Source organism: Solenopsis invicta, chromosome 14, assembly GCF_016802725.1.
Source record: "Solenopsis invicta isolate M01_SB chromosome 14, UNIL_Sinv_3.0, whole genome shotgun sequence".
Classification (NCBI taxonomy): domain Eukaryota; kingdom Metazoa; phylum Arthropoda; class Insecta; order Hymenoptera; family Formicidae; genus Solenopsis; species Solenopsis invicta.
The window spans coordinates 6264001-6385896 of record NC_052677.1 but is presented as its reverse complement, the minus strand read 5'-3'; the positions used below and the strand labels follow the sequence as shown (position 1 = coordinate 6385896).

Sequence of the window (121896 nt, the reverse complement as noted above, 5' to 3'; positions counted from 1 at the left end):
AATAGCTGAAAAGTTAAATTAACCCTCATCGCCTCGAAATTATTTGGACGAATGTGAGCTTCTGTAATGTGAGATAACAAATTTGAGCCTCCTTTTGTGGCATTGTCGATAGTCCAGGTCATTTCGATATCTGTATATGATGCAATTATTTTTCCATCACAATACAGATTTGTATGTTTCCTCAAAAAACTTGTTAATCTTTTTATCAAATGAGGAAAATCAAATGAGGCATAATATGTTTTATGTGTAAAATATGGTTTTTCTGTAGTAATATTTAGTTGAGCATAAGCACTTTGATTGCTGGTACCTTGGTCACATGTAAGAAGTTTTACGTCAGCTCCTGCTTCGTTTAGTCTATCTAAACATTCTTTTACTAATATCACTATTTCCTCTGCTTTCATACATTTTCCTGGTAGAAAGTATGCTAGAGGCTGACGCCATGGATGATGCGCATTCAAACTGTCCAAACAGAATACAAGAACACATTTATTTCTCTCGGATTTTCTTCCTAAAGGTCCAAGATCGACAAGACCTTCTATTTGATCTAATTTCTGCGAATATTCCTCATAACTTTTTATAGACATTTCGTCCCATTTTAGAGCGCACACTCTTTCCTCTAATGGAAGCTGAGAAAGTTAGTCTTTTAATTTTTTAAATACAAAGTCACAAAATCCTGATACTATATCATGTTCTTCCAGCCACTTTCGAATTGTTCGCTGTCCCGGTAAATTACAACCTGCTTTTTTTAAACGACAGAATGCAGAAAGCAAATAATAATACAATTGCCTTGCAAGATTTTTTTCTTCTTGTGTGTATGGTGTACGTGGCTGATGTAGCTGCAAATTTATCATAGTTTTTGCAATGGGATGTAGGTCTTGTTTATTTATTAATTGTTTTACCAACTTTTTATTTTGCTTTTGTGTTTTTGGTTTTCTATATCTTCGAGCTGTACGTAATTTATATTTTAAAGATCTTATATGATTCTGTAATCGATTTATCTTACGTTGTGAAAACTTAACAATGTTTGAATTATTTACATTTTTATGATCTTAGTTATTTTCTTCTTGTTTGTTGTTTTGTTTTTTATTTTTTATATTTTCTTTATTTTCTGAATTTTTATTATGCATAGGTGACTCAAGATGTGTCCATTTGTTATTATCTTCTTCCTCTGAGCTGTCACAATCATTCAGCCATGATTTATATGTTTTTATTAGAGGCTCTCTTAATTGCTCTTCAATCGACATATTATTGGAAATGGATGTAAGTGCAGATGTAATGTTCATTTCATTATTTTTAGATTGTGAGTGTCTCGTGATATTTTCAACTCGATATGCCTCTGTTTTATTTAAATTTTTTCTTTTTCTATTATATGTCTTAAAATTGTTTTCAGCGACATTGAATTCAAATGGGACTGGCATTGAACTTTGAAAAACGTTCTGTACATAATTAGGCGCAATAGCCGTTGAGGTTTCTTTACACATATCTTGCTCAAGGTGTAGCCATTCGCTAATATCTTCATCTGAGTTGTCAAAATTTAGCTTTGATATATAAGTTTTTAGTGGAGGCTCTTGTAATTGCTCTTGAATTGAAATATTATCGGAAATTGATGTAAGTGCAGATGCAACGTTTGTCTCATCATTTTCAGATTCTGACTGCCTCGTAATATTATCAGCTTGATATTCTTCTGCTTCATTTAAATTTGTTCTTTTTCTGTTATTTCTTTTGAAGTTTTGTACACTTAAGTCAAATGGGACTGGCACTGCATCCTTTTTTAATCGCTTCATTTTACTGTTTGGATTAAATAAATCTGCAGTGAAATGATTTTCGCACAATCCGGCACGTCGAAGAGAAAGACGAGACCATTTTTTCAGATTAGTGTTTCCTACAATAAAGTAATAAAATGGAAAGATTGAGAATTACAGTTAGATAATTGTATATGAAATCTGTCCCCACGCCGAAATAGATTTATCATATGTCAATCTGTAATCCTCTATGAAAGAACAATTTTCTCCTTTCTTCAATGTTGAATAATTCGGTGAATATAAATCGCACACGCTCAACCAAAACGCAAATTAAAGGTAAAGATTTACGCTTTCGAATGGTGTAAACCGCATTTGCGTGCAATTTTTATTTCACGCCGTGGAGCTGTGCAAAGTTTGTAAAATATTTTGAGATTTGACGCAGCCCCATTTGAATCCGCGTAACTTCGTAAACAATCTATAAATTGTTTAATGACTTATCAATCTCAAAACTAGAGATTTCAAGCTTTAAAATGCTTTTTTAAAAATTTTTTACAATTATTTTTGACAAAGTTACACTTTCTTGAATTACGCCTATTTTTCGGATTCAGAATAGGTGATCCCTTAATTTTGGCGTCGAGTGTATTTTATTTTATTTATTGTTCATAATAATGGAATTTTGTATTATATTAAAAAATTTGAGTTTTATATGTATATAAAAAATAATACAATTATATATAGATTATAAAAAAAAACAATGAAAGTTGATTTAACTAGTTAATTGTGTTGGAATTGTATTTGTCTTGCTTTAAAGAAAATAATAAATATAAAATTAATTTTACATATTATCTTTATTAACTGTTTATACATCATAGTAAAAATATTAGGAAAATATTAGGTAAAATAGTTAATACACAAAATATTCTACTTAATATTTCTGCAGGTCTTTTAATTTTTGAGAGGTATTGATCATGAGATAGATAATAAATTACTACAGATACGTGTCAACAATATCCGATTACCATTATCGCGACATGTTAATAGTAAAAGTTATAAATGTTATATTGATTACATTCCAAGTTTCATTAGATATTTTATAGTGAAATGTTATTATTGCGAATGTGCTAATGGTAATCGTACTATCGGATGCTGTTTATACGTATCTGCAGTAATTTATTATTTGTCATAGTTGAAATCTCTAAAAAATTATAAAACCTGCAGAAATATTATTTTATAATAGATAAATAATAGTGAAATAATGGATTTCTTTTTCCTCAACCTAATATTAAGTAAAATATTTTGTGTTGAAAATGTAAATCTTGTGATTAATAATGATAATAATGATAATATTAAGAATAAAGATGTAATTGTATTATTTTTTATATACATATAAAACTCAAATCATTTAATATAATAGAAAAATTACATTATTATGAACAATAAATAAAATAAAATAACATGTATTAGAAAGTACGTAGATTAAAGAATCACATTAATTTTATGCATAAAAACTTAAAAAAAATTATATTATCAATATTTTAACATTGACGCTTATCTAAAAAAATCTGAAAAAATTGAGGTAAATAATGTTGGAAAGATGTTGCAACCAAAAAAATATAAAAAAAGTCATTTAAAAATTTCAATAAAAAATCTACAATTTTAAACTTTTTAAATTTTTTAAAATTAAAACTTGAAATTTTTAGATATGTACCTAGATGACTAAAAGATCAGTGATTTTTTTCATAATTTTTTAAGAATCAGAAGAATAGGAAAAAATAAAATTAAATAATTATGATTTTATTTGTCACTATCGCAATAGCAAGGATATAGGGTTAAAACTTGGTGAAAATTGTTCTTTAATCAAGGGTTAAAGATTGACGTACAATAATACATCTATTTTGGAGCGGGGGCAGATTTCATAAACAAATCCAGCTATACCCTTTATTTATACTATTATTCAAAACAAATATCTAAAAATAAAATCTTTATAACCAAGTCGATTTTTTTATACTATTAAAAATTAAAACGATTTGCCATAAGCGAGCGATGTAATAATAATACCGCAGCATCACGATCGTAAGCGCGTGAGGTAGTTCTAGGACATCGCAAGTCCGTATCACATTATTTTATACTTTCTCTTTCGATCGTGCGTCCTGCAAAAGGATGCAGAATTGTGCGCGTCTTGCTACCTCGAAACATGTATCGGACTGATAGGAATGAGATTTGTCGCCGCGCGGCGCACGGCTGCCGTACACACACAAAGCCGTGCACGTACATGCACGCACCTGCTTAAAAAATACAACAACCTGTTATTCGACATAATTTTGACACATTGCAACCTTTATTAACGTGCAACTTACAATATTTTTCTATCTGGTCACATTTGTAAAAATTATTTCGATAACGTACAACTGTTGTTTCGTAAACAATTAATTCCTTTTTATTATTATGCGATCATAAGAAAAACAAGATTTAAGAATACTAAAAATAAAGAAATATAAAAAACGTGTGAATTGAGTTAGGCAACACTGAAGCAAAAATGGTCTCTTTTGCTTCAATGTTGAATAATTCAGTGAATAAAAATCGTACGAAGCTCAACAAAATCGCAAATTAAAGCTAAAGATCCACCCTTTCGAATGCTGTAAACCGAATTTGCATGCAATTTTTATTTCGCGTCGTGGAGCTTTGCAAAGTTCGTAAAAAAAATCCGACAAATGTCAAAATCTTATAAAAATTTTACTAAGTTGTACAGCGTGAAATAAAAATCGCAGTTTACAGCATTTGAAAGCGTGGATCTTTAGCTTTAATTTGCGTGTTATCGCGTTTAATTCACGTCAAATAAACTCACAAAATTCATAATAAATTTTGCCGCATTTTTATTTTTATCCGTATAGCTCCGTAAAAAATCAGTATATGTTTTTAAAAATCGATACTAAAAGTGTACATAGAAATAATAAGCTGTAAAATGTGTTTTGAAACATTTAATTTATCATTTTTGTTGACTTATCATGTTACACTTTCTTTTGGAGAGTAACTGTTGATGATCCTTTAATTTTGCTGTTGAATATTCACTTAATCTTTGCTGAAGTTGATATTTGAACTTTTGAAAAAAAAATTATAAAATGATCTTCTAGGGCTCATGTTAGCAGGCAAAATCTTTAAAATGATTTAAAGGTTTTGATTATTCAAGTTGATTTTTCTCGAAGATTCTTTTACACTAGGAAATAAAGGAAAAAATTCAAAAAAGATTTAAAAGAATCAAATATTTTCCAAATTTAAATAAATTTAGGAAGTTGCTAATTTTTTGCCATTTTAATTAACATGAAGTCGAAAGTTGAAAAACCCTTTAAAGAGATTTAGTACTTAAAAAATAATCCACAATATTTTTAATGTTTTATTGCATTATAAAAAATTTTTCATTTAGCAAATTTTTGATTTAAAAAATTTTCTTGAATTTCTTCCTTTATTTTCTAGTATAAAAAAATCTTCAAAAAAAATCAATTTAAATAATTGAAACCTTTAAATCATTTTAATGTTAACAGGAGCCGTGGAAGATTATTTTTTAATTTTTTTTTTTATAAGTTCAAATATCGACTTCAGCAAAGATTAAGTGAACGTTCAACAGCAAAATTAAAAGATCACCAACAGTTACTCTCCAAAAGAAAGTGTAACATGATAAGTCAATCAAAATGATAAATTAAATATTTCAAAACACATTTTACAGCTTAATATTTTTATGTACACTTTTAATATCGACTTTGAAAACATATATTGATTTTTTAGGAAGCTATACGGATAAAAATAAAAATGCGGCGAAATTTATTACGAATTTTGCGAGTTTATTTAAAGTAAATTAAAAATCGCACACAAATGCAGTTTGCAGCGTTTGAAATCGTGAATCTTTATCTTTAATTTGCGTACTTGTTGAGCGTTGTATGATGTTTATTCACCGATTTATTCAACATTAAAAAAAGGAACCATTTTTGCTTCAGTGTTGCCTAACTCAGTAAAAAAATAGTACAAAGCTCAACAAAAACGCAAATTAAAACTAAAGATCCACGCTTTCAAATGCTGTAAACCGCATTTGCGTGCAATTTTTATTTTGCGTCGTGGAGCTTTGCAAAGTTCATAAAAAAAATCCGACAAATGTAAAAAATTTTGAGATTTGACGCATCTCCATTAAAATCCGCGTAACTTCGTAAACTATCTGTAAATCGTTTAATGACTAATCAATCTCAAAACTAAAGATTTCAAGCTTTAAAATGCTTTTTTTTAAATTTTTTTACGATTATTTTTGACAAAGTTACACTCTATTGAATTACGCCTATTTTTCGGAGTTAGAATAGGTAATCCCTTAATTTTGCTATCGAGTGTAGTTTTACGCAAATTATTTATTAATAAAAATTGAAAGTCTATATATTTACACTATTTTTCAAGCAAATATTTGTAATCAAGTAAATATTTTTTATGCTATTAAAAATTAAAACGACAAGCAATAAAATACCGCGATACCTCGTTCGTACAGAACGTAAGGACACCAACTTTCTACCTGATCGTATCATATTTTCTCTCAATCGTGCGTCTAGCGAAAAGAATGCATATTCACAGCTTACATAATTAGTAAACTATTCTTTAGATTTAGTGATATTATTTAAACTACTTATTTATTGATACTATTTAATGATCGTACACAACTGTTCAATATTTGTAACGATAGAACACTCAGCCCGCGTAAAGTATTCTATTATTTACACATTTATCTTTATTTTCATATGAACAAAATTAGATAACTTTTTCTTTATTTATTACGTAAGGAATAAAATTAATATTTCTTTTATTAACTTTTCATATATAAACCATAACAGTACGGAAAGGAATGTTGAAACCCGATATTTATAATTGATTTTTTAAGATTGTCTAAGATTTTTATATTTAATACTGTCTTAGGAGTTTTATATTTAAGATTGTCTTAAAATGCGATGAATTAATCATAACACGATCGTATTAGCATCTTAAGAAGACATTATTCATAAATATGAGCCAAATACTAGGAATAAGTGAGTGAGGAACGCGCACTGTTCCTGAGCGCCACATAACAAAAAACGCTTATTCGTTAACTTTAACCAGCTATCTCGCAAAAATTATGTCTTTCGCAATTTTACTAAAGGAAAAAGTTATTTCTTTTAACATAAAGTATCTTGTACTCCAAAGGTGCAAATTTTGGGGCACTCTGTATGTACCCTAGTAGCAATTTGCTCAAGTTCTTGTAAAAATTCTGTAACTTACATTCTTGCAAGAAATTGCACGTATCTGCTGCAAAAATTACAGCATTCTGTTTATAGATTTCTGCAATAAATATCTACACACAATTCATTTGCATGTTAGGCTATTTCGTGCGAAGCGAATTAGTCAACTCTTAGAAATTTTTAAAATTTTGCACATTTTGTAATTTTGTGCCAAAAGATTTTTTTTTAATTGCAAAATTAATTGAGATATAAACAATTAAAAATTTGACTACTATTTTGTTTAAAAATTCATAATTTTATTGCTGATAGCGGTAGTGTAATTTTTTTTAATTTTCACGGAAAATTTTCTACTTTAAGAGAAAAATATGAATAATGCAAAGTCTTTCTTCAGTGTTTATTTAATAATAAACATTTTAACAATTTTGTAAACAATCGGAAAGAGAATTGAAAAATCTGACAAAATTGTTTTTATATACTTTAAATTTTCCTACAATTTTTCAGGATTTTTTTGATCTGTCCTTGATTGTTGAAAAATTTGTTAAAAAATGTATTGTAAAATAAACATTAAAAAAAAACTTTTACAATATTGACATTTTTCTTGTAAAGTATAACATTTTCCGTGGAAAATAAAAAGAAAATTGAGCTAACGTTATCAGCAATAAAGTTATAAATTTTTAAACGAAATGATAGTCAAATTTTTAATTGTTGTATATCTTAATTAATTTTGTAATTAAAAAAATCCTTTGACACAAAATTACAAAATAAGAGATGACTAATTGGTTTCACGCAGAATAGCCAATGTATATTCCACGAATCTTGCTGACAGTCTGTCAACAGGACTGTATTGAGAATAATCTTTTACACATTTAATTTAATTTTGCTACATATAACCACACACACATTCAGCTCTGCAGAAAGTGCTACTAGGATATATTTATATATGTATGTACATAAACTTACCACTATTATGTATCCATATATTATGCCTAGCATCTGTCGGTAGTGGAAATCTATATATATGTTTGTCATGAGGCACACGTCCATTTACACAATCTTTATACATGCACTTTTTATAAAAGTTTTTAGACGTGCATGTATTGTTCAAATCATTGTTATTTGCCATTGTTTAACTTACTATTATTTAATTATACTATAAATCTAATATTCACTGCGCGAAAGTTTATGATTAATAGAAGTAAATAAATACAAATATTGATAATACAGATCTTGCAAATTTACTATATCTACGTGAACACGAGATATGCTAAGATGCATATATCTGCGATTGCAACTGATTTGTTTTGAACGTCTTCAAAACAAAACAAACTCTTTTTTGCAGCCGCGAGTCCTGTCAGTTGCTATTTTCCCCCGCTCCCCACCATCAATTGTTATTTTTAACACGTTTATTACCAACTTCGTTATTGTAACTCGCCACGTCGAGCAGAAATTGACAACGGTGCTTAAAAATGTAAGTAAAAACATGCTTTATCTTTTTGTAACATTCGAACAATATGCATATTAAAAAGCGTATTTGTTTGGGATATATAAATACTTGCATCCGTCCCGCTGAATTACGGATTACACCGAGTATAACGTCAAAATGATATGAAAGTGAATTGTAATTGTTTGAAAAATGATCATTTTGCAGTCACTTTGACATCATTTTGACGTCGCGGCGTGATGACTGTTAGTTCGATTATCTGTATCTATCTTAACGCGAATAATTCAAAAGTTTGAATATATGCATCAAATACATAGAGCATATGTTGTCCTTGTAGTTTATTAGACGTTAAACGAGGATAAATAATGCATACTCTATATACTCTATGTATTTGAGGTGTACATTCAAACTTCTAGAATATTTGCATTAAGATAGGTCCAGATTATCAAGCTAAGAGATTGATCCTATAACCTTTTTATAGTGTCGTTATGATTTATGATATTGTTGCGCAAGTTTTTAAAAAATGCCAAATTAAAATTAATCAACATTATCGTTTAAAATTATAATACAGGTCAGAACATAAGAAAAAGAGGAGAAAAAGAAAAAGAAGGAGTTAGAGAAGATGGACGTCGACAAAGAAGAAAGTTTAGACGAAGCCACCTTGTTGGCTGATGATGAGGAAGAGGAGGAGGAAGAGAAGGAGGAGGAGGAGGAGGAAAAGGAGCAGACGGAAGAGAAAAGAAGAACAAAGAGAGGAGGGAAAAATTTAAAAGAAAGGAATAAAATGTAAGATATATGTTATTAATTTTTTAAGTGCATGTTATATTTTATTTAACTACTATTTTACGATTTATATATTATAATATTATTTATTTTATTTTAGATTTGGAAAAAAAAGAGGAAATTTGGTTCGAGGCAAAAGAGGCGGAAGAGTCGGAATAGTCGGAAGAGGTGAAAGAGACGGAAGAGGTGGAAGAGGCGGTTGGAGAGGAAGAGGCGGTTGGAGAGGAAAAGGCGGTTGGAAAGGAAGGAACGGAAATTGGAAACGCGAATGGAGAGAGTGGAGAAATGAAAGGCAAGAGTGGAGAAATTTAAGCGGGGTATCAAAAACTTTTAATTTTTATTTTTAATATTTTACCTTATTTGTAACGCAATAAAATTTTAATAAATAAAAATCAAATAAAATATATTGTTTACTTCTTAATACATTTCCTCGTGTGTGAATAGAAAAACATTTTCTTAAATTTAAAGCAGCTACAATGAGGTCGTAAAATCGCAGGAGTGGTCGTAAATCCAAATAAAGTTTCTGTTAATACGCGATATACCATGTTCTATTGTAATTGGTCAACCGTAATTACGGTTGTCGCTGGAATTGGAATTGAATCAACTCTAAGCGATTACGATTACGACCAAAAATACAGAAATTTAAGATTACTTCTGTGACTCTACGACCCCACTGTAGCCGCCGCTTAAGTAGTCCCGTTGTGGATGCAGCACGCTGACACACGATTTATCGGTAACAAAATGGATGTGCTACATCTTAGCAGGACACGCATAACGTCAAATGATTTATCGACGGGAAAATGGATGTTAGCAAAGACAACAACCCACATCCATCTTCACGAGGCACTGTTTTTAACGGCGAGTCGCAAATGGATGTGACATGTAGTTCCCATTCCGGCCTAGGCTGCGTTCCGAAATTCACTGCTAGTACTGAAAATCTATAGTATACGTAACGTGAACTATAGATTTTCAGTACTTGCAGTGTATATCGGAACGCAGCCCTAAATGGATGTGCGTCGCTAGTGTACGGGAGTTTTCAAGCGTTAAGCTATATCCACACAAACTTGCATAAGCCCATAAGCATATGCACAATCATAAGCATAATAAGGGTCAATTCAGACGAAGTTTGCATAGCTGCATAACCATATGCATAAAAGTATTGTTCGTTTTGTCTGTCCTGGGTCTAGTTCAAAGCAGATCTGAATAGACCTGGGTATGTTTGGGTTAAGATAGAAGAATTCCGGAAATGGATCGTAGAACAGGAAGTGGATTACTGATATTGCTCTGAACGACTCTAAAATGAACTCGGGTCTACTCGGACGGCTGTAAAAAGAACACGATAGCATAACCTAATCTGACTGAATATAATCCCCGTGAAAATTTTTTTCTGAATTTTTTATATAATTTTTCAGAATATTTGTATAATTGTATAACTTTTTGAAACTTTTTATACAAATTAGAATACTTTTTAGAAATACTAGAAAGTTTATCTTTTCTCTGAATTTTTCATATATACTAATTATAAAATATCCTAAAATTTTTCTAAAAATTTTTTGTTTTATAATTTTTAATGAAATGTTATAAAGTCTCAGAGTTAAAAGTATTTTTTTTAAATTATAGGATTACCAATTAATGATTTAATGATTTAATTTTTAACTTTAACTAATTATTTTTAAATTTATTATACAAATTATAATTTTGTAATTTAATATAAAAGTTTTTCAAAATTAATTTTTAATTTAACTCAAGTTAATTTACTCTTAACGTAACTTTTAACTAGTTAGTTTTTTGTTTATATAACTTTTAACGCTAACTAAATTAATTTTATATACATATAAACTATTAACTTTAACTTAATTTAGTTTAAAAAATGTATTAACTTACCCAACCCTGCAGTTTTCACACGTTTTATTTACGTTCTAATGTCCCAATTTACACTCCCGCTTGCTTTACGCTATCATTTTCGCCACGGCAATAAACGTTTATATATTTCAAAACACGCGGTTGTTTATTGTATAACCTGAATGGAACCGACTTGAACTGTCGTTTCGCGGTGGAGCATTACAGGGAAACTCTGAGTGGACCTGAATGGTTCTCAACAGCTCTAACGGCAGGTAATAAAACAGAACCAAATTTTCACCCCAATTGCCCTCTATATTACTTCCGTCTAAAAGAACACTATCAAGTCGCTGGATTCGTTCGGAGCGACTCCGAGCAGCTCCCGAGAGACAAAACGAACAATACTAAAGAAATGAACCAGTCACATATCTAATAAGAAAAGTGCTACACAAATGTATCTTTATATGTGTACGCATATGCATCGTCGTAAAGAAAACGTTCAATCGTCACTGTAGAATAAATATTATCAAATTGACATATATATATTCCGTGGATTTGTAATATTATATTGTGCAATCCGTGTTACTCGACATATCCTCCGAAAAATCTAAAAATTGAAATATGGAAGCTGAAGAGTTATGTGCTTTGTCATGTTTGAGTTATATGTTATACAGACGTCGTCGACATCGTCTATTAAAAAAACATAAGAGAAGATGGTGGCTCCAATTAATACATTAAGATTTTATCAAGGAGATTTTGACCACCTCTTTCAAAAATTGAAACAAGATTCAGATATGTTTTTTAAATATACACGAATGAATGAAGATACTTTTAATTTATTATTAAGCAAGATAGGATCATATTTAAAAAAATCTAATTGGCGAGCCTTGTCTCCAGAGCAGCGTTTGATTATTACACTCAGGTAATTGTATAAATAAATTCAATTCTGAACCTTGTTATTGATATTCTGTATATAATTACTAGATTTTTCGCCCGCGCTTTGCGCGTGCTCAAAATCTTTTCCCCTCTTCCCAAATCCTCCTCACTCATTAATTAGGAGCATCAATAGAACCCTATGAAACCTCCAATTTCCAACCCCATAGTAGCCATCCTCATAAAATTCTTTTGGTACCAGTTTCATCAAAATCAACAAAAAATTAGAACAATTTTAGCACTGGTTTCAAAAAAATTGATCCATTAATAAAAAATTAAACTTATCTTCCAAAAATTAAAAAAATTTTGGCACTGGTTTCAAGAAAATTGGTCAATTAATACTTATTATTTCTCGAAATTTTAATAATTTCCAAACCGGTTTCCAAAAAATCGGTAACGAAAAACTATACACATCATGGCACTCCCCGGAAAATTCTACCCCTATTTTATATACTTTTAGTAAAAATTTGGTCTACTAAAACGAATAAGTAGTTCGCGGTCAGACAGACAGACAGACAGACAGAAGACGGTACTTATATAAATAGATAGATAGATAGATAGATAATAAAAAAGTCCTTTTTCTTGAAAATAGGTTTCTTGCAACAGGTGACCAAATGACATCAATAGCATTAGCATATTGCATTGGATTATCAACTGCTCATTCCATAGTTAAGGAAACATGCAAAATAATTTCAAACGTACTTAGTACTGAATATCTTAATCCACCAACATTGAATGAGTGGAAAAATATAAGCACGGGTTTTTGGCAACGGTGGAATTTTCCAAACACAATTGGTGCAATGGATGGAAAGCACATCCAGATACAAGCACCACCAAAATCTGGGAGCTTATATTTTAATTATAAGAAGACTTTTAGTTTAGTACTCATGGCTATATGTGATTATGAGTATAAGTTCACTGTAGTTGACGTAGGTGCTTTTGGCAGTGATTGTGATGCTGGTGTTCTATCCAAATCAGTATTTGGAAAAGCATTATATAATCGCACACTTAATATATCGTATGAAACAAAGAAATTACCTGGATTTGATATAGAATTGCCCTATTTTGTCGTTGGTGATGAGGCTTTTCAGTTGAATAAAAATGTTATGCGTCCCTATTCTGGTCGATACTTGAGCGATAACAAAAGTATATTTAATTATCGTTTATCACGTGCAAGACGTACAATCGAAAATGCTTTTGGTATTCTAGTATCAAGATGGCGAATACTTCGTCGCCCAATTTGTGCTCATCCATTAACTGTTGATCGATATATTTTAGCATGCGTAAATTTACACAATTTTTTAATGATTGAAAACGCCAAAAAATCATCATGCGAACAAACATACTGCCAAACAAACTTTGTCGATCATGATAATGATATGGGAACAGTAATACCAGGAAGATGGAGAGATGAAAACGAAGGAATAGAATGTCTAAGGCCTTGCAGTGCACATAGGGCAACTCGCGAAGCATACGAGCAAAGAGACATTTTAACTGAATATTTGCTATCATCCGTAGGTGAAGTTACATGGCAATATGAACGTATACATATGGGATCTACGTATCATACGTTATACGAATAAATATTGTATCCAGTACTATTTTTACTTTTTTACTGTATCAAAAGTACAAAAATATACATATCTATGTGCTGAATTACATATATAATTAATGTAAAACAAGTGGCAACAATGCATATAACTTAATATCACTTTTACTTTGGTTTTGATTATAATGAAACGTAAAAATTTTAATACATTTGAACAAAATAATATTTGTTATCATAGAACACGTTAATACGTCTTAAAGTTATAAATAAAAGTTTATTTTCAAGCAAACAAAAATTTTATGCTTATTTTATTTATAATAGAAAATAAAATTAAAAAGAAAATAAACTAAAAAAACTTCAAATAAACAAAACGTTTAATATAAGTCTTTTAGTGCACAGCAACTTATAAAGCATAAAAACAACAAATTAAATATTATCCGCAGACAAAATTATGTAGTAACTAAAAAAAAAAAAACAAAAAATTATCAGTCTTATATGCTTTTGTCCATGCAATGAAACTTAACATTTTGACTTAAAATGTTCACTTGCACTTAAAATATTCAATTGCTCTAAGATTGCTGTATATTTGTATGCAATTATGCAAACCCTACTGCAGTTGTACAACAAGAACCGTCTTGACATGAATCAATAGGTTTGTTCTCTGTAGCTGAACTGGCTACACTAGTTCAGAGTTTATCTTTTTTATTCTACATTGGAAAGAAAAAGATAAACTCAATTAGTGCAGCCACTTCAGCTACAGAGAGCAAACCTAATGTGATTTTAACATAACTGTTATAAGATGTAATAAAAAATTATCTTTAAAACTCATATAAAATCTTCATAATCTTTCTTTTTAATTGTGTCTTCCGTGGTTCTTCTATTTTACGTAATTGAAATGCAATTGTGCTACCAAAAACATCATCTTCATCCATTTTTTGGTTACCTGAGAAATGTTGAAACATAACAGATGATAAATTCATAAACGATTTGTCAACTTCGTCCGCTTCTTGAATAATTGTACATTTTGTTTTGTTTTTTTTATTTCCTGGCATAAATTTTATGCATGGTTGTACTGGTGACGAAATTTCTTGATTTTCTGGCATAGATTTTATGCATGATTGCATTAATGACGAATTTTCATTAATACTTGGCGATAAAGATGAGGTTGAAGATAGGGATGGAGATGAAGATACAGATGATGAAGACGACAGTATTGATAATGGTGATGAAGATTTTAACACCTTAGATGGAGCAGAAATGCTGAACAGATTATAATTATTTATTAGCTTATGTAAAAACATTATGACTAAACCAGTAAATATTTTACCATTATTTGCAACTTACAAACAAAAGAATTAAAGCTTTGTTAAATTATTACTAAATAAGTTGTACTTACCTATTAATAGTTTCAACTGGCTTACTCTTTTGTAAAATACTTTTGGTTTTGGGTATATTAGAAATAAAATGTGTTCCTCGTGGTGTAATGTTTGTATAAGTTCTAAAAATTAATTATACAATTAATTATATAAAACAATTATATTACAAAATTAGTTATATGTAAAAATAAAAAAGCATATAATCTAATTTATCTTATAGAAAGGTAATAGAACTTACTTCCTGCTTTTAACAAAAGAATCTAAAAATTTCATGTTGTTATATAATAAGAACGTAGGTCTTGTAGATGTTCCACTGCCACTTCGGATTTCTAGTTCTCTTCTTTTCTTTTCGCGAGAAAATTTTTCTCTAAGTCTTTGCCATCTATTTTGACAATCCGTAACTGTAATTAACAATAAAAAAGATATTAATAAAAGCAAAGTAAAAAAAGTAAAGAGAAAAATATGTAGTTGATGACTTATGAAATATAAAATTTATTATTTATAAAAATAATAAAAAATTACTTGGTAACTTTAAATATTCAGAAATTTCCATCCATGTACGTTCTTTCTTCTTTGCGTTTTTAAAATTTGTTGAACTTTTATCATAAAGAAAGGGAAAGTTTTTAACGAGATCTATTAGAACATCAGCATCTTCTTCACAATATTCGTATGTACAGTGAGGTGCAACGATTCGCAGGGTCATAGTAGGTAGCTTGAGTTACCGACGCTGAGTCGGTAACGATAACGCACGCGCGCGCTCGGAACATGAATAATTTTATAGATCAAATGATTTTATTATTTATGTTTATTACTTTATTAGTCTACATATTTGTGTATAACTATATATAATTATGTATGAAATATTTTTACTGGAAGTGAGAAAGATAAAGAAATAAATTAATATGTCTCAGATACTTTTGCGTATGTAATTATATGAATATATTATTGTTTATACGCAATAAAAACAAAAACATAATTACATTAAACTAAATAAATTTATATTTAAAATTGAAAACAAAGTATCTGAGACATATTAATTTATTTCTTTATCTTTCTCACTTCCAGTAAAAATATTTCATACATAATTATATATAGTTATACACAAATATGTAGACTAATAAAGTAATAAACATAAATAATAAAAACATTTGATCTATAAAATTATTCATGTTCCAAGCGCGCGCGTGCGTTATCGTTACCGATTCAGCGTCGGTAACTCAAGCTACCTACTATGACCCTGCGAATCGTTGCACCTCACTGTACAATCCTGCTCATTCATGTTTTCTTTGTCACTGGATAATTCACAATCCATCTTGAAAGTATTTTCAACAGATGAAATCACTACAAAATAAATATTTTTTATTTGATACGATCGTAATACGAAGATTTATCAAGCGCCGTCCTATAACATAACCTCACTTACATTAATATATCAACAATATGAAATTTTTCTGCATATGCACATGTTCTGCTTATATGTTGTGCAGCAATTTTGTAGTTTTTATATTAAGCACGTGATTGGTTAACCTTATTATGCATATGCTTATGCGGCTACATAGGTGGTAAAAATTGTTCGACAATGTGCGTACGCTATCCGTTTGTTTTCTGTTCCTGAACTCTCTAAATAAGTGTACACTTAAAATGAAATAGATAGATATTTCAAAGTTAGCGAAAGCAAGAAAGAACGTTCCAGTGCAGTCTAGTGCAGGAATAGAAAACACGCCTTATGTTTACATCCTATGCAGCAATATGGCGATCTTCATATTAAACGCGTGATTGGTCCATTTTCTTAGGCATATGCTTATGGGCTTATGCAAGTTTGTGTGGATATAGCTTTACTGGAAAAAGGCCGCCGTGGTCGCTCTCAGGTTCCTCTCTGATACTGTGCTCGCGCTTTGCAACTCATTGTAGACCAGCCTTAAGTAATGTTGCGAGGCAATGATGAAGTTCCCGCCAGATGACGCAAAAATGCCATAACTTAACCTATTCAATAAGCTTTCAAAAACGTAAAGAGATATGAACATTTAAAACAATTTGTCTGCAAATTTAATTGAACGAATATTGGTATAATTTGCACAATATTATTAAGCAAGTGTTACAGTTATATTTAATGTTTAGTTGATATTTAGTTGATATTTGAAAACGATGAGTGAATTTAAATTACATCATTTAATAGTGAAGTTGATTGAATTATTGGGGTAAGTGGTAAAATATATTTTGTAATTTGATAAATGTATTTTGCAGAGTTATGTAGATTTAAACAAATTTTAGTATGTACCTGCGTTTATAGAACATATCGCTTGCAATAAATATGTGTAAATATACTTATTTTCATAGTTCGGAATCTGCTCCTGAGAGACATTTGGAGAAACTACAAAAAGAGAGTTCAACAGCAAACGTGCTGAACGTTGTTGCTCCTCACAGCTGTATTCAGTATCTTGCCAAGATTTCATCCCAACCAGAATTATTTATACAGAAATATGAGGAGCTAAAGTCAAAAAAGTGAGTCAATGTAACTTAAACAACTTATATACAGAAAGATGACAAAAGATATACATTTTCAGAGTAGACTTGTTAGGTCCATTTGTACAGACTCTAGAATTGATATCTCAAGATGACGAACTGAAGAGGTACTTGTCAAAATCTATACCAATGCCAACTAATTCTCTGAAGGATCCGACTATTACACAGGAAGATTTGCCAAAGGTAGTAATGTACAAGTGTGTGTGTGTGTACACACAGATATTTTACACACACACACACACACACACACACACACACACACACACACACACACATATATATATATATTCATAAAAAGAATTTTTTTTTGCATCTCAAAATGAACTTAAAATTAATGACATAAACATGAATTTAAAACAAAAATGTTTTTTATTCCTCTGTGCTACCTAGGTACTACTTAAAAATTTGCATGCTTGAAATTTTCTTACATCTCATGAAAAGTTAAATCTTTTGATAAAAAAAAAGATATAGAGTAATTTAAGGAGAGCATTTTAAATGGGAAATAGCTTCATATCTGTCTTTTAGTTATGTCTGTAGGATACAGACATTTTGTTTCTTTAAGTTATATAAAATTGAAAATTGGTATTTTTTTAATAATTTTTTTTTACTTTGGAGCATTTATTTTGTAGCTTGATAAAACAAATATAAATTAATACAAAGTTATTTTAAAGTAGGCTTTTTGAACTTTAAAATGTTTTAAAAAGCTGGTATAATGATTTCTTGAAATGATATTAAACTTCTTGTATAAAAACTCATTTCTTATAAAATATTTTTTAACTTTGAAACTAAAAAATTTGCGAAAAAAAAGAAAGAAGTTTGTTATAATGTGCTTGATTTGTATAAATTTTTTTTTTTTTTAAGATTTTGTTTATACATAATGTAAAATATGAGAAATTTTTGATTGAGTTGAAACTTTTGAGCAATATTATATAAACAGGGTGATTATTAATGGTTGGAACAACTAGTTATAAGAGATGGCTTACCGACTGCACTCCATGTAATTTATATAGAGGAAAGTCAGTAAGTCATCTCTTATTGTAAATAGTTGATCCAACCATTAATAATCACCCTGTATAACTTTTAAGATTTCAATAATTGCTTTACTTTTTATATGTATACTGGATATATGTATACTGGATATAATAGTGATTACATATAATATTTGATATACATGTAATTGTTTAATTATTGAATAGATCTGCAAAACGGTAATCAAAGCTGCTGTAGAAGGAGGAAAGAAATTAAATCACCAAGTTTGTTCAATCAGTAAGAAAAATGATAGTACTCTAGTGAAACACAACTGGGTAGGAGAACGTCCGCGTATAACTTGGGATTTTCATAGTGACACCACAGTTACACTTTATCAAAGTTTGTAAATAATTTTTTCTGTGAAAAACAAAATTGAAAGAAAGAGAAATGTACATTCTTGAAATTATGAAATACTTGTAGAGGTTGTACCGATTGTATCTCAGGAGTCTATACTTCTTTGGGATATTTTGTATTGCTTGAAAGGAATTGATGGGTCATATATTGTTTCGGAACCATTAACGAGTCCTCATGGTGTTAAAACTTTCAACATATCACCGGATGTTGGTAACGAATATGTCAGAAATTTTAATCTAAATCCATAATTATTATTATGTTATCAATATTTAATAGTATTATGTATTATTTATTATATATTATAATATTACTTATAATTATTACAAGGAAATGTTTATAAAAATTACAAAAAAATGTTAAAATGTTTTTACTTGTTTTTTAGGTATATCATTTAAACAGTTAGCACAACAAATATTACCTTTAGCTTCACATTACTCCACGACAGTGAGATTTGTTGAAGAAAAAGTTTCACCAGATGATGGACAGGTCAATCATGCTCTAAGAGGAGCTATACAAACTCTTCTAAAGGATTACTTGGTATAATAAAATACAATTTATGAGTTGATAATGTATCATATAGTATATTAATATTATTACACATATTATATTTTTTCAGTTTAATGCATAATAACTGGATATTGATTTTTGTTATTGCGTTTGTTTTAGCTCTTTGTCGTGCAACTCGAGACAGAACATGTTCATGATAAACTAAGTTTACAGAAGCTATGGTTTTACATCCAACCTACTATGCTCACAATGTCCGTACTTTCTCAAATTACATGTACGATATGTAAGGTTAGTTTGAAACATTACTTAATTACGAAGGTTTTCCAATCTTTTCACATAATATAAAATGATTAAATGGCATACGCTTGTCAGTGTGTAAGCTATTCTGCATATATCTGTAGATATACGAGATTGATATATAGACATTTTTTTTTTCAAATTTTTTGACCATATAATTTTTTAAAAAAGCCTTTAAAAGTATGAGAAGTAGTCTGATTGTCATAAGATAAACTGAACATGAACATTGATCATAATTCATTTGTGTTCTGTACAAAAATTTCATGCTTGATGTAATTCTTGCGAGGTTACAATTCTAGTCCTGGATTGTTAGGGTACCTACCCTCACCATATGGCTATGCAACCAATGTGGACGAAACTCGATTATATTTAAATTCTTGGTCCCCCAAATCGGAGTTTTGGACACTTCGATTAATTGTTTCATTGTTTCTTAATTTGTACTCTGATGATGACTCAAAGTAGTCGAAACGTTTGTTATTTTATTAATTTTATCTTGAAATGTGAAATGCTGTTTTGATTATATGAAAATTATATTTTCTAATTACTCTAGTAACAACTTTCATTTGCTCGTTACACTGTAATTTTTTTTATAAAATAACTTTCTAAAGAAGCTTCCAGTGAAAATTTTTTTCAGAATTTTTATTTGAATTGGAACACTTTAAAAAAGACTAAAAAATAGTCTATTTCTTATAATTTTTTGTATATGTATGAATTTTGAATTTTTCTAAGATTTTTCATCCTGTGGTTTCTAAAAAATACTTAAACTTTCTCACATTTCTTAAAATTTCATCAAAAATTATAAAAGTCTTGTGAAATCTTCGAAGTTTTTAGAATTTATAGTTATGAAGCTATTATCTAAACACTGAATGTGGAAGTTTATTTTATACTACAAATTAATCAAATGTTATAATTTAAAAAAAAACTTGACTGGAAGTAAAAATCCTTGCTAATGATGCATTTCTATAAATATTTTTAGTTTGTACCATAAAATAAACTCTTAATATCGTGTATATTTGAACAATTCGTTTTATCTTATCTTATTGTATATAAGATTATATATTTTGTTTATTTAATTTTATTATCACAATTTCACCATCTTTTATACACATTTTTAGACTAAAAGTGGTTGGAGCCTAAAACACATTATTCAAGAATGTCTTGAAACTTTTGTCTCAAGTAATTGAGATATTAATACATATGCCTATAAAATATGAGCTCGAACTATACTGATAAATAATCGTTTAAACATTGCAGATTTTTCCATATTGTATAGCCATTTCTGCTGTGATACAACACTAATTTTCATATAGCATCAAAATCATACTCAAGAAGTTAATGAAAAATGAGTCAAGTTATTGAATTTATGAGGAAGCATAATAAGACCACAAATATTTATCGTATGATATTAAGATTTTCTTACTTCTTTGGTTTGAACGAATAAAAATCTTGATTTTATAAAACTTTTTCGGAACTTGTGGAAGTCTAATAGGTATGGCCATATCATATTTTTAAGGCGACGAGGTGATTATGCATTATTATGTAATTAGTAAGTTTTATTTTTTTTAATTAATTTATTTTATTATGATTTAATATTATAAATATATAAAGTACATTGTTTTTTTTATTATTTTTCTATTTTACGTAACGATATATTTTGTTTAAATTTAGACATTGAATTTGAGTCATTAACTTGCATAGTTGATGTTTAACTACATTAAGCAAAAAAGATAAAGATAGAAATAAAGTTGATGCTTTGTTGCAATTTTATTTAAATAAAAAAGGAAAAATTGTGAAAAATAAATAAATAAGATAATCTTATATACAATTGTGAAACAAATTCCTAATAATTCAACTAGTGTTGAAAGATGTTTTATGAATTTTTTTACATTTCTTTAATATCTTAATATTATTTTTCTGTCGAAAAAATAACGTCGGACATGACCACTAATAACATACAAAAAAAAAAATTGGAGGATTTAATTTATAATAGTCTTTTATTTTAAATTTTATTGTTTAATATATAAAAATATATCTTATTACTTAATTTTTATTAATTTATTTTATAGTTTACGCCTTCCCTATGGGGTATTCTGCCACTACTACCTACTGTACTAGTTTTGAGATCTATTTCTTAAACCCTTTTCCTGGATTATGTTGCGAAAACATAATTATTACAAAATATGAAATAGTATTATAAAAACTGCTACATTGTCTGATAGAAGATACTTTTTAAATCGTATTCACGATTTTGAAGTTGTATTTGTAGCTTTTGTTTAAGGAATATCCAAAATCAAAGTATTGTCAATATTAGTAACTTTTCTCCAACAGCTAAGTAAATCTTCTGAATTTTAACACAAGTATATGTTTGATAGAAATGTGTCCGGTAAGAGTTTTACTTCTAATCAAATTTTTTCTAAAAAATTATATTTGGTAAATTTATATGTATGACATAATATTTGATGATATTGTATAAAATAAAACTTATTCTATATATGGACAATTAGTATTATAACTATACGAACAATTTTAGATGTAGACTCTCATTATTTTTGAAAAGTGTTCCAAATTCGTATAAAATCAGACATTTTTTAAAAAATTATAAAATTAGAAATTCTTAAAATTCTGAAATTTACATAGAAGTTTTCAAAAATTAGATGAAATATAATATTCCGAGAAAATTTTTTACCAAGAGTATTGAATCTTATATGAAACAAAGTTTTAAATAATTTATGTTGTATATATGTTTATCTTCTATACAGGGTGTTTTAGAAATAGTTGGCCAAACTTTAAGAGCATATTCCACTCATTGTAAGAATGAAAAAAATATATAAACATGGGTTTGAAAATGTTTCCTTTCCAAGTTATAAACATTTTTTTATTGACTTTACAGAAATTGTTGGAAATGATTTCCTTCCGAAATTTTCTTTTTGGACCGATTTTTTTTCACCCACACTTAATAATAACAACTACAGACAATTTTTGGAAACGTAACTCCCTATATTATTAGAAGACATTCCACTACAGATACGCAATTAAATTTGGTTTATGCATGATGGAGCTCTAGCACATTTTAATCGCATTGCTCGAGAGTTCCTGAATAATAATTACATCAATACATGAATTGGTAAAGGAGGACCCATTGCTTGGCTTGCACGTTTTACTGATTTAAACCCTTTGAATTTTTACTTATGGGGCCATCTTAAGACTCTCATGTATGATACTTCTGTTGCTACTGTAGAAGTACTTTGAAATTGTATTATTGCTGTGTGAAAAAATACGAAATACTCCGAAAATTTTTGAACGTTTTCGACAATCCATGCGACGTCAATGCGAAACATGCATTGATGCGAAAGGAAATTATTTCCAGCAATTTCTGTAAAATCAAAAAAATGTTTGTAACTTGGAAAGGAAATATTTTCAAACCTATGTTTATATGACTTTTTTTATCCTTACAATGAGTGGAATATGCTCTTAAAGTTTGGCCAACTATTTCTGAAACACCCTGTATATGCATTGGTAGAAAAAGACGCATAAATGTACAGAGTAAATAAGATTCATCTTATACATTTGATTATCTTCGGCTTTACAAATTAATGAAAATTCATGTGATTTCTTTCTGTTCTTTTAAGCTAGTGAATTTTCTTAATATCTACTAATTAAATAATTGCGATTACACTTTATTCTAAATATACAGAGATTATGGGCTGTATTTTAAATACCTGAAATATTAGACGTATAGTGATGTAAAGCATTTAATTCTAGGCAAATGCTAGAGGAGGCAAAGTACTGAGCCTTTTGCATGAACAAACATTGAACAATGTCAGTAGTGAAGCAAAGTCTAAGGAATTGTGTTTATATCTGATGCAAGCGGCGAGCATGCCATATATGCAGATTTTAGAAAAATGGGTTTATAAAGGAGTAATATGTGATCCATATCAGGAGGTAATGCTCGATTTTTTCACACCTCTTGATAGCTATCTTTCAGATAGATATTTGCCAATTAACTAAAAATTTATTATTTTTACAAAAATCTCTGGTTATGTATCTAACGGATAGCTATTCTTCACATTATTAATTTTTGACGCAAAATGTACTAGAATTTTAATAGAAATTATCATATTCTCTAATAATATCTTATGGAAAGTTATTTAGAGGTGAAGGAATTGTGTGTAAGTTAATTACTATATTAAATGTAGTCTCCAACCAAAACAGTTCTTTTAATTTTGGATGAAATCGAAAACGAATATTTGGTTATGTGTCAATTTCGGCTAAAATTGAAATCAGAAATCGAAACTTTCATGGGAATCCTAGAAAAGTATGGTATATATAGGCGCATACGTATATATGCTATACTGTTATGTATTTTTTTTCATCAATTCTATAATTGAAACAATAATTACACATATTATCACTATCTTATTATAATTTTGTTTATGTTATATTATCTGTAATATTATAATCATTAATATTATTTCATTAATAACCAAATTTCAAAACAAAATAAAAATGTTTTTAAACAAGTCTTTGGAATATCACTGGATAATAAACACTTTACATAAAATAAAATTTAAATTAATAAACAAAAGAGTAATTATGACGCTAAAATTAAATTAACTATAAAATTAATTGCCGATATAAATTCTCTCACGATTGTTGAAGCGTAAGATAGTACTTCGAGTATCTTTGGTTCATGTATGAATTATTGTTATATTGAAAAGGATCTACATCGAGGATCGAAATATTTGTAAACTGATTGCAAAAGTTTTTAGTAATTATATTTATAAAATATTTATAAAATAATTTGTAAGATCTTTGTTAGTATTCTCTCGCATTTTAACAACTGTAAAGGCTTATATCAACGATTAACTTTATAATTGATCAATTTTAAGTAATAAATTTAAATTTTTTATTTTATTTAATATTGTAATAATAATAATAATAATAATAATAATAATAATAATGGAACTGAGGGGGCGGTCCTCAAGTCGAAGATCCGCCTACGGCACGCAGACTATTGTCCATTGTGTCTCCCTCCAGTCGTTCGGCACTTATGGGAGCCCCGATTCTCTCCAGAAGAGACTCAGGTCCCCCATAGGTAGCCTGCTGATCTGCCCTGGCTCGGGAAATGCCGAGCCTAGCAGTTTTAGTCTCAGCCCCGCATAGGCCGGACAATCACAAAGAATGTGGAGACTTGTCTCCTCATCCTCCCCACAAGCCGTACACTCGGCCGTATCAGATCGGCCCAGCCTGTGCATGTGGTAATTGAGGGCCCCATGGCCAGTGAGTATTTGCACTACTAGCCTGGCGTCTCTTCTGCTCAAGGACCTTATGTCCCTAACCAGGCCCTCACTAGGTGTTTCCCCCAGTAGAGCCCCAGCCTGTTGACATTTGGTCCCTAGCTCGTTTTTCCAAAACTTGAGGTGCTCGTTTCGCAACCAGGCCCGGATCCTCCTCCTGCCTAGACAGAAAGGGACCCCCCAGTGCCGGTCCTGGCCCAAACTCCTCCATTCTTGATGCTGCCCTGGCGAGCCGATTGGCCTCCTCATTGCCCTCGATCCCCGAGTGACCGGGGACCCAGGTCACGATAACTTTTTTATCCCTCGCCAGCTTCTCCAGTGCATTCCTGCAGTCCCAGACTAGCTGCGAAGTGCAGATCGGAGCCTCAAGTGCCTTGATAGCAGTTTGGCTGTCCGAGCATATTCTTACGCGCCCACCTGTCTCCTTTCCGTCCAGGGCCAGTTGGGCACATCTTAGGATCGCCACGATCTCCGTCTGGAAGACCGTGGCGTATCCGTCCAGGGGCAGGCCACTCCCCTTTGCCGGTAAACGATGCCTGCGCCGGAGCTCGTACCCGTCTTGGAGCCATCTGTAAACCAGACGTCCCCGTCCGAGGCCTGAACCAGTGTGCTGGGTTCTTCCCAGTCCACGGGCCCTATGACCTGCACTTTAAAGCGCCTGTCCAGGACCCGAACTGCTGGCATCTTATCTTGCCTCATTCCAAAGATGGAATCAGTCAACACGCCACTAGGGAACCTAGTGTGCGCAATTCCCTCTTTCCACTTCGATTCACAGGTTAGTCGGTGTGCAGCGATTGCCGCCGCCCCCACCACCACCTGGTGAAGTGGTTCAATCCCGAGCAGAATGCCCATGGCTGCTACCGGCGTGGTTCGCATTGCACCCAGAGTCCCTCTTAAAATCAGAGCCCTGACGTGCTCGAGCGCTACCACCGCCGCTTTCTTCCGCGCCCTAGGCCACCACACAACTGCTGCATAAGTGAGCCTGGATCGAAGTATTGCAGTATAGATCCAACAGACCATCCTGGGCTTCAACCCCCATGTCTGGCCCACGATTCTTCTGCACATCCAGAAGTAAGAGCACAGACTCTTACAGCGGCTTTCAAGATGTTCCCTCCAGGACAGCTTTTTATCTAGGATCACTCCCAGATATTTTACTGATTCAGCTGGGGCTAGTTTTGTACCTTCAAAGATGGGCCCTATTATAGTGCCCACTTTATATTTGCAAGTGAAAACAACGAGCCCTGTTTTCAGCGGATTTACTGACAAACCGGTCCTTCTGCACCACCGCTCTACCGTCCCCAGAACATTCTGCATGAGCTCCAAAAGAGGCTCAGGAAAGGGTCCTCGCGCCAGCAAAGCCACGTCACCAGCGTAGCCCTGCACAAAGAAGCCCCTTTCACTCAGCCTCTTGAGCAGCCCATCCACCACCAGGCACCATAACAGTGGAGAGAGCACCCCACTCTGGGGACACCCTCTCTCCACCCATCCACTGACTTTTGTTGTTCCCAGCGCAGCTATGACCCGTCGCCCTAGCATGCCCCGGATTCACTCCACGAGTTTCTCCGGCACACCCCTGTGCAACGCTTCTTCACATCTCACCATATGCGGGGTGTTGTTGAAAGCACCCTCTATATCTAGGAAGGTGCTCACCGCATAGCCATCTTTCTCCAACTGTCCCTCAATGAACGACACGGTCGCATGAAGAGCCGTCTCCGTGGAGTAGCCCATGCGGTATGCATGCTGCGCGTGGTGCAAGGGGCGCCGCGGAAGAACAACGTCCCTCACATACGCGGCGACCAATTTCTCCAGAGTCTTCAGGAAAAACGAAGTCAGACTTATCGGTCTGAAGTCTTTAGCAGAAGAGTAGCTCGCTCTTCCCGCTTTTGGGATGAATACCACTTTCGCTAGTTTCCATGCGCTAGGCGTATGACCCAGAGCCAAACATGCCCTCAAAGTCCTTGTCAGAGGTCCCACGACCAGCTCCAGCCCCTCCTGTAGAAGAGCCGGAAAGACTTGATCTGGTCCCGCCGACTTAAAGGGTTTGAAGGTGTTTATCGCCCATTTCATTTTTCCGGGCTTGATAATGCTGACCGCTAATCCCCAGTCCGCTTTACGAGCCCTGCGCGAGCCCGCCGCATCATGGGCGAACAGTTTATCGTGCTCCTTGCGAAAGCCCGGAAAGCTGGCCTCCAGCAAGTGCACCAGACACCGCTCCCTGGTCACCATTGTCCCATCAGGGAGACTAATGGAGTCCAGGACGGCGTCTGGGTTTCTGGCTAGAATCCTGCATAGTCTTGCGGTCTCGGGCACGCCCTCTACCGACTCGCAGAACTCTTTTCAATTTCTTTTCTTAGCCCTTATCACAGCAGAGTCTCTGTAGTCTTTCTGGGCCCTTCTGTGAAGTTCCCAGTCCGACTGGCGGCCCGTGTTCTTGGCCCTATTCCAGGACCTCCGAGCCACTTCTGAGCTCCTGCAGCTTGGGACTCCACCAGGAGTTGCCCCTGGAGTTCTTAACCTCTCCGGGCAGTTCTTTTCGTAGCTCTTCACCAGAGCCCTCTGTAGATGATCCACGCAGAGCTCCAGTTCCTCCTCGGTTCCGTGCCTCCTTGGGAAGCCCTCGAGATAGCATTTCAAGTCCACCCGATAGGAGTCCCAATCGGTCCTCCTGGGGTCCCTGAACATTGCCACCTCTCCTCTGGCCCAAGCCAGCTTGAAGGTAATTTGCCTATGGTCTGACAGTGAAGGTTCGCGCGAGACCCTCCATCCGAACACGTCCTTCGATATACACCTAGAACAGACAGTAAGATTGAGAACCTCTCTCCTCACCGCCGTGCAAAAGGTGGGCTCGTTACCTCTGTTGAGAATCTCCAGGTCCGTCGACGCTAGAAATTCCAACAGCCTCCTACCTCTATCGTTGGTATCCGTGCTACCCCAGACCGTGTGGTGCGAGTTAGCATCGCACCTCACTATCAGGGGAAGCCGCTCACTCTAGCAGTACTCTACCAGTCTGGTCACCGGTTCCGGCGGGGCCCCCTCGTCGTGAGGGAAATACGCGGAGCACACCACCACCCTCCTCCTACTTTCCAAGGAATCGGCGACATCAAGCTCGACTGCTACCACATCTCTGGAACATAAATGTGGGATTAGTCGAGCGTTAATGCCCTTCACCGTTACGCAGGCTCTGGGCTTTTTGGCTGTTGGAGACTTAAATAACCTCCCGCATGCTGCCACGCCTGGACGAGCCAAGGCTCTTGTATTAGTGAAATGGCTGTGTGCACCACAGCCTGTTTCCTCGACAGAATCGCCGAGACCCCTTTGCTGTGGTGCAAGTTAATCTGAGTAAAGGTCACCCCGGGACGATCGAACTTTACGATTCGTCCATAGGGGGCCCCTTCACGCTCTCCCTATCCCCACCTTGGGCTCCGCTCACCTTGAAGATGACTTGGTCGAGCCCGAGGTAGGGCTTGAAGTCCAACGCCTTCAACTTAAGGACGCTGGACTCTGGAATCCTGAGAACCAGGTTTCTACCATCCCTGCTAGCCCCTATATTCTCAGCCATAATCTTCCAGCTCCCGGTGCTGAGCCCAGAATTCTGCCTCTCCAGCCGCTCCAGGACCGCGGCCGGTTCATCGGGAGCCCCCGGGACCCAGACCACGGCCCTGTGCTGCCTTTGAAGCATCTCCGGGCCCACTATCTTGAGCTTGGCGTTTTCCCAGGGAGAGATGGGAAAACCCATCTCCATCTGCTCAGCGAGCCAGATTAGGGACGCCTCATCCCTGCCTAAGACTACTGCGGCCCCTTTCCTAAGGAAGGTACGACGGAAGCATGGAATGGGTCCTTCCCCGATCCCACTAATTGCCCTGCTGACGGCCAGCTTCAAAAGAGCCAGCCGCTCAGCAGTGATTTCCTTCTCGGGATAACCCTCGGGGATGATAACCCTTGTTAAAGGGTCCGCCGCCTTGGCATAAGTCCCAGTGTGTTGAGCCTTATGCTTCTTAGCGGGTCCTTTCGCCGAAGGGGGAGTGTCCGTGGAGCCCTTCCGGCGTTTGCCGCCGGCGTGCCCCTCCCTCTCCCTCGGCGTTGCTACCGGGGAGTTCACGGTGCCCGAGGAGGTCTCGCACTGAGACCTTTCTCGTTCCCGTTTGGCTCTCCTTTTCTCCGCACCAGAGCGGTTTTTCTTGCCAAGAGAGCCTGCCGCTGGCGCGGAGCTTTTTTCTAAGACGGTGGCGCTTTTGGAGCCCGGACGAGCCCCATCTGCACCCACCGCCTCCGCCTGTGTGCCGGAGCCGACGGCGGTGGCGCCTCCAGAGCCCAGATGAGCCCCGTCCGCAACTCCCTCCGCCGCCTCCGCACTGGAGGTCCCGCACTGCGAGCCCTCCATCTCCTTCATTGCGTCTTTAAGTGTATTCAACGATTCCATTAAAGTCCCACGAGTAACAAGGGAACAAAAGGTCCGCCCACACAGAGCCCCGCATGCGTGGGTAAGGCTATTACTCTGGGGTGTCGCCCGGTGCCCCAGAGGCATCGTTCAAGACACTGCTCCCTCAGTGCCACGCAGCCATTGCCACGACAGCTTACAGCTTGGCTTAGGGAGCTGGTCCGCGGTAGCGGTTTTCCTGACCTCACGCAGGGTTTTACACCTAGGAGACCAGTTATAACCGCCATTAACCGGAAGTACCCTAATCCCACGCAGGATTTTATCCCTGGGGGACTCGGGCCCCTCCGGCTATTCTCCTATCCTCCACCCGGAGACGTGCCCGGTAGGTAGCTCAACCTCCAGGTTCAATATTGTAAGTTATTGCAAATTATAAATATATTAACATAAGTTTTGCTTACGATTTTTTTTTTCAATTTTGTCCGATACTGAAATCTGACCAAAACTTCAATTTTTAGCCGAAACTGACTATAACCGAAATCAAAACCGAATTTTTAGTTGGATTCTAATTAAATGTTACAAATGGCATATTTATACTTATTTATTTATCAGTTCTTTGTAGAGGATAACGAATTGATTCAACGGGAAGAACTTCCAGTGGATTATTCAGCCGATTATTGGGAAAAGAGGTACACTATGCGACTAGAAAGGATACCAGTATTCTTGAATGAACACGCACAAACTATTCTTAGGACTGGAAAATATTTTAATGTGATTAGGCAATGTGGTATGTTTTAAGATAACACAATATTTATTTTATTATATATTTTATTATTATATTATATTTAAAAAGGCAAAAAATAAGCATTGTTTTATATAATAGTGTTCTTTGAAAAACTTTTTGAAAATTTTGAAAAAGTTTTTTGTCAGTTTTCTTTCTATATTTTTCTGAGTTCTTTTTTTAGAATAATGTCGTTTTTATTGATTTTAAGATTTCATTTACATTTATGAATTCTAATAAGCAATTCATCAATACAATTTGATTTTATAATTACAATTATATTTTTCTATATTTTTTCAGAAAAAATAAAAGAACTAGATTTTTTCTTGATTTTAATTTTTTTGAAAGGAAGGATTAAAAATACTAAAGATTCATTATATTATTATATTATTAAAACATATTTTTGATTAATTGGTTGCAAATTGTCAATTTACAAATTATTTTACAAGAGCAATAAATTTTTATATTTAGGTAAAACCGTGCAGTGGGGAAAACAAGAACCGTTAAGTTATCAGTATCAAGGACAGAAATATATAGCTGCCATCGATAGAGCATATTCAGAAGCGGCCAGAAAATTATTAGAGGTACTCATGAAGGAAAATGATCTAATGGGTAGACTACGTAGTGTAAAAAGTTATTTTCTTCTTGCTCAAGGAGATTTTGTGGTAAGTTTAATTCTTGTTAAAGCTGTTAGTCATCAATTTTATTGTTTTTGTTATTTTAAAAATTTTGTTTATTCACGACTTCATGACTTTCGGTTTGGAAAAAAGATTTCCAAAAATTATTTCAAATAAGATAACTATATTCTATATGACCTTTGCGATTTTTTTCTAATTTTTTGCTGAGTTTAAAATTAAAAACTGATAACCAGATAGGAAACATTTCTAGATATTAATTTAAAATATGAAACAATTTCAAATGTTTATGTGGATGCAATGATGACTTTTAAAAGTATTATTTAGGTCATATTGGGTATATACTCAATATGGCCTAATTATATTTTCTTTTTTTTTTTCACAAAAATTGTTTGAAAAACTGATAAATTAATTGATCATGTTACATTTATGAGCTTATTAACATATTGACGTATTAATAGATTACATAAAGGACTATTTTCGTCAATAATTCATTAAGTAAAAAATTCATTTGTCTTAACTTTTCTTCTTTCAAAATCATGATTTATGAATCGACATTTAGGAAGTGGATTAAAATTTATGATCTGATGTAATAAAAGTATTGAAAAATCATTACAATTGGTATGTGTTTATTTATTACTGATCTAGGCCATATTAGTTTTACTTTACAAAGAGTTTTCTTTTTTTTGTTAAGTAAGACGTTATAACAAAAATATAAATTAAAAATAGCATTGTAAAATATAAATATAAAGTTATAAAAATAATATAAACAGTGGAGATTAATAAACAATATCGCTCGATAGTTATAGAAAGCATTAACTCTTATATGAAATATTAGATTATGAGAAATATAATCAAAAAAATTCTACCTTTGACTTCACTATCAACAACAAATTAAGCAGTCAACTGTTGCAAATGAGTCACGTTAATAGCCTATACTAGCGTTATTTTATTAATTTATCATGTAATTACTTAGAAACAGCAAGTAGATCACATAAGGTTTATCTTATATTTAGATAATATTGTGATTATACTAATATAACATACTTAACAAAAATATTACATGTTGCTTTAAATTATATAAGCCTAGAATATTATAATGTATTATTATTATTGTTGTTGTTGTTGTTGTTGTTGTTGTTGTTGTTGTTGTTATTATTATTATTACTATACAGAGTTTGAAAAGTGTGGAAACCCTTTAATATTTTGAAAATTGAGCATTTCTAATAGAAACGTTTTAAATAAAAGTTGTACTGTTTAAAAATTTTTATGTACTAATTCTATTGGTTTGATCTTGGGTGGTGTTGCCAAAGTCAGGGCAAAGTCGAATAGATTTTTTTAAATAAAACCTATTAAAAAAAATTTAATATTGTTAATTTAATTTCTTTTATTCTAAAATCTAATAGTTGGTATCAAGAGCTTTTAAAAACTATAATAAAGTTACTTTTCATTAATACTTTTTGAGTTATGAGACTTGAAAGTTACAGTATATTTACTTTTAAGCTTTATAACTCAGAAAGTACTTAATGAAAAATAATTTTGTTATAGTGTTTTGAAAAACTCTTGAAATTAACTATAGAACAATAAAAAAAATAAAAAATTGTGGTTTCATTTGAAAATTTAAAGGTGGTTTTTACATGACTTTAATAGCATTAGTCAGGGTTACACGGGTATTTTTGTTTATTCCATTACTTGAAATTCTATAACTTTTGTATGAAGCATTTCTTCTGGAAATACTTGGTTTCTGAAATATTAAAGGGTACCAATACCTTTGAACATCCTGTATTCTTTATTGCATATTTTTGCAGTCACTCTCGAAAGCTTTTTCAAACGCAATGAAGTATTCATTAAGTACGTTTGGATTATGAAACTTAAAGGTAACTATACTGTAACTTTTAAATCTCATAACTCGGAAAGTACTTAATAAAAAATAATTTTATTACAATGTTTTGAAAAGCTCTTGACATCAGCTATTAGATTCTGGAGTCAGAAATAGCGTTGCATTAAAAAATATCGCTGTGACCTTGCCTTAACCTTGGAGACATCACCCAAGATCAAATCGATAGGATTAATAAATAGACTTTTTTAAATTCTACAACGTAAATCACTTTGTCTGAAATATTTTTTTTCGGAAATGCTTAGTTTTCGAAATATTAAAGGTGTAACAACCCGTGTTTCTTGTTTAGAAATCGCGCACGGACGTAGCTCGTCGATAACTCCAGGGCACGATCCGGGTTAAGAGAGAATTAGGCCGTGATTTAATGTATAAAATATGTATAGTATATTTTAGAAAGACAAAATACAAAGTAAGTTGAGTATATACAGGATAGCTTCCGGTAGTTTTACGTCGTCGGTCGTAGTATTTACCGGTGACGATCGCGTGGTAAGCGTATGGTGCTATTTGGGGCGCCGAATTAAACGCCGCGGTTTACAGTAATGCACCGGATTCGGTGCGCGTATCGTCGGCAGCACGGTTGCCGCTGTTTGCACGACAGGTGCGTGTGTTGACGTCGCGGGCGCTCGTTCGGCACGACGGGCGGTCCGCTCTTTCTTTTGATGTTTATCGGCCTTCGAGGCCGCGAGCGCGTTTTACGGTCGCCGACGCGATAGCGGGGCGCGAGGCAACGCTCGGCTGGGCGTCCCTTTAAATTCGCCGGTCTTGCGTGGCGGTGTATTTTGCAGGCGGGATGCAACGGCTAGGTCGAGTACGCTCGACGGAGGCAAAGATGCTTTACCCCGTTTTTCTCTAGCCGCTGCGGTAGGACCGGATCGGTACTAGGAGTCCGGTTGGGCAAGAACGCTTGCCAGAGCCCAAGACGCTTGAGCCCAGCTTCGGCGAGGAGAGACGGGTGTGAGAGCGGTAGCCGTCGAGAATGCTCGGCAGAGGCCAAGACGCTTGACCCCAGGACTACCTTGGGAGACTTCTTCGGAGACTAGTCGGCGGAGAAGAAGCGCAGCATCTCGTTGCTCCGGCGCTTTTATACCCGAATCTCGAGACGTCGGGAACGCTCGGTGGCGGTTCGGTTGGTTTTGGTGCCAGCATCTCCGCCGCTCGAGATCGGATGTTCGGAGAGCAAACGGAGGCGAGCGAGCACGTCGTTAGCTCGTGCCGGTTTGGGCCGGTGCGCGTGCGCGGCAAGATACCCGGAGCACGGATGCCTCGTTGCTCGTGTCGGCACGTTTAAAATCTTTTGTGGGAGCGCAGCGCTTTGTCTCACGCTCGGCGGTTGTTCGGCCGGCGTTTGGCGGACGATGACCGGTCCGTTGGGGGGGGTTGCGCGGAGGTGGTTTGTTACAAAGGATTTCCAAACTTTACGAATCCTGCATATTTTAATGATAATATTTTCAAAAGGCATCGAAAGATTGCAGAAACATTATATAAACCTTACATTGAAACATTTTAATATTGCATGAACGTATAATGTTTCCAAAGCTGGTCAAAATATAAAAGTGTTTTTTAATTTGTATGAAATTTAATATCTAGAGGTTTTCGAGATTATTGATTACGAATCCGAAATTAAAACTACAAAAAAAAAACAAAATGGTGACTGTAATATGACAAACATAAATTTTTAAATATTTTTAATGTAGTCGAAATTTGATATCTCAGGGTTTTAGAAATCACTGATTACGAATTTGAGTCACAATTGTAAGAAACAAAATGATGGATCCGACGTATCACAGTGTTGCAAAATCATAAAGAAGTAGTAGCCATAAATCATATTTTCATTATTTTGTGTCCTAATACACTTTACATGTGTACTGTTGTTTACTTATTTTGATTCTTATTTGCATTTTACTTGTTTACTTTTTGTTTTGATAATTTTATGATGTGCCAAATAGCAAAATTATGAAATAGTGAATATAATTTATTAATAACTAATTATCGGATATTCGATACTAATTTTAACCTAAAAAAAGTACAGCCATTGATAAAATTATTAGACACCCTATTTATTTAACAATTTTTTCAATTTATAGGGAAATAAATAATACTATCTTTATAAATGTTATTATTTATTTTTTAAATAATCATATAAACTAATATTTGTTTGGTCCACCATTATTTTTTATACTTCTGCTATTCTTTTAGGTAAGCTATGTACTAATCCTTCGCATATAGCAGGTGATATTTTCTTCCATTCTTCGAAAATCACCTTCTTGAGCTCAGTAATTGAATTGCACTTGCGAGCGTGGATCTGTTTCTTCAAATGAGCCCATAAGTGCTCAATTTGATTGAGGTCTGGACTCTGTGGTGGCCATTCAAGCATCTTAATCTTATTTCGCTTAAACCACGCAATGCTCTTACGTGCAGTATGACAGGGAGCATTATCTTGTTGGAATATCACTTGTTCCGTTTGCTCTTTAAATATTTTTGTCATGGACGACTTCAATGTCTGTCCTAACATGGCTGTATAAATTTCTGAGTTCATTCGATCCGAACAAATTGGAGTTCCTACGCCGGCTGACGTCATACAGCCCAAAATCATAATATTACCTCCTGTTTTACAGTAGGAACGACACACTTCGGATTATATGCTTCTCCAATTCTGCGATGCACATATACGGCTCCAGGAGTGCCAAACAACTGCAAACGACAAGAAAAAATTCATACTTGCAGTGAACGTATTTTTATGTTGTATTTTCGTACTTGCGATTAAAAATATTACGTTTAATTACTTATTATAAAGTTAAACTCACCTGAATGTTGCTTTCATCCGACCATAATACTTTATCCCAGTCTGATGCTGTCCAAGTTTTGTATTTTTTTGCCCATGCTAATCGTTTTTTTTCTGTTTGTCTGTGAGAGCCATGGTTTCTGTCTAGCCTTTCTTGGTTTAATCCCAAATTCATTGAGGCGTCTACTAACAGTTTTGGCGGAAATAGTAATTCCATGATCACTTCTTAACGCAGCAGCTAATTCTTTTGTCGTTTGTCGACGATCTTTTAAAGCATTTTGTGTCACTTTTAAAGCACTTTAAATATCGATCTTCTCTGGTATTAGTCTTTTGTTTTCTTCCTCTTCCAGATCTGGATTTAAACTGTTTAGTATCATTATATCTTTTTATTGTAGTTTGAACTGCGCAACGGGAGCATTTTATTTTTTTTGTTATTTGCACTTGAGATAGTCCTTCGGAATGCAACACAATAATCTGAGACCGTTTTCCTTCACTCAACTCGTGTGTTTTAGGCATATTTTGAAATTTCGGATAATATGTTAACAATAATAACATAAAGAATTGCCTAGCAATTGCTAGAAACACGATGATAACGCCCGTATTATTTGAAGTCAAAATGCACACTAAATAATTTTGTAAATATTGTCATTTCTCTAAGAAACTTATATGCCTCAGTTGCTCGACTTTTTCACAAGGTCAGTAGCATGAAAACAACACGCAAATAGAGAGCTTACGCACATTCAGTTGTAAGAAATTTAGAAAAAGCAAAGGTGCCTAATAATTTTGTCAATGGCTGTAATTGTGCTGTTTTAACATATTTACGTTTGTCATCATTGTTTACAGTGTAGTTTTGATTCAGTAAAATATTAATAAATTTTTTATGATTAATAATATTTCAGCATTTTTTTAAAGTCTTCTTAAATTTGTTACAATGTAACAAAACATGGCTACAAATTGTCGAATTATACATTTTGAAGTATGTTAAAATAGTAATACATCATCTATTCTACCTCACAAAACAATGGATGCATTCATGAGAAACTTTGTAATTGTTCCAATCATAGAAGCGCATTAATATCTAACGGTTTACATTCAAAAATTATTATTAAGGTTTACAAGCTAGTATTTTCTTTTTGTCAATATTGTCAATTTATTTCTTATTTTATCTGGAATGTAGGGGTTGATAATAAAACTAAAATTGTTATTAATTTTATACAAATTTTCAAGAAAATTGCATTGATTAAAACATTGACAAACAAATACATGTCAAAATTTTAAATTTCACATTTTATCACAGTTGTACATTGTAACACATTGTAACAAATCTAAGAAATATTAATTTTTTCTGTTCCACGCAATCGTATCTTATTTGCTACGTTAGACCGCTATACTGCATCGGTGTAATCGGCTCTGTTTTTTGCAGCGTGTAACGCTTGGAATAGGGAAAAACGATACCGAAATCCGAATTTTAGTTATAAGTGGATTACTTCTGGTGATATTACAATGTAGCTGCTAAATATTGTTAAAAATAAATCTTCGATAAAACGATTAAAAAAGCTGATCTAATAAAAAATGATTATATATTTTTAGAAAATTCTGGATCTCGAATTTTGCATCTACGGCACAAACTTTAGTACTTTTAATATAAAATTGTTACCGGATATGTTGCTGGATATTAATGATATTTGAATATCCAGCACATCCCTACTTATATATATATATATATATATATATATATTTGTTGTATGAAAAAATAAGTTTCATACTATTACAATATGTTTTTAACTGAACATAACGTATTTTTTAATTGAAACATATTATATAAAATAATATTTTGTTGCTTAAACAATAAAATATAATTTTAAGTGATAATTTTTTTGAGGAAACATTGTCACTTAAATAAAACAGTTTTAAATTAACTACAAACTACGATAACTGAATAAACATTGAATAAAATTTATTGAACATAATTTAAATAAACATTTTTTCTTATACAAACCTAAATTTACAAAGAATTACAAAGAATATACCTTTTTTGTTTTTAATTTTGTTTTAGTTTTTATATTTTTTGTATTTTGAAGTAATACTATTTTTTAATAGTAAAAAAGAAATTTGTTTAATGTAAAACTAATTGTATAAAATATTGTATGATAATAAAAAGGAGAATATTAAAAAAGTGTTAGGTTTGGTTTCCAAGGCACTCCTAAATAGATCTTAAAAAGTCATTGTTTTGGGCTTTTAAATAATTAAAAAAAAAAAAAAAACAATTATTTGTCCAAGAAGTGATGGAAACATTGCAGGAATAGCTTAAATATAATTAAAAAATGACATTAATCACATGTAATAATGAAAAACTGATTTTAGATACTAAACTTGTGTGTACATACATGTAAAGATTGCGGATTATTTTAACACTATCCAGGATGCACCATGTGAAGATATAGTCTGCCTAGCATTCTTTGGCAGAGATCGGGACCTTACAGTTTGTCCTGTGATATTTTGTGACTTCTAACGCTATCTGCCGTGTGTATGTGTGTATGTGCGAATGTATAATATAAAAATAAGCGAATTCACATCTTGTTTACATTTTCAGAATCTGATAATAATCTTTCATTAAAGTAATCATTGTAATCATTTTGTATATTTACTCGTTGCTAAAACAAAAGATGGAAGTGATGCTATTATTGGGTATACTTGTGGATGCAAGGTGGAACGATGTGTTGTTGGCTGTTATTCTCAACACTTGTGTGGTTTTCTGGTAAAGCTCAATTTTAAAAGAACATTTCAATGCCTGCTCAATTCCTCGATTACTTTAATGAAGAATCATTATCATCAGATTCTGAAAATGCAGATGAGATGTGAATTTACTTATTTTTATATTATACATTTGCACACATACGCATGCATACGGCAGAGAGAAAGTTAGAAGTCACAAAATACCACAGAAGATGAACTGTGCAGTCCCGATCTCTGCCAAGGGATGCTAAAATAGAATATATCTTCACGTGATGCATTTTAAATAAAGTAACGTGCTAACGTAATCTGCGATTTTTACATGCAGTATGTACTCAAAATTTTAATTAAAATCATAGTTTTCCATTGTTAATCGTACATGTAGTTAATGTCATTTTTTATTACATTTAAGTTATTCTTGCAATGTTTCCACTACTTTTTAAACAAATGACTGTTTTTTCTTGTTATTTGAGGACTCACACAATAATTGTTTAAGATTTATTTAGGAGTGTTTTGGGGGTCAAAATTAACACTTTTTAACACCTTTCTTTGAAATTACTATTATACATCATAGAAAGTCAATTTTAATTCATAGAATTGTTATGTTGCGAGATAATTTTAATTTAGGAATCATTAGGTCGCAATATATTTTAATTTTTGGAATTATTATGTCGCAACATAATAACAATTTTATCAATTAAAAATATATTGGTATAATCTGCAATAGCTGCGATTATAAATGTATGAATTATCGAACTTTGCTCATAAAATTTCTTGTTTCTTTTTAACTGATGAATTTTGTTCTTTCTATTTTTATATGAAGATTAATAAATATTTTATCTTTAATTTAACAAAGGGACGTTACGATGAAAGGTGAGAAAAACTTTTAGTGACACAATATAGTCTATAAATGATTAAATATACAGAACACAAAAGTTCTCTTTAAATTTAATTTAGATAATATTTAGATTTTATCCTATATATTTATAAAGCCTGCATTACTTTTTGTTATTCAATTTTTTGTTTTTTAATTAAAAAAAATTTTTTTTTTCTAATTGTTTTGCTTTATTTTTATTTATATTTTTATATGATTATGGTTACTAAAATAATTAAAAATTTGTTATGCAATTTTAATAGTTCTTTTTCAGTGTATGAATGTATTTTTATTAACAAATCTATGTTTGTAAAGTTTATAAAAGCGTATCTACTTGAAATTTTAGGAACAGATTTTGCATCTACGAACTGTTTTTAATGTATGTGAAGTTAGCATATCAATTGTCAGCATATAAAAAAAAAAGTGGAGTTCTCTTTGCATACAACGGAGTTCTATAGTTCCTGATAAGTTATAACAATAGTTCTGGTCATTTAGCATAAATAAACGGAAGTTGAGAAATGATATGCTAACTTTGCGCGAAGTCAGCATATCATATAATATTTTCAAAATTTAAACCAATGAATTTTATAGTTTTTGACGAGTTTTATAGTTCTAAAACATAGTTCTGACCATTAACTATCTCTAAATAATTATTAACAATTATTATGAGCATGTCGCTCGTGCTAGAGTGATATGCTTTGCAGAAGCGATAAGTTCTCGGCTCGTTCGAGATTTTAAACATTAGTTCTAAATCCCCTGACGATAGTTCCGTACAGTTCTGACCACTGACTACATTTAGAACACTTAGGAGATTTTAATATTTTTAAACTGTTTTTATGGCATAAATCCCGCTCGCTAAAAATACTGTATGTCTGAAATTGGTGGAGTATTCAAGATATCAAACTGAACAAAGAATACGAGGTGTGTTCAAAAAGTAACGGGAATTTTTAAATTTCGCGGGTTTGGAGAGTCCGACAGTCAAATTTTTGTTTTGTTTATGTTGGTATACATGCCCCTGAAGTATGCTGAAATGTTGAGCTGTATTCATTGTTTACTTTGTCTGTGGCAGCCGCTAAGGTTACACGTGTTTTTATGAGCTCGGCGATTTTCGTTTCTGAAAAAAAATGGATCAAAGAATTTGTATCAAATTTTGTGTAAAAAATAACATAAATTGTAACAAAGTATGTGAAATGTTAACATGGGTTTACGGATATGACGTCGAAACTAAGGCTCGACAAGTGCGGTCGAACGTGAAGGTTATGCTCACTGTGTTCTTCGATTTTAATGGCATAGTGCATCATGAATTCTTGCCACGAGGTCAAACGATCAATAAGGAGTACTACCTACAAGTTCAACGCCGTTTACGTGAAGCGATCCGAAAAAAACGCCCGAATTTATGGAAAAACAATTCATGGCTTTTGCACCACGATAATGCACCTGCTCACATTTCATTGCTTGTTCGTGAATTTTTGGCCAAAAACAATACTGTAATGATGCCCCAGCCTCCATATTCGCCAGGCATGGCTCCGTGTGACTTAGTCCTATTTCCAAAAATAAAGAGAACCTTAAAGGGCCGACGTTTTACAAGCATAGATGACATTAAAAGCGCATCGCTGAAAGAGCTAAAGGCTATCCCAAAGATCGAGTTTGAGAAGTGTTTCGGGGATTGGAAGAAGCGCTGGCATAAGTGCATAATATCTAATGGTGACTATTTTGAAGGCGACAACATTAATGTAGACGAATAATAAATATTTTTTTCAAAAAACAAAAATTCCCGGTATTTTTTGAACACACCTTGTACAAGAGCTATGCACTTGTATCTTTTTGTATTCCATTCTTTACTATTTTTCTACACTTATGGAAAGATCTCATGAAAAATTATTGAACTTTTTACATTTTTTGCAGTAACTATTTTACGTAGGTCATAATATATGATCACGCTTACTACATAGGAAAATCGATTCAACTCACGAGTATTTTGTTAATATTAATAGAAGGAACTGAAATTAGAACACAATAGTGATTATAGCATAAAGACATGTGAGAGAGTGATTGCGAGCAAATGTCTTGATTCTTTGTATTTTTTTTATTTTTACGACATAAATTCTCGCGCGGCGTAAATACTGGAGTTATTATTACAATGTTGCAGTCAAATGTCTAAAATTTTTAGTAAAGTATCTTTATCTGGAAAAAGTGGAGAGAAGATATCGTGAATAGTAGATATTGTATATAGAGTTTACACTACTATTTTTAATGTTAATTTTCCCTATTCTCTGTCAAATCCAGAACCACGAACGCGGACGTGATGGGGAATCGGTTCCCTTTTTTTATTTTTTTTGTATTTTTATATTTTTTTTATATTTTTTATATTTAAAATTTTTTAAATATATTTTATATATTTTTACATATTTTTAATATATTAATTTTAATAATAATTATTTTTAGCGTAAAAATAAAACTCGTGCAAATAAATGAATGTTTAATTAGTATGCATATCGCTGCATATCGCGTACATAATAATATGAGGCGTTATCTTTGTTGTGGGATTGACTGACGTACAAATTAGTAACAGGTCATCATAGCAATACCAGTGTACCCCTGCTAGTGCATAAGCGATATATTGCTCTTTTTTTCATTGTAATCAACCACACCCGTTAGTATATAGGATTTTGTCCTATCGTTACGGTTTTTGCAATAGAACCTAACATATGGACAATAATTTTGTTTTTGTTTTTGTAACGATTATCGGTTACAATACTTGTGTCAATGATCAAGTGGGAGCCGTGATCTGTGTGATTTTCAATTGATTTTTTGCACCTGAAACAAGATCTACCTACACGTAAATTATCGTCAATCGCCGCTTGCATTTGGTGGAATCCCTCTAATGAAACTATGTCAATATTGACATCCAGCAAAGCGTACGTATTGTCGTTGGTATATCCACAGGAACACTCAACCTTGTATGAGTAACTAGGTTCCGATCTTAAAATTATCTGGGCGAGATGGGCAGCATTACATTTTACGTCGAGTGACTTAATCATCCTGGTGTAGCTTTTGATCTCAAACATCGAAACTTCTTTTAAGATTTTTGCTCTCAGCTTGTAATGCTTTGCTGTTAATTTTTTAACAGCGATTACACTGTGACACAGTTGTATGATGGGACAATTAGTTGAGGTTGTTCTTTCTCGATACAGGCTGCTACCCAAAATTCCGTTGACTACGATATGAAATACTGAATCGAAAGCACATGTGTTTCGTATGTTTAACTTATAAGCACCCATATTCACAGGTGTTGAGATATTTCCATTTTTAAGAATGGGGATGCGTTCGATCTTGGAGTCTTTAATAAAATCCCATTCGGGACAATTGTCTAAGTACGTCGATTTCAACCGTTTCGGTTTTGGCGGTTCATCATTCTCAGTGGTTTTTACGTTTTTGTTGAAACCACTCCATGTTTCACATACAATCCAGTCATTATTAGCTGGAATATTTTGGTCCATAGCGTAGTGCATCTCAAAAGATATTTCATCTACTATGGGTGATGTGCTTGGCGACTTTTGAATAATGACTGTTGTCTCTAACTCTTTCTTAATTGATTTGTTATTGTAGACAAGACAATGTTCGTTATCATTTTGATGAGATGGAATTATTTTGTCGGTGGCTGTTATCGAAGAAATTTCCGTTAACTGCGGCAGATCAACGGTATTCAATGTATCTGTTCGTGCAGTTTTATTGGAAGTGCTGCACGCGTTTTCACCTTTGATAGCATACGATATCTCTCTTGTAAATGATGCTGCTGGCAGCAAAGTAGACTGGGAGCTATCCGTGATCTCCGGTAGTTGTTTTCTTTCGTCAGCCGAATGGATATCCGATTCATTCGAAAGCAGCTTGAGTTTATTATCGATATGATCGAAATGTTTGAGAACGAATTTGTCCACTCTCATAGGCAATTCGCCCTTGAACGCACGCTTTTTTATATCGCAAAACTCTGATTCGATGGCAGCTGATGTTGCTATTGTTGACCCTTTCCCAAAAATGAGCAACATCACTCCCGTCCATAAGCAGGCGTTTATCGTATCACCGACCGATGAATTATTTGCTATTTTTCTCGCTGCACTGTACAGATCGTCACTCTAGGTTTTCCAATCTGAATTAAAGTCTTCGTTTTCTGTAAAATGCTTCTCTTTCTCTATATTTGTTTTCTCAAAAAATTTATCGGCATTATTGTTGTCGACTTCTTCCATATTAATCGGCACGCCTTTTATTCTGTCATTTAAGAATCGAATTTGTTCTTTGGAAGGTAGAATATCGTTGGACGGAGTGTGGCCGATACAATGACTGAGGGCGACGGAAAGAACAGATTTGACGAAGTACGATAATTCATCCATGGTTCAAATTTGGTACATTTGTGCGACGCACCTTAAATAGAATCGTCGCACGAGGATTTTTTCTTTCTCTTTGAGACAATTCCAGCGTGATACCATGGCTATAACATGATTTACATCCAATCGCATATACGTCGATGGCAACGTAACTGATCTGTGTAAGACCGCATCGTAGCACTTTTTCAGGTAATTGCCGAAACTCGAACACCTACCAAATATTTCGGCTACCGCTATGAGAAGCGCCGATCCAAAGTCCGTAACTACAATTGGTGGAATTGGTAAATTTGCGGCGAGGATCAATCGTAACAAATTAGCAATATTCAGCGCTCGATGATCAGCCGTCTGAAATGTAGGCACGCTTCCTTGGTTCGTTATAAGCACGCATTGATAAAGAAAAACGTGTGGATCATGTGATTTTTCACGTTTGACAATTCTACCCGTAGCATCAAGAGCAAGCGTTGCGTTTCTGTTATGGCAGCGGGCTGAATAAATTTGTGCTTGTTCTGGCGTCCAGTAAATGCAACTAAATTTCAGCAATGCTATAAAATGGATATACCCAGCATACTTACCGTTTTGAGAGTTGTTGTATAAATTTAATGCAGGATTGGAGAATTTTAAGTCATACTTTGAAAAGAGGCACTATTCTTTGGCTTTGCGCAAGACTGCGGTACTTGGCAAAATTGGTGGATTCTTTCCTCCAAATTTCTTCAACTGACCAGCCTCTTCGCGTCGTAAAATTACCGCGTCTTTTCTTCCTTCGATCATAGCATCGGCCATTTTGCGACGCCTTTCTCCCCTTAAGTGCCTTCTTTTCTTTTCTGAATGCATGCGAGAATTAATACCCTCGATGCGACATATCAGCACTACATCAACTGCTTTTGCTGGCTCTTTTAACAAGCTACCATTGATTGTGGCTTTACATTCGACGCAGTGACCAAAAACGTTAAAAATTGACGTCTAATGGCACTACGATAAACGCTGTTATTTTAAAACAGAACACACAGTCGATTTGGTGCTGTACCCAGATTGCTTCAGCAATGACGTCTGACCATTCTGTGCGCAACTTCCATTAATTACGCTTTCCAGAACATTTCTCCTCCGGCCGTATACTATGCCATTTTTCCGTAGATATCACAAGATTAATATCAACTGTTATGGATGTCGAAGTATCGGTACTGAGCTTATTTACAGGTCGACTTACATTCATCGAGAAGTTTCCGTCAATGCATGTGCTCAATTCGACCTCTTTGATATTGAACGTTTTAAAAACGAACTGTTTGAAACCGCTACAGTTATTATTGATAATGGTACGTGTTTTGGCGTTATCACAGAACCCTCATCGAGCATCAATTTTGAAATCATATACCTTGTGGGAAGGTGAAAGCACGCGGCCTGTATCGGTCTGTAAGGGGACAACATTCTGATTTTGATAAAATTTGTTGCAAAGCAACTTTATTGTAACCTGACCTGCCTTTCATTTTGGCGTTGGTTTTTTCTCGCCTACAACTTTATATGTGTGACGTTCGAATAAAGCGGATGAGTAATACAAAGTAAGTATAAAATACTTACATAAATAGTAAAAGAAATAGTATTTAACAGTAAGAAAATAATAAGAAAATAATAAGCTGTAAGAAAATAGTACACAAAAAATCGTAAGATAAAATGTAAGAGAAAGTAAAATAATGTAAGAAGCTTGTTCAATTTGGTCGAATGGATGCTTTGCGTCGTATTAGTTGCGTGTGCTCTAAGCTCGAGGAACCCCAGAAGCTAGAACTGGAAAACACTCGTCTGACGCGCCCGACCTAGCGGAGTACATACGTAAATATACGCTGTGCTTTCATGTGGAGGAAATGCCGCGGCGGTTAGCTTCGGGTGGCTAGACCAGTGCTCGGCAAAAAATGCATCTTTTAGCCAGATCTCGGCGGCGCTGCTTGTCTTCCCCCACTATCACTTGTAGTCCAGCGGCCGAGCCGCTGATCGCGCGTGAAGCGCTGTGGCCTCAGGGGCGTCCCTATCCCGTTGTCCGAAATGTGTTAGATATTTCTTCCGATAATGCTGATAATAATTATTAATAATTATTTGGAGATTGTTAATTGTCAGAACTGTACGGAACTATCGTCAGGGGATTTAGAACTAATGTTTAAAATCTCGAACGAGCCGAGAACTTGTCGCTTCTGCATAGCATATCACTCTAGTACGAGTGATATGCTGATAATAATTGTTAATAATTATTTAGAGATAGTTAATGGTCAGAACTATGTTTTAGAACTATAGAACTCGTCAAAAACTATAAAATTCATTGGTTTAAATTTTGAAAATATTATATGATATGCTAACTTCGCGCGAAGTTAGCATATCATTTCTCAACTTCCGTTTATTTATGCTAAATGACCAGAACTATTGTTATAACTTATCAGGAACTATAGAACTCGGTTGTATGCAAAGAGAACTCCACTTTTTTTTTGATATACTGATAATTGATATACTAACTTTACATACATCCGTTTTTAAAGATGCAACTCAGTTTCTTGTCCATTGGTTCATTGTAAAATAATATTTCAATATTTATGAAATGCTGTTTAGTCTAGTTAAAAAGAATAGTTGCATTAGAATATGAATAAAAATAAAGCAAATAAATGAAAATCAGATAAAACAAAAAAATTAAAAAGCAAAAAATTAAAAGCAAAAGGAGGAAAGTGCAGGCTTTATACATGTTATACAGGGTGTTAAAAAAATCATTCAGCATTTATGTGGTGGATAGTATCATACTGATGAGTAAAAATACCTTAATGAATGTAGGTCGAAAGCTCAACCGTTTCTAAGATATAAATATTTTTACCTTAGTATATCTTTGTTAATTAGAGTAATATGCTGATATTTTTAGTACGATATTTTATAATTGTCTAGTTATCAAATAATACATAGATCCGCAATCACCGGTTGATAACAACTGACTGATTGCTGATGAAATCCTCTGTTATGAAATATGTATAGAAATTAGATGAGAACGTACAGCACATGGAGTATAAACACTGAGGTAAACATTGTATGCGACACGTAGGAATGACCGGTAAGTCATTCATGATGCTCATATGTTTATATCTCAGAAACACTTGAGTTTTCGACCTATATTTAAAGATTTTTTTACTTAGTATGATATGTATTATCTATCATATAAATGCTAAATAATTTTTTTAACACTCTGTTTAGACAGTTTCAACCTTGTAAAATACAGAAAATCTTGCAATTTCTTTAATTTGTACTTTTATGTCTGTCATGCTAGGTCTGCCATTTTAAATTTCTAAAATGTAATACAATTGTTGTAATCCCAACACATTTAAAATTAACTTTAAAGTGAAGTCAATGTGTATTGGAATCGTTTATTCTTTTATTTTCACCGTTTAAGTATAATCACACAAATAACTAAAAAGGCGTCAACGGTTGAAGATGAATTTTTGTTGCTTAATATTATTTTATGTGTATGTAGTAAATACATTTTCACTTTCTATAAAACTGTATATGAAGAACACAGTCGGATTTGAAACGCAATTACAAATTGAAAGTAGGCGGATTTTATATTACAAATTAAATTAATTGCCAATTTAACAATCTAGATTCGAACCTTGGCTGAGATAATATTTTTTGCAATAAATTATTATTTAGTTTTTTAAGGTGCTACCAGCATTATTGACATATTTGATCAACTTCATTTGTGACATTATGTCTAGTTTCAGTTTATGATTGCGTTTTAAGTCTGTGTTTGGCACGCAGTTTTATAGAAACTGAAAATGTATGTATACATGTAAAATAATATTAACAAAAATCTAGCCTTGATCGTACTTGACGATTTCTTAATTATTGATTATTTTGTATTCTTTTTAATTAAATTTAAATGTCAAATATAGAAGTATATATTTTTATTATGAAATAAACACGACTTCTCTATCTTTTTCTATTTTTCTACAAAAATTCGTAAAGTCAGATCTCATTTTGACTCGTCTAGATGTATATTGTCTAAATATATGCAACTTAAATCTATTTTCTTTTTTTATTCCTTAAACAGGATAAGAGGATCTGGAAGACCCTTCATGAAATTTTAATCATTTGTTGTGTGAAGATAGAATGAGATTCAGACCAAGGTATAAAAAAGTTTTAAATCTCCTCTTTTGATTGATATGGTTGATCAACCTTTTTTGGCCAATTACAGTTTGAATGGCACGGCAGCAAAGTTATGTTGGGGTCAATGAGATGTGTAAGTGTAACATTTTTGTGAGTAATTTTATATATAAAAAAAAAAAACTAAACAAAACACATTTGAACATGTCCGTTCGGGTATATTACTCGCATACAATCTGTTTAAAATTAGAATACTATTATAGTGCTGTGAAGAAGGGTGGTTCTGTGTGAGGTCCGAAACATCATGAAACACATTAATTTTAGATACCTTGAGTTAATTAACCCTTAAACACCGATCCCGTAAAATACGTAAACACATTTTCGGGTCTGGGGACTTTTTCAACTTTGAGGAGTTATAACTTTGGTTCTAATAAACATTTTTCAACAATTTTTTTTTATATGAAAGTTCAGAATCTCAGAAACGTGACTGCATAATCGATATTGCCAAAAAATGACTTATTGTTATGTTATAAAAGAAAAACTATTAAGCAAAAATTAGAAATTGTTCAAAAATCCACTTTTCCTTTAAAAAATTATATCTCCGCATTAAAAAACTTTTAAGGATTTTCAAATACAGCATTTTAAAGTTAAAGAGTTATACTTAAAAAAAAATTATGTTATTGTCATTTCCTTTAAAGAGTAGAATTATATAATAAGGAGAATATGTGGTATTTTTGGGTGTCTAAAAATTCACTTTAAAAAAAATCATACCTTTGCAACAAAAACTTTTAAAGACTTTATAATACGGCGTTTTAAAGCTGAAGAGTCATACTTTCAAAAAAAAAAAAAAAAAATATGTCACTGCTATTTCTATTAAAAAATATACTTACGTAACAAGGCAAATATGAGGTATTTTTCATAAATTCAAGGTGTCTAAAATTGAAAATTGATGTGTTTCATAATATATTTTGGACCCTACGCAAAAATCCTTTCTTTCACGCCACTATAGTATTTTAACTTTAGACAGAGTAACATATGCGAACGGACCTATTTGAACGTGTTTTGTTCAGTTTTTTAACACAAGATTACTCACAAAAAGTTTCATTTACACACTATATGGGTCGCATTAACCCTAACAAAACTTTGCTGCTGTGCCATTCAAATTCTAGTTGACTAAAAAAGTTGATCAACCATATCAATCAAAAGAGGAGATTTCAAACTTTTTTTACGTCCTGGTCCGCCCCTTCTGTCTCATTCCGTCTTCACACAGCAAGCGTTCAAAACTTTATATGGGATCTCTCAGACCCACTTATGTGTTTAAGGGTTAAAAATACCTCACATCCTTCTTGTTATATATTATATTTTAAAAAAAGATATGATTTTTTTAAAGAAAAAATGGATTTTTCAACAATTTTTCATTTTCGTTTAATGGTTTTTCTTTATAACTTCATAATAAATCATTTTTCGGCAATGCCGATTGTGCAGTTACATTTCTGAGATTCTAAACTTTTATTAAAAAAAAATGTTGAAAAATATTTATTGGAACCAAAGTTATAGCTTCTGAAAATTGAGTGGGGTCAATCAGACGAAAAATGTATTAATAAAATGTGTTTAAGGGTTAACCATTGTCTTCATCTAGCTTTAATTTTTTTCTTCGCCAATAGTTGCTTCATGCCCATGATTTTCTTTATTTCAATCTTGTATTCTAAAATTAATTTCTCTCTGACAGCTTACAAATATTTTTTCTTTCGTTTTTGTTCAAATTTATCATATTTAGAATTAAATTTCTTTTTTCTAAAAAACCTAAAAATGTTCTTTAATATTTTCTAAAATTTTTATGTTATATATATATGTTTGTATATATGTATGTATGTATGTATGTATATATATGTATATCTGTCTAATTTTATATGTATTAGGTTCAATTTATGAATTTATGTGAGGCCGAATTGAACAAGAGTATGTATGATATTGTTCTGCATCGTTTATCATCTCTTCTTGAAGTTGCCTTACGAATGTCCACTGCAGATTCGGATCCCTATAAAGATGATCTTAAGCCAGAATTACTTCCATACGATCTACAATATCAAATGTTTAGAATACTCTCTATTCAGACTAGAGACGAGAAAGGTATGTAAAAATATCCAACTTATCCAATTAAGTTTTTTATAAAAACCAAACAAATTTAAAAAGTTAAATTAAAAAATAATAATTCAAAAAAAAATTTCTTATCTTTAAACGGTTCAAATATAAATGTATAAATATAATTTTTTGAATGCATAATAGATTTAAGATATAAAAATAAATTGTAGGCTTTAATTAATATTTTCAGGAATCATTTAAAAACAAAAACTCTCTGGACTTATTTCATTCTTGTAAGAATTTTATATTTCTTATTTATTTATTGTAGTAGGTACTTTATTCCTTGCGGAGTACATTGTGGACTTCCGCTCCGCTTACATAGTTTCAACCTTTTTATTCATTGCTTCTTTTACAACGCACGAGAGAGAGAGAGAAAAATCACTCATCCATCCACACCTCCACACTCATTCTTTGGACCTCCGTTTCCGCCGCTTTCTTCCACCCTTTCCTCTCTTCTACACTCTCATTCATACCCAGCCACCCTCCTCCCTCCCGCATCTCCTCCAATTTTCTCATCCAAACTTCTCCCTCCCCCCTCTCACCTAAAACTTCTCCTACCATCTCCTGCCATCCCTTCTCCGTCCCCCAATCCGTGCATTCCTCCCATATATGCTCCCACGTTTCCTCTCCCCATCCACATATCCTACACTTTCTTTTCTCTTTTTCTTCCCAGTATCTACCTCCTCTCATACCATCTCCTAACCTAAACCTCGCAATCCTTTTCCATCTTTCCTCTTTCCAATCCCTCTTCAAGTACTCCGGCACTCCCTTTCCCTTCACTCTGCTGTACCATCTGTTGAACTTCGAGCTCCTAATTTTTTCCCACCTTTCCTCTTCCTGCCGCCTCCTCTCTCTTGCCACCACCTCTTCCCCCCTTAACCCTCCCTCTTCTCTCAACTTTTCTATCTCCTTGATGTTCCAGCTCTTTTCTTCATAGAAACTTCTTCTTTCTTCCTCCCATTTTCCCATCACCTTTCCCTCCTTCGCTCTACCTCTTATCTCCTCCCAACACAACCTTGCCAACTCCCCCCCCTCCTCCTTCTCTCAGTTTCTTTTCATAACTCCATGCCCTCATTCCTGCCCTTCCCCTTAATTTTTCCCTCTGCATCTCCTCCCTTACCATGTACCCCGGTGTGTACCTTCCCACCCCTATTACCCATTTCAAGTACCTGTCCTGTATCCTCTCTACCTTTTCCCTTTCTTTCCACCCCCAAATTTCTGCCCCATAGCTAACCACCGTCCATACCAACCTATCAAATAACCACATCCTTCTAGCCCAGTTCTTTCCAAATTTCCTTTTCCCTATTCCCCATACTTCTCTCATCACCACCGCTCCTTTTTTGACTCTCTCCTCTATATGTTCTTTCTGTCCCCCATTTGCCATCATCATGTAGCCCAAATATTTATACCTTTTCACTTCCTCTATTTCATTTCCTTTCCATTTCCATATTATCTTTTTCTGTCTCCCACCCCCTCTTCTACACCTCAACACTTTTGTCTTCTCCACATTTACTTCTAATCTTTTCTGTTCTACATATTCTTCTAATGTTTTTATTAACCCTTTCATCCCTGCTTCATCCTCTGCCACCACCGCCACATCATCCGCGTACGCCAGGGAATAAATTTTTCTTCCTTTCACCTTTACTCCCCCCCATCCCCCCTTCTCCAATTCCTCATCCAAATCCGCTAGTAGTAGTGTGAACATGCATGGGCTCAACGGACATCCCTGTCTCACTCCTCTATTTGTCCAAAAGTTTCCCCCTCTCTTTCCCCCACCCTTACTCTACTTATTGTTTCCTCCAAAACTTCCTCACACCTCACCACCAGACTCTCTCTCACTCCTTTCCTCCTCATTGTCTGTACCAGTATCTCCCTATCCACCGAGTCAAACGCTGCTTTCATATCCACGAACATAACTACTATTTTGCCTTTTGCTTCCGCTATTTTCTTATTTATTAAATAATTTAATACGTATATGTGATCTATCGTTCCTACCCCTCTCCTAAACCCCGTTTGACTCGGTGGTAATATCCCTTTATTTTCTACTTCTTCCCTCAATCTCTCCGCCAAAACCGCCGCGTACACTTTATACGCCGTTTGCGTAAGCGTAACCCCCCTATAGTCTTCTACCTTTTCCCCCTCCCCCTTTTTCACTATCGGTACCACTATCCCTTCTCTCCAATCTTCCGGCCATCCCTCTCCCTTCCACACTCTATTACATATCTCCCACAGCCATTCCCTTATTTCTTTTCCCCCATATTTCCATACTTCATTCGTAATCCCATCCCCTCCTGCCGCTTTTCCGTCCCTCAATCTCCTTATCACCCTACCAATTTCCTCTCTACTAACCTCTTCTTCCTCCTCTACCCCTCTCTCCATTACCTCCCCTCTTATCCTCTACTCTACTCCCCCAGCACCCCTCTAAAGTGTTTTTCCCACTCCCCCATTTCAATCCCTTCCCTGACTCTCTTTCTCTTCCTCCTTCCTTTATTCACTACCTTCCACACGTCCTTTTCGGATCTTATTCCTTCTATATCCCTCTCCCATCTTTCCCTCTCCTTTTTCTTCTTCTCCTCACAATGTTCCCTGTACCTCTTTCTCATTTCTTTATATTTTTTCCCTTCTCCCCCTCTCTTCCTCCACCATTTTAACTCCTCCATAACCTCTCTTTTTCTATCCCTACATTCCTCATCCCACCATCCTCTCCGTTCCTTCTTCTCTTTCTTCTCTACTCTCTCTAATGCCACTTCTACTTTTCTCTTCATTTTCCTCCAAACCTCCCCTACCCCCTCACCATCACTATCCCTCTTCCCAAGGTATTCCTCAAATTTCTTTTTTCCCTTCTCCATCCAAACCCCCCTTCTTCCTCTCCCTTTCCTTTTCCCGGTCCTCTCTTCCCTCCGGCCTCCTCCCTCCACCCATACCGTTATCGGCTGATGATCGGAGTCTACCCAATCCTCCACCTTCATCTTTTCCACCTTCCTTCTTGTCTCCTCATTCCCGATCACATAATCTATTACGGTCCCTCCCTTCCCTCCTGTATACGTCCATTCCCCCTCCTCATCCCCCTTTACGCTTCCATTCAATATTGACCATCCCAATTCTCCTATATAACCACATAGCTTTTTTCCCTCTCTATTCATCTTTTCATCCTTCGAGCTCCTCTTTCCCTGTTCTGCCCCTCCCTCTTCATCCTCACCTATTCTTCCCCCCTCTCTCCCCGTCCTAGCATTGAAATCCCCTCCTATTAACACCCTCACCCCTTCCTCTCTGTCCTCCATCCACTCTCTGTCTTCCCATTTTTCCCTCCAAATCTCTATTTACATATACTCCTATTAGTCTTCACCACTCTTCCCCTAAATTTACTTTTACTGCTTGTAATAATCCCTCCTCTTTTCTTTCCTTATCATCCTTTTCTCTCCCTATCCCCTCCCTTATCCCCACAATCATTTCTCCCATTGCCCTCCCTTTCTTACTCTTCCTTGCCGCCTCTTGCACTTCTCACACGTATCCTTTTGGCAGCCATTTTCGAACTCTTTCCCATCCCTTCTTCTGTAACCAAGTCTCACTCAGGAACATCACATCCCATTCTTTTAGTCTCTCCCTGAAATCCTCTTTATTTTCCATGCCTGCCACATTCCAAAAGCCTATTTTATACTTTTTGCCATCCTCTTTTTTCTTATTCCTCCTCTTTTTCCTATGCTTCTCATTTTATATATTTCCTTCTATTTCTCCCTCTCCCTCTCCCTCCGTCCACCTCCCTACTAAAAATCCTCTTTCTCTTTTTCCACTCCTCTACCCTTCTCCATCCCCCCTTCCATTCTCTTACTTCTTTTCCGTGCCATTCCCTCAACTCATCCTTAATCTCATCCCATAACCATAATTTCTCCTCAATCCATATTTTCATATAACCTACTCTTACTTTCCTACCTTCCCTCCTTATTCTTTCCGCTTCCTTCCTTATCCACCACTCTATCCTTCTCTCCTTTTCTGTCAGATCATCCACTATCCACTCCCTTCTTTCCCTCAGCTTTGCTTTTCCTTTCATCACTTCAATTTTCTCCCCTACACTAATCTTACCCATACCATTTCCCTTCCTTCCTTATCTTTTTTCCCTATACTCCTTATCCCTTCCACTCTCGCTGTCGCCCCCGTTGCCCCCACTATCTCTTCTATCTCTTTTCTTAACCCCTCTATTCCTTTCTCCTTTGCTTTCACTCCTTTTACTATTATATTTCTCTTCCTTTCTTCCCTTCTCCTCTTTTCCCCCTCTAACTCTATTCTCTTCATCCTTTCTTCTAATTCCTTCATCTCTCCCTTTCTCCCTCTCTCCATCTGCTTTACCCCTTCCTCTTCCTTCCTTTCCTCATCCCCTTCCTCTTTCTCCTCCCTCCCCCTACCTTTCTCTATCTCTTCCACTCTTTTCTCTAAACTGTCTAATCTTTTCCTCATTTCTTCCATCCATTCCCTCATCTCTGCTTTCCCCTCCTTTACCTCTCTTAATTCCGCTTTAATTTCCTTAAAACCCTCCCTTACTTCCCTTAATATCTCACTCAACCCCCCTTCTTCTTGCCTTTCCAGCTGTTTTTCCGACTGCTTTTCTAGCTGTTTTTCCGGCGATCTCACTACCTTTATACTTTTCTTAAAGATATCTGCCTGTAATGCATCTATCTCCTTCCTTTTCTCTCCTCTCTTAAACGCCTCTATCAGCGATAGACTATATGCTCTATCCCTCATCCCCTCTGCTTTGCTCGGTCTCCCCACCCTCCTCTTCTTTTCCCCTGTCCCCTCCTCTACTTCCCTTTCTCTCTCCATCTCGTCTTTCCTCTAACCTGCCTACTTCCTATTCACGAGTTTATTTACTTGCAGTCGGGTTGTAAAAGGAAAACAAAAATTTCTTTTAAGTAATCTATATATATATATATATTTTTTTTTTGTAGAAAATATTTACTAGAAAATATGACTCTTTTATATTTAAGATGATCACTTTTACTCTAAAAAAAAAAAAACAATTTAAACAAGTTTTATATTTTAGCTTATTTTTATAATTATTATACCGCTGTAGCAAATGCAAAAATATAAAATCATATATTAAGATATTAAATCGGTTACTCAAACGTTACTCTAATTCAAAATTTCCCGCTACTGCACTTACTCTCTCCTGCTCTGCTTCTCACTTCTACCGCCCGATGTCGCTACCCTCCCTCTTTTCTGCTTTCTCTCTACACTCTAAACCTGCTCTCCCGTCTAATCTCCAAATCCCGTCCCAACCCTACTATCCCTCCTGTCTCCCTATTCTCTTCCCCCGGCCCTTTACCCTTATTCACCCTCTACCACCAGCCCCTTCCCTTTCCCTTTACCTCCTCGCACTCCACCACGTCTCACCCTATCCCCTAATACCTGTTTATCACTCGCACTCTCCACACACACACGTCAGTCACTCTCGCTACCGGAAACGGAAGTCCTATTTATTTATTGTATATTTCTCATTTTTTGTAACAATAATGATAAAGACGAAGCAAATATTATTTTAAGTATAAAACAACATTTTGTACAAAATTATTGACAAAAATATTCTTTTATATTTCTCTTTTATAAATATGCTAATTTTTCTTCAGGCATATAATAGGTATAAAAACACAATTTTAGGTTGATTAATATTTCGAGGATCTATTTAAAAAAAAAAAAACAAATTTCTGGATTTCTTGAGGAAATTTTACATTTTCTACCTATTTTAAATTTATATTTTACATTTTCTGATTTTTGCGAGAATAAAATTGTTTACGATGTGACGCTACTGATAAAGAATGATTTGGCGCCATTAATATGGATTTATAAAAATGAACTTGTTTGATTTCTGTAAGAAATTCTTTATTTATGTTTTAAAAAAATTAATATTAAGAACTAATTTTTTTTTGCAGAATACTGTTTCCAAGCGGGTAAAATTTTGACTGGTTTGGAAGCTTTTGTCTTCAATTATGATGTTAAATGGCCAGTTTCTCTAATTATCAATAGAAAGGCCATAGCTTGTTATCAAATGTTGTTTAGGCATTTGTTTTATTGTAAATATGTTGAGAGGCTTTTATGCAGGTAAATTGCTTTGTTTTAACAAATTTGTGCTTTATATTTATAATAAAATTTAAAAATTTAATGATTATAGAGTATGGGTCAGTAATAAAATAGCGAAGACCTTCACACACGAAGTAGCGATGGCTTACAGACAGGCATTTTCATTACGTCAGAGAATGCTTGATTGCATACAGCATTTGGAATACTATATGATGGTAGAAGTTGTGGAACCAAATTGGTTAAAATTTATAAACAAAATGAACAAGGTGATGATTAATTTTTTTTTGCAAAATATAATATATATATATATATATATAAAATATAATATATATATATATATATATATGTACAAGATGTTCGGCAATAGGTAAGAGAAAATTTGAAAGAAAAGAGTGATTCTAAATGATAAAATAAGACAAAAATAAAAAATAATAAAACTTTGATTCGTTTTTTAATTATTGAGTTAGAAAGAAAGTAATATATTAGGAGTATAAATAAGTTTCCGCCGTTTTTTTTATCAAAAATTGGGCATTTATTGTGAAAGAACGGTACCTAATGTTTTATTCGAAGTATTGTCCATCGCTAGCCACTACTTTTTCCCATCTTTCTGGCAGCATACGGATACCGCGTCGGAAGAATGCTTCATCTTTTGAAGCTATTCACAAATCGACCCAATTTTTTGTATCTTTATATGATGTGAAGTGTTGCTCAGACAGGCCATGCGCCATCGATCGAAACAGGTAGTAACCAGAAGGAGCAATGTCTAGTGAATACGGCGGGTGGGGTAAAACTTCCCAATTGAGTGTTTCCAGGTAGGTTTTGACCGGCGCCGCAACATGTGGACGAGCATTATCATGCAGAAGAATAACTTTGTCGTGTCTGGAGTAGTAGTGGGCACGTTTTTCCTTGAGTACTCGGCTCAATCTCATCAATTGTGTTCGGTAGACAGCCCCAGTAATGGTTTCATTCGGTTTGAACAACTCATAATACACGACACCAAGCTGATCCCACCAAATACACAACATGAGCTTTTTTTCATGAATGTTCGGCTTGGCTGTCGATGTTGAAGCATGGCCAGGTGGTCTCCATAATTTCTTCTTGGGTTATTGTAGTGGATCCATTTTTCATCACCAGTGACTATACGATGCAAAAAACCCTTTCGTTTATGCTTGGCAAGCAGCATTTCACATGTGAAAAATCGGCGTTCAACGTTTCTCGGCTTCAGTTCATATGGAACCCAGTTTCCTTGTTTTTGAATCATTCCCAATGATTTTAAGCGATGTGAAATTGCTGGTTGTCACTCCTAATGTAAGTGCAAGTGCTTCTTGCGTTTGGCACGAATCTTCATCTAATAATGTTTCCAATTCCGCGTCTTCGTACACTTTCAGCCTTCCGCTACGTTCTTTGTCTTCGACGTCAAATTCACCGTTCTTAAACTTGTGAAACCACTCACGGTAACTTCTCTCACTTAAGGCAGCCTCACCATATGCTTCTACAAGCAATCGATGCGCCTCGGCTGCAGATTTCTTTAAATTAAAGAAGTAAATCAAAAGCTCCCGCAAATGACGCTTATTCGGCTCGACATTTTCGCACGAAAAAAGATATATGATGCTGATACAAAATCGCTAATATTTTAAGGTTATGTTGTTGCCAGATGTCTAATCTTACGGTATAACGTTTTGCAACAGACAATTTCAACCATAACATATTAGTGGCCCCATTTTTTGTGAAACGGCAGAAACTTATTTATACTCTTAATACTTCTAGGTCAAAATTGAAACAATTTATATTTAAAAACAACTTCAACCAGTAATGTAATGGCTTGTTTTTTATGTCTTTTTCATTTTTTTGGGGAGGTAGCTAGCTTAATTCCCTGCGCATAGAACTTGAGCGATTTCTTGACGAGAAATTGTTGAAAATGGTGTTTGCAGTTGTTTAAAGAAGTACATGCTTTACATTAAGGAAGTTTTGTAAAGATCGAAAGTATTATAGTAATCCAAAAGAGCAATGTTTGCAGTGAATATACCCAGCCAAGTTACAATATCTTTTTGTAGGAAAAAAAAAGAGATCTGGTGTTGCCCTAATGGAATAAAACAACCTTTTTATTCACCAGTTCTAGGTGTTTTTTTTTGCACTGGCTTCCTTCAGTTTGCCCAATTGGGCACGGTACTTGTCTGAATTAAGTTGTTTTTGGAAGGAACTCATAATACATGACATCTTTCCAGTCCCATCAAATACATAGCATGACCTCCATGTGAAGCCCGGCTTTGGAGTGATTAACGGTTTTTCTGAATAGTGTCCTCAGGACCATTTTCTAATTGTGTTGTAGATAACCTATTTTTTATCACCTATTACGATTCGTTTAAAAAATGAAATTTTCTTTATTGCATTTAAATAATGACTCATATATGAAAATACGATTAATTAATTTTTTTCATATAATACAAATTACGCGACACCCAGATATCAAGATGATTCACGTATCACACCTAATGCTCGTTGACTTGATTATGTGTGATAAATAAAGTATCTCTTCAAGTTCTTGAATTGTATCGTTCTTGAATCTTATATCGTGAATTAAAGTCTTGATTTTATTATTAGCAATAGCTGGTCGACCAGTGCGCTCTTCATCTTCGAGGGTCGTATCATCAGTAATCACCAGTATAAAATTTCGCAAACCATTTTTTGATACATTAAATTATCGCATTGTCTCCACATATAGTACATGTTTCTTTTCGTTTGTTTCGTATTTTTCGGAAGTAAAGCAACATTAAACAACATTAAACAATGAAAGTATAGTTTATTATTTTTTCATTTTTCTTTCAATCTCAAGTGAACACAACGCTTTTACATACGATTTCCGCATATTAAATGACGCTTAGAAGTTCGAGCTACACATTAACATGTATTTAAGCCATCTAGATTGACAGTTATTTCTAACAAAACACAATAACCTCTATTGAGAAAATATATTATTACTTTTCTTCCAACCTAATATAAATGTTTATACATAAAAAGATTGCTTGAAGCACGTGGATATATAGATATTATAATAAAAAAACGAAGCTTTAATCGCAATTTTTTGCTAATTTTCTTAATTTTTTCTTGTTTTATTATTTAGAATCATTTTTTAAATTTTCTCTCACTTGTTGCCGAATATCTTGTATTTATGTAATTAAAATTTATAGATTTTATGTTAGACTTGCTTTACATGCTTATTTGACAAATTGTCACCAGGTTAGTAATGTCGATGACGTGTTGAGCGTACATCAAGATCTGCAAGATAGTTATATGAAGGAATGTATGTTGACCGATTCCGATCTTCTCGGTTGTATTACTGGTATATGTGCAACATGCGTGGAATTCTGCAATTTTATGCAGGTAAATATTTATATCTAATAATTATCTAATTCACTCTACATGTATAAAATTACATCTAATGATCTCTTTCTCTACAGATTGTCTTATGTTTCTAAACATACTGAATGTACTACTGTATATATTGAACGTACTAATATTTTAAGTCTCCTGTTTTTTTTTTCTTATACAGTAAAATTTGTATTTTATGTAAAGTATTTTTATTAGCAATTTGCACATATGCAAAGATTTTTGCAATGCAAAGATTGATTAAACCTTTCCTTGAATGGCAATATTTGATTTAAAGCTATTTTTAAGAAATAAATTTTATTAACCTTCTATTCTTAACATTTAAAAAATAAATGTTAAGGATATACAGGGTGATTCAGAATAACCCGTTGTCTTTCAAGGGACGTATTCCTGGTCGAATTCTAAGACGATTTTTTCTTTGCCAAAAATTTGTCAGACGCTTAGATTTTGAAATATCAGCCGATTAAGTTAGCGTATCACGGTCGAATACAGATGGTACGCAGGGGCGGCGCACTCACCGTTACGCGCGGGTGTGTCGTGAGGTGCTTGCTATGCTCAGCTGATACAACACACAAGTTTTTCTTCCTTCTCTCTCTCTCTCTCTCTCTCTCTCTCTCTCTCCCTCCTCTCCCCCCCCCTCTCTCTCTCTGTCACATCACAATGCTAACTTTAACTTAAAAATGTAATTAATTTTCTTCTTAATTTTAATGATTTTAATAAAAAAAGTGCCAGGAAATTCTTTATACAGTCGAAGAATCGAATAAAGAATTGCACGAAATCTAGATATTTAATTACATTTAATAAATTATGTCATTGCAAGTATTCAAACAAATATTTATTAAAATTTAATAACTTTTTTCTCAGTGTCTAATCTCTTGATATAAAAAAATAATTTTAATAAAATAAATAGAAAAATATTTTTCAATAAATTTTATTATTAAAAACAATATTAATCACTACTTTATTTTTAAATTGCCGCATTCTAACTTCTGTTCGACCAATCACGCATTCATATTCGATCATAACGTATCCCATAAAATCAGTCGGTTCTTTCCTGTTGTCGAGTAAACACGTGTTGTCTGTTCGTCGCGCGTAAACACGAGTTTTATCGAGTTACATATTTTCGCACGCCGAATGACTAATAATTATTTACAGTGATCGTTACTCGAAGTGATCGTTAATTAGTTATTCAAGTTTTATTGATCAAGTGAATGAATTGTGTATTATGATATTAAAGTGATAATTTACGAGAGGATCAATGAAACTTTGGTCTGTCTCATCGTGGAGACAACTAATTGATCGCTGTACAGAATAATACGTAAGTAAATGCATGTCCAAACTTGTTTATGCAAGCACGTGCGCGCGCGCGTTTACTCTCTCCCTCTCCCCCCCTCTCTCTGTAACAAAAAAAGTACTACTGTTTCTAAAAACTCGAGATGTAAATACTTTTGTAGATTTCGTGTGATTCTTTGTTCGATTCTTCGACTGTACAAAGAATTTCCTGGCACTTCTCTTATTAAAATCATTAAAATTAAGATGAAAATTAATTACATTTGTAAGTTAAAGCTAGCATTGTGATGTGACAGAGAGAGAGAGAGAGAGAGAGAGAGGGGGGGGAGAGAGTGAGAAGGGAGAAATACTTGTGTGTTGTATCAGCTGAGCATAGCAGGCACCTCACGACACACCCGCACGTAACGGTGAGTGCGCCGCCCCTGCGTATCACCTGTATTCGACCCTTGATACGCTAATTTAATCGGCTGATATTTTAAAATCTAAGCGTCTGACAAATTTTTGGCAAAGGAAAAATCGTTTTAGAATTCGACCAGGAATACGTCCCTTAAAAGACAACGGGTTATTCTGAATCACCCTGTATAATGAAAAAGAAAACTATAATGGATGAGAGTTAGACATATTAATTTTCATATATACTAAGTTTTTATATTTTACTAATGTTAAGCGTATGAGCCGCTACTACATTGATGCTGAATTGACATCCATGATCGGTACCTGTCAGGAAGATGTCTATGAATACGAGGTATACTCTCAAAGCTTTAAGCTCGTCCGAATGCATCTCTGTAGCCATAGAATCACGAAGTATTTCTTTGCGGAAGAGGCATTTTTTATAATCATTATTATTGTTAAGAACATATGACTGATATACATATACATATACAGGGTGTTTAATAATTAATGATTAATCTCTTGCATGTAAGTAGAATGGACCAAACTGAGTTGAAAAGTCCTCTACCATTTTCCAAAATTCGCAATAGTTAACAAGTTATAAATTAATAAAAATAGCCGAATTAATTCCGCCCACCGCCAATCCAAGCGCGCACTCGACGTTGCTAAGCGCGCGGGGCGTGATGTTTACTAGCGGCGATGGCCTTCGCAAGAACGGCGCGTAATGCTGACTCCCACTTTGAGTCGTAAATGTCCTCCGTCATTCTTATCAAAACAAAACTTTTTAACTAAGTCGAGCGCGCGCTTGGATTGACAGTGGGAGGGATTAATTCGATTATTTTTATTAATTTATAACTCGTTAACTATTGCGAATTATGGAAAATGGTAGAGGACTTTTCGACTCAGTTTGATCCATTCTACTTACTTGCAAGAAATTAATCATTAATTATCAAACACCCTGTATAAGATGTTTGGCAATAAATGAGAGAAAATTTAAGGACTGATTCTAGATAATAAAATAAGACGAAAATTAAAAATAACAAAATAGCAATTAAGAGACTTCAGTTTTAAATATATTTATAAATAATTATAATTTAATATGGCTATGTTTAAATATTTATATGTTTTATGCACTTTTTACGTAAATGTTTAAATATTCAGAATCACACAATCAAGAATAATAAAATTTTGATGGAAACTTTATTTTTTCATTTTCTCCCAATAGTTGTCGAACACTGTATATATTGTTCCTAATTTGCATGGTGTAATTTATATTTTATAAATATTATGTATACAAGGTGTCACAAAATATTCGTTCATGCTCTTGTGGGTTGATAGAGTAAGTAAAACTGAGAAGAAAAGTCCTTAACCATTTTTCAAAATTTGCAATAGTTACTGAGATAAAAATTAATATAGTCGACGAATGAGCACATACTTAATTCCCTATTCACCGCACGCGGGGACCGCCCGTTAGTCGCCACACCATAGGCAGCCGCGGCAGGCGGCACAGTGAGGCTGGTAAGACAATCATTGCTGCTTCTCTCTTTTCACCGCTCCGCCTGCCGCGGCTGTCTATGATTTGGCGATCAACCGGCGATCCCCGCGTGCGGTGCGTAGGGAAAGTATGTGCTCGCCGACTATATTAATTTTTATCTCGGTAACTATTGCGAATTTTGAAAAATGGTAAAGAATTTTTCTTCTCAGTTTTACTTGCTCTGTCAATCCAGGAGAGCATGAACGAATATTTTGTGACACCCTGTATATAAATGTTTTGTAAAATAATATTTAGCGAGCACACTTTTATTATATTATATTGTCTACATTGTTCTTCGTACATATAAGAAGAATAAAAAATTTCGAGCTCTAGATAAAATTGTACCTTAGATGTTAGATGTTTTAAATTTTTATTGTGTAGATTTAAGTAAATAATACAATATTGTAGATAAAGTAAGTATAAAAATAGAATATATAAAGCAGTATTCGTGCGCATGCGTCCGTGCGTGCGTGCGTGCGTGCGTGCGTGCGTGCGTGCGTGCGTGCGTGCGTGCGTGCGTGCGTGCGTGCGTGCGTGCGTGCGTGCGTGCGTGCGTGCGTGCGTGCGTGCGTGCGTGCGTGCGTGCGTGCGTGCGTGCGTGCGTGCGTGCGTGCGTGCGTGCGTGCGTGCGTGCGTGCGTGCGTGCGTGCGTGCGTGCGTGCGTGCGTGCGTGCGTGCGTGCGTGCGTGCGTCGTGCGTGCGTGCGTGCGTGCGTGCGTGCGTGCGTGCGTGCGTGCGTGCGTGCGTGCGTGCGGCGTGCGTGCGTGCGTGCGTGCGTGCGTGCGTGCGTGCGTGGCGTGCGTGCGTGCGTGCGTGCGTGCGTGCGTGCGTGCGTGCGTGCGTGCGTGCGTGCGTGCGTGCGTGCGTGCGTGCGTGCGTGCGTGCGTGCGTGCGTGCGTGCGTGCGTGCGTGTGTGTGTGCGCGCGCGTTTGTGTGTGTGTGTAATATATATTATAATTTCTTGATAAAGTATTATGCAAGGTGGCTCATTTTAATTTATCTATGCAAATTTTTCAAAAAATTTGTAGAAAATATGGAAAAACAAAAGTTGAATTTGCAATATGTAGTTACATATCTTTTTGAAAAACAGCTGTTTTTACATCAATTGATTCAGCTTATTATTTTATGCATAAAACTATTAAGATATATTTAACGAGTAATTTATAAGATGTTTTAGATTTTATATCAAAATATGCCAGAATAAAGTATATATTAATATTTTGTAAACTATTAATTTTTTGATGACTTTATTTTAATACTTTTATATGTATAATAATTAGAAGAATTATATATAAAACTCATATAATATAAATTTATTTTATAAAATGATCTTTATGTGACTTTAGAAATCGAGTTTTTCGAAAAAATTGATTTTCTTATTATTTATCCTTAGATCATACAACTTTTACCTGAAACGTTTTTGTGTATCTCCCATATTTTTTGAACAATTTGTTTGGATAAATTAAAATAAATCACTTAATTTATATATAAAATGTTCTTCGGTTATAAGATTATTTAAAGAATAATTATATTTTCTTATTTCTAGAGCGAATAAGAAATGGCTTCTATTTATAACAGATTTAGAAAGAATAGAATTGTAAATTTATTTTTAAATTTATCTTTGAATAATAATTTTTTCACATATTTTTTTAAAAAGCATAAACTTGAAGTAGTAATATATATTCATAATAATTCATTCATAAAAAGTATCCATATTTTTTAAAATCTTGTAAAAATTGCAATCCTTTTATCTTTGTAAATCTTTAAAAGTGAACTTTAAAATACATATTTATCTATTAAAGTGAATAGTTAGATCAGGAAGAATAGCTAAAATATTAGAATTAGAAATAGGACCAGGGCATAAAAAAACAATACTGACATAAGAAGCACATTGCAAAAATGAATTTTGTAACTAATTGTTATAAACAAATTATTGAAATCTGACTGTAGAGGAGAATTGATTACGTCAATCGATTCTTCAATTGGAAAAATTTATCAAAGAGACATACATAACTCTTTCTTAAATTATTTTCATTTTATAAAAAAAAAATAAATAATATTAACAAAACTTGTTCCTATCCGTAACAAAGTTAGCTAAAAAATAATAATTAGAAATATGACTAGAGCATAAAAAACATTACTAACCAAAAGCACGTTGCAAAATTTTTGCAATTAATTGTTATAAAGAAATTATTAGCATAATAATGTTTAATAAGTGTTGTGAGCGTCATAAAACGAGAAAGAAAGAATTACTAATATTTAAATGAAAAAATGGTTAATCGCTCGAAAGCGGATCTTAGTGCTCAATAATAATTTTCGAGGTGAATTTATAATATATATTTACAAGTTCTTCGAATTGCGTGCCGCATGTTTACCAGACTTTAAAACACAGCCGTTGAGTAGAACAAGTCTATAATTTTCGGAATAGGGGAGTTTATAAAATGTTGTAGGCATTACAATTATTCAGTTGACTAACAATTTAATTTGTGATATTACATTTCTTAAGATAAAGAATTTATTTGATTGATAATATGAAACCACAATGCCTTAATGGTCATAGCTATAAAATAAAAAATTGAAATGGCTACTGAGAGTTAGCGCGTATATGTAGGTGCGCAATCACAATATTATTATAAATATTTATTTATCTTGAATAACAAAAGCGAACGTTTCGACTCACTTTGTCATCCTCAACGTATTGATAATGAAATCTTGTAAAATGTCTAGCCGTCATCAGTCCACAAAGTAAGAAACGGCTGAGTCACTAACGGTTTGCTAAATGTGTAGTGGCATTTTTACACATAACGATGTCGAAGGAGATGACACTTCTCTGTATAATTTTCATCGTTATAGCTAGATTTTAGTTCTGATATTTATTATGTGATTTTATATACTTTTTCAAAAATAGTCGGACCGTAACTGAGGTGTTATTTTTTGCAATAAATTTGTCACAGTTATTTAGGGGGGAAAGAATTCTTATATTCAGATGTGAGTTAGCATCATTTATTATTAAATTGATTTTCAAGTTAATAAACGTGATATTACTAATTATTGTTCAATTTATAATTGTGTTATAACCGAAAAATCTATTCGGCGCGTGGTTTGTTGAACTGGTAAAGCTATATAAAATCACACAATAAATATCAGTACTAAGATTTAACTATAATCGTTAAAGTATTTTGTTTATATTGTGTTATAACATTTCTTGTTCTATTTAACGGCTGCGTTTTAAAGTCCGGCGTATAGTTGGGGGAACTTGTAAATTATTATTGAGTACTAAGATCCGTTTTCGACCGGTCAGCCGTTTTTTTCAGTTTAATGTATTTCCCGGTCATAAGTTTTTTCTTGTAGAATCGATTGGCACAATCAGTTTTCTTTTTCGTCAATTTTTAATATTTTTTTATAACATATTTTTTATAACATAATTTGTAACGAGAACAGCCATACTGGTCAAAAACAGATCTTCGTGCTTAATAATTTCCTAGGTGAATTTACATTTATAAGATTCCCCAAATTGCACACCGCATGCTAGCCAGACTTATAACGCAGCTTTTAAGAAGAATCCAAAAATGTAATATTATGAAGTTAAATTGCTAATCAATTCAATAATTTTGATATTTATAAACATCTCTACTATCCTCCTAAATGTTACTTCGGCCAGAGTTTAAACCTCTTAATAATATTTTTCGCGATAAATTTTTTACATAATTAATTATTTAATTTTTCACAATAAGGGGACAGAATAGTAGAGATGTTTATAAATATTAAAATTATTTAATTGATTAGCAATTTAACTTTGTGATATTACATTTCTGGATTCTTCTTAAAAACTGTGTTTTAAATCCAGCAAGTATGCGGCGTGCAGTTTGGGAAATCTTGTAAGTGTTCGTAAATTTACCTAAAAAATTATTGAGCATGAAGATCTGCTTTCGATCGGTATAGCCGTTCTCTTTATTTAAATATATTGATACATTTTCCGGTCATATTAAGATATCGTTTATATAATTTGATTATAATTAGTTGCAAAATTTGTAACGTGTTTTTTATGTCAGAAATGTTTCTTATATTTTGGTTTATTTCCAATTGTTATTTTTTTGCTAACCTTGCTGATTATGAATTTTAATGGGTTAAATTATATATTTTTACATATTTTGTAACAAACATTATTGTATTTTATTTATTTTGTTATTTTGTCAAGTTACTTTATTACATATGTTAATAATTTACATATTTAAAAATATATTAACGTGTTATAATTATAATATCTATTTTTAAGAATATTATTTATGTAATTATAATGTAATATTATTTATATTTAATTTTAAGAAAAATAATTATATTTTTTTATTACATTATTACAGTTAATAGTAAAGGGCATGGCTAATAGTTTATCTCTGCATTATTATCTATCATTGTTTAAATAAAAGTTTCTTATAATATATCACGTTTCTGTTACTTAAAAAAATTGTTCTTTATTTATTTAATATATGTATATGCTTATAATATATTAATTCTATTCTTTCAGATCGAGAACAGTTCTGCAACGAAAGATGGAACCGGAAATTTTGAAGAAATAATCATATCGTTAGATGAAAGATTTACTAAAGTATTAACACGACTTCTGGACCGAATTTGTGATTTGGGTTGTGATAATAATAATGAGAAATTACTTAATGTGTTATGTCGGTAAGAATTTTACAAATTTATATAATTTTTAAGCAAAAATGAGTTTTATTTTTTAGAAAAAAATAAATAAATTTTTTAGAAAAAAATAAACGATCAAAAAAAGATACATTATTTTTTTGACATATGGGGGGATTGTGCCTATTGCCATCGGTAATATTAAATTAATTTTCTGTGTGATTTTCTGACATTAAAGTTTTAGTTCAATTTAAGAATTGTGTTTGAAACTGAAAATAACAGCACATAGTTTGATAGAATTAGAAATTGTATATAAAATCACATAAGAACCATTTTATCATTCAAATTTAGTTGAACATTTAGGCTTGTTAATTATTTGTGTTTTCATATGAATGTATTCTTATTAAAGATATATTACTCGTTTTAGTAATATATTGCCATATATTAATGAAACTTACTACTAATAAAATATTTTTTGATTGGTTAATTAAAATTAATTATGCCTGTTCAATTTTTAACCTTAGCTCGTTACTTATGGGTACGACGTACCCTGTATGAGTTTTTACATTGTAACTTTTTTATAATACAATTTGAAAACTTGAATTGAGATTAAAAAAAGCTACAAAAGAAACTAACCAATATAGATAAGCCTGCAAGGGCATTCTTTTTTGCATTATTCTGAACGTGATAATGCATGAAAGTTTAAAAAGGATATCTGGTATTCATGGGCGACTAATTTATAATAGTCCCGGATGACACAAATTTGAGACCAAATTCGACAAAACTGATTTTTATTTATACAGTTGTTTTCGTGTTACAAATAAATAAAATGACCGTCAGATCACGCACCAGCGGGACGGGAGGCTTCCGCAGTGTCTCAACAATGTAAAAAAAAAAGAAGTGTAAAAAGTTAAGTAGATGGATGTTAAAGATGGATCGACAAAGATGAAAATTCTTATACTTACTATTGACAACATAAAATGTCGAAAGGACACTGTCAGCCGCGGTAACTGTAGAACGTCGTACGTCAGTTACTCATACTAATATGTGAAAAAAATGAGGTAATTATGCAGTACATGGGACCCAGCTCCAATCATGTTGATCTTGACATATGTTATAGAGGCAAGGATACTGAACAACTTTTCCTTACAAATTAATTGGCGCTCTCGTGTAGTTGTCGAGATACACTTAGAGAAAGAAAAAACAGTTTTTTTTAATTTTGGAAAATATTCATTTTACAAAAAAAAGGGTCAAACAAACAATGAAGCTCGTGATAAGCTCTACAAAAAAGGTCATATACATATTTTACCTAACTTCAATACTTTAGTCGTTATAATAGAAAAACTGTTTTAAGACACTGTGGGAGCTCCCCGTCCCGCTGGTGTGTGGTCTGACGGTTATTTTATTCATTTGTAATACGAAAACAACTATAAATAAAAATCAGTTTTGTCGATTATAAATTTATGTCATTACTTTCCGAATATAAAAGTTTTCAAAATTTTAAAACCTCTTTATTTTTTTATTATTAAAATATATGTTGACTTGTTTTATTAAATATATGTCCACTCTTTTAGATAGTATAAAAATAAGTGTGAAATAGTAGAATTACAAAAAGAATTATTTTAATATAATGTATATGTATTATTACGCGCATTATATTATTTTTGCGTCCTTTATTTACTAGTGCGCGCATGTATTATAAAACTTCTCTTCAAGGTGCGTGTTCTTTAATTAATATATTCAATAATAATATTTATTTAATACAACTCTTTCCTACCAGTTTATTGTTCAAATAATAAAATTTTATTAACTGTAAAATCATGATTTTTCATAAATGTTGGTTTTCGATATTTTAAATAATTGAACTTTTGGAGTGATTTATATCATATTTTTATATTAGTCTTTGGAGTTAACTAAAAAAATTCTACTAGTTTTCTTGTTTCCAATTTAAATTAAAAAATTGTGGTTTTTTTTATTCAAAATGCTCCTTTTTGTGAATTTTTGTAATACGATTTCTTTAAACAATTATAATTACTTGAGAATAAAATTGGATCTCGCTTATCGTCTTTGTTTGACTTTGAGATATTGACTTTACATATTGGGAATTAAAAAATATGCTTTATGTCCAGAGATATAGTGTGACAAAGTTACAGGATTCCACAAACTCATGGGTGGCGGGGAAGATAAATTAAAAATAAGGGTGATGAGCTAGGGTTAATATAATTTATCTCATTATTTTGGTGTGCTACATCTTTATTCTAACATTTAAGAAATGTTCTATTTGTTAAATCAATTTTGTGTCAAATCCTCATAATTTTCGTAATCTTTCTTTTTTATCAATATTGATATAAAATATGATATCATATATTTAACAATTGATATACTGACGTAAAATTATTTAATAATTCAATAATTATTGTATATAAAATTATATAAACAATAATTTCTAAATGATGTATGTTTGAATTAGGCTTGACTTCAATATGTTTTACACTGACATATTGATACGTCGAGGGAGAGAGAAGACCATCACGCAGCAAGATGTATCTGGTTAGCAATATTCTTCCCGATTTACGATACGTACACGCACATGCAGAGACACACATATTGTATGCATGCGCGTATGAAAAATAGAGATAATACAAGCTTGTACAACATTTACTGCAATCTATCTTTTGTTCGTATAAATTATACACAAACGATTTTATTACATAGACCTTATAATCATTAAAGATTTATCATTAGTTATAAAATATTACACATACAAATTGTAAAATGATAAATTTAAATGTATTCGAAACACATTCATTGTATATTATATTTGTTGCAAATTTAATGCTACGTATTTGTATATCATGTAATATTGAGATAAATTTATATTGAGTTTAATGATATATTTACATGCAGCTAAGTTAAATTTACACTTACAATAAAATATTACATAGCAATATTGTTTATTATTGATTTATAAAATAAAGTTTTATATAATTCTGCATAGTAGTTTATGAAAGGTAAGCTATTTTAAAAAGTTTGTTAAACAATAGAATATACAGGATATTTTAGCCTTATCCTTATAACGTCGTACTTCTCATTTCTTCTTTTGTCTAATTCTTAGACAATTTTTTTTTAGGAAAATTTTATTCGAAGCTTACATTTTGAATTAAAGAGAAATAGTTTGTAAATCACGGATCGAGTACGCGAAATAAGTAGAAGCGGCGCAACTCACTGTCTGAAATGAATCATTTATGTACGGCTGGGATCGGTTTACATACGAATATACACATTTTTGATACATTATGTCCCCCTTTTTCTCTCTTTTATTCACTCTAATTCACTCGCTATGTCTTTGTAAAGATTTGATGTTTTCATACAGCTGTACATTTCTATATGATAGGATTGAGATCACACGATGGCTCCACACCAAGTTAACAAAATAAGCTAGTTTTATCTCAATAATTGTATCACGTATCAATACTTTCACGCACTTAATTGATTTTCGAATGAATTGTTTATTACTATTAATTATTATCGGTTAATTTTTTGACGACATGAAAAAATTACTTGATAAGAAATCAGCGCGCTATATATATGGTGCATGTTATTTGACGCGGAGACTATGTTCGATGACAACAATAAGGTAGGTTGGACTTTGTTTGTGATGTATTATATGAGAAAGTTCGGAGCGTGTTCGAATTGTTGTGATGTTGGATGATGAATGGAATCTTCATCTTTTTGGTATTTAACCTTTTTTTTTTATTCTGAAGGTGGAAATCTTCAAAAAAACTCCAGGGGGATCAATTTTCGGAAATGTGAAATTCGATCGTAAAGTATACAATACTGTCGTCTACCAACTAAAATTACTCTCCTTTGCCACTCAACTATGGGAATGTGATCCTAGGACCTTAATAGACATCATGAGTTATTTACAGGTATCTACGAGTTCACAACACAACATTAACATGGGTTTGGCCGGTCCACATATCACAACACAGACACTACAAGTGTCCTATTAACGACCATCCAAGTGCCACAAGCGATTCCATTGGCAGAACCACTGACGAGATACTATTAAAGAACGCTCTTACGAGAGTTAGCGTGACTATTAAAATTTAAGCGATTAAGCGTAAGAAATTGATAATAGCTGATTCTAAAATTTTAATTTCTTTCGATATAATATCATTATTTAAAAATTCTTGCTAAATTACGCAATTAACGGTATAAAAAAGAGATGGTGCCATATATTGTAGAAAAAAAAAACTAATTGTCAGATACCAATTTATAACTGCAGTTGAGTTTGTTTTATCAACTATATTTTTTACTTTTAATCAAGTAATTTATAAAGAAACTTTTGGCACACTTATGGGTTCACCTCTTTCCTCAATAACAGCGGATATAATTATGCAAGATTTGAAGGAAAGATACTATAAAATCTGGAAATTTGAAACTAACTTTTTATTCCCGTTATGTTGATATTCTATTTGCGGCGCCGGAGAAGGAGATAATAAAGACAGTTTAATAATTATCATAATAGATTAAAATTTAACGTTAAGATAGAGGACTCATACAATACAGAAACATTGTAGAAATGTGTTTACAATAAAATAAATAAAAATATTTCTTGTTATTATTAAATAGGGAAGAGTGGACTAAATCGACTTTGTGTTCTAAATAGAACCTTTTTAATTTAAATGAATACGGTTAAACAGATTTGCGTACCATTTATAATAACGTACAGTCCTTATAACACATCGAACATGTGACAATAGTTTGACAGTTCTATGTCATAATATTCATACAATAAACACGAATTTGTATTTTCAGCCATTGTACGAAAATTTTTTAGAAAAAGAAAATCTTTGTAAATAAATTGATTCAATTTTAAGATTTAAAAGGTGATAAAATTTTGAGAATTAATTTAAGAAAATTAAAGAGTGTAGAATTTAAAATATTAATCGTTTCCCAAACAAAACAAAACAAAAGTTAAGGCTCTTATAACTAAATTAAATTAGTGATTTCAAAAAACACTACTATTCCGGTCAATGAATTTCTTAAAGCTTTAAATTTAATAATAGATTTCACGTACTTTAAATTTAATAATACTTGTTATAAATAAATCTTCGGTCTGCCGATGGGATCACCGTTGTCTCCTATCTTGGCGGATTTGGTCATGCAGGATTTGGAGTGCAAGGCGTTAAAACTTCTTTCTTTTCATTTACCTTTTTACTGCAGATAGGTAGATTACATTATATTAGCAGCCCCGGCTAACTCGCTATCAGGCATCCTTGACACGTATAATTCCATGCATGACCGTTTACAATTCACCATGGAGACAGAGATCGAGGGAAAAATCAGTTTTCTTGATGTTATGCTTATAAATGTAAATAATAGAATTATTTCGATCAATACCGCAAACCAACTTTCTCAGGAAGATACTTAAATTTTTTTTCACACCATCCCCTGTATCATAAAAAGGGTGTTATTTTTGGTATGGTTGACAAATTACTGTTATTATCACATCCTCAATTCCACCGTAAAAACTTCATAATTTTAGTTAACATTTTATTGGAAAATAACTATCCTTTAAATTTTATCTTCTCCATGATAAATTTTAGACTCAAACACCTTTTTTATAAAGATGACACCTGCGTGGATGATGAACGTGTGAGAAGATTTTTACGATCCCTTACATTGAGTCTGTATCAGAAAAATTTTCGTCTTTCTCATGTAAATTTGACTGCAATATTGCGTTCACAATCCCTTCCAAACTGAACAAATTTATAACTACTGGCAAAGACCATACAGAGCGTCTTTCTTGTAATGACGTAGTATATAAAATTAACTGTAAGGACTACGATTCTTCTTACGTGGGACAGAAACGCCAATTAAAAACAAGAGTTAGCGAACATAAAGCAGACATTAGGAAGGCCAATTCTCCTTTAGTTATTTCGCTACACCGCATCGGAGAAAATCACGAATTTGATTGGGAGAACGTGGAAATTTTAGACAAGGAACCATCTTATGTCAAAAGATCTATATCTGAGATGCTACACATCAAAAATCAAATGCACAGACTCAATAAACAAAGCGACACGGAACTTCTCTCGGATGCGTATCTTTCGATTCTCGAGCGTATTCCCCCTTCTTAGGTTCATCACTCCTCGTCCTTCTATTCCTTTCGTTCGGGCCACCGAGGTTATCTCGTTTCGGTCCTTATTATTCGTATCTATTCTCACCGAGATGTAACATCCCATCTCAAGGCTGTGACACGAGTTTTGGTGCTTAGAGGTATTTTGTATATAATTTTCGCTTTGACTTATTTTCTTTTCCCCCCTTTTTTTTGAATTTACATTAATTTATAAGGCGTTTTTTTTACAATTTTATATCTAATGACTTGTACAGCTTCGATTTTTATTTATTTTTATTTATTTATTTAATTTTTTTATTGATTTTCTGTTTATTCTCCTTATTTAATTATTTAATTTTTATGGTTGTTTGCCACAAGTTTTAAAGTTATCATTTTAATATCTTTCTCTTATTTACTTATTTATTTGTCAACAACCAATCTATGTGGTTTCACAAAACTCTTGTCTCGGCACACGCTCTATGAGGTCTTTCATAATATTATTATTCTAAGACGTTTTAGTAAGATGTAATCTCTATCTATTCGGTAACTTGTTTTCATTTCTTATTTTTGTTCTTTATTTGCTTATTGTGACAAATTCATATCTTAATTAGTGTGATTGTTGTTTTATAGACTTGTATTATCACTGAGGAAAACCATCGAAACGTTTTCTTGACATTGGAGTTATTTGTTATTTATTTACATCCGACATCCTGCGTGGCTCTTGAGTTCACTTTTCTCTAATTTAAATTAATCGTTTCGATTATGATTATTTTCTTTATGATCACTTTTGCGGTTTATTATAAAGTTTTTTTCAAAATTCAAAAAGACTCGTGTCCAAATCGAACTTCTACATCGGAATTGCAACATGATCGTAGCACTGGTGATCAGCCGACCAAATTTGGTCTTGGAAATGTTAAATTAGTAAAATATTATGAGTCATCAGATTTAGGATAATTGAATTTTATTGATTTCAAGTCTAATTATATAATAACGATATTATAACATAATCGGAAAGTATCTATTTATACAAAGTGTTTCTTAGAAAGTGCCCACTAATTATATAGTATTATTCCTTGCTAAAAACAGTCAAAAAGTCTTAAACCATTTTTTTCTATAATGCCTAATAAAACAGTAATTATTGAGTAAAACTAATCCAAACAGCGCCGTCCTTTAAACAGACATACATCAGTGACCCGCGCGCCTGATAGTGTATGTACATACGTGAGCATTCGCCGCTATGTTGTTAATTACCGTTGCAACTTTACCGTATGTCTGTTTAAGGGAGACTTCTTGTGTGACGGGTCAAAAAAATCAAAAAAAAATTTTTTTTTCATATTTTTATAGTTTAACATCTCAAAAATGTGTTTTTAAAATATTAAGACAAAATTCATTAAATTGACGAAGTTATAAAGGACGCAGCCTCCATATGGTGCGCCGACCGAGTTTTCTATGCGGCGAGCACATCGTTGCGTATCAGGTAGTGTTCTCACACCTAGCCAGATGGTGCTTAGGACGATTCTTTTTGATCCCTTAGGGGAATATCGTTTAAAATTTCCATTACAAGAGAAAAAATGAAAGTCATAATGAAAGTCTGAATTCATTAATTTGGAAAATTGCACCAAAACATTTGCACTGCGGAACCAAAACGGTGGAAATTGCTACTTTTTTGGCAGTATGTATTTTTAATAAAAGTTTTAATTCAATTTTAAAAATCATGAACATAATAGGATTAAAAATCGGCCAAAATGCCAAAACTTTCGTCGATAATAGAGACAACGAGCGCGTCAAACGTTCGGAGCAGCACACATCACATGAGACAAAGAAGGCCAGAATTACCAAGAGACAGGAAGAAACAGATCAACACGAATTTTTTGAAGTTGAGGATGGTCTCTTATGTGGCCCTGACATAGCTGACTAAGGGTAAGTTACTGAAATTATTCATTGTCTACCTCAAAAGGGCCTGCAAAACTTTAAACGCGTTTTTCTCAAAACGACATTTTTCAAATCGGGCCATGATTTCTCAAAAACTACTTGGCCGATCGATTTGAAATTTTACAGGAATGTTGTGCACATATGTAGCTATCGTGTGAATCAAAATCTTTTTGATATCTTTAAAATTACTATTTTTTCGGACTGTGAAATGTTAGAATTTTATAGTAAAAATCAGACCATTACACTTTAAGTGCCGCCATTTTGTCAATTTTTTTTCAAATTAATTTCTTTTGGTACACACGATAGCCACATTCATTACGAACAAAATAAAAAAAAATTATGTATTTCAGATGACCAGGACCGTATCAATCGTGGCGCCCGATGGAGGAGGATTTTAAAACTTACTTTTTAAAATAATTTGTAATTTTTAAATATTTCCCATAATTTTGAATAAAAAGGTTTCAAAAAATTGAGGTACTTTATAAAAGATGAATAAATTTAAGTATAAAACATTAAATCTGTAGGTCTAACCATTTTCTTAAAATTAATTCTTAAAAATTGCCTTGAAAACAGCCCGTCACACAAGAAGTCTCCCTTAAAGGACGGCGCTGATTGGAATAGCTTTACTCAATAATTACTGCTTTATTAAGCATTACAGAAAAAAATGGTTCAGGATTTTTCGACTCACAATCTGTTTTTTTAAGGAATAACACTATATAATTAGTGGGTGATTTTTAAGAAACACCTTGTATAAACTGTCACTACCTTGTTTAAATAAAATTTTTATTTTTTACTGTCAAATTGCTCGTTTTTACCCAATACCAAAAATACATTAAAATCTTTTAAAATTCTATTTAAAAGCCAAAAAAATAGGAGTGTCTGATTTGAACCAGTGATTCCAAATTGAACTGGAAAAAGCATTGTTACATTTTCCATTATAGTTCAACACAGATAAGAGATACGTCCATATAGTTTAAAGCAAAAATGAAGGGAATTAAATTATTTTTCAAACGGCACCTTCGATTTTACAATCGGACTTTATTTGTACCTTATAGAGAGCAAAAACTGCAAATAGGTCCTACTTTCTTTACGAAAAATGATCCCTGATAGCCAAGCATGTTTTGTAAAATCTGACAATTTAATGCTGAGCATAAATTTTTGACTAGATGCTGTGTATTTGCTGAAAACGTAACGCATAGTCATATGTATTCAACAACATGAGAGCAGATTTGAGACATTTTATGTCAGTAGATTCAGAGCAAACATTTTGCTTTATCAATTGTTTTCAATAACATAAGAGCAACATGATGGTAATAAAAAAAGATAATGATGCTGTGCTTTTGTCGTGTATTTGTTAAAAATATTAAATATATTAATTATTGTCTTGTAGCCAAATAAAATGTCGAAAATGCTTTATTTGTGTATGTGCGCGCGTGTGCGTGTGTGATTGTGTGTTTGTGCGAGCGTGTGTAATATAATAAACAGGAGTAAATTAATTATTTATTTTTTTTTTATTTTTGTACGGGCTAATTATTAATTATTTATTTTTATATTTCTATACAGGCTATTATTGATATTAATATTTTAACGATTAATTATTTTAAAAACTAGAATTTTAAAATACTGTTAATATTATTTCTAAATAAATTTTAAATTAAACAATTTGAAAATTTAGATACGTTGCCTTTATATATTATCCATTTCAAATAACTTATATATTATTATTATTATTACCTATTTATTATTTCAAATATTATTACTTGAATTCAAATTCCCTTCAAATTAAATTTAAATTGAAGTTTAGAAAATGATATTAAATTAAATTTTCTATTTTAGAAATTTGCATACTATATTAATATCGTCAAGATAAATAAATACATTTACTTAAAAAAAAAAAAAAAAAAATATTGCACACATCCCGGAGCGAAACCGGATCTTACGATTATGAAGCAAGCATCTAACGCACGGAGCCGACTGCACTGGTTGCGAGAACAGTTACCAGGAAGGCTCATATGGCGCGCCGCGGTATGGTCAATTTTCACAAATTTATTATTTTGAAACTAAAGCCTATTCGATGAAACGCCGGGAGACGTAAACTTTTTTTTCGTCTCCAGAATAACTATAAAAATTGGGCTCAAAATCCCAGGGTCTCTCACTTGGTCCTCCCCTTGTAAGTCTGGTATTAATAAGCTATAGTCAAACGGATGCTATAGATGCTTTGAAGCGTTTGGTCAACCAATCAGAATAAAAAAATTTCCCACCAAAAATGTATGATTAAAACCGTTTAAAAAAATGTTATCCAAATTGATCGGGATTTCTACATCAAAAATACGGTATTAAGATACCGATTGAAAATAAGATCGGAACCCAGATAAGATTTATTAAAACAGAATACATTAATGTAAACGTAATAAATGTCTAGTTTACAAAAGAAATATTTCTTGTATTTTTTTCATTAAAAAAGATTAAAGAAAGATTGAATTTGAATTAAACATTTAATTCATGTACAAGATTAAATAATAATACAAATTGTTATTTACACGTAAAAATATAAAATTTTTTATAGAACAGTGTTCTATATACACGTCAAGTTTGAAAAGAATGAGAGCGAATATTCGTCTCGAGGTTACAACATGCAGCTTCTAAAAATCTTACTAAAGTATGAGCTGAAAAATCGACCGCGGTGGCGCCTAGATATAACGCCTGTAGCCGCACTTGACTCATGAGAAGATCCACCGCGGCGTGGCCACCTAACGGTGGTGCTTACGGTTTAACTTACATGTTAAATCCATTTCAATCCGAAATTACAGGATTTCATAAATTATAAGTAAATCAAATTTTAATGCGATGTGATACGCTGAGACGCTAACAATTCTTGTGTGTTATTTTTAAATAAAAAGATATTTTAATGACAACTATAAATCACGTTAACAAATTTGTAAAATTGTACATTTTAATAATACATTTCTTTTTATCACGTCTTCATTATTTACCATATTTATTAGAAATATTTATTTTTTTATTATTTCTTTTATAATCATACATACATACATATATACATACATACATACATACACACACACGCACGTACGCACGCACGCACGCACGCACGCACGCACGCACGCACGCACGGACGCAGGCACGCACGCAGGCATGCACGCACGCACGCACGCACGCACGCACGCACGCACGCACGCACGCACGCACGCACGCACGCACGCACAAACACACACACACACAAACACACACTTCCTTAAAAATAGAAAAATTTATATGTAAATTTTCTGAAGATTATTCGTTTTTAAATATAATGAAATATTTATGGTATATATTATACTTTTTACGTTTCAATTATTATACTTCTATAATTAAATTTAAAAAAACAAGTCTAAAAATTGTCTTATAAAACGTTTTTATAACGTTTATTAAATTAGTATAAAAATTGTCTCAAATTTTAAACGTTTATTTTTCAGATTATACGTATAAAATTGATTTTCAACGTTTATTAAACGTATTCTTTAACCAACTGTGTTGCTTGGGATGTTATGAATTTTTTCAAAATATTCACATAAATATTATTACACCACACAATTCTAATAAACAAAACAATATTTTTGTAACATTTTAAAAACATTTTATAAAAAAAATCTCGGGAATTTTTTTTCGGAAATTTCCAAGCAGTCACCCATCCAAGTCGCAACTCCGGTGAACGTTGCTTGACCTCAGTGATCGCTGCAAACTGATCCCTCATGATGACCTGTGAACACTTTATGCTAATATGTCTATATAATAGATCTACTAATAGATCAGGTCAATATACGTTATCGAAAAAATGAAATATGTATAATTAAAGCACAGTATTTATATAAACAAATATAAAATTGTAGTTTTTTTACTAATTTTGCAAATGCAGAATAGCATTTAGAATAACTTTTCTGTTATTTGTTTAAATAAAAATGTAATTAAAAAATATATGTCAATATAATACAACAATTAAATTAAATATGAAAAAATTTTTATTAAAAAAACAATTAAAAAATATTGTGTGTTTATTGGGCTGTAGATCGAGGTTTCTTCATATATGGACCTATATTTTGTTTATTGATATAAATATTTATGTTTTTTAACAATACTATGATGCACACAGCACCACGGAACCTCATGCAATTTCTAGACGTCTTAGAATCAACATTTGAAGGATGTCTGCAGACGTCTATGCAAAGTCGATTTGCAGTCAACTTTGAAAGCCTGACTTGGATGAGTCGACTTACAGTCGATATATGGACGGTTGTACTGTTAGGAAATGTAGAGATTCAACGGAAAATTTAGTAACGTCTTTTTACTGCATTTACTTTAATAAAAAATTATGATATTGCAATGTTTCTGGAATATTACTGGCATATGCCATGAGATGTTGAAGGCATATTGTTAATTTATGTTTCTGTAATGTCTCCGTAATACTGCATTGCAATCTGCAACATTGCAACATTCCTGCAATGTTGCTGCAATTTTCTGTGCTGTATTGGTGGGTATCGATAATTTTATTGTTAGCAGCATCTCTAGTTGAATTTCAACACAGGTGAGAAATATGTCAAAATAATCTAAAGCAATAATGAAGGGAGTTAAATTATGTTTCCAATGATACTTTTATTAGTTTTATGATTGGACTTTATTTTTGCGCCTTGTAGAGAAACTTTAAATAGATCCTACCACTCTCTCGTCTATATACTACTGTTATGCATAATATTCCATATTAACATTTATAATAAATTTAATATAATGAATTTCTTCACATTTTTTTCACGGGGGAATAGGTTTAATATATAGATGGAAGTCAGCATCATTTATTATTATTATTAAATTAATTTTAATTTAATAGATTCATAGTATTCATTTTTATTTAGCTTAAAACAGTGTTATGGCTGATAAGTAATTAGCGCACAATTTTGCTAAGTTTGAATGTGTATGTAAAATCACAAAAAAATAGCACGAAGGTCTAGCTATGACCGTAAAAAGCTTGGTTTATTCAATTTATAATAGAGTTAAGTATTATATAATTCTATATCTGTGATTTATTATTACTAATAATAATTGTATTAATTATCTAAATTTTGATATTTTTGATATTATGAATAAAGTTCTCAAATATTATCATATTAAACGTTATCAATGAATATGTATCAGTCTTATCACTGAGCTTATCTGGAACTGTTAAGTGTAAAATTGTGCATTGCTATATAATCTTATTTCTTTATACGCACGTATGCGGAATATATATCAACGCGTTGGAGAAGATCGTATATTTATTTATTGTAAAATAGTTGTATATATTTCAATTGTGTTTGTTGTGTCTATTTTAACTGCATTTGAATTAATTGTGAGTATTCTAATGAACTTCTTGCCAGCTAAAGGTAATTAACTTTTCACAAATATCACATCGTGAGTCGCTGAGAAAACATTATATTTTTTAAAAACTTTGAGCTCAAAATGATCTAAAATAATTCTGATAGACTCTTTCAATATTATTTAGAAATATGATTTTATAATTATGTGATTCACAATGTTTTTTACTATATGTGTCCGAATAATTCAAGACCGGAAAATTACTTTAAAAGATTCACGATATGCGGAAGGTTAAATATCTTTCTATACTGTAAAAACAACAAAAACTAAATGTATTTTATATATTATTCTTTATATCGGAATTAGTTATCAATATTATTCAGAATGACAATGAATATTCTGATTTCATTGTTACAACTACATCAATTAATTAATAATATATGTACTATTTTCCAGTGATAATGATTTTGGCATAACAATTTGATAAATAAATATAAAATTTAAGAAATTAATTCAATATTGCTATTGATTTTTATGGTTTTCCTAAACAAGTTAATAAAGTCCTACTCTTTTACTCAAAATCTTTAATAATTAAACTTTCCAAATCTCTTTCACAAAACCAAGATTTATATATAATAAAAGCCTTGATTAAACTGTTAATTATAAGTCAACCTTTTATACACAGTCATTCAAATAATATTACACTCTTATTATATTAATGATATTAAAATTACTTTTAATATTACTAATATAATTTTGTTACTATTTGACTCTTAATATATATGTTATTCTTATATCTTATACGTTATATAAATATAAAAGACAAATTTTTATAAATGTTAATAACATTTATAACAAAAAATATTCTACTCGAAATTAAAAAAAAGTCCAATCATTTATGTGTAATCAGTAAATACAGATATTCTGTAGTCTATTTCGATTTAAATATCGTGGGATTGATTGATTTTAGGCTCAGAATGTGGCGGCTAGTCTCATGAAATTTGACTACATAAAGATCAAAGATATCGTTACAGAGTGTTGCTATTATTATATCTATACTATGGCGTTGGTGATCTATCTTTTTTTTTTGATAGTGTAAAGAGAGATTCAAAATTTAATATTACATCATGAGCCAACAAAATCCCAATGGCTTCATATGTAATTCACGATAAGCGCAGTTTTTACTACGTTTGTTATCTGTGCATTAATGATAAATTTATTATGTAAACGATATACCATAAATTAATTTCGCGATAAATAAATTAACTTACTTAGATAACATACCAAAATTGATGAAAAGAAAACTATGTGATCGTTCACCATTGGAAGACAATCTTATAATACTGTCACAGCAGACGGAGCACAACTGAGGCAGAGCGTTTAAACAAGCATCATTACAGTGTGTCTTTAACTGTTTTTGTACAAGTCAAGTAAATAAAGATAAGAATCATGTAGAAGTTCTGTATCATTATGTGAATTCAATCCGTTTATTTGTTGTTCAATGTATAGAATTTCCAAAATTAATTTTTTATGAAAATTTGGTTCAAAAATTTTAATTTTCCAAAAATATTGTAGCGTAAATATTATTCAAAAAATTTCTGAAAAAGTTTTGGCGTTTTACATAATGAGGCAAATTCAGGGCCCAATAAATTTCCAAAATTGTTTAAATAAGAACTACCTTAATGTATATGCATTTAAAAAATGTATTTTATAACAATTTTATTATTAATCGTCACGTTTAAAATTATGTCATATTTAAAATTGCGTAATATTATATCTTCTCTAAAAATATTAAATGTACAATGAAAATATATGTACAAATATTAGTATTCAAATTTTCATAAATAAAAACACCATTGCACCATTAAAATTTGCTATGAACCAACGGTCAATTTGGATTATTAATTTTTTTATTGACTTACATTCAGTTCGGCGCCGATTATCAGCTGCCCCTCCAAACGTGGCAATGTCAATTATTGCTTGTAGAATATCCGGTTGATCTATTTCAATCCTTGGTCTTCCAGTTACACCGTCTCTGAATTTCAAGTCCTTTTTCATATCAGGATATTTGTCGCACAAGTTTTTCATTTTTAATTTAAAATTCTTCCGGCTTTTCTTCTTCCGTTCTGCATCACTTATTTTCCCATACAGCACAGAGAGATTCCAGGAACATTGCAGAATGATTTCATTGAAACATTGTAATATTGCATTTTGATTGCGAAACATTGTTGCAACATTGTTGGAAGATTGCAGCAACATTAAGATGTCCGCTTTGAAATATTGCATTGAAACATCCCATTTTTCCAAAATATTCACATAAATATCATTACACCACATAATTCCAATGAACAAAATTTGTGTAATATTTGTGTAACATTTTAAAAAAACATTTTTTGCAAAAAAAAAAATTTTGCAAATCTTTTTCGGAAATTTCCAAACGGTCACCCATCCAAATCGCGACTCGGGTGAACGTTGCTTGACTTCCGTGATCGCTGCGAATTGATCCCTCATGATGACCTGTAAACACTTTATGCTGATATGTGTATATAACTGGTAGATCAGGTCAATATACGTTATCAAAAAAATGAAATATGTATAATTAAAGCTCAGTATTTATATAAACAAATATAAAATTATAGTTTCTTTTTACTAATTTCGCAAATGCAGAATAGCATTTGGAATAACTTTTCTGTTATTTGTTTAAATAAGAATGTAATTAGAAAATATATATCAATTTAATACAATAATTAAATTAAATATGAAAAAATTTTTATTAAAAATACAATTAAAAAATATTGTTTGTTCATTGTAAATCGAAGTTTCTTCATACATGGACCTATTTCGTCTGTTGGTGAATGAATACTTGAACTCGTTACAAATATAACTGCTTTATTGAGAATTAGTATAATCTTACACGCGCACTAGCGGAGCGCTCATTCGTCAGGAACGTATCGCTGCTAAACGAGAGCTACGGTCTCGAACAGCGGATTTCAGCAAACTTAGAATATATAAAATCAAGAAAGGAGCCCTTATAGAGCTTTTAAGACATAAATTAAAGACATGCGCATGAACGCGATATGATAAGTAGGACTCTATGGATACAGACGCAACATCGTCTATTGATATAAATATTAAAAATTTATAATATTGCAATGTTTCCGGAATATTACTGGCATATGCCATGAGACGTTGCAGGCATATTGTTAATTTATGTTTCTGCAATGTCTCCGTAATATTACATTGCAATCTGCAACATTGCAACATTGCTTTAATGTTGCTGCAATTTTCTGTGCTGTACGGGTTCTTTTTCAATGCAATCTGTTTTGCTGAAAATTCCTTCTTCATTTTTTTAATTTGCTGTTCAGTATCATCATTGGAAAATTCTATATCTCGGACTCCTACAAGATTTGAAATTTTGGTCATCAACTCCATGATTCGTTTTCTTGACTGGTTTTGAAATGGAGATGACCAAAAGTGTCTGCTTCGGGAATTTTTTCATTATTTTCATTCACATCGTTTACATTATCAATGCGTTGAGTAGCAACCGGAAACGATAAACTGGTGGAATCATGTTGGGTTACGGTTCTGAAAATTTCATTGGTGTAACTTCATTATAATGTGATGCACTTTTATTATTAATTTTTGAAAAAAAATTTAAAATATTACTGGGTTTATCTTTTGTTGCTTTTTGCTGCAAAAATTGGACCCTTTTTTGTACTGCAGAGGTAAGAGCATTTTCATCTGTGGCATCTTTTCTTATTTGCTCTCATTCTGCGTTCAGATCTAATTAAAGTTTGAACTTTGGCCGCGTAGGATATGCTTTTTTGAAAGTTTTCCAAAAATGATTGTATAGCACACCTCGTTGAACCATATTTTAAATAAATTCACTATAAAAATAAGCGGGAGCAACATTCACTCTGCGTATTTCTTAGTAGAACTGATTGAGACTCAACGATAAAGAAAAATGTGAGCGTAGAAGGAGCGAACAAATGAAGATCGTTTTTTAAACAAATCCTAGACGCGCACGCTTCAGAAGCGATGTCAACGTTTAAGGAGTTACAGAATAGGCTGACTTACATTTTTCTTTATCGTAACAATAATCGTAACGATTTATCGTGAATTTGTTTAAAATAATTATGGTTTAACGAGGTGTGCTATATAATAATTTTTGGGAAGATTTTAAAAAAGCATTTAATGTGGTCAAAATTGAATTTAGATCTATATTCATGTATTAGAAAATATATTTAAAAAATATTCAATTTCGAAAAAAATATATTAACATTTATATATTAATATTTATATTTATTTTGCGTTATATTTATTTTATTTATTTGAATGCATAAAACGTTTCTGTAGAATAGAAAACTCATTTAATGGACGTCACAATTTTTGGAACTCCCCATCCTTCCTGGTCACATATTTTCACCTTTCCCCCAAAAAATTCTTGGACGTACTATATTTATATAGTACGTCCAAAAATTTTTTGGGGGAGAAGTCATAATTTGGCCCCTTATAATCAAAAACCATTTAAAAAGAAACTTTGAAAAATTCAAATTTTTATATGTTGTACAGTGCGCGTCAATAATTCGCTGGGTCATAGTAGGTAGCTTGACTTACGGGGACGGCCCCTTATAATCAAAAAACCATTAAAAAGAACTCTGAAAAATTCAAATTTTCACATGTCATACAGAGAACGCGTGGGCGGGGGAAGGGCGGAGCTCCTCTCTCCACCCGTATTTTTTTTAACTCAACTCTATTTTAGTTACAATTTGGCTATAATTTCAAATCTAATATCGCAACGTGGTCAATTGGATATTCTTGGCCAAATTACAACTAAAATAGGGTTAGGTTGAGTTAGAAAAAATATGGAAAGGGGATGCAGGAAAAGGAGCGGAGCCTTTCCCCCGCCAACGCATTCTCTGTACCATATGAGTTTTTGATTTTTCACGCAAAACAAATTTCTCATTAAGTGTGTGAATATATGTGTGGTTATTATTAAAAATGAATTAATAATGAAAATAAAAAGAACTTATTTTAAAACAGTTTTTTTATTATAACGACTAAAGTATTGAAGTTAGATAAAATATGTATGTGACCTTTTTTGTAGAGCTTATCACAAGCTTCATTTTTTGTTTTGTAAAAATAAATATTTTCTGAAATAATAAAAAAAAACTGTTTTTTTTTCTTTTTTTAAATTATATCTCAAAAACTATACGAGAGCGTCAATTAATTTATAAGAAAAAGTTCAGTATTGCCTTTATAACATATGTTAAGGTCAATATGATTGGAGCTGGGTCCCCTATAGTAAATGATTACCTAAATTTTTTGTTATATCTCCTCTTTCTCTTACCGATTCTGAGTGTTCGCATCTGTGACAGAAATTGGCGCGAGTTTGGTATTTAGTAATTTCTTTATTTTTATCTCAACAAGTTTAAAAATGAATTCCAATGTATACCCATTTTTTAAAAATAGTTCAACAATGAATCCTAAATTATTCTGCTAAAAAATAGGGTGGGACAATAATTGCTCTATTTCCTGTACAGCACGTAATATTGCTGCAATATCGTTGTAATATTTTAATATTACGGTAATATTACAAGGATATATTGCAGCATTATTGCTACAATATTGCTGTAATACATAATGTCCGCAAAAATTTATCGTAGTAATATTACTGCAATATTTCAGTAATATTACTGAGATATTGCAGCAATATTCTTTAATGTTATTGTATAATATTAAAGAATATTACAGAGATATTGTAGTAATATTGCTGCAATCTATTACGTTTGCAAAAATGGTCATAGATATATTACTGCAATATCTAAGTAATTTTGTTGTAATGTTGCTGCAATACACAATGTCCGCGAAAATTTATCGTAGAAATATTACTGCAATATTTTAGTAATATTACTAAGATATTGTAGCAATATTCTTTAATGTTATTGTATAATATTAAAGAATATTACAGAGATATTGCTGTAATATTGCTGCAATATACTACGTCCGCAAAAAATGGTTATAGAAATATTACTGCAATATTTTAGTAATATTGCTGTAATATTGCTGTACTACATGATGTCCGCGAAAATTTATCGCAGTAATATTTCTGAGATATTGCAATAATATTCCTGTGACTAATTTTTGCGGATATAATATATTGCAGCGATATTACTGAGATAATGCAGTAATATTGATATTCTCGAGCGGCCACCCATCCAAGTTGCGACTCTGGTCCAACGTTGCTGTTCCTCTAAAATCGCTGCAAACTAATCCTTTGTGATGACCTGTGAACATTTAGTGCTGATATGTGTATATAACTGATAGATCAAGTCAATACACGTTATTTGTTTAAATAAAAATGCAACTAGAACATATATGTTAATATAATGCAATAATTAAATTAAATAAGAAAAAATTTATAAATTATTACTCTAAATGTAGTACTTCCGTTTTCGAAGCGAGCAAAAGCAGACATGTGTGATTAAAGAGGTTTTATTAGAGGCGAAGAGCGATTGTGGGGAGTGAAAGAGGAGAGTGGAGTGTGTGAGAGGAGAGTGAGTGGGGAGGAAAGGTGGAGTGGAGGGAGAGTGATCGGGTAGAGTGTACGAGAGAGAGAGTGTGTGGAAGCGAGAGCAGTGTAGAAGTAAGGTTAGAAGTAGTGAAGCGAAAAGGAAGACAAGAGGAGGGTGGGAAAGATTCAGATTTAGACAATATTGGTACCCGTCCCTCTACTGTAACGCGGGGACGATACGACCATAATCCAAAGGCTAGATGTGTAAACGAAAGCACAAGGAAACGACGCTGTCCCGCGGTCGATTAAGATGCAATCAACGGGTGCAAAAATATGAATAACAAGCGAACACGGTCAAACTTGTAAGCGGCCCCATACGGACTATTGGAGGGTGGAAAAGAGAGGAAAGAGCGCGCGAGCGCGAGCACGGGCACGGAGTGTACAATAAGTATAAAGGCGGAACAGGCAAGAGAGTCGACAAGCGGCGTGACGAAGTCCCGCGCACGCGCAGGCAGAGAACAGGCGGAGTAGAGATAGGCGGTTTAGGTAAGGAGAGAGCGGACGGTAAGAGAATTACAGGTATGTGGAAAAGGAAGAAAAGGAAGGATGGGGAACGAAGATCTGATGGGGACAAGGGCGATGGAGAAAAAGCGGGAGGAGGGGGCGCAATAATGGGAGTACAGCGGTAGTATTAGAGATGTGGAAGAGGAAAAGAGAAGTAGAAGTAAGGGAGGAGGGAGAGTCGGGAAGAGAAAAAAAAGGATGAGGAAGGGGTATTTCAAAGGAGTAAAAAGACGGCGAGATCGCCGACGGGGAGAGCGGAGGAAAATGAGTGGGTGATGATGGGGTCCCTAAAGAGATGGATGGAGGAGATGATCAGAAGGTGGGAGAGGATGGAGGAAAAAATGAGGTTGTTAATGAGGGAGTTAGAGGGCATGAAAAGAAGAAAGAAGGAGTGGAGGAGAGACAGGGAGAGAATAGAAAAAAAAGTACAAGATTTGGAAAAGAAATTGGAGGAAGGATTGAAGCTAAAGAAAGGAGGAGAAGAAAGAAGGGATTTGGAGAAAAGGATGAAAAGGCTAGAGAGAGATGGAAGGAAAAGAGGGAAAGGGGAGGAAAGAAGTCGGGAATTAGAGGATAAAGTAAGGAAGATGGAGGAGATGTGGAAAGGGACAGGAAGAAAAAGAGAAAAAGGGTTATAAAGGGGTATAAAACAAGGGAAAAAGATGTGAGAAGAGTAGTAGGGGATATTCTAAGGAAGGTGGGAGCGGAGGTAGAGGTAGAAGATGTGAAGGAGGTAAAAATAGGGCAAGAGGAGCAAGGGAGGTTTGCAGTTGTAAGTTTCAGGACGGAAGGAGAGAAAAGGGAGGTAATGAGAAAAAAAGGTGGGCTGAAGGGGGAGAGTACATAGATAGAGAAGGATTTAACATGGAAGGAAAGGCAAGTGAGGTGGAGAATTAGAGAGGTGACGAAGGAGGAGGAAAAAAGAGGGGCAAGGGTGTGGGTAGGAGAGAACAAGGCAATGATCGACGGAGTATGATGGTTCTGAGACGAGGAGGAAGGAGGGCTGAAAGATAAGAGAGGAAGAAAGTTGAGGGACAAGGAAGGAAAGAAGGGGAGGTCGAGGAAAAAAAAGGAGGAGGGCAAAAAGTAGAGGAGGGAACGGTGATGGGGAGAGAGGAGGGGAGGATAAGGGGAGAGAAAAGGAAAGTAAGGAAAGTGCAGAAGAGCGAGCGAAAAGGCAAGGCGGTGAAGATGGCGTTTTGGAACGTGGCAGGGCTGAGGGGAAAAGACGAGGATTTTTGGAGGGGTCCGGAGAGGTGGGATGTTATGGTGCTAACAGAGACGTGGATGGAAAAAGCGCAGGGGTGGGTTAGAGATAAGTTGCCAAGGGGGTATGTATGGAAGATGCAAAAGGCGAAAAGAAGGAATAAAAAGGGAAGAGCGATGGGAGGGATGATGATGGAAATCAGAAGGGAACTGGCAAAGAAAGAGGGGGAGGAGAGAGTGGAGAAAGGAGAGGGGGTTATAGTAGGAAAGGTGAGGTGCGGAAAGGAGGTGTGGAGAGTGGAAATATACGTAAACGGGGACATGGAGGAAAAGTTGGGGAAAGTGAGGGGATGGATGGAGAAAAGGAGACGGAATATAAAGACAATAATTGGGAGAGACTTCAATGCGAGGACGGGGGTAAGAGGGGGGAATATGTGGCAGGAGAGAGACAGGGAGGATTAGAGTCAAAGGATAGGAAGATAAACGGAGAGGGGAGGAGATTGGTAGATTTTATAGGGGAAAGGAAGTAGATTATTCTAAATGGGGGGGGGTTAAGGAGGGAAACGAGAGGGGAAAGTAGACATACACAGGAGGAAGAAGAGAGACGGTAATAGATTGTGTTGGTTAGGGAGGAGGACAAATAGGAAATCTGGAAGATGAAGGTGGGGGAGAATGTGGAGTCAGATAATCATCCATTAGTAGTTTGGATGAAGGAAGGTGAAAAAGGGATAATGGGGGGGGGGTAAAGGAGAGAGGAATAAAATTAATAAAGAGGTATGGAATAAAGAGGGAAGAGAGAGATTTAAAGAGATACTAGGGGAAGTGGAGATAGAAGAAAGGGGGGTAGAGGAAGATTTAGAGGCAATGAAAGGTAAAATGAGGGAAGTACTAAAAAATATAGAGGGGGATATAGAAAGAAAGTGAAGGGAGAGAAAAGTTGGATGGTGGGACGCGGAATGTAGAGACGCAATGAGAGAGGTGAGGAGAGAGTTGAGGAATTGGAGAAAAACAGGATGAGAGGGGAACAGATATAGGAGTAGAAAGAGAGGGTACAAGGAGTTATGTGAGAGGAAAAAAGAAGAGAAGAATAGGAGGTGGGAAAGGATAGTGGAGGAAGCGAAACAGGAAAGGCAGGTCTGGGAAGTGATAAGGAGAGAAAGGAAAAGAAGGAAGCAGGTGAGTAATGATATAGAGATACGGAAATGGGAGGAGTATTTTAGAGAATTGTTGGGCGGAATGGAAAGAAAAGTAGTGGAGGGGTTGGAGGGAGAGGAAAGGTCGGGAAAGAGGACATAAGAAGAGAGGAGATAGTAAGGGTGATTAAGGAACTAAAAGATGGTAAGGCGATGGGGATAGATAGGATACCCAACAAGCTATGGAAATACGGAAGGGAGAGAATGATAGATTGGGTATGGGGGCTCTGCAATAGAGTTTAGAGGGGGGAGAGATGGTCGGAAGCATGGAAGGACGGATTGTTGAAGTGATAGTTCTCATAGTGGAAGGGGGGGAGGAGAGGGAGAAAGGGTAAGCGAGTATAGGGGAGTGACGCTGATGCTAACGATATACAAGATATATGCGGCGGTGTTGGCGGGAAGGGAAAAACATGGAGGAGAAAGAGACAGGTGAGATTTAGAAAGGGGAAAGACACTATGGATAACATATACGTGATTAACAGGCAATTGGAGAAAAAAGGGAATAAAGTAGTGATATTGTTTGTAGACCTGAAAGCGGTATTTGATTCAGTAAAATAAAAAATATCATAACTTTTCAGAACAATTCTATAATTATGAGAATTTTTCATATTTTTCTCGAAAACATCCCTAATAAAAGTTTTTCTCGTAATCTTTGTACGAATTGAAACATTTTTTGGAAATAGTCAGAATTACCTGAAAAGTGTACATCTTTTCTTTAAACTTTTCATATATGTGAATTCTAAAATGTTCTGAGATTTCTTATCCTACAATTTTATAAAATTTTTATAAAAATTTTTAACTATTTTAAATTTTATAATATTTTATCTGAAATTATACAACACAAAAAATAATAGAAATCTTAGGATACTTCATAGTTAACACATTTAAAAATGTTAAGAAAGGGTATAGACATTCTAAGTATTTATAAAAAGTATTCCAATTCTTCTGAAAAAATTATAAAATTATACATTTTAAAAAATTATATAAAAGTAATCTGAAAAAGATTTTTTAGCAGGGACCTGTACGTACGTATCACTCGGCACTGCTCGGCGCAGCTGTCATCGGGTGGGTCCCGATAGCGCACATCCCGATAGCACACAAACCACTCACAATGGCAGATGCCTAGAGATTTTCCGTAGGTTGTGTTAGATAAGTCAATATGATTGGTTGGTGGGCTATCGGGATGTGCGCTATCGGCACCCACCCCTGTCATCTAATGAGCGCTGAGCATATTACAGTGTTCTGTCGGTATTTTATCTTCTTAGGGTAAAACGCTGTAACAGTCATTAATAATCACCCTGTAGGGGAAAGTAGGTAAATTGCACGCACCTAAGGGAAATTTATCGCAGTGAAGTGATTTTTAAAGTTGAAATCGATACGAGTACAGAAATAGAAACTTTAAACATTTTTTTATCATTATGTATTGTCATATTGAACAATTTTTTATTTGATAATGCTATATTCAGCAAAAAGAAGCAAGTGGTTAAACGAAAAAATTTCTCGGGCCTTGGGTAATTGTACGTGCGGTTGGATAAATGGACGCGGAGGAAAAATGAGGTTATAGCCCATTCTTTTAACTACACTACACTGCACTACACTGTACTAGTGGCACTATAGTTGATCTCACGTGGTCTCACGCCTTTCAAGATGGATGCGTAAAATTGTCGACGGCGGACTTGATTTGATAAATAAACAATTACTGGATGACTATTTAATTAAATTTAATAAACAATAGCTCAAAGAACGCAGGAAAAAACGTACTTTTGTTAGGTATAACAAAATTAAACGAATAAAGTAAAAATACAGACTTATTGCCTTATTTTCTGAACGCCAAAATCGCAAGAAAAATCATGATTTTACTTTTTCTTATTTTTTAAATTAACTACGTTTTTAAATGATATAACGTATGGTTATATATTTAAAAAATGCCTTCAGCCTACAAATATCGTCGTGATATAAGTTTTATTCATCGGGAAGGTGCCAAACCACGAAGCGTACAATTACCCAGTGCGTACAATAACCCTACTTTCCCCTATATTACTTTAAGGGGATGCTAAAGTGACAGACGAACTCAATCGAGATCGATAATATAGATTTGGTGAATCTAGCTCGCGGCAGGTGGCGCGGCGAGACGGCTAAGACAGCTATTGCTGCTTCTCCCTCCTCACCGCGCCGGCCGTGGCAGGCGGCGCGGAGTAAGAAAGCTATTTTTAGCTTCTCTCTCAGCGCCGCGCGCCGGCCGTGGCTGGCTTGGCGACTGCCGCTGGTTTCGCGGCCGACGGGCCCCGCTCCCCGCTCCCTGCGTGCGGTGGGTAGGGAAAGTACGTACTCACTTGCCGACTTTGCTAATTTTTATCTCAACTATTGCGAATTTTAAAAAATCGTAAAGGACTTTTCTTCTCAGTTTGACTTGCTCTATCAACCCAGGAGAGTAAACTTTACCTGACACCCTGTATATATACATACAGAAAAGAAGAAAAGTCCTTTACCATTTTTCAAAAATTACAATAATTACCGAGATAAAAATTAATAAAGTCGGCGAATGAGCGTGTACTTTCCGTATCCACTGCGTGTGGGGACCGCCTAGCGGTCGCCTAGCCATCAGGAGCAGACCGCGCGGCGAGATCGTCAATGACGCCCTTAGTATTTATCATACCAGTACCGTCGAAATAGACGCCTTTGGTATTTATTTTATCAATCAAAATTGATCAAAATTAGTGCTCCGCTATCGCATACACGCGCTACTAACAATAAGAGACATGTACGTGTGCGTCTTTGGGTATGTGCGATAGCGGAGCGCCGCGCGCTAAGGGACATTTATACCGATGCGTGTATGTACAAAACCCAGCTTGCAAGCCAAAGTGCTTCCACCTCTCTCCGTCGCCTTGATAGAGTAAGACGAGAAGTAAATAAAAAAGGATAGAGGTTTTCAGTTCTGCCTGCATTAGTTTTAGAATCTATCGTTTATATATATAAACCCACGCGCGCGAATTTAATTTTCCTGTAACCAAATATTTTTTAAGAAAACTAACAGAGCAACAAATTTGTTTGTAATTTTTTTACAACACACGGGCAACAAACAAAAAAAAAATACAATTAATTTTGCTCTTATTGTTTTTGATAACTAATTCTTATTTCATTGTACAGAAATTACATTTTTATTAGAGGCGAATCACTCGAAAAATTATAAAAAACTCAATTTTCAATTTTTAGAAATGACGTTTTATTTATATTTATACTTTGTCACGTTTACAGAATATAAATATAAATTAGTAATAAAAATATGTTTCTTATTTTTATTACTATCAAAAATATTCGAAAAGATAATATTGTCGCAAATATACTAAAATTATATTACAAAATCGTGTTATACGACTTATTAAGAATATAGAATGGGCCTCTCCATCGCCCATTCCTGTGAGACGCAACCAATCTTCCTTTGTCTCTCCAACATTCTAATTTATCAATTGAGACATTTTTTATATGTATGATAGCCAGCTCACGCTATGATAATTATTTTAAATTAGCTTGCTCCGGATAAACGCCCCTGGTATTTTTTACATCTATCTACCCTAGTAACAATTAGCTGCAAAATTGCTGTAAATATTGGCAAATTATGCCAGCAGGACGTTATGATCTGCTTCTTCATTCTGCTCAAGTTTTTTGAAAGATTCTGTAAGGCAGATTCTTGTAAGAAATTTTCACATATCTGCTGTAAGAATTTCAGTATTTTGTTTACAGTCTGCAGTAACGGGAAGAATCTGCTCTGCAGCAAGAATCTGCTCTGCAGCAAGTATCTGCAACCAATTCATTTGCATGCACATTGCATGAATCTTGCTGATAGACTGTCAATAGGAGAATATTAAGAATAATCTTTTACACATCTAATTCAATTTTGCTGCACGCAGTTTCTGCTCTTCAGAAAATGCTACTAGGGTAGTTCACGATGAACGCCTTTGACAATTACAATACTTTTCGAGTATCATAATACTTTTTGTGAATAAAATTAAATAAATTTATTTGCTGGGAAATGGCATAAATTTATTATTTTCTATAATTTGAACAAAATGTTGTCTCATACATTTTATGTTCTCAGAATATTTTTGATTAGAAGGATTGCCTCCTAAAGCTACAATCGTGGCGAAAGCTGTAGCATAAATTCCACAACTTGTGCCATCAGGTTGAGATTGAACCTTTTCAAATATAATATCATTCAAATATAAAATAAGATTATTTTAATAAGTAATTGTTTAAAGAGATTTACAAGTTTCATTAAATAATTAAAATTATGTCTCGACATAAAGTAACAGTTCCATGAATTGAAGCTGTAATGCCGTGATGACATAATTTTAATTTATGATTAAAAATCGTAATTCTATTTACATTATTTTTCAAACAAATCTTAGTATTCGAGTAAATTTCTTTATGCAATTAAAAATTAGAACAGCGCGCGATCAACCGTGGTATCCCATATACCGCCCGTATAGGCGCATAGCAAGGGACACAATTTCTGCCGAGTTTCTCCAGCACGTCGATTCGTGTCTTCTCTCTCGACCCAGCGTCGTGCGAGGAAGATGCGCTATTGAAACGCTCCCTATTACTGTCCGCCCGCACCCCAACCTCCGCCGTGCTGCCGCGATACACGTATGTACATACGTGCGCGGCTTCGCGCGTGTGCGGCAGCCGCGCACGTATGTGTTTCGCGGCAGCACGGCGGAGGTCGAGGTGCGGGCAGACAGTAGTGGGGAGCGTTTCAATAGCGCATCTTCCTCGCTTGACGCTGAGTTGAGAGAGAAGACACGAATCGACATGCTACCATGGAGAAATTCAAAAATTGGAGAAATTTAATAACTATAAAGCTTCTATCATACTTTTAACTATTGATATGACCAATGTAATGATTTATTTTTTAGTTTATAATTTTACAGTTGCAACTTTTGTTTTTATTTCTTTTATTTTTACTATTGCTAATAAATATATTGTATTAGAGGTCATCCACATTGAATATTAGTTTGTTTACGTATATTCACCTAAGTGGCGTTTAAAATGCTAATTCAAAGCAAACTACGGGAGTGGTTATCTATTTACTTATATGATCTGTGATAGGCTTTGCCGCGTGAGCATAATGTCCAGCGAGAAGCAAGAAATGGGCAAAATGCCGAGAATTACACGCAAATGTAAGTATTACATAATAAAAATTTATAACACACACACGAGAGAGAGAGAGAGAGAGAAAGAGAGAGAGAGAGAGAGAGAGAGAGAGAGAGAGAAAGTAGGCAAAATGTGATTATTTATTGTTTTCTTTTTCTTGTTACAGCGAAAAGTGACGGCGCCACGCGAGGTAGCTGTACCCCTCCTCAAACACCCCAACGATATGAAGAAGAAAGAGTAGAGTGGAGGGAGGAAGAGAGACAAGTCGATGAAGAGCGGGAAGGAGGAAGAAGAGGAGGAAGAGGCGGAGGAAGAGGAGGCAGAAGAGGAAGAGGAAGCTTCCTAAACAAAAATGTAAGTAATTTATAGACATTTGTATAAATGTTTGTACTGTATGTCCGTCCATTTAGCACACTAAGTTTTATGTCAAAATGACATATACATTTTGATGTAAAAAAGACAGTTTGCTATCTGGATCTGTTTATATATTTTCATATGATATTGATAAAATACATTTTTTTTTGTTGTAGCAAGTCAACCAACTAGTGCGGCGGGCACTACAAAAAGAAAGGAGGCGGATGTATGCTGGAGGATACGCGTATCAAGCGTACGTTCCTCCAGCATACGCAGCACCGTCTCCTCCGCCGCCGATGCAATATTCAGTGTTGCCACCGCCGCCGCCGACGGTGATACAAATGCCGCCACCGCCGCCGCCGCAACCGCCAACACCGTATCCATATGGATACGGTAATTACTGGGTGTTTACGATAACTAATCGGATCTCGGATTGGATTGAACAATGGTACTCAACGTAAGTATAGAAAATTTCCTTAGGCTAATCGGATTGACGATTGCTGTCTCAAATGTAATCCGATTGATGACGAAAGCGTGGAGACCGAGAAGCATGCTTGAAAAGTAAGTCTCTTTATTTTTTTAAATAATAACACAAAAAATCAAAGATTAAGTTAAAAAGAATGATTTGAATTTAGATTTATTGTAATTTTTTTTGTCTAAACACTGGATTTCGTTTAAATTTCTGTTTGTAAAAATTAATTAATCTATTCTAAAGTTTGTGGTTATATCGGAAACAAATCAAAATTAATAAAACAATTATTAATTATTAGGTACATATTAAAGCATATAATATTTCAAGCATATCATATAGAATTCCTGTTTATTATAAACTTAGTAAACATAACTTTGAAATTATTCAACTACATTATACATTAATCAATATTAATTTATATGTTAAAAATCAATAATGTTTCTAAAAATGTTCTTTTTATTCTTTTCCAGATCGTAAATAAACTTCAATTCTATGAATAAATAAAAATTACTGGAAAATGGATTTATATGAAGAGGGCATTATTGAACAATATATCAATTTGTGCTAACTTAAAATTTGTAAAATCTACTTTTCTTTATTAGTTGTTTATTAGAGAGTAATAATATAAAAATGTAATATACGCATCATATATGCATACAATTATTTTAATTTTATTTATGTATATTCCGTTCTTATATTATTACTCTCTAATGAACAACTAACAAAGAATAGCAGATTTTACAAATTTTAAGTTAGCACAAATTGATAATGTTCAATAATGCCCTTTCAATCCATTTTCCAGTAATTTTTATTTATTCTTGGAGTTGAAGTTTATTTACGATCTGGAAAAGAATAAAAAAAACATTTTCAGATACATTATTGATTTTTAACATATAAATTAATATTGATTAATGTATAATGTAGTTGAATAATTTCAAAGTTATTTTTACTGAGTTTATAATAAACAGGAATTCTATATGATATACTTGAAATATTATATGCTTTAATATGTACCTAATAATTAATAATTGTTTTATTAATTTTGATTTGTTTCCGATATAACCACAAACTTTAGAATAGATTAATTAATTTTTACAAACAGAAATTTAAACGAAATCCAGTGTTTAGACAAAAAAATTACAATAAATCTAAATTCAAATCATTCTTTTTAACTTAATCTTTGATTTTTTGTGTTATTATTTAAAAAAATAAAGAGACTTTTCAAGCATGCTTCTCGGTCTTCACGCTTTCGTCATCAATCGGATTACATTTGAGACAGCAATCGTCAATCCGATTAGCCTAGGGAAATTTTCTATACCTACGATGAGTACCATTGTTCAATCCAATCCGAGATCCGATTAGTTATCGTAAACACCCACTATTACCGATATCCACATCAATAAAAACATATTTTATAACCTTATTTTAAAAACATTTTTAATAACATTATATTGATATAAAAAATAAACAATTATATATTTATAAAAATAATTGTATACGTTATTGATATCTCTTTTTCTCTCTTTTTCCCCCTTTCCCCCTCTCTCTCTCATTTTTTCTTCTCTCAAATTACACATATACACACGCACACATGCACGCACATACACATGCGCACGCAGGCACGCACGCAGACATACACATGTAGACACAAACGCTTGCTCGTAAAACAAATACGCTTCCACGCACGCACACACACACACACGCTTGCACCTACGCTTACAACACGTACACATGCAGGACACGCGCTTATAGACATCCAGCCACATAACATCAATTTTATGTGAAAAACGAAAAAAATTTTTTATTTGGTACGTACAGCTGTCACATGATGAAAATATTTGCTTAGTGTATAAAATCTCTGATATACAGGGTGATTCAGAACGACCCATGTGTCCCTGTAAAGACGTGTTCTTGAATAAATTCTGAGACGATTTTTCCTGTACGAAAAATTTGTCCGACACTTACTTTTTGAATAATAAGAGGATAAAGTTAGCGAATCACGGGCCGTGTACACATGGTAGACAAAGGCGGTGCAACTCACCGTCCGACGCGGGCGCTTATCTGTGTCGGACGGTGAGTTGCGCCGCCTTTGTCTACCATGTGTACACGGCCCGTGATTCGCTAACTTTATCCTCTTATTATTCAAAAAGTAAGTGTCGGACAAATTTTTTGTACAGGAAAAATCGTCTCAGAATTTATTCAAGAACACGTCTTTACAGGGACACATGGGTCGTTCTGAATCACCCTGTATATACACAAAATGAAACCTTATTCCCCTAAGGATAATATATGCGAATAATATTGTGCAATTCAAAATAAGATTGAAAGTTTAGAAAAAAGATTAGCTCAAATAAAATTTTTATAATTGCAAATCTAGATACAAGACGATGAAAAGAGGAGTCTCATTGCACACACGCATTTTGTAGAAATGTACTTGCGATTTCATTATATGCATTATATTGCATTACAATATTCAAAAATGTATGCAATGAGATACATTTGGGAGAGAAAAAGCGAAAACTCGTAATTGTAAAAAATGTATACATTTTTATACACGAATTGACTTAGATGTCTAGCCAGTCTGGCGATATACGAACAGGATATACGAACAGTCTTACATGATGATGGCGGCACCATCTATCGCAAGAGTCAGCAACTATTTTTATAGAGAGACTCCTCTTTCATCGTCCTGAATCTGGATTTGCAATTATACAAATTTTATTTGAGCTAATCTTTTTTTCTAAGCTTTCAATCTTAGTTTGAATTGCACGATATTATTCGTATATGTTATCCCTAGGGGAATAAGGTTTCATTTTGTATATATATATTGGGTGTATTCCGAAAGTTCTATTGAAAATAGTCTTTTTAATCATAAGGTTGGCAGCACTGTAACTAACTACGTTGTGTTCCGTAATGTAAGTTGATTATCGTTTGCTCACGTTGGTTTGCAAAGATCAACAAAGAGGTTAGTTTAATTTCTTATACTTTAATTATTTATAAAATAATTATAATCATGTATTATTGATTAAAATATTATTTACTAAAAATAATTTTGATTTTAAAATAGGAATTCAAAAACACAAGACTTTCCAAAAACTGCATGAAAACTAACTGCAAAGTTTTCTATCTATTTATAATGTTTATAAACAATTATTGAAGACATTGCACTGTAGTGGTGCTCATTGAACAGAGGATATCAGCATCGGTGAAATATTTCTCAAGTTTGAACCAGATTTTGTTAAAGCATATTCTCCATATGCCAACTTCTTCGAAAATATAAAACAAATGTTAGAGGAATGTAATCCAAATAAACAACGGTTTTACGTCTATTTAAAAAATTGCCACACAAAACCAAGGATGTAGACAAGATCAATGCCATATTATCGGTTTTCTTTAGCTTTCACTTATATTTTTCTAAAAAATGGATTTACTTATATTTGATGAATTATTTTCAAGTTCAAGTGAAAGTTCTGACAGTGAAGAAGAAATATTAGATATTATTTTTGAGAACAACGAAAATCATCCTAGAAGAAGAAAAGCAAGAGTTCAAAATTTTATTGAAAATGTAATTTATGAATACGATAATAAAAGTTTTCAAGAAAACTTTCGGTATGTATATAAAATTAATTTATTAATCTTATATGTATGTACAAAAATAAAAGACAAAAATATTTATTTTAGAATGCAAAAAACAACCTTTAATTATCTTTTATTTTTATTACGAAATGATTTAGAAGAAGAAAATTATTCTGGAAGAATACCCATGTCTGCAGAGAAACTGTTGTACATAACTTTATATGTGTTAGCAACACCAGATTCATACAGGTTAACTAGTTAAATTAAAATAATTTTTTGTAAAGGCATGATTAATAATTATTTAATAACCATATAATTTAATTAAAGGTCGGTGGTTACAAAATTTAATGTTGGCAATGCAACAGCTTGGCGAGCGGTACGAAAAGTTGTCAAAATTCTTTGTACATTTAGGAATTATTTTATTCGATGGCCAAACAGAAGAGAAATAAATGATTATAGTCGAAGATTACAAATTGAATACGGTTTTCCTGGAGTTATTGGAGCTTTGGACGGGACGCACATTTGTATATTAGCTCCATTGGAAGACAGTTAATCTTATATCAACAGGAAAGGAAGACACTCTAATCAGTTGCAGGTACATATATTTATTATGATTACTTGATTAACAGCATGTGTTTTAAAATATTTAAAATAATCTTCTATACAGGTAGTATGTAATGATAAATTGCAATTTTTACATTGTTATGCTGGTCTCCCTGGATCTGTGCATGATATGAGAGTATTTAAGTATTCAGGATTACAACAAAAATGTAACGACCAGTTTTTTCCTGATAACACCCATATTATTGCAGACTTAGCTTATGTATTGCAAAAGCATATCACGGTGCCATATAAAGATAATGGTCACCTAACTGAGCAAGAAATGAATTACAATAGTGTTCTTTCTAGAACTAGAATGATAGTAGAAAGATCAATCGGCTTATTAAAGGACGATGGAGATTTCTGTTGGATAAAGTACCAATGAGAAGAACGGATTTAATACCATACTATATAATAAGTTGCTGTGTTTTACATAACATTCGTCTACTGCAAGGTGATAATTTTGATTATTCAGTTATTTTCAATGAAAATTTAGCTGCGGGACCAGCGCCAATGGCAGTAAATCAATTTCTACAAAATGAAGGACTAGTAAAAAGAGAAGAAATAAAAAATATGTTGAATACTTAATTTGTACGCACAATACTATGTAAAAGTTTTAAAAAAAATAAATTACTGATATATTGAAAATATTTGATTTTTTATTCAATTGCAATATATTATTACATTATTATTACATATTATTACAGTTTTTATAACTAAACTTTTTATGCACAGTAACAACTTAGCAACAACGCTTTTCCATGCTTTTCAATAAGGCTTTTATACTACAATTATAAATAAAAAAAAAACTTTTGTAACATTATTTTATAGAAGTTATAGATTATTTGCAGTCTTTTTCAAAATATATTCTATATTATTTATATGGTAATACAGAAAAACTAATACAGAAAGAATTATTCTTGAATAGATATTAATACAAACATTTAACAGATTGAGAAGATTTCTACTGTTAAAATATTTTACATTCTTTGTTAAGAGATATATAAAAATTTGATTTTATACCTTTAATCGCACGTTCATGTATTTGATTTGAAACATATAATGTATAATTGGATACTCCATCAAATAATATTAATTGTTTGATTGTATTTACATTAACATTTTGTGATTGAAGCTGTTCTGTAAACAATTAAATCGAATAAATTATCTCTCCGTTCTTATCTAAAAACATGAAATATTAAAACAAGCATGCAAGCTAAGCTACTACAACTTCTCCAACTACTTAAACAGAATAAACTTTATTATGCATTATTAGTGCACAAAAACGGACATAATTTAATTTACTTACAATTAATAAATTAATATTAATCAAAACTTAGGATTTTTATCTCCGGAATTCTTGGAAATCCATTTTTTGCTTTTTGATTCCTATTTTAAAATCAAAATTATTGTCAGTAAATAATATTTCAATCAATAATACATGATTACAATTATTTTATAAATAATTAAAATATAAGAAATTAAACTAACCTCTTTGTTGATCTCTGCAAACCACCGTGAGCCAACGATAATCATAAACTTAACTTACATTACGGAACACAACATAGTTAGTTACAGCGCTACCAACCTTATGACTAAAAGGGATATTTTCAATAGAACTTTCGGAATACACCCATGTAGATTTTGCACACTAAGCAAATATTTTCATCATGTGATAGCTCTACGTACCAAATAAGAAATTTTTTTTCGTTTTTCACATGAGATTGATCTTATTCCTCTAGATTTTGGTGCGTACTTTAATTCTATAAAAGAGTTTTGCGATTCTATAAAGCCAATTAAAAAATTAGTTAAAATAAAAAATGTCGGTAAAACAGACGACTTTAGAATCCCCTTAAATGTATATTTTTTATTTATTATAAATATTTTCTGAAATATTTCATAAAATATTTTAGTAAATATTTATTTTTTATTTAACATAAATATTTTAAATAATATTTTATAAATATTTTATTAACGTTTGGATAAAGATTTTTATAATTATTTTTGTCATGTACATAAAGAATGTATGAAATATTTTTATAACATTTATGAAAAATATTTATAATAAATATTTATTAATATTTATTGTATGCTACCTGGATATATCATATTGCAATATTATAGCAATATTATAATGTAATATATTGCATTCTAATATTTCTGCAATACCATTGCAATATTGTAATATGATATATCATATCGCAGTAATGCTGCAAAGTCATAGCAATATTATAATGCAATACATTGCATTCGAATATTTATGCAATATCACTGCAATATTATATTATGATATATCATATTGCAATATTGCTGCAATATCATAGTAATATTACAATATCGCTGTAATATTACTGCAACATTATAATATTGTTGCAATATTGTTGTAATATTACGTACTAGACGGGTTACTATACTATATATTGTTCCGATTTTGTGGCATAAAGAATGTTAAAAAAAAAAGGTAGGTAACGACCTGAAAAAACTTTTTTGTGAAACCAATCGATGATGATTGTATTGTCAATTACTTTAATGAAATGTCCAAAAAATTTAAAGTGTGATCATGTTCTAATTCTATAGTGAATAGTAATCTGTCATGAAAGCTATTAAAAGTCTTAAGAATCAAATCTATTGAGTTCAAGGGTACTGCCATAATGGTGTCGTCAATAAAACAATAATAGAATAGTAATTTTAAATTTATGGATTTAACCCAGCAAACACAGAATATAGCTGCAACATTGCATTGGAGTAACACGTGAGGTAACAGATGTTACCTCACAACCATGTAAATGCAATCTAAATTGTTATTGAGGTACAATATAATTATTTTATGCAATTGTTACATTTTTTGTTATTTTCTTATAATATTGAAATGACAGCAACATAACAAAACTTATATACTTCAGTAACGCCATTTAGCGACACGCGATTCACGTTTGACATCCGACTTATCCAACGTACACCCAAGGACTTTCATTCTGTCCATGGGGAAATTTTTCAAACTGAGAAGTCGCTATCTTTCTACATATTTACAGTTCATGATTAACGTAACGACCAATAAGCTCTAGTCGTTTCATTAATCATAAACTGCGAGTATGTAGAAAGTGGTGACTTCTTAGTTTGGAAAATTTCCCCATGGACAGAATCAAAGTCCTTGGGTGTACAACGATCCGATATTCCGTGATATGTTCAGATTCCTCATTTGGATGACGATTGTGAATATAACTGCTAAGATGGGTTTAGTTTCTAGAAGATCGGGAGACCGTAGAATAGCAGAAAGAACGATTGGTGAGGAATATTCGGCTATGGAATCTGATCAAATGCACTCAAAGCTCTGCTTGTAAAGGTTATGGTCATTATTTTGTAAAAATAGTTTATTGCGTGCTAACGCAGCTATAATATATAACGCGGAGGTCGTGATTTTGCATAAAATTAGTTTAAAAACATGCTAGAAACTTTTAAAAAATTCATACAAAATACGGCCAAATGTGTTAGCTGCGTTAGCACGCAACAAACTATTTTTACAAAATCAGCAGCAGAGCTTTGAATGCATTTGAAATTCATGGCCGAATACTCTTCAGCCATCGTTTTGATTATTATTTATGCTGTAATTGAATAATACTATCGCCCAGTGAAAAATGATAAGTTGGAAAGATGTATATTCGACGTCTATGTCGTTGATGGTTGATATTAATGGGAGGGTTCCGATAGCGCACATCCGAATAGCCCACCAACCAATCAATTTGACTTATCTAACACAACCTACGGAAAATCTCTAGGTATCTGCCATTGTGAGTGGTTTGTGTGCTATCGGGATGTGCGCTATCGGGACCCTCCGGATATTAATAATCCAATCAGCACACAATATTAAAAAAATGTTTTTAAAAACATTTAAAAAACATTTTTAAAAACATTTATAAAAACATTAAAAATAATGGGTTAAGTGCCCTTTTTTTCATTAAAAAAATGTTTATTTTAACATTTAAAAAAATGTTTTTCAAATATTATAAAAACGTTTTTAAAACATTTAAAGAAAACGTTTATTAAACGTTAAAGAAACGTTCTTTTTAACGAAGCATAAATCAGCAAAACAATATTTAAAAAAAGCTTTTCCAATAAAAAAATTTTTAGAAGGGTCAAATTAACGAGCACAATTAAATAAGCAATTTTGATTACAATTTGAGTTACAATAATATAATTAATTAAGTAATACAAATAATTAGGGACGACGTTTCGGCTTTACTTAGCCTTCATCAGCCTATAAAGTACATATATGTAGTAATTAAAAGTTTATTTTGTTTAAATTATCTGAAGATGACAGTTTCTTTTTTTTTATAAAAAAGAAACTCTCTTTTTTTTATAAAAAACATATTGTGTGTCGCATACCGTCTGATTCTTTAGATGGCGAACGGGCAATCGTGCATCCGATGTTGTGTGTGCGTGTGTGTATGTGTGTGTTTGTGTATATGTATGTGTGTCCAAGTGTTGAATCCTTTCAGCAGCACTGACTTTTTCTCCTCCCTTTGCATGATGGGAACTCACGACATGATGAAAACTCACTCGCGGCTCCATATGCAAGTTATTTTTCAAACGTAGTATTTGCCGCGTTTGTTTTCTATATGACGATGGAGTTTATTGTTGTATATGAATCGAAAATTTTCCCGTAGATAAATTAAAGCAACTTACTTGGAAAAGTACTTTGACGGTAATTGTATAAACGTTCGCCATCGTCGATGGTCCTGTTGTTGAGACAGACGGAGCACAAGTGAGGCAGAACCGTTAAAGCAGGAGTCAGTAACGTATCTTCGTATTATCTTTAAGCGAGTCGAGTAAACAAAAATAGGAATCATGAAGGAGATCTGTGTCATTCTGTGAGTTTAATCCGTTTGTTTGTTGTTTTATATGTATCATTTCAGAAATTAATCTCTTTTGGTAATTTTCTTCGGTGTCAAGAATTTTTATTTCCTTCCAATTGAAGGAACGGTCAAAAAATATTCTATGGTTTGTTATGACTGAGTGTTTTGAAGGATCAAGTTTTATATTATTAATATGCTCTTTTGTTCTAGTCCTCAGTTGCCTCTTCGTCTGCCCCACATCGCAGTCATTACAGAAAATCTTATAAACGACATTGCTACTGCAGTCACCCTCCATTTTGTCTTTATGTACTTTTATGAAATTGTTGATTTTATTTATGCATCTGTAGCCAACTGTAAATGTATTTTTGTCTAACAGAGATGTTGTTCTTTCAGAAATATTTCGAATGTGAGGGACGACAATGAATTTTTTTGTGTTCTGGTCTTTTTTTGTTTGGTCTTGGTCATTTGTGTCTTTGATGATGGTGGGTGCCAGTTTTGTATTGAATAAATTTTTTATTCTTGTTCCAATGTATTTGAAAATGAATTCCAGAGGGTATCCGTTTTTTAGAAGTAATCCAATAATTAGTTCTAAGTTTTTTTGTTGGAAAGTGGGGTGAGAAAGCATTAGCGCTCTATCCACCATACTATAAATTATTCCAATTTTGTGGCATAGGTGGTGAGAAAAAAAACAATAAATAACGACCAGAAAAAATTTTTTTATGGAACCAATCAATAATGATTGTATTGTCAAGTATTTTTAATGAAAGGTCCAAAAAACTTAGGCTACGGTCCTGTTCTAACTCAATAGTGAATTGCAATCTGTTATGGAAACTGTTGAATGTCTTAAGAATAAAATTAAGTGAGTTCGTAGGTGCTACCATAGCAATGTCGTCGACGTAACGATAGTAGAACGGTATTTCTAGATTTATTGACTTTAACGCTTTTTCCTCTAAATCCAGCAACACAATATTCGCTATAATAGGTGATAGGGGTGTCCCATTGGTGTACCAATCCCATTGGTGTACCAAAAGTCTGTTTGTAAAAAACTCTTTTTGGACAATGCCTTCCAATATGTCCAACTTCATGACATATATAGCACTTTTTATCCTTTTTGTAAAAATCTTCTTTCGTCTTGGGCTCGCTTTTCTTTTTATATTTCGATTTTGCAAACAACGCTTCCGTTTCATCATTCTTTGCTGATAATCTTTGCTCAATGAGTCTTAACCTTTCTAGTAGCAGATTTATTGTTTGTGTCTTTATAGGAACTGATTCCCAGACACTTTTAAACTCAAAGTATTGAGAAGGAAGTGTTGACATAATCCGACTTGTCAACAAAATCTCAGGTAACTCAGTATTTCCTAGTTTCTTTAGTTCATCGTTTAGTTCACAAAAATTCCGCTGAAGGCGATCGACATGAGTAGCAATCGTTTCATCCACCATTTTCTCACTGGTGAAAAACAGCTCCATTAATCTATCAATTCTTTGTCCAGAGCTTTGCTCATAAATTGATATCAATTTCTCCCATGTTGCTTTGGCAGTATCACACATTGACGTCATATCAACATGCTCATCATTTAAACTGTTAACTACCAGATTAACAACCAGATAACATTTCTTGCTGGCAAATTTTGCGCGCGATGTGCATGCGAACTTTGTAACAGATTTGCATGCGTTTTGTTCGTAGAACGTGTTACATCGTGTATATTGCTTACAAGTGTCTAGCTCATGTATTGTCCCATGTACTGGCAAATTACATGCAGATGGCTAACATATTGCTAGTCGTTTGCTCCCCAGATAACATTTTTTGCGCGCAAAGTTTGCGCGTCTTATGCATGTAAACTGTGTACGCGGTTTGCGTGAGTTTTGCCCGCAAGTTGAAATTCTGTAATTTCAGATTGAAATGGATTTAACAAGTGAGTGCTAACGCCACCGCTAGGCGGCCACGCCGCAGAAGATTTTCTCGTGAGTTGAGTGCGGCCACAGGCGTTATATCTAGGTGCCACCGCCGCCGACTCGTCAGCTCATACTTTAGTGACATTTTTAGGAGCTGTTTTTTGTAACCTCGAGACGAATACTCGCTCTCATTCTTTTGAAACATGACGTGTGTGTGAAACGCTGTTCCACATAAAATTTTATATTTTTACATGTAAATAACAATTTGTATTGTTATTTAATTTTGTACATAAATTAAATGTTTAATTCAAATTTAATTTTTTAAAATCTTTTTTAACGAAAAGAATACAAGAAATATTTTTTTTGTAAACTAAACACTTATTACGTTTACATTAATATATTCTGTTTTAATAAATCTATTTGGGTTTGGATCTTATTTTTAAATTGGTCTTAATACCAGTATTTTCGGTGCAGAAATCCCGATTGATTTGGATTACCTTTTCTTAAATCGGTTTTAATAGCACATTTTCGGCAGGGTATTGCTTATTGAGATCGCGCGCAAAGTGTGCTAGCGTTTTGCGTACATATCGCTTATTGAGATCGCGCGCAAAGTGTGCTGGCGTTTTGCGTGCATATTGCTTATTGAAATTGCGCACAAAGTGTGCTAGTGGTTTGCTAGCGCTATGACGACGCAGTTTAATAAGGTTTTGCTTGCGTTGTAGAAATCTCTTTTGCGCGTGATTTGCTGGACGTTTACCCGCAAAATGTTTTCTGGGTATGATAAGCTGAGCTAAATTATCTTTCTTTTGATATGCTTTTACTTCTGCAATATACTGATTATTTGCCGTTGCATTCAGTGGTTCTGTAGGTACTGTCGTTTGACCCGTCACTACTTCAAAAACATCATGATGACGAAGGAGCAAGGTTACTTCTCTCTTCCACCTCGTCCAATTCGCACTTCCTTCCAATCTCTCGATTCGAGCCTTGAAATCCAGCGACATCCTTGTACTAATATAACCTCGCAAATTGGCACGTGCTTTCTTTTTTTTTTCACTCTATCTTTTTTTTTTACAGCCGTGCTGGGCCCATAACCTGTTGGAGCCAGGAATGAGTGAAGGGTAGTATTTAGAGAATACACCTACGTTTTCACATCACAAGAAAGCTTTTATATATATATATATATATATATATATATATATATATATATATATATATATATACGAGTATATATATATATTCAGAAAGACTTTACAGTAAAAAAGCAAGAAGAAACTCGTAGTAGTTGTACATGTGTGTATACAAGCCCTGTTTCTGTACTTCAGAGCGACAACCTTAGAAAAATGAAAAAAATACTAAAAGTGTAACACCTAGAAGTGTAGATATGTTCTAAAGTCAGTTTCTATGATCTCCAACAATATATATATATATATATATATATATATATATATATTTTTTTTTTTCCTGTGGATATAATGAGATTCATTGTGAGTGATTTTTATAGACAATTTTGCATGAATGTCTTACTCACATTTGGCTATCACATAATTTTGAGAAAAATGACATTAACAAAGTAAAAAAAGATTACTTAATTTGAAAGTTTTTATGGTGTTACAGCACCAGAATTTTTCTCAACATTTCATTAATGCTACATGAAAGTATAAACTTTTAGCTTTAAAATGGATTTTATTCCATTTTAATATAATTTTTCATTTCCTACCCTAGTAGCAATTTTCTGCAAGACTGCTGTAAATATTGTAGCAGATTCTTGAAAGATTCTGCTAACAGGACGTTATGATCTGATTCCTCATTCTGTTCAATTCTTTTGAAAGATTCTGCAGTCAGATTCTTGCAAGAAACGTGCAAGAAACTTGCACATATCTCTGTTGGCAGATTCTTGCAAGAAACTTGAATGTATTTGCTGTAAATCTAGCAACAGTCTTTCAAGATATTTGCTACATACCCTAGTAGCAATTTTCTGCAAGACTGCTGTAAATCTTGCAATAAATTCTTAAAGATTCTGCCAGTCAAATTCTTGCAAGAAATTTGTATATATATCTGCTGCATGATTTGTAAAATTCTTTCACCAGAATATTTTAGTATAGTCTTAAAATGGATTAAAAACGGATTAAATTTGAATTAAACATCTCATTTATGTACAAGATTAAATAACAATACAAATTGTTATTTACATACTCTAAATTCCTCAGCTTTCCATCTATCTACTTCATTAAAATTATTTGATATTCTAACATAATCAGAGAAAATATATTTAAAGAAAAAAAATCAAATCTGAAGTTATATTTCCCATCTATATGGCAAAAAAACGAGCTTTAACTTTGCAAGAACCTGATGTCCATAAATTTAATAATTTTTTCATTTGGCCAAGACAAATTAAGTGCATGTAATGGAAAGTAGAAAGGTGCTGATCATTGGTAATGGAATTTGTTTGAATAAAGACGTACCAGTATGACATTCTGGATTTTGTCGAAGTGTAAATGATTTATCTGCCTGTAAAGGACAGTTTTGATCGAGAAACAGCATTTTATATGAGTAATTTACATAATCCTTTTCCATAACGCATTTGTAACAACTGAAATAACCATTATGACTTTTAGTACATGTGACGAATGATCGTGTTATCACATATAATTGCTCTGATTTTAACTTGATACATTGTAAACTGTTTTTCTGATAAAATTGTACTTTAATACTTTTACACAGAAAATGAGATAAACTAATTGGTGCAAAGAAAATACGAAATTGTTTTAGAAAAAAAATAATGCAATTTGTAAAATTTAACAGCACATTTCTTTTATTAAATTATGCAGTATTCAGAGATTCAAATATTATTGAAAAATATGCAATCGCTGAAACTTTTTTTAAAATATAAGTATAGAGCATTCTGCTAGAACTGCTGAAAACTGTCACTAGAACTGCGATAAATTATAATTGGCATGATACTATTTATTCGAGTGTCTTACTGTGTTTGATATAAAAAGTGTGAAGAAATGGTAATAGTTTAAATTTTTTTTGGGAATTATATACAAATGGTGAGTTTTAAATAGTATTAATTAAAATTGTTGTTTAAAGGTATAATATTTACTGTGTTATTATATTTTAGAGGGAAAAGTGTGACGCTACATTCGCGAAGTTAGTTACATCCCTTACGGAAATGAACTATTAGAAAGGCATTAATCACTATTGAGTTACAATAGTGATTATTCATTCTCTAATAGTGATTATGTAGCATCTAATGATTGGATTATTCGCAATAATCATTTCCTAATAATTTTTGAATGAATGATTATTAATTTCATAATGAGATTATTTGTAATAATCATTCCCCAATAGTTCTTTTATGGAATGATTATTGATTTCATAATCAGGTTATTTGGAATAATCACCAGCACACTACTTTTAATAGTTAGGAGTATAAATAAGTTTCCGCCGTTTTTTATCAAAAATTGGGCATTTATTGTGAAAGAACGGTACCTAATGTTTTATTCGAAGTATTGTCCATCGCTAGCCACTACTTTTTCCCATCTTTCTGACAGCATACGGATACCGCGTCGGAAGAATGCTTCATCTTTTGAAGCTATCCACAAATCAACCCAATTTTTTGTATCTTCATATGATGTAAAGTGTTGCTCAGACATTCCATGCGCCATCGATCGAAACAGGTAGTAATCAGAAGGAGCAATGTCTGGTGAATACGGCGGGTGGGGTAAAACTTCCCAATTGAGTGTTTTCAGGTAGGTTTTGACCGGCGCCGCAACATGTGGACGAGCATTATCATGCAGAAGAATAACTTTGTCGTGTCTGGAGTAGTAGTGGGCACTTTTTCCTTGAGTACTCGGCTCAATCTCATCACTTGTGTTCGGTAGACAGCCCCAGTAATGGTTTCATTTAGTTTGAACAACTTATAATACACGACACCAAGCTGATCCCACCAAATACACAACATGAGCTTTTTTCCATGAATGTTCGGCTTGGCTGTCGATGTTGAAGCATGGCCAGGTGGTCCCCATGATTTCTTCTTCTTTGGGTTATCGTAGTGGATCCATTTTTCATCACCAGTGACTATACGATGCAAAAAACCCTTTCGTTTATGCCTGGCAAGCAGCATTTCACATGTGAAAAATCGGCGTTCAACGTTTCTCGGCTTCAGTTCATATGGAACCCAGTTTCCTTGTTTTTGAATCATTCCCAATGATTTTAAGCAATGTAAAATTGCTGGTTGAGTCACTCCTAATGTAAGTGCAAGTACTTCTTGCGTTTGGCACGAATCTTCATCTAATAATGTTTCCAATTTCGCGTCTTCGTACACTTTCGGCCTTCCGCTACGTTCTTTGTCTTCGACGTCAAATTCACCGTTCTTAAACTTGTGAAACCACTCACGGCAACTTCTTTCAATTAAGGCAGCCTCACCATATGCTTCTACAAGCAATCGATGCGCCTCGGCTGCAGATTTCTTCAAATTAAAGAAGTAAATCAAAAGCTCCCGCAAATAACGCTTATTCGGCTCAAAACTCAACATTTTCGCACGAAAAAAGATATATGATGCTGATATAAAATCGCTAATATTTTAAGGTTATGTTGTTGCCAGATGTCCAACCTTACGATATAACGTTTTACAACAGACAATTTCAACCATAACATACTAGTGGCCCCATTTTTTGTGAAATGGCGGAAACTTATTTATACTCCTAATAATATATAAATGATTCCCACATAGAAATTGACCTCCAGTGGATGTCCATCACCCTTCCATAGCTCCATGGAACGTCTATCTCCATGGTGGAAGTCAGATGGACGTCCATTAGAAGTCCATGAAACCTCCATAGCTCCATGGGATTTTACTTCCACCATGGAAGTTAGATGGACGTCCATTAGAAATCCATGAAATTTCCATAGCTCCATGAAATTTTACTTCCATCATGGAAGTCAAATAGATCTCCATTAGACATCCATCCAACCTCCATAGCTCCATGGGATTTTATTTTCATCATAGCAGTCAGATGGACATCCATTAGAAGTCCATGAAGCCTCCATAGCTCCATGGGATTTTACATCCATCATGGAAGTTAGATGGACGTCTATTAGAAATCCATGAAACCTCCATAGCTCCATGGAATTTTACTTCCATCATGGAAGTCAGATGGACGTTCATTAGAAGTCCATAAAATTTCTATAGCTTCATGAGATTTTACTTTTATCATAGAAGTCAGATAGATTCCGTAAAGCGTATAATGTGCATGACGTTATCCTTGTTGATCACCAAAAGTTAAACAAGGATAAAATGTTATATTACGTACATCATGCGCTCTCTTTACGGAATTTGGTCATTATCTCTTTATCAAAACAATTATGCAACTAATTTGTTTATAACAATTATAACAACTATGACAATTGAAAAAGCGTCATATATGTTTTTTTAGTAATTTTTCTCGGTGAATCGATTGGCGCAATCAGTTCTCCCCTACACTTAGTTTTGACAATTTGTTTATAACAATTAATTGCAATTGATCGAATAGGCCTTAGTTTCAAAATAATAAATTTGTGAAAATTGGCCATACCGCGGCGCACCATATGAGCCTTCCCGGTAACTGTTTTCCCAACCAGTGCAGTCGGCTCCGTGCGTTAGGTGCTTGCTTTACAATCGTAAGATCCAGGTTCGCTCCCGGATGTGTGCAACATTTTTTTTTTCTTTAATAAGTGTATTTATCTTGATGATATTGATCTAGTATGCAAATTTTTAAAATAGAAAATTTAATTTAATATCACTTTCTAAACATTAATTTAAATTTAATTTGAATTCAAGTAATGATATTTGAAATGATAAATAAGTAATAATAATAATAATATATAAGTTATTTGAAATGGATAACATACGAGGTGTGTTCAAAAAGTATCGCGAATTTTGAATTTTCGCGGGTTACGTATATTCGAATTTCGATCTTTTTGTGGCGTTATGTTGGTACTCATGTCTCTCACTTATGCCGACAAGCTCGGCCATTTTGAATGTTCACTTAATTGTTGACAGCTGCTTTGCTTGCACGTGTTTTGGATCGTCTTCGATTTTTATCTATTCAAAAAAATGGATCAAAGAACCTGTATCAAATTTTGCGTGAAAAACGAAATTAAGTGCGCGGATGCATTCCGAATGTTGACTGTGGCATACGGAGAAGCTACCTTGGACCGAAGCAACGTTTATCGGTGGTACAAAATGTTCTCAGAAGGCCGAGAAGATGTAAACGACGAAGAGCGTGCCGGACGCCCGAGCACTTCAACAACAGACGAAAAAATTAATGAAGTGGAGAAAATGGTATTGGCCAATCGTCGAATCACCGTTAGAGAAGTTGCTGAGGACCTAAACATATCGATTGGCTCGTGCCATTCGATTTTTATCAATGATTTGGGCATGAGATGGGTCGCCGCGAAATTCGTACCAAACGCCCCTGCTCACACATTGTTGCTTGTGCGCGACTTTTTGGCCAAAAACAACACACTAATGATGCCGCAGCCACCGTATTCCCCAGATCTGGCCCCCTGTGACTTTTTCTTGTTCCCTAAACTGAAGAGGCCCATGAAAGGACGACGTTACGCTACGCTTGACGAGATAAAGACGGCATCGAAGGAGGAGCTGAACAAGATAAAAAAAAATGATTTTTTGAAGTGCTTCGAAGATTGGAAAAACCGTTGGCACAAGTGTATAATATCTCATGGGGATTACTTTGAAGGGGACAAAATAGATATTCATGAATAAATAAATAATTTTTGAAAAAACACAAAATTCGCGATACTTTTTGAACACACCTCGTATAAAGGCAACGTATCCAAATTTTTAAATTGTTTAATTTAAAATTTAATTGGAAATAATATTAACAGTATTTTAAAATTCTAGTTTTTAAAATAATTAATCGTAGAAGAAGAATACCAGTGTTAAATTTAAACAATTTGAAAATTTAGATACGTTGCTTTTATATGTTATCCATTTCAAATAACTTATATATTATTATTATTACTACCTATTTATTATTATTACTTGAATTCAAATATTATTACTTGAATTCAAATATCCTTCAAATTAAATTTAAATTAATGTTTAGAAAGTAATATTAAATATAAATTTTTTATTTTAGAAATTTGTATACTATATCAATATCATCAAGATAAATAAATACACTTATTAAAAAAAAATAAAAAAAATATTGCACACATTCGGGAGCGAACCCGGATCTTACGATTGTGAAGCAAGCACCTAACGCATGGAGCCGACTACACTGGTTGGGAAAACAGTTACCGGGAAGACTCATATGGTGCGCCGCGGTATGGGCAATTTTCACAAATTTATTATTTCGAAACTAAGGCCTATTCGATCAAACGTCGGGAGACGTAAACTTCTTTTTCGTCTCCAGAATAACTATAAAAATTGGGATCAAAATCCCAGGGTGACTCACCTGATCCTCCCCTTGTCAGTGTTAAGATACTAGGTTATCGTTCCGAAGATCTTAGGTTCGAATCCCGCCGGCGCCGATACGTTTCAAAAATTTATAAAATAATTCGTAATTGTAATTAGTGAATTAAAATGTTATATGTGAAACAGTGAATACAGATTAAGCTATAAAAATAATAAAATTTGTATAAAAAAAATTTTTTCTACCGTCCATTAGACGTCCACTGAAGGTCCGAACCTCCACGGTACACGTCCATTAATAATCTAAATAACGTCTGCTGAGACTCCATAAAGCCTCTACTAATAGTCCACGTGACGTCGGTTTGTCATTCATTAAGGCTCTATAAACCCTTTATTAATAATCCATGTAACGTCTAATGGACATCCGTTGTTAACGTCCAATGGACGTGCGCAATGCGGAACTGTGGATGCCTAGTGGCCGTCCATTGGATGTCCATGGAACGTCCACTGGAAGGTCCAAACTTCCACGGCAGACGTCCATCAGACATCCATTGGAGGTTTTAGTTCTATGTAGGAATTGTAACTTGATGTGAGATTATTCAAAGATATAAAAAAATGAATTTTTTGCTAATAATTTTTTAGTGAAAAAATAACTTTGTGCAAAAACTAAAAAACATTTTAGACTAAAATTCGGTTAGCTTTTTTGTTAAAACAAAGACTGCATTTTATAATAATTTTAAAGCCTTGCGTTCAAATTTCCATAAATAAACGTATGAAAAAAAGATTTTTTTCTCTGATATTTATTTTTCTAATTAACGGATCTTGACATTCTACATCTCATTTTGTAGATATTTCGATTTTTTTTTTACAAAATTAATATCTTTAGTTTTATATAAGAAAATCTATCTTTCGCACAACAAACGTACACAAATCACCGAATATTTTTTCGCATATTTTCTACGTCTCAAACATATATATTTCCTGATGACTTTCCAAAGTATTTTATAATTAGAAATATCGTAACAATTTTTTTTCTGAAACTAATGCTTCAATTTAATTCGATTGAAGTAGCTGTATGTCGATAGTAACATGTGTGTCAGATATTGATTTTACCGACATGTAAACGACATACCGGCAGGAATTCTATTGCAGCTCCTCGCCATCCTCGCCACGGAAAAAGGCTGAACTAATAGGCGTGAAAAGCGATGTGTTGATGACAAAATTTTGTCCAACGTGCCATTTTGTTATTAAGTGCTTTATTGTGAAAATGTGACTTATCTCGTATTCATGAAGTTCGTAAGTTTCGGTCAAGACTAAAGATATCTTCGAATTTTGTACGTAAAAGCATATTTCTCCCTCTTTTCAATAGCTGACAAACTGCATGTTTTTTTGCCTAAACAGGCTTCACTTTATGGGCCTTTCTCGACTATTTACTGACTGTTAGGCGGAAAAAGAATAGTCTTGACCGATATTTAGAAATGTTTTAAAGCCATCTGTTTAGTTTGTTTTATCGAAATTGGCTTTATTTAAAAATGGAACGTCGGACAAAATTACGTGTCGTTTCACGCAATTTCTCGCTTCTGACGTCATGATTTCAATATGGCCGCGGTGACCACTCAAGAGCCTTAATTCAGATTTAATCTTTATTTAATCCTTTTGAACAAAAAAGAAATATTTTTTTTGGAAACTATAATTTATTACGTTTAATTTATTGATTCATCAATACATATTTTATATGACTATATAAATTGTAGTGATTATTGGGCTCAAATAATTTTTCAATAGTTCTGTGTAATAGTTTGTCCCAATAATCCGCGAAAAAACTATGACGAATAATCCAATAGTTTTATTAATAGCTTTACTAATAGTTACAATAGTCCATTTCCGTAAGGGATTATTTAACTTTTGGTTTTTCTCTATAAAAAATGCTATAAATATTACGAAATACTTAATAATTGCAATTGCGAGTGTACAGCGTTGATGCTAACCTTGGCGCGGTACGAAGACATGAGAGAGCGGCGGTTCTATGTTGTCCTTTCCCTCGCCGCGCGCTACTCATCGACGCTTACAACTAATGCGGTGGGCGGCTCTACGGCTCAGTAGGCTTATTCTGTAACTCTAAAGCCTGTTCTACGATAGCATAAACACATGACCATTAGGTTGTAAGGCGTGGTTTTAAGAGCTCGTAAGCGAATGAAAAATTTCATTTCTTACGTTACCACCTTATGTCTTGTGTTTACTGCTATTGTAGAACAGGCTTTAGCAACAATTCGGTATTGTTACATGAAAAGCTGCGCAACAACTATGTAACGATACCAAGCTGTCGTTAAGAGTTACAAAATACGCTTACAGGCGGGCGACCGCTTGTCTCTCCGCGCGCTCTTATTCGTCTGACTTTAATATTTTATAACTCGAAAATTATTGCAAATATCGTAAAATGGAATAAGACTTTTTCGTTTATCTCGATTCCCTTCTATTTCCTTGTGACAAGTTTTTTACTTTCTTCTGGAACACCATGTATAATTCTTATTTTAAAATTTTGACAATTTCTGCCATGTTTCGTATTTACGTATCTGCGTACGCAACACCTTACATACCATGCACATATCTCAGAATCGTGCTTTTTTGAAGCATATTTATTCGCCCGTCCTATCTTTCTGTAATAATTTTTATTTTGTTAAAAAAAATGTATTATTGTTAATACATTATAATTGTTATTATCAAGATTACAACAAACTATGAATTTTTTTAAAGTAATAATACAAATATTTGTAATATTACTTATGTTGTACCGATGGGTGCAACAAGATAAAATATTTGGGATTCGGTCCGTCTGAAGGGTTGGAACTCACAAGAAAGACACTTGGAAGAGGACGCGTGGGGTGGCAAATAACACTTTTACTTTCTTATTAACATTTTTATTCCCCAAACTTTATTATAAATGATTTCTCTTTTTAATATAATTGAATCGCGGTGAACGGATCACGTGTTATCGGCCGCTGGATGTTTTGCGGAGTGTCAAATGACCGAATTTATCACGGAGCGCGTACGTGCCGCTCGTACTTTACATTAAAAATTTTCCGCTGTCCATAATTAGGCAGCCTAACTTATAGTTTCGATATTTCCGATATGGTGGGGCATTAGGCCCTCGTGATAACCACATATGGTCATACTCGCGTCAATCGTGCGATGCTTACGCTGCTCGCACGATTGGCAAATTCCGCAATCTTGCATTTCCGATGCAACGAGCGCTCATGACGTGATTGTTGCTAAGCGGATATGCAAGACGATTAAAGTAGCTAATGAGGCTACAACAGTTATATAGTGATAAATAATTTTATAAGTATTCAGAAGAAGAACTGTTAAAAATTTAATTATGGTACTAAGCGTGCTACTTGAATGTCGCAATTGGATGTCGATTCTGTCAAGTTTCCACATATCAAATTGACATAATCGGCATCACACTCTGTAATTATAAGAAAAGTAAAATTGATTTTTTAGCTCTTAAAAAAATGAATAAATACATAGTATATCAATGCTTTTTCTTAAAATAATTAATTAAATATTAATGTTTTAATTTATATTTGTTTTTTAGACATCAAAATGGAAACAAATGAATTGCAGAACTTATTAAACTACAACAATTCTTTTCCGAATGTCATGGAAAATCTTCATAAACCCTTGTTAGATGCCATTGAAAACAAGAATTTTCGGAACTTTAAACAGATCATAGAAGAAAATTTGAAAAAGCACCCAGCCATTGCTTTAACAATTGTCAAATATGTCAACCCAAACACGGGAGATACATATCTCGATATAGTCAGTAGAGAGGGCCTAATAGAATTTGTGGAGTTTTTACTGTGTAAAGGAGCAGAAATCAACAGAGTGAACGAAATGTATAATTGTGCTCCTATTCATTTCGCTGCTAAAAGCGGACACGTAGATACATTGAAAATTTTGTTAGCGCAACCTACAATAAATGTAGATTTGGAAGTGGAACAGCAAAGTGCTCTACATATTGCGGTGGAAAACGATAATCTGAAATGTGCCGATTTACTATTGGAGAAGGGCGCTAATATTAATATTCTTAACAATAAAAACCTAACAGCTCTTCATCTGGCAGTAATGAAGAATCAACGCGACATGGTGAAGATGATGCTGGATAAATACATGCACCGCCTACAAATTGACAGATATAAAGATTACAATGGTCAAACAACGCGAGAGATAATCAAACAGAAGTTGCCAGAACTAAAAGAAGAATTGGCACAAAAGTTACCCTTCAAAAATGAAAACTGGGAAGTAAATATGCAAGACCTCAAGTACTATTTAAACAACAGAGACGAGACAAATTTTTTAAAATGTATGGAGATAGTCCAAGGAGAGATTTCTTCTGATATTGCAGAAAATTTGTTAACAAAATCTATACAATACAATTTCCAACAAGCTGTGATAGCAATTCTAAATAAATTTAAAGGAAAGCATTTTAATGTAAGGAAATCTATACGTGAGGCTATTCAAAACGGTCATTATGATATTCTTAATGAATTACTAAAAGTGGAACCTTTGATCAATGACTTGCTTCTGAGTGTTTGCCAGGAATTGGGAATGCCAGATAAACAAGGAAACGACAATTTGCTGAAGTGTCTGGAGTTGATTCTGGAGCAGAATAATGTGAATGTCCGTAGCACTGACAGTAAGTATATTGCGATAAATGTAATAAGTAATTAAAAAATAGCTTTTCTTATGACAACATCTCATACAGCAGTAATATAACAGTAATATCACAGTAATATTGTTTTATAATAATAATAATACAGTGAGTTATAACATGAATGAGATATTACGGGAATATTACAAAGATATTACAGTAATATAACGGTGACCTATCACAATTATATTATTGTAAAATTTATGTAATGTTGCGAGGAATTATTAGGTATACAACTTAATTCTGGATCATCTTAATAAAAATATGTTGTTATATGTTATATTTACATAAAAAATTAGGGTAGGAAGTAACGCTGTTACTGTCTTTGTTACTTTTTTCTAGTAACGAGCATTACTTTTTTTATGTCTGTAACAATAACAGTAATGTCGTTACATTTTTTTTAGTAACGCTAATAAATTCAACTGTTACATTTATCATTATTTAGTTCTCTATTATTTATTTAATAGATCGAGCGCTGATTGCGCATTAGAGTATTGATTAAATACAAATATTCCGAATGAATAATTCTATCCAAATCACGTAACAATAAATCAAAATAATGTACAATGTACATATATACAACTGAAAATGTTTTTAAATATGTGATTAATCATTAAATTAATTTAAAGTTTATTCATTGTATTGATCAATACTTGATTAATCATCACTCATAGTCAATCACAATCATTCAAATGTGATTACAAATTGCAATTGTGATAAGATTTAGTGAAAGAATCATATTTTTGAGTGCACATGAAATGCTTTTTTGTCATGCAATGAATATATATATATATATATATATACAGGGTGTTTCAGACCATCCGTACACCCCTTTTCTCTTCGCAGGATTAGGACCAATCAAAAATATGTTCAGACGAAAGTTGTAGGGTTTCAAAAGATCTATTCAATGATCTTATCAGTTTGACCTTGGATGGCATCGCCAAGGTCAGATCGAAATCACATTAAGTTTTTTAAATGGAACACCCTATTTTTGATTCCAGAATCTAATAGCTGGTGTCAAGACCTTTCCAAAACACTATAAGAATGTTTATTTTCGTTGACTACTTTCCGAGTTGTGCGGCTTGACAGTTACACTACCGCCAGCATCAGAATTACTCAAGATGTACCATGTGGTGGTTACTTAGTCGGATTTAATCTTGTGTGTGGGTGTGTGCATACGTGCATGCGTATGTGTATTGGGGAGGAAAAGGGGAGTCAAAGTTTTATGTACTCTGCTTTTGTTTATTAACTGGATTGATTATGTTTGATGATCAATCATGTCCAGATTGACTGTATGCATTTTCCCGTACTTAGCATTATCCAGAATGAACGACGTGGACGTGACGAGAATTTCATCTCATTGGGGTGCTTGATTCACGTGAGTCCCCTTGCCTCTCACGTTTGGGGTGCTTGATTCACGTGAGTCCCTTTGCCTCTCACGTTTGGGGTGCTTGATTCACGTGAGTCCCCTTGCCTCTCACGTTTGGGGTGCTTGATTCACGTGAGTCCTCTTGCCTCTCACGTTTGGGGTGCTTGATTCACGTGAGTCCCCTTGCCTCTCACGTTCGGGAATGAATGAGTGTATGTTTTGTTAAGCGACTAAATGTTCAAAGTGAGCACCATTCTCTGCGATGCAAGCATCAATTCTATTTTGAAAATCATTGGTTGCTCGAAGAATTTCCTCGGCACGTAAGGATTGAATTGCTTCACTTATTCTACGAATCATATTATCCCTCGTAGTCGGACGTTCATGATAGACCAAGTTTTTTATCCTTCCCCAGAAATAATAATCAAGGACGGTGAGATCTGGTGATCGGGGTGGATAATTGATTGGACCGTATTTGCCTATCCACTTGTCGGGGAACATAGTATTTAATGCCGCACGAGCAACTCTCGATGTATGAGACGGACATGCATCTTGTTGGAACCACATGTTCAGGCGCAATTGCAGAGGAATATTTTCTAGTAAGACAGGAAGATCTGTCATTATCAAGGCGGAATATCTATCACCGTTTAGATTTTCGTCAAAGAAAACAGGACCTATGATTTGACTTCCAATAATTCCACACCAAACATTGACTTTCCAAATGGTTTGATGATCTACTTCTCTCAACCAGTGAAGATTATTTTGTGCCCACTAACGAGAGTTCCAAGTATTAACAGATCCATCACTTTTAAGTGTACATTCGTCAGAAAATAAAATTTTCAAGTGGAAATCAAGTGGTTGCTGTCTTATAAAGTTGCAAAATACAAGTCTCTGTCTAATATCGTTATAATTCAACGCTTGATGAACAGACATTCTGTAAGGGTGAAATTTGTTATTTTTTAGAATGCGCCAAACACTGATTTTACTAACACCAGTATCTTGTTCTCGTCGTCTTAAAGAATCATAAGGGTTCAATTCTGTCGATGCAAGAATTTCCACTGTTCTTTCATCCATAATCGGACGACGAATTTGTGTACCTTTGTTATGTTGAGGCTGAACGACACCTTTAATTTTGATTCATTTAACCAAACGTGAAAAAACATTTCGCGAGTGAGGAGTCCGATCAGGATAACGTTCCCGCCACAATCTTTCCGCTGCAATGAATGTACCTCGACACTCACCTAAAATTAACAGCATATCATATGCTTCTTCATTGGAATAGGACATGGCTAAATAAACCTAGACTAATAAAGAGGGTCGGATTTTTGTTGCGCGATTGATACTGATATGACGGTTATTGAAGACGTAGGTGACAAGTTTGAGAGAGTTATTGTCACTCGTGTTGAGTTGAGTCACAATAGCGTTGTGGTGAATACATCTCTACTACATCCTATGCAAATAACAATATGTATAAAATCACGAGTTAGACATCGTTACGCAGAAAGCCGCGCTCGTTATTGCTCGTGTGCTACCGTTAAAGTAATAATGTAATTACATAATATTATGACATACATATGTATGTGACTATCTACGGTCGTGACAGCTAACTTTCACGATTTTTCATGATCTGTTTTTGTTGGCCCGGCTCGCGTGTCTACTTTCTTTGTGTCGGTTGCACGGCTT

General features: G+C 33.3%; 5 protein-coding genes across 9 annotated transcripts in view; 4 read left to right on the top strand and 1 right to left on the bottom strand.

Moving 5' to 3' along the window:
- Positions 1 to 14188: 14188 nt before the first annotated feature.
- LOC113004616 lies at positions 14189 to 15609 on the bottom strand. The gene is made up of 4 exons (XM_039457516.1): positions 15429 to 15609; positions 15145 to 15307; positions 14927 to 15028; positions 14189 to 14790 (listed from the first exon to the last, which is right to left on the bottom strand). The coding sequence occupies exons 1-4, from the start codon at positions 15607 to 15609 to the stop codon at positions 14349 to 14351; spliced, it is 888 nt and encodes a 295-aa protein (XP_039313450.1). The 3' UTR covers positions 14189 to 14348.
- A 1218-nt stretch (positions 15610 to 16827) lies between these two features.
- Positions 16828 to 69892, top strand: LOC105204402 (gamma-tubulin complex component 2). 2 transcript variants are annotated; one of them, XM_039457167.1, is made up of 17 exons: positions 17052 to 17104; positions 17244 to 17408; positions 17471 to 17612; positions 18626 to 18797; positions 18879 to 19022; positions 19195 to 19349; positions 19479 to 19607; positions 23379 to 23558; positions 29901 to 30075; positions 30541 to 30734; positions 49411 to 49621; positions 55555 to 55723; positions 55794 to 55968; positions 58940 to 59083; positions 61047 to 61124; positions 66829 to 66989; positions 69415 to 69892. In XM_039457167.1, exons 1-17 carry the CDS (start codon positions 17052 to 17054, stop codon positions 69497 to 69499), a joined length of 2532 nt encoding a protein of 843 aa, XP_039313101.1. In that variant the 3' UTR covers positions 69500 to 69892. The 2 variants fall into 2 exon arrangements, with proteins under 2 accessions (XP_039313102.1, XP_039313101.1); XM_039457168.1 differs by lacking the exon at positions 61047 to 61124 and having other exon boundaries at positions 16828 to 17104.
- Positions 69893 to 80285: 10393 nt separating this feature from the next.
- The window catches only part of LOC105205706 (transient receptor potential cation channel protein painless), a 71178-nt gene continuing 29567 nt past the window's right edge, over positions 80286 to 121896 (top strand). Inside the window, exons 1-2 of the mRNA XM_011175189.2 lie at positions 80286 to 80377; positions 117732 to 118832. Coding sequence (XP_011173491.1) covers positions 117740 to 118832 — 1093 coding nt within the window. The 5' untranslated portion in view covers positions 80286 to 80377; positions 117732 to 117739. The remainder of the gene's footprint in view (positions 80378 to 117731; positions 118833 to 121896) is intronic.
- Positions 94577 to 95787, top strand: LOC120359507 (serine/arginine-rich splicing factor RSZ22-like). The gene is made up of 3 exons (XM_039457190.1): positions 94577 to 94997; positions 95138 to 95325; positions 95502 to 95787. Exons 1-3 carry the CDS (start codon positions 94913 to 94915, stop codon positions 95784 to 95786), a joined length of 558 nt encoding a protein of 185 aa, XP_039313124.1. The 5' UTR covers positions 94577 to 94912; the 3' UTR covers position 95787.
- LOC105200612 (protein ANTAGONIST OF LIKE HETEROCHROMATIN PROTEIN 1-like) lies at positions 98637 to 100623 on the top strand. 4 transcript variants are annotated; one of them, XM_039457189.1, is made up of 5 exons: positions 98637 to 98762; positions 98865 to 99406; positions 99479 to 99622; positions 99785 to 99968; positions 100186 to 100623. In XM_039457189.1, the coding sequence occupies exons 2-4, from the start codon at positions 99219 to 99221 to the stop codon at positions 99924 to 99926; spliced, it is 474 nt and encodes a 157-aa protein (XP_039313123.1). In that variant the 5' UTR covers positions 98637 to 98762; positions 98865 to 99218; the 3' UTR covers positions 99927 to 99968; positions 100186 to 100623. The 4 variants fall into 4 exon arrangements, with proteins under 4 accessions (XP_039313123.1, XP_039313120.1, XP_039313122.1 ...); XM_039457186.1 differs by having other exon boundaries at positions 99701 to 99968; XM_039457188.1 differs by having other exon boundaries at positions 99701 to 99968; positions 100045 to 100623.

Bases quoted from the DNA above. Each gene is read 5' to 3' on its own strand.
- LOC113004616 (XM_039457516.1), bottom strand. From the start codon at position 15,609: ATGACCCTGCGAATCGTTGCACCTCACTGTACATACGAATATTGTGAA. The intron at 15,029-15,144 runs GTAAGTTCTATT...ATTAATTTTTAG, and splicing joins TCTTTTGTTAAAAGCAGGAA to AACTTATACAAACATTACAC. The intron at 14,791-14,926 runs GTAAGTACAACT...TAATCTGTTCAG, and splicing joins CCAGTTGAAACTATTAATAG to CATTTCTGCTCCATCTAAGG.
- LOC105204402 (XM_039457167.1), top strand. From the start codon at position 17,052: ATGAGTGAATTTAAATTACATCATTTAATAGTGAAGTTGATTGAATTA. The intron at 23,559-29,900 runs GTAATGCTCGAT...TTTATTTATCAG, and splicing joins TATGTGATCCATATCAGGAG to TTCTTTGTAGAGGATAACGA. The intron at 49,622-55,554 runs GTATGTAAAAAT...TTTTTTTTGCAG, and splicing joins TCAGACTAGAGACGAGAAAG to AATACTGTTTCCAAGCGGGT.
- LOC120359507 (XM_039457190.1), top strand. From the start codon at position 94,913: ATGATCTGTGATAGGCTTTGCCGCGTGAGCATAATGTCCAGCGAGAAG. The intron at 94,998-95,137 runs GTAAGTATTACA...TTCTTGTTACAG, and splicing joins GCCGAGAATTACACGCAAAT to CGAAAAGTGACGGCGCCACG. The intron at 95,326-95,501 runs GTAAGTAATTTA...TTTTTGTTGTAG, and splicing joins GAAGCTTCCTAAACAAAAAT to CAAGTCAACCAACTAGTGCG.
- LOC105200612 (XM_039457186.1), top strand. From the start codon at position 99,219: ATGGATTTACTTATATTTGATGAATTATTTTCAAGTTCAAGTGAAAGT. The intron at 99,407-99,478 runs GTATGTATATAA...TATTTATTTTAG, and splicing joins AGTTTTCAAGAAAACTTTCG to AATGCAAAAAACAACCTTTA. The intron at 99,623-99,700 runs GTTAACTAGTTA...ATTTAATTAAAG, and splicing joins GCAACACCAGATTCATACAG to GTCGGTGGTTACAAAATTTA.